Source organism: Parasteatoda tepidariorum, chromosome 6, assembly GCF_982258835.1.
Source record: "Parasteatoda tepidariorum strain Cologne lab strain chromosome 6, Ptep-v5.0, whole genome shotgun sequence".
Taxonomy (NCBI): domain Eukaryota; kingdom Metazoa; phylum Arthropoda; class Arachnida; order Araneae; family Theridiidae; genus Parasteatoda; species Parasteatoda tepidariorum.
In genome coordinates this window covers 33023374-33157779 of record NC_141760.1, presented here as the reverse complement: position 1 = coordinate 33157779, position 134406 = coordinate 33023374, and the positions used below count along the sequence as shown (strand labels likewise).

General features: G+C 29.2%; 3 protein-coding genes across 6 annotated transcripts; 1 reads left to right on the top strand and 2 right to left on the bottom strand.

Annotated features, from left to right (window-relative positions):
- Positions 1-626: 626 nt before the first annotated feature.
- On the bottom strand, positions 627-13809 carry LOC107446119 (uncharacterized). Its single transcript, XM_043042069.3, has 2 exons — positions 12524-13809; positions 627-1423 (listed from the first exon to the last, which is right to left on the bottom strand). Exons 1-2 carry the CDS (start codon positions 13602-13604, stop codon positions 936-938), a joined length of 1569 nt encoding a protein of 522 aa, XP_042898003.2. The 5' UTR covers positions 13605-13809; the 3' UTR covers positions 627-935.
- A 19302-nt stretch (positions 13810-33111) lies between these two features.
- Positions 33112-81828, top strand: LOC107445927 (rab GTPase-binding effector protein 1). 4 transcript variants are annotated; one of them, XM_043042067.3, is made up of 19 exons: positions 33112-33293; positions 54827-55027; positions 55691-55808; positions 56951-57086; positions 57820-58032; positions 61141-61276; positions 61974-62219; positions 63441-63574; positions 66162-66387; positions 67383-67507; positions 68023-68244; positions 70078-70176; positions 71265-71303; positions 71421-71522; positions 73396-73585; positions 74727-74881; positions 77266-77382; positions 79947-80057; positions 80897-81802. In XM_043042067.3, the coding sequence occupies exons 2-19, from the start codon at positions 55021-55023 to the stop codon at positions 81062-81064; spliced, it is 2544 nt and encodes an 847-aa protein (XP_042898001.1). In that variant the 5' UTR covers positions 33112-33293; positions 54827-55020; the 3' UTR covers positions 81065-81802. The 4 variants fall into 4 exon arrangements, with proteins under 4 accessions (XP_042898001.1, XP_042897998.1, XP_042897999.1 ...); XM_043042064.3 differs by lacking the exon at positions 33112-33293 and adding an exon at positions 50789-50995 and having other exon boundaries at positions 80897-81828; XM_043042066.3 differs by lacking the exon at positions 33112-33293 and adding an exon at positions 50795-50995 and having other exon boundaries at positions 66162-66249; positions 80897-81828.
- Positions 81829-90576: 8748 nt separating this feature from the next.
- LOC139425164 (uncharacterized) lies at positions 90577-98027 on the bottom strand. The gene is made up of 2 exons (XM_071178845.2): positions 96698-98027; positions 90577-93874 (listed from the first exon to the last, which is right to left on the bottom strand). Exons 1-2 carry the CDS (start codon positions 97967-97969, stop codon positions 90629-90631), a joined length of 4518 nt encoding a protein of 1505 aa, XP_071034946.2. The 5' UTR covers positions 97970-98027; the 3' UTR covers positions 90577-90628.
- Positions 98028-134406: the final 36379 nt, after the last annotated feature.

The following is a 134406-nucleotide window of genomic DNA, read 5'->3' as shown; positions in this document are numbered from 1 at the left end:
CACACAGTGATTTAGAACAACGGTTACAAACTTGGAGAGAAATAAGGATTCACAATCGTTTAACAACCTATGCCTACAAGTGTCATTGTAAGCCACTGAGTTGCTCTTTCCTTTATTGAACTGGCTGTTCATTTAAATTATCTTAATCTTCCATTAATTTTACATTTTCTAGTAATTATCATCAAAAATGCCATGTTTACGTAATTTAATGATTTGACCAACTAACTTGTCAAGCTGGCGAAGTTCGTCTCAAATCATTAAATTATGATAAAATAGTTATCTCTCATCGTGTCTCAATTTTTGACAATTAATAGAAAACATACAATTAAGATAATTTAAATAGACAAGAAATTGTATAGATAGAATAAGATTAAATAGATAGAAAATAGCAAACCACTTATCCTGTTTCAATTTTTGACAATAATTAATAGAAAACATAAAATTAAGATAATTTAAATAGATAAGAGTACCATTTCAAATGCGCACAAACGCCCCTTCACAATGAATAGACGTTGCTACCGGCGTATGATGACATTCATGGACATGCGTTGGTGTGCTATTCTCAATTCTTATAGAGCTATCTCCTCTTCAAGTCTATAACAGTTATACAATAAATAATCACTGTATAAGAAGGAAATGTTTTTTTATTGGAATTGCTTAAGAAATATAAAGAATTAAAGGGAAAAAACATCCCAGTTGGTTTTGCAACGAAACGCGTCAAATGAATAAATAGTTTAAAAGTGAAGTATGTTTAGTGTATGAAGATTGCTAATTAAAACAAAAAAGAAGGTGAAATAAAAATTTCCAACATTACACGTATTTGTTCCTACTATAAAAAAATGACTCATCAAACAGGATAAAACGCTATGATTCATGAAATTAGATACTTATGTATATATATATTTATGTATATACATATAAATCATTCGATGTACTTAATCTTCAGGTTCGGTTTTCAGTTTCTTTCGCTTGGATGGTACAGAATCAAATCTGTCTAACATGCCTTCCAACCATTTCATAAAACGGCTATCTTCACCAGTTCCCGCTTTAGGTGTCATGTAGTACTGCTGTACAATCCATTTCAGTTGTGCCTTCAGGCATTGCACATCATCTGTGAATTGTTTGGCTACTTTGGCGGGGCTCATCTTCTTTTTAACATGATTGAAAAATGCTTCGAGTTCGACAATAGTTAATTCACCCTGTTTCTTTTCCCTAGTATTGATGATCTCCTTAATTCTCTTGGGTAGAACAACTGGAGCATAGACTGGCTTCTTTCGTCTCGGTGCTCGGATAGTTTCGCCTGAATCTGAAATATCAGATGCTTCTTTTTGGTAGAAGTCATTGAAATTCCGCTCTGAGTTCATTTCAGGCTGACTGGAGGTGGGTAAGTTGAAACTTAGTGCATTGGAGTCATCCTGACAACCTATGGGATAAAAAAAGGGTATAATTATGTCTGAAGCAATGGCTGTTTAGAATAATGCAGCTTCGTTATATATTTTATCCTTAATTACACTGAGTCAAAAAATAAAGAGAAGATATTAACTAAGATAACTTTTGTTCTAATGATCGAATTTTCACATACTAAATACCAAGGCATCTGAAGGACCACTCTTTCAGGGGCACCAAATTAGGTGGGCCAACGTTGCTCCCACAGTAAGGACAGGTAGTACAGAGATAGAAAGAACACCATTGCCTTGCCCGGGATTCGAACCAAGAACCTTTCTGATGCAAGGCCAGTTCCGTGACCCCTACACAGGATGGTTGGTTATAGGGTTGATATCGTGTATGCAAATTACTCAATGCTTACTGTTAATTGAGTTATTAAATGAAACCCAGTACTTTCTTTCTCTGAATAAACATATCTTTTTCTCGACAGTATTGGATTCTGATCATCACAATTAAAAACTTGTTTACCTAAAGATAATTCCATGTTAAAAATAATTTTAAATAATTATTAATTTTTGTTATTTCATATAAAAACGGTAGAAGAAATTTTGAGTTGCAAAATATACAAATTTTCACATAACGTAATTTGAATTTTTAAAAAAAAAATTTAAATTTACTTCAAATCGTTTGAATAGTTTCTGAGTTATCAAGCCTCGTAAGTCCTGATTTATGTTTTAATTTCTTAAAGTTTTAGCGAAAGTCAGGTTGTCAATTTAGTTAGAAGAAAGTACTAAAGACAACCAATAGCTTTAGTAAAAGTCTCTGAGTCTTATATAATATTATTTTATAATTGTGTTGCAAAAATAATTTAATTCATTACAATAGACCCAAAGATATTGCGGAATACCAAAAAGTGCAGGGGTTTAAACTTTCAACTCTTTTCCAGACTGAACTATCGGAATCACAATTTCAAGTTACAGCTACTCTATCCCTTCATATTAGGGTCAAGGAGTAAAATCCAATAAAAAAAAAGTATCTATTTAATCAGGCAAAGTATGCTTTTGTGCCTTTTCCAGAATATCGCATAATTAAAATTTTATAAATTAAAATTTTGTCTGCACTCTTTAATTAGTATGTTTAAGGTAAAAGACCCTAGAATCTGTTTCGGTTTGCATCGTAATACGTCGAAGTCCTATAAGTGTGATAAAAAGTTAAGGTTGATTTTACTTTTTGCGTATTTTACCATATCTCAAGAACTTTTTAAGTGAATTGAAAAATTTTTGCACACAATGATAAAACTCGTTTATCCAAAGATAATTCCATGCAAAATTTAACTTTTACTAAGTTCTTGAGAAATTGAATTTTGATAAAGCCATATTTTTAAAATTTGATTTCCAGGAAACTATTTGACCAATTTTACTCAAATTTTATATTTTACCACCTAAAATTAAATTTTTGAAAAGGATGCAAAAAAGTGTATACCTTACATTTCAAAAAATTTTCAACTGTTATTAAATAAAATAATAAAAAATAATCAATAGTTAGTAAAAGTTATATTTTGCATAGAATTATCTTTGGATAAACGAATTGTATAATTGTGTGCAAAAATATTTCAATTCGCTTAAAAAGTTCTTGAGATATGGTGAAATACGCAAAAAGTAAAATTAACATTATAGGGTTCAATCTCTTTCAAACAAACTGCAATTTCGAAAAAAGCACGAGTGAAATAAGCAAATAAAAATGGCTGAGCATATCAAACACCAACTCCTTAGTTGCATTGCAGCCAGCAGTAAGTAGATCGGCTCTTATGGTATTTTTTACTACAAGTTAAAAAATTAATAATTATCGAAAGTTAAATTTTTTTTTAATCCGTTGTATTCTCTATTCTGTACCTTTTCTCCCTCCTTGTAATTTTAAGTTAAGTTTTACAGTTTTTGCACAATAAAATAAAATAGACCATGAAGAGAAAAAAAATTTGCAAAAAATGCAACTTAAAATTGCTATAGCTTTTAAACAAGTTGGTTTATAATAAAATATGGTTCGTTTAGCACGTCGAATTTCAACTCTGTAGTAGTATTTCTGCGGTCTGCAAAGTGGCCCCTCGCATGGTATTTTTTTTACTCTTAAGTTTAAACAGTTAAAGCTTTTCAAACTAACTATCAAAAGTTGCATTTTTCTGTTCCAAAAGCATTTCCGGTTCAATTTTCATCAAACCATCGACGATTTAAATTTCTAAATGTAATAGTCTCTGCAAAGAATATATAATTCTTTGATCTCTGTGCAAAAAAAAAAAAAAAAAAAAAAAAAAAAAAAAAAAACTATAACGTAAAGTAATACTCGAAAACACGGGGAGCAGCGGAACTTACGAAGTCAGACATCAGGACCAAAGTGGAGAGTGCACAACTTCTTTTGTGGACAGATCTTTCTTTTACTAAAATAAGTGGTCAGAGTTTCTTTTTTTCTTCCTTTTTTTAAAATTTTTTTCTTAGTTTTTTATTGTTAATTTTGAAGACATTAATTTTGAAGAAGCAATTCATTTGTGTCGTCTACAGCCATTCCTCGCATACATATACAACATTTTCCAGTGGCAAACAAATGCAACATACATGCATGGTACATACGCAACATTTTTTAGTGGCAAAGAAGCTGTCTATATTAAAAATGTGGTAAAGACATCAGTGCTTAAAAAAGTGGATAATTTCCATTCCATTGGCGATCGAAATGAGCTACAGGTGGTGCAGAACGGAACTCTCTACCTATGGCAACACATAGCGTGCTTTCAGCATTAGCGTGTGGATAGTCATAGGAGAAATATGTACATTAGTTTCTGTCTTGATTTTCAGAGACAAAAAAACTTTTAAGTTAGGAAACTATATGGAACTAAAAACTGCATTTAACATAGTTCTAAAAGAAAGCGTTGTAGAAATTTTAGAAAATATTTTGGTAATTAAATACATAAAATGTTACGAAAGGGGGAAATATCGTAATACATTCCTATACAACTGAGAAGCAGAAGGAAAGGGGGGCTGGGTCAAAAAATGGGACAGGTCTTCTCTCCATATGGCGTATTCGAGTGTTTGCGAATTATTAGTTACCATCTTCAGTTCAAAAAATTGCAATAAAATGATTTCAGAAAGATTCATGTCATATATGATGGACTCGAACTTCTTAATTTGCGAAATAAATCCTAAGAAGGTAATTATTATATTTACCTTACTTTATCTTTCTTTTAAAAAGTCCTGATCGCGAAATGGAAACATTAAGCACATAAAAGTTAGGCACCGATCAAGTCACATTCAGGCCCAAGGCCCACCAAATTTTCCGGGCCCCTTCCAAAATATTTTGAAATTAAATTTCTGAAGAATAGTCCTAACAATAAAAAATAATCGATTGAACTGCATGATTCAAGAGAAACATTCTAAGAAATTTTGAAAGCAGACAATTGAAGATAATTTTTCTTAGATAAAGTTTACGCATCTATATATTAAAGCAAAATATAAAACAACAAAACAATGCTGTGTCAAAATAAAAATAGTTTGGTGACCACAAATAATTGAAATCAGTGATCATTGCTAAAAGTCACTGATTAGCTGAATTACTTTTTTATTTAGTACTTAAACCAACACAAAGCCAGCCGACTTTTCATTAGATTTAACGATAAGTTCAGCATGTACGCTAAGATATTAAGGTTATTAACTATAATTTTTATTAAAAAATACACGCAAAAAATATCCAAAAGTGCCAAAATTATAGCTACTCATAGAAAATTAAGAACACATTTAAATAAATTTTTTTTTTATATAAAACACTTTTAAAAAAATAAAAATTCATATTCAATGCATTCACTTAAGCCGTTGACGTAAAAATTGCTCAAATTCAAATTCAGCTGTACTTTCGAATTTGATTCTTGCAATGTTTACACGAGTTTGGTTTATCACAATATGAAGAAAATTTGAAATAAAAAAATGCATTTTTTTGAGAAAAACTGTTTCTTTCAGTATTTAAAAAAATAGTAATATTGTAGACTTTTTACTAATTTTTGAGGGTCCCCAGAAATTGTGGGCCCTAAGCCAGTGCCTATTGGGCCTAGGCGACAATCAGGCCATGATGATGCAAAGATGTTTGGTACAGAAATCATTGACGTAATTATGAGTGCTTTTTCTCATTAATAAATTTTTATTAAATAGATAAAACTAACTGAACTGGGATGATTCAGTGGTAAAAATACTGAGCTGTCATTCTGAAGAACTGAAACTCACTCAATCGCCGATAGCTCTGTTTTAGATCAATAGGTACCAGTTTTCCCAAGAAGTAAAAGCGGTCAGTGCGCAATGCAGACCACGTTGCCAGAATCATGCCGTTAGTCACGAGTTTTTTACCTTTTTTCTCTTAGAGTATAAGATTTTTCCAAAATATGTGAAGTGTTACTAAACTAACAATTGAAGTTATAGGATATAATTTAAAATTCGTTAGTTCGATTACAGAGACACGTGTTAGAGATAAGAGCTTCCACTTTAATGATAGATTATGTCAAAAAGTGATGCGTTTTTTCCCAAAGCGTGGCAAAATGGCAACACTCTCGCCTAAATTGTTTATCTAGTAGCTTTAGATAGTTGATCGTTTTCATTTATTTTTAATTGAATTAATGAAGTTCACTGTAATCGATTGGTTATTTGTTTGATTTCAGTTCCATAAAACGTTAATTCTTTTCGAATGTCGTGTAAGTATATTTTGTAAAGTAAATTCCGATTTTCTGGTTCTTATATTTATTTCAACGTTGGACAAAATACATGTTCATAAGAGTGACAATCTCCATTTATCCTTCCAAAATTAGTCGAAAAATAGATACAGAAAAACGCTATTAATGCAGCTTTTTTTTTCTTTCCCCCCGCTTAAAGTTGAACTTATTTTATGTATATATATATAAGAAAATGAAGCAAATAAAAATATCGCACTTGTATAAAAAAAACTATGAAACATTGTGTTACGAATATTAGAACTAAAAGCTTAAATAGAAAATTTATTTTGACTGGAAAATTTTTGTTTAAATTTTAGAAATTTTCGCAACTTGAATTAACAAAAAAAAAAGGAAAAAAAAAATGAACTTTAAAACTATATTTACAGGACAAAGGAAAAAGTATTTCATTCGTTTATTCAATAAATGTAATCATTGTTCATGATGTATTCGTACAAAAGTAAACAAAAATATGAAACGCAAATTAATATCTAAGCGAGAACAATATATATATATATATATATATATATATATATATATATATATATATATATATATATATATATATATATATATATATATATATATATATATATATATATATATATATATATATATATATATATATATATATATATATATATATATATATATATATATATATATATATATTTATATTTTTTCTTAAATAAACATCTATCTCCTAAAACTATTTATGATCAATTTTTAAAATTATCCAGTATAATATTACCTTGCGCACATCCATTTCGGGCCCATCCTTGGTAACTAACAAATCAAAACTCAGAATAACAAATCACTTCAGCAGTGCAGTAAGAACGACACTTTAAAACCCTCTTGTTACACTCAATTTGCGCTTTTGTTTTCATATATTTTGTAATCTGGCAATCTTTCTGCGAAAACATTTTTAAATCATTCTTGAAAAATATCCGTCCATGTAAGTTGTTATGATTTTGCTACTCGCTTTATAGTCCCCCCCCCCCCTTTTTTAATGTTTTTTCTTTTTATTTTATTTTATTATCTGTTTTTACATGTTATTTTTACTTTTTGTGATCTATTTTATTTGTAGTTATTTTATTAAAAAAATTTTTGAGTGCTCCTCACACTATTGTATTAATATACTTTGCTTTGGCTTTATTGATACAATATCAGAAAGCACTCTGATTTGCGGATATAATCGTGTGGGCTGAAGAAAAGATTATACCTTTTTTTTTCGGCTTTTTTTCCGGTTTTTTAATTGACATTTCATTATTTTTTTTTTAATAAAATTTTGTTTGTTATTTTTTTTACACATTATTTCCCACCCCTTTTTTTTCATATGTCTATAATTTTTCTTCCTATAATCCTTCTCCTATATATATATATATATATATATATATATATATATATAGGAACCTGGCGAATAACAATTAATTAGAAAACAAGTGTTCAAGACACCAGAATCTGTTCGGTTGTAGGAGAAAACAATATAGATTTTCAGGAAAACACCAAGTTTCAATAAACATGATATAATGATCTATAGCGGCAGTTCCCAAATGGTGTTCCGCGGAAACTTAAAGTTCCATGGGTGGATCACAGGGATTCCAAGAGTTTAAAGCTGCCATTATTATTTATTTCCAAGCAATAAACCATTATTCATTTGACATTCTGGTTATTGTTATGTAATTATTTCAGTAAAAAAAAAAAAAAAAAAAAAAAAAAAAAAAAAAAAAAAACAATAAAAAAAAAAAAGAATTAGCAAAAAAAATTCTTCCATTAACAATATATTGAGAAAAAAAAATATGAAAAGGATATGCATTTATAAAATATTATTATTTCTCAACGAACTTTTCAATTCAATGTAAAGTTAAATCCTAGAAAAAAGAATTATGTTTCTCTGATAGTTTATAACAGTTTTTCTTCCTTTCGAAATCTATAATTCAACACACTTTATTCATTTTCAGCTTATGCGTACACCAAAAACAAATTTAAAACAAGTCTAAATTCCTCTCTGGACCTGCGAATTAAATTGTTTGACATGAAACCTCTAATTTCAAGTCTTATTGATAAAATAATGACTGAATAAATATCATTCTTCACCTTAAATCCAATTAAAATAATTTATATATTTTTTGTTAGTTTAGATACGTTAGTTTTGTTAGTTTAGATGCCCACGAAGCGGGCATCTCACTCCTTTATCTGATATTCTCATGTGTGGCTGGGACTATTGGCATAGGCATAAAAGATCAGAGTGTTGGCTGTGTAGCCTCCGTAAATTGCAGTCAGATCTGAGTTTAATTAAAATGAAAAGTATTAACTGGAATAAGAGGGTGTAGATGTAGAATAAATTGAGCATTATCTGTTATTTGATATAAAAATAGAAGATGAAAGTCATGTTTATCTATTATGGGCCACAATTAGGTATATATCTAGGGGTGGTGTACCCCCGAGGCAAGAACAGTGGCGGATCCAGGGGGGGGGGGGAGTATAGAAATAAGGCCCCCCAAATTTAAAAAAAAAATTTAATAGTTTACAAAACAAATAAAATATTTCAAAAATTATTTTATAAAAAACGCGTTACATTTATTATTTAAAGATTTTGAATACTTGAATTATTTATGTATTGCTCTATTGTTCATTATGAAAAAAATAAATGCGAAGACTAGCATTAAAAACCACAGTTTTTTTTCTTCAAAGAAAAAGTTTTTTTATAAAAAAATAATTTTTTTTTTGGGGGGGGGGGGGATCTGAGTCTATGACTTGCCCCCCCCCAGGAAAAATTTCTGGATCCGCCCCTGGGCAAGAATCACCTTTGTGCTGGTCTATGGAATCGAACCACCGAACCACCTTCTTTATATGTGACTTGTCTTGTCAGATTTCATCAGCGTTTTTGTTCCTCCTTCCATAAATATTAATATGTGACTTTAAATGTGTTTACTTTTTACCTTCATTTTGTTTCAAAAAGGATTCTTAAAATATATATATTTAAGAACGATTTTTATATAACTTTCTGCATATCTTTTAATTAAAAATTACTTTAATGTTAGCAGAGCATAAATTCTATACCCATTGGCGTAGTGTGAAATAAACGTTTGACGGGGCACGCTTTTTTCCCCTTCTTTTGTTTATTCTTTTTTATTTATTTTTTGAAATATCTATATTAAAATTAATACTCTAAAGGAAATAACAGAGAAAGTTTTATAAATGGCTTTAATTTTAATCGTAATTTTCCGTATTTTATTGAGGAGTTAATATCTATTATATTGGCGATAATTAAAAACTTTCATGAAACATGACGCATTCTATAATGTATTCAGGCCATACAGTGAAACCATGGCCAGTCTAAATTTTTCACGCTTCATTTTCTTGTAATTGCCAGAAAAAAAGCTATGGCAAAATTTCTCATTTAAAACCACTTCCATTCAACGTGAAGATTGATATACTAGCCTATTTCAAGGGATGGTATAATGAAAATTCGATTTTTCTCCGTTTCCAAGTGTATTTTTAAGTAATATCATATGTAAAAAAAAAATTTATTGCTTTTTTGAATTTTTCAGGGGGCTGTTCAGACATTTTGTGAAAGGTCCGTTTTTGTAAAATTGTGAAAAAATTACTCGTAATTTTTGAATATAAAATAAACGTTAAGTCACATTCTTTCAACCAGGGTCCTGCTTTTATGAATTTGTGCAAATTTGGTCCGGTTATTGCAAAAAATTTTTCAAGGAGGTTTTAAATTGTAAAGAGATACGAGATTGTGCTCAGCACTGTAAAATTATAATTAAAAAAAATTTAATTTTCAAAAATATGCAGCAATTGCTGCTTCTAAATTAGAGATGCAACATGCAAATATTTGGTATTTAGCCTATACTGCTGAACGCAGAATATTCATTTCGAACGAATAATGGAAGAAGCGTCTGCCGAAGACAAAACTTAATTCGTTTACATCCATCTTTATTGTTTTCCCCCCTGAGAAGGGTTTATTCGATTTATAAAACAATAATGAAGATAAACAAATTTGTGAAGGGTCCGTTTAAAAGAAAAATCATTTTGTTTTCAAGTTAAAATATTTTGTGAAGGGTCCGTTTTTATGAAAAGATATTTTGTGAAGGGTCCGTTAATGGACCCAAATTTCTTCTAAACAGACCTCTGTTTTTATTCCTAGATTTTTTTTATATTTACTTTTGAAGAAAATATTAAGAAATTGTTTTTCTAAGAATTATGTTTCATTTAAAATTTCAAACATATAGTTGACTTGTGATTAAAAATTAGTACAAAATCAAATACGATCCAAATTATCACGAAATATATTTTCAATGAAAGAGTAGGACAAAAATAAAATTAGTCCAGGCTTGTAATTAGCGATATAATCGCTTTACTCACAGTGTCCAAAACGTAAAAAATGTTTTTACAGGATTTAGTTCGTTTTTAATTATTACCAGAAAGATAATGAGAAAATCAGATCCATCATAATAAACTGTATTTATAATTTAACAGTGAATTCCTAGGTAAGTAATTCCCTTATAGTGTAATAGAATAACATTTTTACTAGGTGTTTATGCAATAATGTGCCAGTTTTTAAAAAAATATTTTTTAGTGTAATCCGTTTTTTTTACTCCCGTGCTAAGTTTTCAAAAGTTTTTTTGATAATCAAATAAAATAGTTCCGAGCACATCCTATTGAAACATAACGAAAATTCGTACGCTAGATTTCAAATTCACCAATAATGAAAAAAGATATTTTATATGAAATGGTTAAAATTTATAAGAATATTAAACATCAGTATTCTCTCAAATTATACATAAAAATTTATGCTCGGTTCGAATCAGAACACAAATTTAGAGTTCCAAACAAGCTGGAAGTTGTTTAATGCCTATAAGACAAAAAAAGTTAAAACGATACTAAAAACTTTGACAGTTACAAAAAGTAAATAGTTTGTTTAAAATTAATTACACTATATAGAAAATAGTTTTAATTTAGAAAAATATATCGAGCATAAATAAAATAAATAACTACTAACCACTATTATAAATTATTGCTGAAATCATTGAGTTTAAACGAAATAACTAAAAAAAATCATGAAGTGATTTTTAAGATACCATTTACATATAGGTGTTAAATATGGAAATATTTCGTTTAACTATCGAATGTTATTTATTTTTTATTAAATAAAAAATAAGTTTTTGGTGTTTCAAAAAAAGTAATACATAAAAAAAAAATTCTGAAAAATTATTGAGGGGTCACGTGTTTCCCCCCCAACGCTACGCCTATGTCTACACCTATTAAAAGCCAGGTCACCTCATTAGGAGGTGAACACTTTATCCACTGCGTCTCTTTGATGATACATTGAAATAATTTATCATACAGTATCAGTTCTTTAAGGACCTATTGCCTTTAAAAGCTACTAATAATTTGAATGTGATTTAAATAAGAGAGGGACATTAGTAGTTGGATGGTTAGCATTTTATTCAAATGTACATAATTTTAATCAACAATATGTAGTGGTAGTTAATAGTTTATTTAGAAATATATTCTTGATGCAGTACTTAAGCTACCACTTTTTAAATTAATAAAAGACGGTTATAATTGATCAGCTGAAATTTTTTTTTAGTTCATTTTTAGAATTACTAATCCAAAAAAAAAATAGATGCCGCTTTAGCTTACTGATTTATAAAATAAAAAAAAAAAATGTAATCTTAGCTTAGCTATTGTATTCTTTGAAGCTGCTTAAAATGAATGTTTCATGAATGAAATGATTAAGCTGAGTAATTAAGAATGTTTTTCTTTAATTTAAATAGCAAAAAATATCTTGACATTGGAAACACATTTTAAACCACTTGTAGAATCGGACATAAGTAATAGAGTAAAAAGATATAGCTATAAGTATAATTCAAACAAGTAAAATTATTTATAATTTATTCTTTTCCATTTATTGTTAAAAAAGATCCCACTGATAAATTTTACATAAATGCAAATATCAGAAAAGAGTATCATGAAATTATTCTTACCACCACTTTTAAATTTTTCGAAAATGTGCAATCTAGTACATACCTGCCAACACTTAATCACTTTCATTATGATTTTTCCCAGTGGTATTATATGGAATTAAAATTTAAATTTTTAGCAAAAAAATACGTTGTATTTGAAAAGGCTTAAGCTGACAACCATGATATTAATGCATGCTAATATATATTCTTAATTTTTTTAAGAATAGTGGTGATCAAAATCATTTAAAAATTAGGTTTATAAAAGTAAAAATAGTACATTTTTACTACCACTTTAAATATAAAAATAAAATTTTACGCCAAATGCGTAAAAGTTGGCAGGTATGCTAGTATAGTCTTTAATGTGATAGTAAAGAAATAAATCTTATTTTAAAAAATGTAAGCAAATATAACTAATATTTACCATCTTCTCTATCGTATGGCAATGATGAATCTTCTGAAAATCTGCGATCTGTTGATGAAGATCTTCTGGGGGATTCGTAAACAATAACTGGACTGTCTCTGCCAGTGGTACTACTAGCAGCTGGACTGCCATCAAACCTGGCTTCTGGATTTTCGTCAATACCAGAAAATCGCATCTTTTTAGAATAGCTTTCAGTGTCATAGTCATTTTCGCTCCTTACCGAAGCTCGTTTTAGAACAACTCGTGGATTTAGCCTGGAACATGCATTATAGTCTTCTGGTTCTTGCTTAATTTTAACTTTTCCAAAAGATGCTGACTTCTGAGCTGAACCATTATTTTGTTTCGGCAAATTACCAATAATCGACTCAATTCGAATACGCTTCGCAGTAGAAGTAGAAGCAGATGGTGATCTCTCACGTATTTCGAAGCGTTGAGCATTTCTACGAGCATATGATTCGGGTGAAGTTCTGGCGGAACCTCTGTCATCACGAGTTTGAGTAATTACTAATTTTGGACAGTCCCCACGAGAATGCTCAATGTCATGACAAAGGCAACAAAAAAATGACACTCTTTTTTCTCGTTTCTTAGCCCTAAAAGTTAGGGATAACTTCATATTATCAGGTAATCCACTGTTTCTGAAGACACCGAGATCTTCTATTTCTGGTATGTCAAGTTCAAGCAACCAATTACCACTGCGTATTGTAGGAAATTCTTTAGAAACTGGAATAGAACAAATATCGAGAACGGGTTTCAAATCAAAACTTTCCAATTGATTTTGAAGCATTTCTTTAAAATCAGTTTCCGAATCTGGCATCACATCGTGCACCGTTAATTTAGTCGTGAGAGAATGTATAGAAGCTCTTTCATCCGACAAAGGCAGATATTTTAGCTTCAAAAAGTCCTCAACCACAGATTCTTCACTGAAATAAACTCGAAATCCGCCATATTTTCTATCACGCATAACTCCGGTAATAAACACATTACTACCGTCAACATTTTCCAATATTTCTTTACATCCTCGTATCACCAATTCAACATCCGTATCCTGAAAACGAATAAAAATTCCAACGTCTTCGCCCATCTTGAAAATAAAAATTCAAAATTGAAAAAATTCTAACTTTTTTCCGAATAAAATCAATGTCACCGAGTCGCTTCTACATTATTTTCCTGCTACGCCCAGAAAAACTTTTAGATAGTACTAGTTGATCGTAACAACGTTATCATCTACAACGCCTTTCACTGCAGCGCTTAAAACGTTATCAGGACGAAGTACGGGAACAAACTGTGGATGAATCGTTCCTATTTTATTTATTTTTGCAAAAACTTCCTATTAGGCTGGCGCTCTTTCTTCTATCTCTTAAAAACAGGCATTGGCTTATTGCCAACAAATCTTATAAATTTCCATCTCTGATTTCAAACAAGTCAACGATTGTGTGAGAATTCTCTAAAATGAGAGTTTGATAGGTGATTTATTACTCATCGATAGAAGTTTTAAAAAATAATTCTCTACGATAAAATGAAGAAACAATTGCTGAGAAATAATTAAAAGCAAGACCATGTCGTCCTACACTATTGATCTCTATATAGTTTTAGATATAAATTATTTTCATAAAAAAAGTTTTATAGAATATTTTAAAATTTTATTTAAAAAAATTCGAACAGCGTTCAGTTTTGTGGTAGACAAAATTTATCAAAACAAGAAGCTTGAATAGTTTTTTTTAATGACATAAAATTTATCATATTCATTACAATTTGCGTATCTGCCAATGTTTACATCCTTTAAAGATGAGTTTACCGGTCGGTAGTAGTGAAATAACAATCGAATTAACACTCGCATACCTGCCAAACTTTACAATCTTCATGTTTTTCCTTAGAGGTAGTGAATGTCAAATGAATGAACATTGTAAATCGGCATTTTATTTACATTTAACAAACAATTTAAGACCCCATATGATAATCAACAGGTTTTCCTTATCTAACGCACGAATTATTTAAATGTAGCAGTAACCAAAATATCAGTAACCATAGCAGTAACCATGCTATAACCTTTCAAAAAGCAAGCAAAAATAGCCAATTATTTGCAAAATTTACTTATTTACCTTTTTTTAAAAATTATTTTGGTGTGTCTGGAGCAGTTGGCATCTCTGGTTACGAATAAATAATTAAAAAGATAAAATGGCATACCTGCCTACTTTCACTCTTTCCGAGAATGGATTTTCAGAGTGGTTGTAATTCAACATGTTAGCATTTATTTAGAAAATTAGGAAGCTCCTCCCCCTGCCTGCTCCGCTCGCCATCTCCCGTAATTGCTTCTTTTTAATCATGTTTATTTCTACTACAACATAAATATTTTCCACAAAGATTTGAACATTTTGGTTTCAAAAAGTACAATAATTGTAACTTTATGTAAGAATATTTTGTTACTGTGTTAATCGTAACGAAATAGACCTAGATTTGAAAGATAATCATTTGTATTTGAGAAAAAAATTAACCAAAGGAAAACAGATTGTGAGAAGAGGAAATAAATTCAAGGTAATTTTATTCGTTGAAGAGGCTAATAATATTACAAATAAGACACGGTTTTTATCGCTGTTTATTAATTTTTTGGTCCAGTTTTGTTTTTAAATTTCACTATGAGGACTAAGATTTATAACTGGCAATATTTAATCTTTCTCTTTCTCGCTTTTGCTACTTTTGATCGACATCCACTTGAGTGCGAGCTCATAAAATACTGAAATAAGGATGTTGTAATAGTTTTTCTTCTCAATATTCAATGTAATATTTAATTATTTCGATGTAATAATGATTTCTTCGTAACATATATTTTCAGCGACAGAAAAGCACTTAAATTTGTAATAAATTTCTAACAAATATGAATATCGAGGAAAAAAGAACTTGTTAAATTTATGTTACAAAATGGTCCTTTTTGGTTATGATTAAGTTGGGTTATGATTAAACACACCATTACTCTATTATATTCATTTCTATAAAATAATTTTTAATTAAATTTAAAAAATAACTGAACATAAACTTTGTTACCACTTTAACTATAATAATAAAATCATGCGAAAAATTGTAAAATCTCTCAGTTGTGGACTTGTAAATATTGTAAATAATTTTTTTATTTTTTAATTTCTCTTGTAAAATTTACTTATTTATATAGCTTTGCTTTATTTCAATTACTACTTACTCATATCCTACCCTAAAAATTAATTTCAATCAAGATGAAGAGGCAGATAGACCTCCGGGCTAGGTACCTCGAAAAAAATTTTTGTATGCAGTCAGACAGCTTTGGACACGGGGATCGCAGGAGTCCAATTTTTGAGTGAGACAAATTTAAAATACACGGTCACAATAACTCGATAAATTTCACACATTAAAAATTCTGCTAAATATATATTTGCAAAAAGATAATTTTTATCTTTTTCACGTTTTTAACTTTGATGATTTTAAATCGATGATGAATCATAAAAACTTTCTTTATTTGTATAAAATATATTGATATATTTAGAGAATTCTAATTATTAAGGGGGCATATATCCACTGTCCCCCTCGGCCAAAGACACCTAAGGCTTTGGGACAAACATGACTACCTTGAAGATGCATAAGTGCGGGTTATTATTAGTATATACTTTTCAATTGACTTCATACTTGCACATTAAACTTTAAAATAAATATAAAAAAAATTTCAATCGAAAAATTTTTCTTGAAGTAAAATTTTCCTAAAATTTTCTTAAAATACAAAGCGTCATATCCCTCTATTTTTGCAATAAATAAATTTAAAAGTTAACTTGATTCGATTCAGAACTAATTATTTTTAAATCAGCTTCGAATTTTTCAAAAAAAATAATTAAATAATTTATTCGTAAAATCATTCTATCATAAAGAATAATAAAAAAATGATGAGAACAGGATAGAAGATAGTATTTTTTATTTCGTTTTAATTTCGCAAAAGAAAAAAAAAGGAAAATGCAATTTTAAATGAAAACGATACTAGTAAACTAATAAATAAATGAAGAAAAAAAGCTTAAAAGATATTCTTTATCATTTTTTTTATTACAAAATTTTTATTTACTTTTTAGCATAAAATTATCTCATAGTTTATCGCGTCTCTCTCTTTTAAAGCCGCAAAATACTTTACTACTCAAAGCTTGTCAATAAAGCTACTTTATCTCATTCGATAATGTAAAAAGAAGGGAAAGTAGGAAGACGATAAGAAGTTATCACATGTTGAAGTCGAAACTCTAATAACCTTCAGATAAACAGAATTTCGTAGCTATGGTTCTGAAAAATGATAAATTTGGCGACGACGTTGCAGGAAATAACGAAGTTGTTTCTAAAAGTTTTTTTTTCCAACTTGTATTTCGACTTTCACAACAATTATGATTGTCTTATACGACAGTTCATTTTGTATTGTTCAAACAAATCGTTAAAATTAAAGCTTCTATAATTTAATCGATAATTGTAACAATAAGAGTTGCAGGAAGTATAAATACTACTTAAAAGTTTGGTTTTTGATTCATGTACCGTGCACAAAATCTAAAAGATATCCTGAATAACTTTCGTTCTAATGATCGGATTTTCACGCACTAAGTGTCTCTCTTTATGAAAAGGGGTTGTCGCAATTTTGAAATTGTAGTCCAAATAGTTCAGTCAGGAGAGCGGTTATAAATTTGATCCCCTTAATGTTAATTTTGCGTTTGTTTTTCGGTCATATCTTTAAAACTAATTGCTCAATTTAAAAAAAAGAAAATCTCTCCCAGTCAAGAAACTTGTTTACCCCCAAAAATTTTTTGCAAAAACTAATTTTTAATATTTATTTATTATTATTCAATTTAATACTAGACGAAAAAAATTTTGAATTATTAGCCATACATTTTTATACGATTATAATCTGCGTATTTTTCTGAGTGAAATCTTAAGTTTCCCTTGTTTTTATTAGGTAGAAGCTGATAAAAATTAGAATTAATTATTCGTAAAAAATAATTCGGTGACAATGAAAAAATATTTAAATGGAATAATTAATGACGAAATTTGGTATATACTTTCAAGGAACTTCACTTACGCAAGCCTATCGTAAATTTCATTCGTGATTTTTAGTTGCGTTGATTCGATATAAGTTCTTTTTTTAATTACGCTATTTTTATGTCGTCTGCTAACTTATACTTAATTTAGTAAATAGATTTGAATAAAATATTACATTTAATGAATATTAAGTCTTATAAAAACATGTTTTTGATTAAATGTGGTTACGCATCTGCTTTTTAAAAATTTTTTTAATTGATTCATTCCCTCGTTGATTCAATTTCAGTAATGTGCATAAGTATACATTTTTTTGAAATAATATTTTTTTATCAATTATTCAACATATAGGTATTTATTGTTATTTATATGATATATCATTGTATTTTCATGTTTGAAGTGGAATTAATTGCATGTAATAGTTTTATTTTTCTCACTGTGAAAAAGAGAATTCAAAATATAGTTATTGAAGTTACGTTTTATTTTTTTTAAGCATCATAGCATAATGAAGTACTGAGATAAGGGGGTGTTTATTCTCTGGATCACCAAATGATGAAAAACCAGTTAAGGAACAAGTGCTCCTTTACTGTTTTTTTCCCCTAAGTTAATAAAAATAAAAGATAAACTTTAATTTTCTTGTACCTTTAGTGATGTTGCGCATCACAAGTATGTTAAAAATACGAAAAACAACTTCTAACCAGTGAGGGAACAGGCATGTTCCTTTACTGGGCATAGATTTCCCACTGAATGAACAGTATGTGTTAATATGTTGACACTTTAATTTTCAATTCATGATTACAAAAAAAAGTTAACATTTTCCAAGTATTTATATGTTATAATTTCAAGAATAGGCTTGTTTTTAAATATTTTTATGGCTTATAAATTCATAAAGAGCATTAAAAAATAACCAAAATTAAGTGTTCCTTTACTGGGTGTTCATTCACTGGTAAGAGCTGTTCCTTTACTTGGTCTTCTTACTACTTGTTATTTGAATCTCCGAAACTTTAAAACAATATTATGTAAGTTCTCTACAATTTTTTTACATAATTTGCAATTAGTAACAAACATGTCGACACTGTCATTTAACTAAAATTACGAATTTTGAAATTAATATGATTTTTTAAAAGGCAAGCGAAGCTTAAGTGTTCCTTCACTGGTTAGCTTACCCAATTTTAAAAACTTAACAATAAAAATATAAACGAAGATACTAGTTATGTAAAAAGTATCTTTATATCGTCTTGAACCAAACTCTTGTGACTTCAACAACGATTATCTGAAATTTTATTGATATTTTAAATGTCACTGCAAAGAGTATAAAGATGCCGAACGTAAAGAGCAATAGAATACGTAGACGAAATTTTTAAGTGTCTTAAAATATCTCAGTATCTTATATATCGTTCTAATATCTTACGATTCACAGAACTATTCAACCAATTATTTCATTATATTTTTACTTTTTTATATTACTAAGAAAATTTTTTTTCCTATTGTATTCTAATCTATTTTGTTTAATTTTTATTAGTTCTTAAGAGTGTTTTTTTTATATACTAATATTCTTTCTAAATAATTGTTATCGTTTTTTACGAGACTCAAAACTATAGCTAAATAGATAATAAGAATTTAAGAGCAATTTGTTATATTAAAATTACTCATAGCAAAATATCTGACTGATCGGATTAAATAAGTGCATCCTTTTTATCTAAGAATGAGCAAACAAATTATTTATTTATTTACTTTATTATTTCTTATTTGTTTTATTTGTGAAAAGTGAATAAATATTAATGCAGCTCAAAAAATCACAACTGTTTGCTTTGTTTTTTAAATGAACAAATTTGAAACGCAATTTTTTTTTGACGTTTATTTACTTTTGTTAAAATTATTTTTCAACTTTCGCGCAATTCACAAGATAGTATCATAGTTTAATTTGTTATCACGAAAAATGCCTTATTTTGTTAAAACAACGAACACTAAAAATGAAAAAGTGCAAAAAGATTCGATTCCAAAGTCGTGCTATTTTTAGAATAATTATCTGATTTGAAATATGTGATAAAAAAGTCCGCAAATTTTGATCCTATTTTGATAAAAAAAAAAAAAAAAAAAAAAAAAAAAAAAGAAGCAGCGAAAGGGTTAATGTACTTTTAACAGAAGTTATGAATACGAATTTTTCCTATATTTCGTCATAAGAGGATCAGAATAATATTGTTCCAAGGAACCTTCTCAATAAATTCGTTATTTCCAGAGAATTGAAATCTGTTTGAATAAAATATGTTATTGCTTGAAAACTAAAACATGGAACAATTTAAATATTATTTATTTAAGCTTATTCCATTAATTAGCTGATAGCGCTGTTAAGGATAAGAATATGCACTGGAAGCCTCATTTACTATTAAACTATGGATGTATTAAATCATATCGCTTGAATAATTTATTTTACGCATATTAGTTAACAATTTTAGACAAATATGGGTGTCAGAATAAATTTTATCAAAGTATGTCTATAGAACACCCTAAAATATGTCTGAAATAAATTTTGAATCGCTTTCTAAACAATCTTTCGAATTGCTTGAATGACATTTTCACGCAATTTCGAGTAGTACGGAAACGTTGACTTGTTTGAAATAATTGCTCTTGTAACTATTTAACTTTTATTCTCGGTGCTAGGCATATATGGCAACGTTACTTTTAAAAAGTAACGAGTAAAAGTACAAGTATTTTTAAGAAAAGTAACGAGTAAAAAGTAAAAATTTCTTATTTTAAAAAGTAACGAGTAAAAAGTACAAGTAAAAGTACAAGTACTAAACAAAAAAAGTAATGATTTAAAAGTACATTTCTAGGAAATCGAAATATCAAAGTAACCTAAAATTTTATTGAATAATATTCTTATGTTCTTTAATGTTTTTGCAAAATTGTTATTTATTTAATTATTTTTAATTTCGAAAGTTATGGACATTAATTTATCTTTAAATTCGGAAGAATATTATAATATAATTTTATAATATAATCGTATAATATAATTTCAAAATCAAATATAATTTTAATATAAAACTTTTTATGGATTTGTACGAAAAAGAAATTTTCAAGGTCAAGGTATTTAAGCACGAAGTTAGCTGTGAATGCATATATATTGCACATTAATTTTATAAATTAAAAAAACATAAGCATTTCTTTTTAATTTAAATTTTTTTTTTGGAAAGCTTACCGAGTTTTAGAAAAAAAGTAACGATTTAATTCGACATTTCCGTTACAAATACTTGTACTTTTTCCCTAAAAAAGTAACGAAAGTACAAGTAAAAGTACTAAATTTAAAAAGTAACGAAGTACAAGTAAAAGTACGTACTTTTTACTTGTACCGGTGGAACAAGTAACGAAAGTAAAAGTACTGCCATATATGGTACTAGGTGCTAGGGGACATTCCATTTTCTCATTCGACTTTTTAAATTTCAATTGTAAATGTTTTTTTTTTGTTGTTTTTTTTGACATCTTTAAAAATTCTTTTAAGGCTAGCAGTAAAAAAATTGTACTGCATTGATTTTTTTTTAGGAAGTTGCTACCAATTATAATATTTTTCAATTTAAGGACCTATGCCATAATCTTTAAGACTTGTTTTAATTTAATATAATGTGTTGCTAAATGAATGATCCCAAGAAACTAAGGCAAAAAGATAAGACTTCATTTATTTCAAGACTTCATTATGTTTTTAGTATATTCAAAAATTGACATCCCAAGTCATTCACTCCTGTCGATTCTTGAGAATGGGTGCTTATTTTTGAGAGCTCGAAACATGTCAACATTTATTTTCCTTTTCACATTTTATGAAAGCCAGGGAAATTTTTATAATCAATTATACTGTGTTACATTTGGATTTTAATTATTTTTATTAGAATTTTATGCTCTTAGAAGTAGACATCTGCACTTCAAATATTTTAACAGGGTTCAGTAGTTCTTAGAAAAGTTACAGAACCGTAGCATCAATATTTTAATCATGAAGTGTCTTCCTTAACTTTAAAATTAAAATTTTGAAGCCAAGTAATTGGAGTTAATCAAATTTAACATTGTGGTAAATGTTAACGTTAAAAAAAAAAAAATTATCTATTTAGTTTTGCTTCCACAATTTCAGTACCTGAAAGACGTTACAAATTCTGCACAAAAGGAGAGTATCTTATCAGATATATGTATAGTGTTGGCGAGAATCGTAAAAAAAGTTTGTAAATTAAGAAATAAGTGAAAATCCGATCATAGGAATGAAAGTTATTCAGGATGATATTTTTTTTTAATTTCCGTACTGTACGTTTCTCAATCAGCGGTAATGCTGAAAGCCAGACTATAATAAATAATATTAAAATTACTTTTTTTAAAAAAAAGTATGTATGCTATATAAAAAATATTAAAAAACAGCATGCAATTTTGTGTTTCATTAATAGATTTGATTGAAGGTCTTATTATAAAAAATATAAAAAAATTAAACTTTAGGGAAAATTTAGAACTGGTGTTAAATTTATTGAATAATATGATTAATCATAAAGTTAGTTTCTATTAATTTCTAGAGTTTAAAGTTCTTTTTAAAAAATTCATGTCCAACAGTTCTTTTTAAATTCTTTTTTTACTATGTTTGTGTATATGTTCCTCAAAATATTTCGAGGTAGTTGCAATTGTGTTCATGCTTTTTTCAGTAGCTGATATTTGCTTAAAGCGAGCAACCTTTGCCACCACTTTTTTTTTCTGAAGTAGTAAAAGCATTGAAGTTACCCTGATGACGGATAAATATTTTTTAGTGATAGTCTTTGAATTTATGATTCTTGGTTTAAGAAATTTATTTTATAGGGTTTTTAACCACCACTATTTCTAAATAATTCAAAGGCTTATGTGAAATGCCTCTTTGTTAGAGTTGCATACTCCACTTTTTCTCACAATTCTCACAGAAACAGATGTTAATCGACAAATTTTCTCTATCACCAATATACAAAGTATCCCGGTCAGTATTGAAAGGTTCCGAGGCGGGCAAAATCCAATCCAGTGTTACAACTGCCAAGAATTTGGACATAGTCAAAGATCATGTAATTCACCATCAAGATGTGCTAAGTGCGCCGCCAAACACCGATCATACGAGTGCCAAAAAGATGAAAATACACCACCTAAGTGCAGTAACTGCGGAGACTCTCATACAGCCAACTACACGGGGTGCAGAGCCCGTCCCCGCAGGAGGGGAACACGTGCCATACCACCAACAACAGGACTTGCTCAAAGATTGGTTACAATAATTAAAGAATTGCAAGAACTTTTAAAAAATCAAGAAGTGCTTCAACTGCTTCAGAGGATTAAGGGGGAAGCCACTCTTGCACAGTAACATCTTTTTTGACTTGATTTGAACTTCTATTTGAACTCTTATTATTATTCAGAACTCTAATTTTCCATACAGATTATTAAAATAAATGCTGCATACTGCCCTTTCAAATTAAAGTTGATCATACTAGATGGCGCCACTAGGGCTTGACAAAATTTATGTAAAACCTTCACGCCTATGAATCACGACTTTTGTATATATATAATCATCATTTATTCATGCTCATATTCAATTTTCTGTACATATTTATGGCAATTAATGTAAATATCTCTGTTCAAGTTGTAATGTTTTCTAATCAAGGTTATATTTTCTGTACATTTTTTCATGGCAATTACTGTAAATATCTCTGTTCAAGTTTGTATTTTCTCTAATCATGGTAATATTATTGTAAAGCTACCACAACGACTGCTTATATTCAAAATGTTTTTAACTCATTTTTGTAGTTTCATGATGAATGGGATAGGGGCCGCTGGGCGGCCCAGGTGCCCAGCTGTTTTTAAATAAAGTAAGTAAGTAAAGAGTTGAGTTGTACCGGTTTGAGCCTTCTTCATAAAAGCAACTCCATTGCCTGCTCACCTCATTGCTCAACCAAACTGTTATAAAATTCCAGATGAATGGGATAGGGGCCGCTTCGCGGCCCAGGTGCCCAATAAAATCAAAACACTAGGACTAGGTTTGAGCCTTCTGAAAAGTTGGGAAAATTAACCGAAAAACTGCAAATTTAAGCTTATTGTTCTCTACCGCCCCTTTAAAATATATTTACGAATCTGGAGTCGTTGGCGTCTATGAATGTACGTTTATCAAGAGATAACCAAAGCTGCCAAATTTCTTATGCTTTTTTTTAAAAATTTATTCTAGTGGTAGATATGTTTATGTTTTAATCTATTTTTTTTTTATTCATTTAAACTTATTTTCCACTGCACTACATATTAATGATTTAAAAGTTCTTATGCAACGCCATTTTGTTACACTATTGTGGTGAAGCTTTTAAAATGTTGGCAAAATTTCATTTAGAAAAATTCATAGATATTCCTAGAAGTTTTTGAGATAAATTTTGTTTTATTTTTAGGTGCTTACTTTTTTTAAAATTTTTCGCTGTTATCACTTTGATTATTGTGAAAAGTTAAATCTTTCTGATTCGCTGGGGAAGGTCAGGGGATCAGAAAAAACCAGTATTTTTTCTGAGTATTGTCTTTCCTTTTTTTTTTGCTATGAAACTTCCTAGGTCGTTTTTAGGACTAAAATTCGGGGGACAAAATGTTCCATTATAAAGGCATAAATGTGGGATCGAAAGTGATTTTTTTTAATAGAGGTTACGCATTGGATATAAAATGAAGTAGGATTGGTCAATCTGAAAAAGGAAAGCGCATTCGTTTTTCGAATGTTATGCATTCGATTCGAATATTTATGTTATAAATGTCTCGCTTTCACTTGCATCAAATAACCGAATTCGATGCTCATTACTGGAGTGGATGAAACATATGACGTATGAATATGAGCAGCTATTAATAAAAATGCAGAAAGGAAATAAAGATGACGTAACAGGAAGATTTGGAGTAGATTTAATGTTTTATTATGAAACTGTTAAGATGATACATTATTCAAATAAAAAAGCTATATCTTTGATTTATTTAACACATATGTATGACTGTTTAATTCTAATTAGATCTAAGATGCTTATGAGTCATGACCACTTGAAAAAAAAATGAAATTGATCACTCGTTAAAAGTTAAAAGAGATAAAATAAATTGTATTGAAGACAAGTGTTTATTTATTTCGTTGTTGAAAAGAAATGAATGATTTTTAATCTTAAGAAGCTTGTTAGAACAAGTTAATTGCGTATACCTAAAAATAAATACTGATTTCAAAATATGAGTGAAACGTTTCAAATTAATAACTCTTTAATGAAATTAATTACTCTTAAGCGCAGTGTGAGTAATAATATTAAGCTTTAATAGCTTAAGTTCTAACAAATGAATTTTAAAGGGTAACCTCAGATATAATTAACTAGTTCTAACTATTAATTGAGTTACGAAATGAGACACAAAAACGTGCTTTCACTAGAAAAACTTACCTCTTTTCAGAGATAAGAGTTTTTGACTGTAAAAATAAGAAATGTAATCACAATCTGAAATAAAAGGCAAACGATGAAAAGTTTCGGCTCCTCGATGTGATTTCCCTTTCTGTATATTTTGCAGTATCACAAGATTTTTGTTAAGAAAACCAAAACATTTTTTGCACAAAATTATAAAATTCCTTTGTTTAAAGATAATTCCGGGAAGAAATAATTTTGAATAATTATTTTATTTAGTAAATACTTGAAACAAATTTAAATTCTAAACTATACAAATTTTTACATTATTTTAAAGTATGTAATCTTTGACAAAATTTGAAATTTGAACGAAACTGGGAAAAAGAAAATTAAAAATTAAGCATTTTGAAATTTTTAATCACTCAAAATTAATTAAATTGGCTTAAAAATTATTCATCTGATTTGGATTTCCTTCAAATTTTCTTCTTCTTCTTTTGATTTTTAAGCTGGGCCGCGCAGCGCCCCTATCCCATTCATCATGTTTATTTTGATAATTGTGGTAGGATTTTAAGGTCAGCAGTCTATGTGGTGGCTGTTAGATACTTCAAATTTTGAGTTTTGTCCCTTAAATTACATACTTATAAAGTAATAAAAAAATTTATATATATTAAAATTCAAAATTTTTCAACCGTCACTAAATAAAATAATAAACAATTTTGAAAAATCTTTTTCAAATGGAATTATCATAGGATAAACGAATTTTATAATTCGGTAAATAAATCTTTTGTTTACTCTAAATTATTCTCGAGACTCCAAAAAGTGAAATTAATATAGAGAAGTTCTAACTTTCCACCTCTTTCTGAATTATAGCGTAAATATATTTTTCAGATTACTGCTTCCATGCTTGAAGAACCGTTAGAAATTTTTCGTAAAAAATTATTAAGTATCAATTTATTTAATTGTTATTTTACTATTTTAAAACAAAACAGACAAATAACCATAAATAAGATGGTATTCAAACTGTTAACTGCGAGAAAAACAGTTTATTAACTACTTTCACATAATAAGGTTAAACAACCAGAATTTTATTTCACCAACTAAGCCCACCTAATGACCCCACTTAGTTTCTAACAGTTGGGTACATATTATAGCGAAGAGGGCTACTCTGTCAGTCTCACGACCGATAGAACGGGGGTTCGGATCGCAGCGTTGACACCACGATATTTCTTCCGTTCTCTTCAGCATGTTAAGAGTTTCCAGTGTTCTGCACTCTTCAATTTGAATTCTGCACTGCCCATTACCTAACGAAAAGTCTAGCTCTAATGTCCAGTTAAATTTCGTTTTCACAGTTTTGAAACCATGCTAGTTGTAAATGGTTAAAAAAACGTATAGTTTTGTATTCATGGTTTTATTACCATACTAGTTGTTAACGGTTTTAAAACCATAAAGGCAAAAAATGTTCTTTACCTTAAACTTTACGGTTAATTGAATGAATAGACTGCTGCCGGTTATTTCAGCATAATTTTAGAATGTAAATTCTAACAATTGTGTGTGGTAAAGTATCCGAATTTTTTGAAAATAAAGTAAATATACTAACATTTCTTCCAGAGGAAACACGTTTTGCTTCTGAACAACTATATAGTTAGCATAAACTAGCTCAGCGGTTCCCAAATGGGGTTCCGTGAGAGGGTCACAGGGGGCTCTGAGAGTTACCAAATTTTTTTAACCGCTTATCATTTTCAAAACCTGTAATTACATTTATACCTAATTAATAATCCATTACTTATTTAACACTTCTCTTATTTTTATAAAAATACCTAATAGAAATGTTTGTGAAGAAAGAAATTTCAAAACAATGTTTTTCAAACAATTATATAATGAATAAATTATGAAAAGGTATGCCAACTTCCTGCGTTTTGCCAGAATTTTTTTTTTTAGTTGTGGGAAATTTTTTGTTTTAATGTATGATTCTCTGCTAAGTAAATTCTTTTTAAAAGTCATTTTCCCATCACTTTATGTGCATGATTCAAAAGTAATATAAAACGTCACTTAGTAAATAAATTCTTTGGGATGTTTTTTTTTAAATATTTTTTTAATTATGGCAAAATTTACCGAATTCTGAAAGCATTAGCTTTTGACTGTCTACCACTCTTTTAAATATTTTGCAAGAAGTCTAGTATTTGGCAACTCAGAGGATATAAGCATTTATGAAAGATTCCATTGGTATTTCGCTCAAAATTCAAAAATGAAGAATTATGTTCTTCTGAAAATCATTCTCAACGTTAATTTACTTCCTTTTTCGTTTTTAATTTGATGGAAACCATATTTTAACTCCTACATTTTCAGTTTTTGCCTGCATTTAAAATCATATTAAGAACAAGACCAGATGCGCAGCCTCAGATCTAAGGATACAACTGTCTGACATAAAACCTTATTTTAAGATTTATAAAATTATATGAATAAATTTCATTCCTCTTGCATTCACAGACTATTTTTAAAATAATTAATAAAACTTAAACAAAATTTCATTGTATATTTTCAAAATAATTACGTCTTTAGCTTATTTAAGTGTTCACAATTGCTAATGAACTTTATTCCTTAAGTCTCGGGGTTCCGCCAAAAGAAGGTCGATCCTTTAGGACTGCACAGACGAAAAAAATTGGGAACCACTGAACTAGATAACATACTTGAGATCTTTCAAACTATTTGCATTCGTAAATTCAGTTCACAACTCAATGAATTCAGTACGTAAAATTCTGATCAATTTAATAAATGTTATTCCGAGTAAATCTCTTTGGTAAAGAAAAACCAGAAAATTAACAATGCAGTTAACTTAATTATGACATATGGCATAATGATAATTTAATTTGGAATTTACCAAGGTACAAGCTGCGCTCAAAAGCGTGAGAGGTGAAAATAAAACTACTTAATTTTATTCTCGAGGTAAGAAACAAATTTTAACAATCGTAATCGAAATTAAATTAAATTTTTACTATAAATTAATTTTCCAAAAATACCCCATTCGGCTGATTAGATACTGTTGTAAGTTAGAATCATTTTAGATGAACAAATATTTTCAATTATGAGCATTAAAACATCGATATTCCCGTAATTTTCTAATATGCTTTGTAACAAAATTTTATATAAATAATTTTGATAAAAAATAAAAAAAATTATTTGAAAGCCGCATTAGGCTTTCAAATCAATAGGGTCAATAGGGTAAATCAATAGGGCTTTTACAACTTCCAAAAAATTTTGAAGTAATAGCAAAATTGAGATAAACATTGATGTTTTAAGTAATTCGTATTTACAAGAAAACTTTCTATTAAAAAATGAATGAAAGGTGAATTGATTGTGTTTCCAAAATGTTATATGAAAGATAAATTTAATCATTTTTCAGTTGCCATGAGAAAATTGCAGCTATCACTTTTTGATTTTCTCCTAATCTAATTAGATACTGATTGTGAATCACTTGTAACATAATGTTTCAAGTTATTCTTTTTTTAATTTTATGCACAACCTATCGGACCGGAGCTTTAAAAATCTTTATACTTTTGTTTTATTTGTTATTATCTTTTAAATCTCCATTTCTTAGTCTTACAAAGGGGGAAAAAGTGTTTAAGACGTAAAAATGCTATAAGCAAATAACAACTTTGAACGCTAAAAAATTGAAAGTCGCTTGACACCTGATTTTTTTCTTTCGATGGAGGTCATCATCATCAGATTCCAGACGTTTATGATTTTTAGAAAACCAAACTCCTCACCAAAAATTTATTTTATCATCATACAATAATCTCCATTTTTTTCCATGTCCCTACATTTACTGATTGAATAACTAACTGTATTCAATATGTTTTTGAAACCAATAACTTTTCGAAATCTAGTTTTTCAAATAACTAAATTTTTTTTAAAAATCGTCAAGGAAATTGACACGGTCTTTGAGTTTCCAAAAGTGTAAAAACAATTTAATGACAAAATTATGTACTTTTTTGTAAATAAGTTTTGAACATATTGATTGATGAAATCTAGCTCCTAAGCAGTGAATAGTTAGTGAGTTTGAAGAGCTGTCTAATCATACAATTACATACTCCGGAATTTCCGTAGTTTAAGAAATGTTTTTCCTTGTTGCAGCAAAGATATTATACTAATAGTTCTTTAAATAACTTTAAAGAATTTCGTTGTTGTTGTTGACGTATGACTGTGTAGGCAGAGGGGGTGCGATTGTTTTTGTTTTCCAGTGGCGCCATCTATGGCTAAGAATTTGACTTCTGCCACACCATACGTTACTCGAGTTTGTAGGGCGAACCCATTCATACATCCATTCCATCATCCACAGATCGTAATTTTGACCTGAATCAGAGAACGATCGATCTCCAATCCAGTACCCCCAGAGGTATTGATTTGTTATGGGAACATGGAGGACTTTTGCGACTTGACAGATTTAACGTGCATCAGTCACTTTACAGCGGCGGGGTTCGAACCCACGAACTCTCGGGCATGGGCCCAGCACCCTACCGATCAGGAATCTATAAGGATCCAGAATTTTGTTAATCACAGTTTATAAATTATTAATACTGATTTTACCTCCTAGCACTTGAGCTTTGAATATTGGCAAAAAATGCGATGTATGTAGCACACTGGTAAAAAACTATTTAGCTAAGAAAAGAGCCAACTGATAAATGCGATGTAATTTTTTAAAAAGAAATTTAATTAATTAAACGTAATTGTCTTTTTTAGTTATTTTTAATTTTTATATAAAAAATAAGGAATTCGAGTTTCTAGCCTTTTTGGTTTATTTCTTCACTTATCATCACAAAACCCACTCGCTGGATTTAAATAGTGAGGTATTTATGTACCTTTCCGAGACTTTCCGAAAAGATACTTGAATCGAGTTTAATACGTGCGTGTATTTCGCATATATTTAAAACTAGCCGCCTAAGGCGGCCAGCTGTCCGCCAAGCTGAAGGTTTTCACAAAAAAAAGTTTTTCAAAACATAGCAGGAAATCTGAAGATTAGTGGACATTTAAAGTGTTCCTGTCCAGCAATTTTGTCTTCATATCCAGTACTGCTGCAGATGTGTTATAGCTCTTGAGGATGTTTGAAATTATATAGCTACAACGCTTAAGAAAAAAAAAACTAAAATGCTAAATACATGAAAAGAACACGAAAACGAATAAATTTTTTATGGTATCAATTTCTATTTCTATATAATTTTTTATGGTATCAAATTCTATTTCTATATCTGTTACGTCAAGCACTCAGGTATTATAATTTGATCTAGTTGTGCTTGTATAATTTTGATCTAGTTGCGCTTTCTACGTCATTTTGTTAGCATCGTTTGGTTTGTTATTTAACATCGTTTGGTTTGTTATTTCTAAGTTAACTTTCAAAAAATTGGCTGGTATCAGCATTTTTATTCTTTAAGTTGTTTATTTTTTCTTTTGGAATTCGTTCCTTTTTAGCGAAATGTTTTTCAGCCTAATCGAATTCTTTGCCGACTGTTCTCTGTATATATAAAGAAAATAAAGTGAAAAGTGTGAAAAGAATTTTTAGTTGTACAAAGTACTACAATATCGCTATAAAAATTATCGTCTTCGTTTAAGAAAAAAAATAGAGCGTGGAAAGAAGAAGAAAAACTTATTATAACAATTATGAACAGCGACAAATATATCAAAGCGAAGCGTTCTATTTACGTATCGAATATGTTGCCACATTTTTAATACAAAAGTTAAACTTTTCTCCACTTTAATAAATGTAAACTAATGCGAACTTTACAATTAAATTATTAATTCCTTCGTATATTATTGGTTTAAGTTGTCGAAAATTAATATTTCAATTGTGAGGTTCGCATTAGCATACATTTATAAGAGTGGGGAAAAGTATATGCATTTTTTAATAGTTTTTTGAATATGGCTCTTTGAAGACGAAAAAGCAGACGAAAAGCATAGACTTACAAAATGACTGATAACTAAATAACTAATCAAAATTTTTGAAAAAGAAAAAAAATACTTCTTCATTATGTCAAAACACAATTATGGGCCGAGTTTCGTGCCCGGGAGAGGCTTCTGGGGCGATATATTGTGATTACACACACACACACACACACACACACACACACACACACACACACACACACACACACACAGCCGCGTTTATTATTATGTATAGATGTATAGATAGATTAAAACGAGGATAAATCCAGTTATATTTTCACGTAGAGAATCGCGTTGTAAAGGCATGCAAAAAGAAAGAAAATGAAAAAAATTATATTTTTTTTTAAGTGATAAAATTGTATCGAAATAATATTCATTACGCTGGATCTCAAAAGAACATAAGATTAAAGAGTACACGAAAGCATGTTTTTAAACAATTATGAAAGTAGTGGAAAAATTCTATTTATCGTGGAAATTTCTGCTTCAGTTTATTATCACTTAATAAAATATTTCGCAGTAAAACTTTTTTTACGAAACCTTTACCCCTTTATCAAAATGGGAACTAAAGTGCATAATGGATTAGTTGCGTTAAAAAAAAATTCTGTATTCTTTAAATTAGTAGATAATAATGTTTTTTAGAACTACATTTCAATGCCAATATAACCTTTTTTGCAAGGTACCCAATTCATTGTTCTGTGTCATTTATTTACATAGCGTGTAGGTTTAGAGAATTTTCTTACTCATTTCCGCATTAAAATTGAGTTGAAAGTAATCGAACTTAAGTAATCGACAGTTACGTTCCTATTCTTATTAGCAATGTAATTATCAACTGCATTGAAAAAAAAAACAAGGTTCAATGCTGAATTTTTGTTTATTTGTTTTGTTAACGGCCGTGGTTGTGCCAGATATTTTGTCTGACAAAATTTATTGGAAATAAAAAAAGTTGAGAACAATAGCTTTATTTGTAGCTGTTGTAAGTATAGGAAAACTTTGTAATCATATTTTTTGTCATGTATTAGATAATTTAATGTTTACAATTCTCAAAATACTGGCATTTATGCACAATATATACATTTTTAAAAATTTGAATTTCTTGTTTTTATTTAAATATAGCATATTCAAGGGATAAATAAATAAAAATCAAATTGAATTGAGGGTTAGTAAAAATTAAATGAATCACATCTTAAACAGTTTCTCCTATAAAATCAAACGATTCATTGAAATTTCGGAATATTTTTTTTAAAAATTTATTTAACATTTGAAAATTTTCTTATAGCAAAGTATGAATCAAAATTTTTTTAGTAGATGCATGACTTAATATATAGCGATTTTTAAAGCTTTTCTCGTAATGTATAAAATAATGTATCGTAATGCATATTTTTTAAAAGAAGATTCCAGGTATTCGAAAGCACACCTTTTCTACTTTGCTACAATTTTCATTTCTTTCAAGCTTTCTTTTAAAAAATTTTTTAAAATTAAATTTACTTCGCGCTTATTTTGAATTAAATGCCTGATCAGTGAATTTTTGTTTTAAATTACCGATTAGAAATTAATCTACAGGGTCGAGGAGCTGTAAGTCAATGGAAGGTTCGGTTTTTGAGATAAGAGAGGCATAGCTTTGAAGAAGGTTCGAAAAGAATAAAAAATTTCAGAACATTTCTTATGAAGAACAAAATTTTATTCCAGAAGTCAGCAGTAGTCATATTAAAACAAAGTAAACGATATATTCTGTGCGATTACAAGATTATTGATACATCAATCTTAAGTCTCAAGGTGGTCTCTCTAAATATTGTGCTGCATTCCAATATATTTCTTTAACTTTTTAATTTCGAATTATAACGGTTTTTGCTACCATAACACATTATGAATTTAAATATTTATAAAAATAGATCTGAATTTACCGAGACGGAAATAAGTTTTAATTTAAAGGAACAGAAAGTTTTATAACTTTTGGTAGACTACAAAATTTATCGTTTTTCTCGGTAGAAACAATTTACTAGATGACATCTGATAAATGATATTTGCACTCTAAAATGCTTTATAAAAAATGTTATTAACAAAAGTGACTCAAACACAAGATTTTTCTTCTTTTTTTGTTAAAAGAGATAGATTTTTTTTTCTGTGTGTCTTTTTGTGAGAAGACAGAACATCAGGAACAAGTGGAGTTGTAAAAATTCACCATGCGTGATGAAATTACAGGTCTGTTCGGTCATTGGACGCTGACGTCACAGGTGAATTTCCACCAGTCCCCTATGAATCAGATCAAGTTTTTCTCTCACTCTTTATAGATGTATTCTATAAACAATTCTTCAAATATCATTCACTGTAGTAATTAAACAAAACCATTCAAAAGACTTACTTCTTAATAATTGCAATAAATATTTCACCACAACAATAAATAAAGTTTTCTTTGCTTATTTTTAAAATGAATTACCTGTAGGGTAAGTATTTTATTTATATTTTTTTCCCTTTTTAATATAATGCTTTAAATGTACCATCAATAGTCATGACAATTGTAATATAACTGAATAATTACAGACACATTAAAGCTTTTTTTTAATGGAATATTAAAGCTTCCATTTGTATACTTTCCAATGTTGAAAATAGGAAAATGTTAATTAAATTGATTAACTAAGTAGAAATTATTTTAATTTTGCTAAAAGTTAAAATCGTGTCTGTTAGAGATGACAATTTGTATCACTTTGTGGGCAAATTTTCATTAGTAGTAATAAAATTTTTGTTATAATGCATGGTTATTGAATTGGCTATTTTGAATTTGCCTATCACGATTTATAAATAATTCCGAGGACAAAAAAACCACCACTTTGTTCTAGTTATTTCGTGGTGTAACTTTTAGTTTGTTTACAACTGTTGACATCCAACTCGCTACAGAGAGAACGGATAAGCCGCTCGGCCAGGGTAGTTCCAAATTTCTGAATAATTATCAAGATTAATTTATACCATTTGTAGCTCTATGGAAAGATAGTTAAAAGCATTTTAAATGAAACAATGAAATCTGGGTACGAAGTTTAAAAAAATTGGCATCCAAACTATTTTGTTTTTGATTTATTAAGGCGGGTTTAATAATTCTTACCTTTATTTTATTTACCTTTACTTAGTTTAAAATAAAAATTCGTCATGAAAACTAATCTGAATTTGTAGTGCTAAAATTAAAGTAAAGGAAAAAACAATTATGATACATTAACCTTTTTCAATTCACTGACACCTATACGAGGAAATCAAAGTCACCTCTCTAAAATTTAAAAATTTTATTTCGTATTAATCAGAAACCACATTATTCAATGAGTTTTAAAAATTATATAAAATTTATTGTACTATTTAGTTTAAATGATTTAATGCTTACCTTAGTTTAAACAGCATATTAACCCAAGATAACTAGTCATTCGTCTAATAATCTACCGATATTTACGGATTTTGGGAATTCGAGATGTTATCGTAATATTTTACTATTTTTAAAGATTGCCGATGATAATTTTTATTCCTTTTTTATATTTTGATGTAGATTTATGAATATATCCTAAAAGTTCCGTTAGTTAGTTTGTCAGAAGTAAAAGGAAGTATCTAAAAATAAGCATGTTTCAATTAATAGTCTATCAGTATAATGAATAGTTAAAAAGTAAAACTGATTAAGTTTGATTTTTTTTGGGCAAAAGTACTGGAAGTGTATAATATTAAACGTGCTTATATTGATGTTACTTACCTTGATTAATTAATACCCATAAAAATGTCACTTCCTCCTCAGCCCACTTAGCTCTTTAAATGCTAACATAGTGATTCTCAACCACTGTGCCGCGGCACTTTTGTGTGCCGCCAAATTCTTAAAATGTGCCGTCAAATATTAGAAATGATACAATAAAAATTATGATGCTTTTTTTTATTATAAGTAAAGTTTAAATAAAGAAAAGTGTATATATCTATACTGATACTTATATATAGTATATACTTTCAAACGGAAGTAAAAGCTCATCATTAAAGTAAGCTATGAAATTAATAAACAACTTAACAAAGGATAACTAAAAAAACAAATATATAAAAAACAAATTAACAATGATAAAATAAGCTAATAATTAATAATTAGCAAAAAAACTATTTAACAAGAAATCACAAAAAAATAAAAGTTAATGTAAAAAAAACAACAGTTAATAACTATAGAAAACAAGCTAACAATTAATAACTACCAAAAAAAATAACTGTTACTAACTAATCAAAAATTAGTCGATAGAAATAATTAATCCCTTAATAAACGTGCTTTTGTAGTACATATTATTTTATTTCACATTCAAAATTATTATCACAAACTATTTGACGCAGTGGTATAATAGGTAAGTAAACAACTTCTAATCTAATTTTTTTCATTGTGTGCCGTCAAATTTCGAAATCGTTAAAAGTGTGCCGCTACAAAAAAAAAAAAAAAAAAGTTGAGAATCGCTGTGCTAACGAATAACTCTTTCTGACACTGAAAAATATCTTTAGTTTTAAACACTTACTTTAGACAATGTTCTACATTTTAAAAATGCATGCACATCAAGTCTATATTGGGTCTTGGGAGGAATTCTGTTCATTTCGAATTATAATTTTATAGATCACGTCTGATTTTTAAATATTTAAAACCATCGTTGAACCCAATTTTGATTTTATGACTACCAATGTTCTCCGTAGCCTTGTAATTTTGAACCGAATTCAGAAAACGAGAACTTCCTGGATCAAGATTTTAGGAAAAATTTCCCTTAGTGGAGGACTTTTCGATGGAACTAACCCGCAGTTGCGTTACATGAAGAGGAAAACCATGAAAACTTCCCTCTTTCGGTTAGCTTGACCGCAAGCTTGAGGGGACTCAAACCAATGATCCGTCAACTACTGAGGATATTTTACGTCAGCACTGTGGTTGGTGTGAGCTGGGAGTGGAACTCGTATCGACGAGCCATAGCTGGGATTCGAACCCGGTTCCCCTCATTGGGAGGCGAGTGCTCTGTACTCTGAGCCACCACGCTCGGTTTTAAAATATTGTGTGAATTGTTTTTTTCATACTCTCTTTAATATATTATAGCATTTCGTTCGAAATCGAGCGATTTTTGACGACTAAAATGGTAGCTTCTCCTTCTTTTATAGCGCTACAGCTCTTTGTGGGCATTGTCTTACTGAACGAAGTTGTTTTAAACTTTACTGTTCTTACACATGAATTTCCAATCGGCAATTTTCATTAAGGATGGACATTTTATTTCATCATCTAAGCATCTCTTTTTAGGTTTTCATTTCATTGGTTTCCAATTTAAGTTTTTTTTCAGTTTCATATTTCCATTCATTCTGTCAAACCATATGTCAGCCATATGTCAAACATCTAGATTTTATGAATTGAATAATGAATTTTTGTTTGATTAGATATTCAAGTTCATTATTATTGTTTCCAATTCTCCACTGTGAATTGTTTATTTGTATCAGTTCAAAATTCTTGCTTAAAGTTTTTCTTCCAAATATTAATAAGTTATTTTCGTCTTTATTCGTCAACTCCTTCAACTTAATTTGCGGTTTCACTACCATAAGTTACTATAGACCTTATAACTGTTTTATAAAAGTTATATTATTTTCTTTAATAAGGAGTTGAATCAACATAACATAATTCTTTTTCTTTTCTTTTTGTATCTTCCTTCCGGAATATTATTACCATTATTCATTATTAAGCCAAGGAAAGTGAAATTCGAAATTGGAATGAAATGGTGGCTATGCTAACGAAATTTCTGTTCCTTAAAGCTTTACAACCTCATCAATTTGTTTTTTTTCACAAAGGTATTTTCTTTATCTCTTAATGCGCCTCGTCACCCGCATTTTTTGCACACGAAATCTATGTACAACTATTGAATAACTGCTAACTGTTATGAAATTTTTTGTTCACATCCTTTTTTTTAAATACGTTTTGCGAAGAATTAAAATGTAAAAATCAAAGCGAAATCATTTTCTTAATTGAACCTGTAATGCGATTGAATAACACTGCGCTGCATGAAATTACGCCATGACACCAGTTAGTTTAAGTCTTAGATCGCTAGGAGCTCCCCATTCTATTTTTTCTCTGCTTTTTTTTCCCCTTTCCCCAAGTAGAATTAACATGGCTGAAGCGAGATTCAACCATATATGAGCTAATGATTATGTAATTGAAAGGGGAAATATCGCATTGCAAAGTTTTGGATATTTTTAAGATACATTTATATTTGTCCAAAATTTTCTCAAAATTAAAGTATTAAAAAGCCTCTTTGCTTTAAGGTCAATTAATAATTCAATGATTTAAACTCGCAAATGATCATGATCCCAATCAACATGAGAAGAAAGTTTGGCGATAATCCATTCCCCTGGAATATTCATACTTTTAATATCTTCGAATTCGGAAAACAGAGCCAGAATCATTTCTCACAAGTCTTAAAATGAATAACACATCGCAAAACTCGCATCTTTAAAGGCTAAAAAAAGATAAATAATTAAAAAAAAAAAAAACGCTGAAGTTAAAAATTAAATAAGGTAAAATCTGTTACAAAAAAATTAACTTGCTATATTGTAATCAAAATGGCATTCCAAATGAAAATTTTATTTACTGCTTAGCGACCAATAAATTTGCGATTTAGTAGCATTGTTATTCATTTATCGATCCCGTATCGATTGGATATGGCCCTAATTATACTATACTTTGACCCACTTTAGCGACCTCTGATCTAAAAGGACCTCCTAACCGATTATGACTGCCATTTGCTTTCAACACCAGGATTTGCTGGGAATCCCCTTATATTTACGACTTTTCGATTGAAGGAAATGATTGATTATTCGATTTGATGGAAGAAAGAAGAATTATTTTTACCGTTAAGCTTTTAATGGGGGACTAGAAAATGAAAAATTCTGAAGCAGGAACAGCTGCTCATACTTTATGAACAGTTAGTTTTTCATACTAGAGCTCAGTAGGAAAATTAGTAGGAAAATTATTATTTTAACCGATGAATTTCTTTTGGAGGACTAGAGAGGTGGATATTAGGGATATTTGCACCTCAAATTGCGAAATAATATCATTGAAAAATATGAATTTTTTGTCGTAAGTCTTTCTGTGGTCTCCCTAAATATTGCGCTGTACTCCAGTATATTTCTTTAACTTCTTAATTTTTTATTTTATAACCGTCGTTGAACTGCCGACCCAATTTTTTGGGTTTACGACTACTAATGTTCAACTCCGTAGCCTTCTAATTTTGAACCCAATCCAGAAGACAAGGGAACTCCTGGATCAAGTATTGGGAGAAATTTGCCTTCGTGGAGGACTTTTTGATGGAACTAACCCGCATTTGCGTTACATGGAGAGGAAGCCACTAGAACCTCCCACGTTAGCCTGATGGCAAGGGGACTCTAACCCATGATCCTTCTACCATTGAGGATATTTCACGCCAGCACTGTGGTCGGTGCAAGTCGGATGCGAAATTCGTATCGACCAGCCATCGCCGGGATCGAACCCCGGTTCAACGCTCTACTCCCTGAGCCATCGCGGCTCACTTTTTAATTTTGAATTATAACGTTTTTTGTAACACGATTTTTTAAAAAATTTATTTTTAGATAGTTAAGCTTCTCGCTTCCTTTTTTATCGCCAAGGAATAAAAATATTTGGTGATAATTTCAGCTGAAAGCGTTTGCAAGGAATAGTTTAGGGAGCCTCGCATCGCCAAATCGTATCACTCAAACTTTTTTGCGAGGCTTTCTGGAACTCTGCCTCCGTTTTTAGTCAAAATTCTAACTAAGTATTTTTATTATTTGAGGGTGTTAGAGAGTGAGAAAATGGCTAGAAGCTCAAATATTTGTGAAATATGTTAGAAAAATCGATCGTTTTTTATTTAACCTCTAACTACTACGTCATTGCCATAGTTTTAGAAAAAAAATTTCCTTTTGGTAACATTAATAACGTATTAGAATTTTTAGAAAATTAGAATTAAAAGATCTTGTTTAGTACTATATATAAGTAATGTGTAAACAATTATATTAAAAGTCAGAGAGATAATTGGTCATTTTTTTTCCTTAGTTTTATCCAAATTCGTTGAAAAGGTTTTTTTGGGCGAGTTCACTACCGTTGGACTATCAAAAATATATCATAAAAACACTCAAATATTGAGAGTGATGTTTTTATGACTTTTTTTTCATTCATTTTTTTTTCAAAACTTTTTTTTTACAGTTTTATCCTTTGCTTACGGCTGGTACAACGTATGAGCCAGAATAATAAGTTCTATCACGCTAGTACCATAAGCAAAAAGTTAGGAGAAGGGCAATTCTCGCCAAACTTTTACTTATGGCTACAATTTCTCAAGCATTAGAGCTTTTGTCTGTATCCTTATAGAAGAGATTTAACCGTTAAAATAATTAAACTCCCCGTTCTCGAAAAAATACCATATATCTCTCAAGAAAATTGGGAAGATTCATAGCAAGAGAGCATCCTTCCTAATGTCACCCGTTCTTTATCCTACTAACTTGTGTCGAAATAGTTTTGTTATTAGGGGTTGTTTGAGGGAGAAAAAGGGAGAATGATAGCTGGAATGAGTAGAAAATAAGTAAAAGAGTTGCGAAAAAAATTAGAGAAAACAATCATTTTTATGGATTATCTTTACAAATTAAGGAGGAACCCAAATGTAAATCGTTGTTACCTTGGCCAAAGAATACCTGGAGAATACCTTGACCAAAGAATACTATTCTTGTTTGCCATGGTTGTTACAAATGTTCGTGCTTTAGAACTTTTTACCTATCTAGACCCTTATAAGAGGTTTAATGGTAAAAATTATTTAATTTAATTATCTTTTTTTGATTTTATTTCAAACCAAATTGAAGGCAATAAAATTATCGAAAAAGCAATAAAAGTTTTTTTTTTTTGAGAGTAGTGTAATTACAACTATCAGTTCTCTTACATATCATATATGAATTATTTATATGTTGTACTGGTCGAAATAATTTTAAATCTAATTTATTGAAGTAGTCTGCGCATAACTGATAGCTTGTACGGTTGTTGAGAAAGATTTGGTCTGGTAAAGTTTTGGTAAAATAATTAAGTTAGGAATAATTTTCTAAAAATTAAACTATATTTCAAAATTTAGATTTTAGTATTTCCACAACTTAAAAGCGTAATTATCTAACTAATATTTGAATTATTGATTTATCGTGAAACTTTAAAAACCTATATTCAATCTTTAAATAAAAAAAAACCAAGAGTCATATGGGAAAACATAATATTTGCCAACTTAAAGAATTATTTTTCTCTTGGTATATACAAGTGGGAAATAAAAATGATTTTTTGTACACTTTGGTTTACCACTAATTATTTTTTTCAAGCTCTTATTAAATCCATTATATTTTACAATGCATGTCTGGTTAATTAGCTCTGCTCAATATTTTCCGTACCTATTCATTCTCCGAATTTCTAAATCGGGCATATATATATTTTTTCAAAACTCCAGGTGATTATCAAAAATATTTTAACATTGCTTTTTAGACTTTAAATGTTCGAATAGTTTTGTTATCATTCTTGGTCAAAATTGAAAACTTCAGCTGGTAAGATTAGTTTCTCCAAAATATCTAGTATATTCTCCTTTTCACAATAACCCTGTAGCTTAGTTTTATCTTTATTAGTACAATCAAATTCTTCATGTTAGCAGTGCCGTGACGTTATTTATCTGCTGAGTAAACATTATCTTGAACCAAATATTTGATAATGGATAAGTAAAATAAAAGATAAGATGGGCTGATTTAACTATCTTCGTAGGGATAACTAAGAGCTAACTACTTATAGAAAATGAGTCAATTCATGGCGCCTAAAGCCTCTATGGCAAAATAATTTATAAGCGATTGAAATAAATATATTAAGTAAGATGTCTTCCTATAACGGGAATTTTTCTAATACAAATCTCTCTCAGTAGTTCTGTTATATACTACTTTTCATTTCATAAACCTCTTGATAACAAGGGTTCGGAATAGTATCCAAAAATTTATCTTAAAAATTTACTGAGACGCAACTTCTAGAAAATCCAGAATTTGAAAATAAAGATCAATAAAATTTTCGGGACCAGTAGATCACTGTTCTATTCAACGCCTTGTAATGTGGAGGAAGCAGGCTCGGGTCCCGCCTTAACCTTGGATGCATCTATGTAATATCCATCTCCCCTGTTGTTGGTGTATTTTTATTAGCCGGAAAATCACATTATAGGATCCAGTTTTCCCACATTAGTTTTCTTATTTAATGTCATCAGCACAAAATTAATTTAAGTCACAAAAGTATTGTTTTCCTATATATATATATTCTTGTTCCCCTAATTTAAAGGTGCCTTGTGACCTGTGCTGTTATTGATACGCAGTGCCGGATTACCCATTAGGCCAGACTAGGGGCCCCCAATGATTAGGGGCCCCCTTAAAATGGGTTTTTTGAAAATAATTTTAAAAAATTAAGAAAAACAATGATGTTTTTTGAAAAAAATCAATTTCAAATAGATATTAAAATTTTTTCAAAATGTTATGATTATTTTTTAGTTTTAATTTAACAAAATAAAGTAAAATTTAATTTATTATTGTTTATTTTAATTTTAAATATACTTTCTTAAATAAAAAGATAGATAAATACTTTTATAGTTGAATAAATTAAAAATATACGAGAAAAACAACTTAATCGAAGGGCCCCCCCAAATTTGAATGGCCTAGGGCCCCGCGTACGCTTAATCCGGCCCTGGTGATATGTTAGAATATTGTAATTCTACTATAAATTTTAAGAAAAAATTATTTAAATTGGTGTCTGACCTTATTAACCGTTTTACAATTATTATTTTTTTGGTGCAAATGACATTAATATACTATTATGAATTACGGTTAAATACATTCGTTTAATGATTTAGAACTTAACTTTCAGCTTAATGCTTGTTGTTGTTCATTTACGTCCCACTAGAGCTGCGCAATGGGCTATTGGCGACGGTCTGGGAACCATCCCTGAGGATGATCCGACATGCCATCACAATTTTGATCTTCTGCAGAGGGGATGGCAGCCCCGCTTTGGTAGCCCGACGACCTGCACGTGAAGTCGAGCACTTTACGGTAGAAGCCTTTAACGAGGACCAATACCGCACACACTCGGTCCCTACGCAGACTGAACCAAGTGGTCACCCATCCGCACACAGACCGTAGCCAGTGATGCCTGACTTCGGTGATCTGCTGGGAACCGTGTCTTAACGATCAGTCCACTGCGGGACTTCAGCGTCATGCAAAAAGTGATGAATGCAAATATTGCATTTAAAATACATCCGCCCGTTTGGTAAGTAAAAATATTAAAATACAGTTTTGAATTCGCCAAATTTACTGTAACAATATACTTTTAATTTTAAATATTATTTCAAAAAATGATTACTTAGAAAAAATATTTATATTCCTAGTACTTATTTATAAGTATCATAAGGGAAATATATTAAGGGAAATATTATTAATATTATTTATATTTTATTCATAAGGGAAGTGGCGGCACAAATGTTCTTTTTAGTACATATATTTTTAGAGCAATAATTTCAACTGTTTTATGCCAAGAAACAGCAATTATTGCGTAGCAATCATCGGGGTTGGTGAGCGTCAGCGAACAGCGTGCTTAGCCCCCGAGTAATAATCATAAAAAGGAAAATTCCATTAAAACAAAATTATAATGCAGAAATATTGTTGTTTTCTTTTTGATGTACTGAGCTTTTTGAAATAGATCAACATTAAAAATAAAATAAACTGGATTAAACACCAGGTAAACTAAATTAAATTTGTATGTAAATAATGTTTGAAACATTCTAAAATTTGAAATATTAGAAACTCACAAGATATTGCCTTAAATAACTTTGCATTTCAAACTTTTAAAAACTGGAACAGAATTATAGGAAAGCTTACGAAATTGTTCAGATTCCGTGGACTCGTAAATTTTGCTAAAATCGCGTCTCACTCTTAGAAATGTAAACAAATATGAATTTAAAAAAAGTTATAATGCGTTAGCACTGAGCCTGCCAGTCGTAAACTCAGGGTTTATATAAAATGAGATGGCTCTTTTTGGTGCAATTTAATTTTGTCAACTAATAATTAATAAACAGAAATGTAAAGTTTAAAATTAAAATAATTCATTTTTTCCTGCAAGGCCACAATAAATCTGCCGTGTCATATTATAGTTCTGTTCACAGAGAAGTATTATAGCATTTCCAGGGCGTCCAATAGTCTCTCAAAACTATTATAGTTATCTATAAGCTTTCGTCATAAAATCTATATCATTTAAAAAAAATAATTTAAATGATACATTCCAGATTACCACAATAATTTGATAACTCAAACTCAGAGTTATGTTATACATAGGGGGAATGCAGGGCAGTATTCTCTGTCCAATACTAAATACATTTTACATCTATAACTTTCCTATCGATTGAAAGGACTATAGCAGCCTTACTGCTTATTTTGCAGATGATACATGGGTTATAGTCAAATCTAGATCTGTTGCAAATGTCAATAATAAACTACGGACAAAAATACATGATTTTGAAACCTGGTGCTCTAACTGGAAGGTTGAAATTAATGCCCAAAAATAAACCTACTCATAATTAAAAAACCTAGATGACTTACTATTGACATAGATATTTTATATTAAGGACCCTCACTGAATCTTTAATGACACTTGACGCACAATTATATGAGAAATCACAAAAATTATAAGTCGCAAACTACTACAACAATATTTTTAAAACAGAAATGTTAATTGAAGATTCCAAAATCAGATCCTAGACCACTTTTTCACTAGCGATGCTATTTTATCAGATAAATTCAATTAATTCTTAACTATTTTTAATCTTTTATTGATACCTATTATTTAATTTTTAAACTAAAATTATAACACTACAAGCGATTGGCACTGCAGTCTTTTCTCTAACTGTTCATAACTATGATTTCTTATTGGTGCTGTGATTCAGTCAATGGCGTTGCAATTGCAGCAAATAGTTCAAAATTATTTTTACTTTTTCTATATCATGATAATTTTTCCTTTTATTATCTTTTCTGTTTTTAAAACTCATGATGAAAATTACCTCACGACTTCAAAAATTAAGATGAAAAGGTAAATGGCTCCTTCGGGTCCCGCAGTGGACTGATCGTTAAGACACGGTTCCTAGCAGATCACCGAAGTCAAGCATCACTGGCTACGGTCAGTGTGCGGGTGGGTAACCACTTGGATCATTCTGTGTAGGGACCGAGGGTGTGCGGTATTGGTCCTCGTTAAACTGTGCTACCGTAAAGTGCTCGACTTCGCGCGCAGGTCGTCGGGCTACCGAAGCAGGAGTGCCATCCCCTCTGCAGAGGATCAAAATTGTGATGGCATGTTTTCGGATCATTCTCCGGGATGTTTCCCAGACCGTCGCCAATAGCCCATTGTGCAGCTCTAGTGCGACGTAAATTAACAACAACAACAACGGCTCCTTCGGGGTGTAAAAGAGTTAAGCAATATAATATGACTATGGGGGAAATTTATACAGGCAATTTTTACAGGAAATTTATGCATTTAAAAGGTTGCTGAACCAGGTGAATTTTTACCTGGTACCTGATAGTAAGTGAACTACCACTAAAACAATTTTGAGGGACCACAGGACGCTCTGCGTTTATGGTTCTGTCATTGACCTGGGTTCATCGCTATCTTGTGCTCATCGAAATCATCGCTATCCGTTCTTCAACTTGTCATCATCATCAATGGTTCGACAGCCCAGGGTAGACCTTGGCCTTCTCAAGAAGTTTTTTCCAGGCTAACCTCTTTTTTCGCTAGTGTTTTCCAATTTTTAGTATTTAAGACCAGAAGGTCTTTCTCTAAGCCAACTATCCATCTCAAATTCCGCCTATCTCTTTTTAGTGTGCCAACTGGTCTGGCATTGAAAACTCTTCTTGTGGTATGGTACCGTGATCTGCGCATTTTATTCTTTGTCGCTTAATAAAGTTAATAATGTCAAGTTCATTATATGAGTGATAAGGCTCTAGATTTAATCTTCTAAGCCACACACCGTTTTTTTTTAATCCCTCCAAAAATACTTCTCAAGACCTTTCGTTCAAAGGTGCCCAATATAGCCTCATCCGTACAAGATATGGTCCAGGTTTTACAAGCATATGTTAAAATTGATCTTATAAGAGATTTATATTATAAGACCTTTGTTTTTCTAAGAATTACGTTAGATTTTAAGTATTTTCGAATTCCATTAAAACAGTTATTGGCTATAGTAATTCTTCTTTGTATTTCCATTTTGGTATTGTTCCTGTTCTTCAACTTGTACGAGGCTTAAAAGCTGCACTTTGTGATGAGTATATAAACCTGAATTATGTGTAACAAAAGAAATTAATTAATTGCCTATTGATTAGAATTATTTTCCACGTTTACAGCACAATAACTTGATTTATATATTAGTATAGTGTCCCACAGTAGTTCTTAATGAATCACCGAAGTAAAGCCACAGTAGCAGTGGTCTGTAAGCAATTGTTTGAACACTTTGATGTGTAACTGTTTATGTTGCTTTTCTATGTTTTATCATTCCTTCTTTTATTTTCTTATTATTATTCTCACTAACACTCAACTACTGATTACTCACTAACAGCCAACTACTAATTACTCACTAGTATCAGTGTAACTAATTCTTTGAGGTAGAAAATAATCTCTCAGTGCTGGTACTCAGGTGGCCTCATGGGCATTTACTCATTGAACTATACCTAGTTTCCGCTCTTTTACCACTTGGATCAGCTAGCGAAGAGACTGAAAGTGAGCAATATCAGTCTCCGTTACCTGCTTCACCGCTAAGTGCTTGACTTTGCTCGCAGGAAGTTGGGCTACCAAGGTGGGTGAAACATCTTCTCTGTAGAAAATCAGAATTGTGAGTGCGTCTTCAGATCATCCTCAGTTATCTTTCCCTGACTGTCGCCAATAGCTCATTGCGCCAGGGCTATAGAGAATAGAAGGGCTAGTTCACTCCGCTCTTAGAGCTGAAGCTACGATTTCCCTCCTCATGACGTCACTGTGTCCACAGATCTCGGAAGATCGCACGCAAAGATATTATGATAACTTTGAATCTTTCTCCTTGTAAAAGTAAGTTAGACTTTTTCTGGTTATTAACTTTCAAACTTTGCGTAATTAACACATTATTTTCATTCATAAACATAGTTCAAAAAAACTTTCTTGGCCATTATATTAAAAAAATACCATTTCAAACTTATGAAAATATTTTACTAGTTGGCGAAAATGACACTATAAATACTTTATTTTAAAAAGTTCAGTTTCAACTTTAATTATTAAGAAAAATGAGAGCATATATCGACACTTTTTTATCTACATATTCTTTTATAACAATAAGTTGAGATAAATTTAGAATCCTCGATTTTAAAATACGCCGTTAATAGCAATTTGTTCTTACTTAATCATTAGGAAACATCAACCTTTACCGCTAATTACTGAAACAAAATAATAATTTAGATTCATAATGACATTAGAAATTTTACAATTGTTTATAGATATTTAAATTTAAGATGATATAATTTATAGATATTTAAATTCAAGAGAATATAATTTTTAAAAGAATCATAAATATATAGAATAACTACATTAAAAAAATAAGTTATGAAATTAGGAGAATTTCAACTGTACGCTATATATTTTATTTATACTTTTTACTTACGTTTTAACTTTCTTTGACTTCATCCATTTTTTAATTTTTTTCACATGCCTTTCTTTTCGAAGTAACGAGGCGGTTTCTATTTAGATAACGAATTTTTATTAAAGTTCTTAACGATAGAAAAAACGTATTGCTGTTTTATATTAACTGAGTCATTTCGGAATCCATTCTTTACATAGTTGTTCATTTACTTTAGGGAACACGCGGAAAATTATATTTCTTCCTTTTGTTTTTCTATCAGAATTTTTGCAAGTTGTAATCGAGCAAACTAGCATTTCGTTAATAGTTTTAAAATTTTGCAAATTCACGGCAAAAACTGAGGAAAATCATTGTAGAAAACAATAAATGTCTTAGAATATGTCACAAAAGGAAATGCTCCAGTATTAGTTTGAGCTAGTAAGGCCGAACGCTCTGTTCTTGAAGTAAAAGTGCGAGTTTTGCGCCGAAGTGACGTCACTAGAGAAAATTGGAGGATTGGCGCGGCGAGAGTTTCTTCAAAGGAGTGAACCAGCCCTTCTATTCTCTTTAGCCCTGTCATTGCGCAGATCTAGTATGACGTAAATAAAGTATTTCTACTATTAGCATAATACAAAAAATGTTCTAAAACATTTTCTGATTGTTGTTGGTGCATTCATTGGGAAGAAAGTCACATGCTAAGGTTGTAAACAAAAAGATCCAGTTACATGTCGTTGTTATCAGCATAAAATTAACTAAAGTTAAAAAGATATTTTTTACTTGTAAAATATTCATCAGTATTTCCCAGTAATATTGATTTATTATACTTCCTGAGTAATATTTTATGCTATTATTACTTTTTTGATTTTGATCATTTTTCCTAATTAAAAACTTAAAGATAAAAGCATAAAAGCAGTGTTTCTTTCATATTTAGTAATCTTATGACAGTATCTTAATACGCAACCTCTTATTCAAAAAAACACATGTTTTAAATTTAATTTATTAATCATTTTACAATTGTTAATTGTAAATAATATTGCGGTATGAATAATATTTACTTTTATAATAAGTTATGTAAAATTTAGTTAAGTCAAGAATTATTGAATTTATAAGTACAAAACTATAAAACATTGTTGCATATTTACTTTATATTATCAGGAATTATTTAGGAACTTAACCCCTTATTTTGGTTTTAAAATCTTTAAAAGTTGTAACACAGATATGAGTTACACAATGAAAACTACAAACTCAACTTCAGCGCTCAAGATATTCCTCCTATTTATGACTTCCGTGGTCGAGCAGTAGCAAGTTGGTCTCATTCTATTCACTTCCACTGGAAGGCAACATTCCCTTGACACTTAAAATAAGTAACTTCATTCAGGGCAGCTTCGTCGTTGCGCTTTGCTTTCATCGAATTGTAAAAAAAATACATCTGGATACATTTTAAATTGAATCTAAAAATAATTATAGCTATTTTACTTAAAAAGTAACTATTTCAGAAATGCCAGTTTGCTCCGCTTTGGGAAAATAGTTTTTCTAGTGGTAGAAATATTTGTGTTAATTCTTGTGTTAGTGAATTTATTAAAAGTTTTGTTGTCCACTATGACATTTAAATAATTCAGTTGTTCATATAACATGCCACTTTACATGATTTATTTCTTAGTGAGCTGTTTAAAGTATGGGCGAAATTAAGTGCAATTAATAAGTTTTAGTTCTTAATTCGCTACTACTCTAAAAAATTCTTTTCACCGAAAGCGGAGCAGTTGGCATCCTTGGTAATTATGGAGAAAATATTTTTAAATGTATGACAAATGGGGCTTGCAAGTTTTTGAATAGGGCATGAAAAAACTAAGAATTTAAAATAAAACTCGAGGAAAATTAAGTTCGAAATAAAACTTGTATCTAAAAACCACTTTTTTTGGGTTTGTCATTTATTTCGAAACATTATGCACGCTATTTATAACTATGACAGAATAGTCCATTTACTTACGTTTTTAGTCCCGATGCAGAAATTGTGAAAAGGATTGGGGTTTAAGACGGAAGCTTGTTCTATATTGACCATCAGATGTTCGACTTCGCAGCAGCACATTAATCTTGCTGTCTGGCAGCATTTTCTCTGAATTAAGGACATAGTGAATTTTTCGTATAAATCGCAGCGTTGAAAATCAGTTGCTCAGCTGCACGATCCAATTAATTGTTTCACAAGGGAATTTCTCAAATTTTCCCTAGTGATTGCAGCATATATGTTATAATAAATGCACCTTAAGTTTAATGCTTCCAAAAAACTATTTTACTCAACACGATAAAGCTGTAACGTAAAAATATAGATAAGATCTACTAGCAGATCATGTATTAGACTTTTTATAAAATAAAATCATGTTTTGTGAAAAATGTACTCTAAATTTTGCGAAAATAGATTTTTCGGGGAAAAAAACCTAGTGGTTGTCAGTACGTTTTGTAAAAGTTTTTTTGTCATTTAGTGTAAAACCATTTCATTTTCTCAATCTAAAATTATCGTAGAATCAGGGTCTTTCAGTCGGGACCAATTTTAGAAAAAAAATGGAGGAAATGAAATGAATATTTGATCGATAAGCGACAGATGAGCTATACGCATTGAATCTGACGAACAAGAATCGGTTGTTGTTGAGAGGACAATGAAGCAATGGAAACACAATAAAGTTTTTGCCGGAGACTTTAAAACCAACGCCCGGCATTGTACGTAGATCTTAAGACATTAGATCGAGTCATAAATATCTTCGTAAGTGGGGTCAATGATGGGTCAATCTGGTGGAAGTCATTATGAGGAATTCCTCATACACTCTCCTCTGAGAAAATGAAGTAAATGTTTGATCAAGGGACCATGAAGGTGTTTGGAGAGGTTCAGGGAATGATGCTAGTTGGCAGACAAAGGGATCAAACCAAGGACCTCAATGGTAGTAGTAAGATTCTGAAACCACTATAAAAAAGGATGTATACTGCACCATAGAAAAGGATGCATACTGCACTTTATAAAGATGCCGTTTCATATTCCTCCTCCATTGAGTGAGATATCTGTCTCGTTGTCAGTCTTGAGTGTTTCACGAGACTCAGAAGCTGCGTGCCTGTGATAGAAGTTGCTATTTCAGTGCAGTTCAGGCCTTGACGTTGCTTGTGAATCGTTTTCTTTAGCGAATCAAGGTGAACTGTGAAACAAGGTGGAATAGTGCAATGCTGCTATCTGTCTAGGAATGGTATAGTTGCGTGTTCGAGTTTCCATAAACACCAATCTGGAGAAATGGTAGAGAGTAATGATTGTCAATCGCCTGGGTTCTAACCAGGTTCCTCTGAGGTGGTTGTAGGATTCTCTCTCCACCATGAAAAAGGGTGTACACTCCCACCAGGATGAGTATTTTTTATTCCAGGGTTTATAAAGTGGCATTTCCCAGGCGTAGAGTGCGCTTGATTCAAGTCTATTGGGTGAAAATGGTTGTTTAATTAGTTTCTAAAATTTTGACAACGAAGGTAATTTAAAATCTAGTTTAGTTCAGTGCATTTCACGCCCAGAACACCCAGTCTTGCTGTATCGAGTTGCCATTTAGAAGGTAGAGTGTGCCGATCAAATAAGGAAATGTTAAAAGAAAATAGACTTGAAAGTTTGATTTGTTTCAAGCTTGGGTTTGTTTATATCACGCTCGAGTTACACTTGATTTATAACCGTCGATGAACAGACGACCCGATTTTGGGTTTGCTGGTACCAATGTTCATCTCCGTGGCCTTGCTATTTTGATATCAATCCAGAAGACAAGGGAACTCTTGGATCAAGTATTGGGAGAAATTCGCCTTCGTGGAAGACTTTTTGATGAAACTAACCGCATTTGCGTAACATAGATAGATAACTACGAAACCCTACCATAATTAGCCTAACCGCAAGGGAACTTTAACACCTGATCCATCTAATCTACGATCATCTTCCTTACAATTATCAAAAAACTCACCATTTATGATCTGTAGCAGTAGGAAAAATAAAACTTGGGAGAGAGAACTCCCCTTCTTCTTTTTATAAACCAACCAGTGGAAATGAGATAATACTCAGCTTTCGATTATTAATTGTAGTTTTCAATCGTAATGCTCAGATAAGTCTCCTAAAAAAAATTAAAATCACTATTGTGCTATGCGTAATGAATTTTTTTTTAAGCGCCATCTATAACTGTTACAATCGTGAATAAACTGTTGAGTCACTATATAGTTAATTTTGAAAATTAGTTCTGGCAACGGTTTTTCCGTCTGCTAGTTTTGCACTTCGAAAAATTCCTGGCAACACTTTCGTTCTGCCGAAAAATGGACTTGTATCTGTTTGTTGCATAGTTCGGCGCATGTAATGAAAAATTCTGTCATGAGTAAAATATTTATTTTTATTTCGTCAAAGCTACTTCCTAATCCTTGACAAACAATGATGGATGCATCTGAAGTTTCCACCGCGTATGACGATGTAGATCGTGAGTAACCAGAGTTTAATTACTTTTTATTATACTTTATTATTTGTTCACCTTACGAAATTTGTCATGATTAAGATTTTCTTGTTTGCTCTGACTCTGTTTTTATAAATTTAAAAACTACTCATAAGTAATGCAACACGAGTTTTCAGAGACTTATAATGATCTTCCTTTTTGAAATGATGATGTAAATAAAGAATCAATAACTGAATATATTAAACATATTTATTATTGACATCAAGATAAAGATCTTAATTCAACTCTATGATGGCTATTTCTTATGTGATTTTCCTTTATTCGTGTCAATTGTAGCTTACACTTTCACTTATTATGTAAAAAATGTTTTGAAATTCGGGTGATTGAATGTTGTGATCTTAGCTCTCTTTAATAACTTTATTTTGCCTTATTTACTTGTCTTTTATGACTTTGTTAAAGTTCGTATGCAATTATAATTTTTTGGTTTTATTTTTTGGTTTGGGATCATAAATTCAGTGTTAATTTTAATTTAATAAGTTATTGAGAATCTATCTTCTATCTTTTTTTATAAAATCCTAAAATTGTGAAAATATCATTTTGTGTAGGCATATAGTATTTAAATCACCAACAATTTTTTATTCTATTTCATATATCATATTAAGTTCTAATAAGTTTTTAAAAGAAGGGGGTAAAAATTGTAAATAAACTGCAATTTATGAATTTAGCCACATTTATTTATGGGCCATGCAAATATGAACTTATGAAAAACCTTTAAAACTTAAAAAGTAAATCTTTGCAAATGTGCTTGATGACTTTAAGATTTGGAATTGCTTGTAACAAAATTGTTATATTAGCTATCACTAAATGTTAGTAATAACTATTATTCAAACAGAGAAGTAATAAATTAATTTTTAGCTAACTACACAAACAATTTATTTTGTCTAGTTAGCTAAAAAGTCACACAACACAAACTGTAAGTTTATTAACAACACCACACAAACTTTGGAAGAATTATTTATTATGAAATGTTCTAGACTGGTCCTTTGAAGTAGTACTTTAAATCCTAGTGGGTTGATTCACATTGGTCTTATTTTAAGTGTAAATAGGTAAGGTCCAGAGGAAAATAATACAGCTACACTGTTTGGCAATTGATTGTAAGTGCAAGTCATTGTTAAAGTTCATTTATTTTTTCAATTACATGGTAGTAATTTTTGCAGCAAGAAATTAATCATTATTAAAGATCAAGTCTTTCCATAACAATAAGTTCGTTAAGTCCTAGCTTAATTAAAATTTATATCTTATTGCTTATATAATTTGTTTGTATCAAGAATTACTTACTGATAGACTTTTTCCATACCAATATTTTAATGCTAAAGCTTGAAAAGCAACAAACTTGAGTAAGGAAACATTGTATGACAAAATGATATGCGGCTGTTCATTAAGGAGTTCATTGTTCAAAAATGGTAGTGTTGTGTCTGTGGTCAGTTTCATGGGTTTTCATTGTGTAAATGATGATTGGGAAGGAAGAAAGTATGCACATGTGTTTATTGGTCTTAACTTGACCATTCTATTATATTGTATCGATTGTAACGTTTTGACTGATTGTTTTCTAAAAGTTTAATTTTTAATGCCTTTAAGCTTTGAATAGTTGCATAAAATATCGGGATACAAAGAATATTTAAAAGCAGTGGCTTAAGCAAATAAAGCAAATTGATGCTGATAAAATACATGGAAATCTGCAGCATTGTCTTCCTACCCAGATTTATCTACAGCCAAAATAGCAGGGGTCTGTCCAGGTTTTTCTGAAAGGTACCTATTTTGTGAAAATTTAGACATAATTTGTGAAAAATTAAAAATTATATTACAAAATCAATACAAAAACATGGTAAAAATATAGATTTATCGTTTCTTAAGGGATACAAAAATAAAATTTTAAGAAAAAGTATTTTGTGAAACTACCGTTTTTCCTAAAGTTGAATTTGTGAAACTACCGTTTCACCTAAAATTGAATTTGTGAAGGTACCGCTAAACGGTAGTAAATTCGGCCTGGACAGACCCCTGAATAGTCAGACAAAAACTGTTAATGTAAAAATTCAGCTTTGTGTAATGTGTACAGAATTTGCTAATATATTTAAAAATTCTCCATAAAATAATTACTTAAACATAATTTGAAGGAACATTGGGACTTTACATAGTAAGTCAAATAAATCCAAATATAGTGCTAAAAATTACTTTTATTTTTGTTGTTTGTGGTATTCTTTCATCTCAGTTTTATAATTTTAATTGGATGCAAGTTTAGAGATATACTAAAAAAGAGTCGCAACAATTTTAATCTGAGACGAAAAAAAATTTGTGGATGTTGTGCGACTCCTGCTAGTCTGTTGTCTATTTCTGTTGTCGGGTGTATGAGTGTTAGAAAAATTGTGGCAATCTCATGTAGAAATAATTACATTTTTGGTTTCTTATTTTTTACAAGAACTTAATTTGTTGGTAGTCATAAATTTTTTTAAAAAACTTTTTTTCATTCATCACATTTTGGCTTTTCCTGCTAATTGACTTCTAATCACTGTAAATTTAGTTTTACCCTAGTGACAAACAAAATCCTTGAATGAATTTATTCTGGTGTCCTTTATATATGGAAATGGGGAGCTATATAAGTGAGGCCTCAAAATTAATGGTGCTCTCTCGTACCAGTAAACAATGTAAAAGGATAATATGCATTTTTGTTATTTATTTTGCTATAAAGTAGCATAATTGTGAATATAATATTGTAGACATGTATTGCAATTTTTCATTTAAATTCTCGTTAGCTTTTAACTTTTTTTAAAAATTTAAATCTTATAGTTATTTTTTAACAGACCATTAAAGATGTGCTCAAACTAGTAATATCTTTTAGTCACAGGTCTATGGAGTAGTTTCTTAGTTTTCTCTTTTTCTTAGGTTCTATCCTTACGGATTATGCTGAATCTAATAGGGTCAGGTGGGCTGTAGTGGTACTAAATCAAGCTTCTTTTAAAGAAGGCTCTAAGACCAAGCTTATAAGTTTATTTTACCGAAAATTTTGATGCATTTTGTCTATACATTAGGTTTACATAGATTACATATGAAGCATAACTTATCCATTTTGTTTGATTGTTTTTTTACTATAATGTATTTAGAAGAACAAGTTTTGATCAATCCACTTTATCTCAGAGTGGAGTAAAGTGGTTATAGTTCTGAAATAAGTATATATTTCCTTAAAAAAATGTATGAAAATATTGTTTTAGAAAAAAATATGCTCTTAAATAATTGTTTCTTGATTATATTTCATTGCTAAAAATTTTTTTTCTTCACATCATTAAATTAAGGAGTTAATATTGAAAATTAGGTTTCACTTTGGATACAGTATATATAGCTGAACTCTATACAATTTATCAAAAAGCAAGAAAAGAGTAATAATTTTTGATTTATTTGAAATATAAATGAGAGTGTGAAAATTAATATCTATAGTGATAATTTAAAGAGTTTTTACTATTTATAGCAGACATGTATTTTTATACAATTTAGTTATTTTAAGGGCATACAAAACTCATCCTTGAGATAGGAATCAATATAGAGTTTTATAAAAATTAAAATTTTTAAATAAATCCATGATTTTTGAACAAATTTTGCCAAAATGTAGTGGTGACAAAATTGTCCAAACTAGTTATTAAAGTTGCAAACAATTGCTTACTGAAAGCTTTTTAATTGAGATTTTGTCTTCCCAGAGAGTTTTTAATTTTATCTGAGTCTGTAAATAAGTTCAATATTTTGAAAAAGTTATCTGTTTTATTTTCAATATTAATGTATTTTTTCTTCTTCCAAATTGTCTGTTTTTAGATATCCTTCAAGTTAGTGAATTTTCTAATTCATCAAGTTCAGACGTGAAACAGTTGCAGGAAGAGCTGAAGCGCCTGCAAACTGAACTAGATGAATGTCGTTCATTAGTGACAGTTGCTGAATGTGAGAAAGAAAATGTTGTGGAAAGTGAACAGAGGAAGCGAAAAGAGGAAGTTGCATCTTTACAACGAATAATGGAAGGTAACATTAGCTTTTAGTATTTGTTTTTGGGTTTACATTTCCAGTCTAGTACTATTTGTATGTTTTAATATGGTGTACCATTATATTCACAACCCTTTTTATCAGTTAGTACCAAAGCGCATCGGAGCAAAGGGAGGTTGGTTAAAACTCAGTTTATTTGTCTAGTAGTTTTCCAAAATAAGCTTTTCATCTACATTCTTTGATAAACTATTACTTCAAAATTTTAATTTTTCTTCTCTGATTAGTTGGGGTTTGATTATTGTTTCTTTTTCTTTTCTAAATATTAATTTATGATATTGAGTGTAAGTATATTTTTGATCTCACTTTTCTACGACTATTCTAAATATATCAATATTAAAATTGGTGAATATATAATGCAGAATATACACCTTCTCTAAAGTACCTAACAGTGAAAAACATCTAAAAATTGCGAAATAATTTTTTTGACTGTACTACAGACAGTATAAATATTGTGTAACTATACAACTTCAAATACAACTTCTTTAATTCAAATCAATTATGACCATTTTTCTTTCATACCAGTGCACAAACGAAAAAAATACTATTTCAATTTGCTTTTATAATACTTTTACTGTAATAAATTATTACTATGTTAACTGTGTTGTTGCTTTTCTGATTATAACAAAACATGTTTCATTGTAGAGAATGTTGCTGATGCAATAAGAAACACTACTAGTCGTTATGACAAAGAAATAAATCAGATTCAGAAGGAGAAAGATAGAATAGAAACAGAATTGCAAGAACTAAAGAGTAAAGAAAAGTAATAAAAATATATTCTTATTTTAAAATTTATTTAATGTCTTTTATCTCTATTATTATTATATTCTAGAACTTAACATGATGTACTGAGACAAAAGCAGTTTTCCCAATTTACTTTTTTATTGTGCACTTGTAGCAATTTTGTGCACTAGATTATTTATTCCAGTATAAAGATAACTTTTCTTCATGCATTATTTTATCTCTAGTATGTTTCCATCTGTTATTAGGCATTAAATTCCTTTACAAACCAATCAATATTTAACAAAAAACTTGTTCAGTGGTACTGTCATTTATTTATATTTTCATCAATGTTATCTTAATGGTTCTAATTAATAATTTATGTTGTTCCTGTTAGACAAAATCTTTTTAAATTAAACTTTTTAAAACATTATGGTTATAAACTTTTTTGAAAATCAATTCATATCTACCTGAAACTTTGAATAAAATTAATGGTGAAATTTTTGATTATAAATCATTATTTGTATTTATTTAATAATTTACAGTTTGATTAATAAATAGAAAAAAATATTAAGGAACATGTAGGTACAAAGAATAATAATAGAGTATAGAAAAAATAATGTAATAATAGATTGAGGAAATTTAAAATTTTTTATTTGTAATTGCTATTATTGCTTTCCTACTAAAATTTAAATTTTAATTAGATGTTATGCATAAAATTTTAAATTATGATTAAAATCATGCTAACTAAAATCAGAAAAAAGATTTATAATTTGTAGAGTTTTCTCAGGGAATTTGGTTTTGTCTGAAGAAGGGCCACCCTATGTAATTTTTTGCCTTAAATAGCATCTGGAACTTGAAAAAGTCAACAATTAGTTTTCTCAAGGAATTTGATTATGCCATGAGAATGGCCACCCTGTATAATTTTTTGCCTGAAGTAGCATCTGGATCTTGAAGAAGTTAACAATTAAATATTGAAATTTAGTTTTTATAAAAAATATTTTTTCTAAATAATTATTTTTTAAAATTTTTTTATTTATTTTTATTTTTTTATCTGAAAATAAAATTTTCTCTAAAACCTATGTAAGATTATTGATGTATAGTTTACTTAAACAATTTCTTTTGTTATTTTACTTGCTTTTCTTTTTTCTCCCATCCATATCCTGAAATTAATCTCTATTTTAGAATTGATATATCCAGAGAAGGAGTATTAGCTGCTGTAACAAAATCTCTAAAACGTGTTGGTAATTTAGGTAGTCCTCTGCCTTTCACTTCATCAACTGGAGAGAGTATTGAAAATTTAGAAGAAAGCATGAGGAAGGTAAATTATTATCTTTATTTTAACCACTTTACATTTCGTTTCATTTGATTAGACATTTAATTAAAAATTCATTCATTTTTTAAAAGTTGTATTGATTAATTGTTAAGATGACCACTGTTTAGATTGTATTGATTTGGGATCTAAAATGCTTATATTGTTAGAAACAAATATTATGTTGTGGGGTTGTCAATATATATGCTACTTATTTGAAATTAGCACAGTAAATTACATAGATACACATTTTTTTTAAAAGTAATTGTTAGAAAAGATATTTCCATTTCACTAATTTTATGTACTTAATTAATAGCTTATATTTTTTTGAATCCAAAAATTAATTTTGCTACTTATAAAATTTGTCTGAATAAGAATCGAGCACCCCTAATGAATTACAAAAGAATTCCGATTTGTTTTTAAGTCAGTCATTGAGTAGTTCATACTAGTGCTTAACTTACAGTATAGGCTGATGATAAGTTGTAAAGGTTTTATTTCATATTATTATTTAAGTATTTGTAGCAGTATTCAATATTTGATTATCAAGGCTAATTTAGACAATGATAAATTTGAAAAAAAGGTGGTCAATTCCACACTTTCCATTGTGCTTATTATATTTAATTTAATCGCATTTATCTACGATTTATGCTGGCAACACAAATGAACAACTGCAAGAAAATTTATGTGTTCTTATACTCTTTATTTAATACTAAGTATGGTCTTTTTCTCTCCCTTTTATCAGGCACAAGAAGATGCTGAAATGTTACGTTCTCTTGTCGTTCCATTGGAAGAAGAAATAAAGGCATTGAAAGACAAATTACGGTCTACTGATGAGCAGCTAAGAGTGTATGAAACTGCATTTGCAGACTTGGTGAAGGGTTTAGGCTCAGATTCATTGTCAGAAATGATAAAGGGAAAAGGTCCTGCTGAAGTTGTCGAACATTTAGATGAAAAAGTACTTGAAATAATTATATAACAGCTGTGAATTTTATCAATTTTTAAAAAAAATAAATTTAATCATGCAGAAATGAGTGACACAAATGCTATCACTAGACGTGTTACAATGTACTGACGAAAAATAAATAAATAAAATAAAGACAGATAATACATCACTTCAGTGTAATTCCAGCCAAGTCAATGCAAATCTGATACTTGACTGAATACTTGATACTTGAAGTCCCATAGGGTTTTGATAAACCACCTTCAAACAATTTAATTCTATTTGCAGAGGATAGAACATGCAGGTAAAATAAGTGTCCCTTGTCTTCTTACGTCTTGATAAATGTTAGCTATAGTCATTCCTGACGTGTCTGCTCACTTTGCTGCTGTATGGTATGCTTTTATTTTCCTTCATTGACTACAGATTTGACTACACAGCTGAACTTAACCAACTTAGAGTTGTTGGTATGCCTGTAGGATTCTTCGTTTCTGTTGATTGACGCTAGGCAATGAAGAATTTCACTATGTTATATCCCCGTGCATACGATCTAATGCTGACCATCAGTGTCTCTTTTCACCATTGGTGTCTACCTTCTCAGTAACAGCAACAAAATGAATGTACTATCTTCCACAATGTGTTTGTGGTCATTGCCACCTATGCATTCTATATAGCTTATATTTTCTTAAATCAGCTTGATTAGTTTTCTCTATCACATTGTGTGCAATTTCATTGCGAGAGTTATTGTGCCAATCATTTCTGTATGACCCTAGTGTACATCTATGAGATGAAAGATATATGATGTTTATTTAATTTTTTTAACGGTTAATTGTTTGTAACAAAGCTGTAAAAATGGTTATATTTTTTAGTCATTTTGATGCTAACCAAATACCTAACTGATAGTTTAGCTACATTAAATAATATTTAGTTATTTTATAAATTTTGTGTTAACATACATGTGCTAACTTGCACCCATGTAGGAAAATGGAAGTAATAATGCATTAACACTTTAGTTATGATTAGAAACTTATCCTTTGCAACATTTGTTTTAGTAGTAATAGAGGAAGAAAGAGGGGGCTGTTTCACACATAATAGGAAACACTTTTTGTGCTCATTACTTACAGAGAAGTGAGCATTTTCTGAGGGCAACAAATTTAAATTTTCAAGTTAGCGATATTGCATTGCATTTGAACTACAGTGAAAGTTGTTTAAATTAAATAATAATTTTAAAGTAATATAAATTCAGGTCTGAGTTTTGTATGGAGACATTGACTGAATAATGTTAAATTTTAATATATAGTACTGGTATTAAGAAAAACCCCCCCAACAAAACTGGATTTTTCATAGTGATATTAAATGGCATGGTGAACCTCGATTATATTAAATAATTTAATTTCAGTTGTTGAATATTTATTTTGTTTACTTTTATTTTAATAAGCTTATCACTCTAGTCATGTCTTACAGAGTGGGATTTAGATATGTATTTCGGTTATCAGTATTCAAATCCTAAAATGAAACCTATTTTACACATTGTGAAAAAAAATAGATTACAGTGAAACCTCCATTAAGCGGACATTCATGGGACCAAAAAATTTGTCCGTTTACGGGAAGGGTACCCTAATAACGAAATTTAACACCGTAAATTGTTTTTAGAGTGTTCTCTAAGATGAAGAAATAATTAAATAATATCTACAAGGATACTGTAAATATCTACAAGAATATTTATTTAAACAATAAGAATGATAAAAAAGAATATATTAAGAAGTTTGATATAAATACATAATTCTGGATGTAGCTACAGATAAATAAATATAATTTTCCTATTAGCATAGATACTCAAGTTAGACATATGATACCAAATAGGAGCGTACTGTCCTCCATTAAGCGGACATTCATGGGACCAAAAACTTTGTCCGTTTACGGGAAGGGTACCCTAATAACGAAATTTAACACCGTAAATTGTTTTTAGAGTGTTCTCTAAGATGAAGAAATAATTAAATAATATCTACAAGGATACTGTAAATATCTACAAGAATATTTATTTAAACAATAAGAATGATAAAAAAGAATATATTAAGAAGTTTGATATAAATACATAATTCTGGATGTAGCTACAGATAAATAAATATAATTTTCCTATTAGCATAGATACTCAAGTTAGACATATGATACCAAATAGGAGCGTACTGTCCTCAGTCCGTTTCAATTATTAGGTTCACATCCCCTTACACCTACTTATCATTTGATAGGGAACATGGTTAATACCTTCTTGGAAAATAAACCTCCCATGATTCGCAGAAAAAAAGTAATGCATACCTGTAAGTCGTGAGGACCTATGGAGATGATTATTAACAATTGATCAGCTATCAAGTGTCTGAATAAATGTTTCATTTATATAAACACCTCAAAGATTATACTTCTGTTCTCTTTTTTTAACCCCAGTTGTGTTAAATACAGTCTTCAAATTGATAAGAATTGAAGAAGATTGCTTCAGATTGAAATTTTCAATGGGGAAGAAGCATTGAGAGAAGTCATTTCAACTTGAGAGGTCTCATAACCTGTGTGGTCCAGATGAAAAGATCAAAAGATGCCGATGTCAGAATTATTTCAGGAGTGCAGTACCATTTTCTCTCCTTTCTTTACAAAGATAAGGCAAGGTGACAGGAGAAAGATTAATTTTTCGGTGGTGAAATAGCTTAACAATATTTTTAGTTATGGATAAGGCAAAAAGTTTTATTTACATGCTTTAAAAATGGTGAAAAGTTGCATTTTTTTAGCTTGCAATTTATTTAGAAAAAGTAGTGTCCGGTTTGTAGAGATAAAGAACAAGGTTTCAGGATCAAAATGACTGTCCGCGTCCGGTTACGGGAGTGTCCGCTTTGGGGAGAATGTACGTAATGGTTTATTCATAAAAGATTCCCGGGGAATTAAAAATATGTCCGTATTGAGAGGTGTCCGTTTTGCAGGAGTGTTCATAACAGGAGGTTTCACTGTATTTGAATTATAAACCTATATATTATTTGAAATAAGTTTAGTAACAGTTATTTCAGACAATGAAAGCTCAATTATGCATTCTGATTTAGTTAAAAAAAATGTTTCTCACTTTCTTCTTTATTTTTTGTAAAGCTTACCACTCTGTGTCAAGGTTTACAAGCTGAAAAGGCATCTCGGAGTGATTTAGAGATGTATGTTGCTGTTCTCAATACTCAAAAAGCAGTTATGCAAGAAGACATGGACAAAATCAAACTAGAGCTTCAAGAGGGTAAGGAAAGAAAAATTACTAATATGTGTTGTATTGTATGCTCTTGCTAGTATTGATATTTTCTGACACTGATGCTTAACAAAATCTCTGTATTTTTAATGCAATTAGAATACAATATAATCACCTCTCTATTTTTGTGCAATTCATTAGTTGCGCGGACTGTTTTATTTAAAAATTCTTTAGCATTGACTAACTTATTGTTGCAAGTGTTCTGAAATTAAGAGAATAAAGCTAAATAATGTCAAAAAAGCACAAATATTACTTCATTAATACTATATAAAAGTAATTGAGCAATTTATTTGACTAAATATAAAAATGTCTTTTTCATATGAATGAATTTCCTTGAATGATTGAGATTTATGAATCTGAATTTAAGAAGAATTCAAGCTACTTTTGACCAGAGGTTTCTGAAACTTTAGAGTATTATTACAATTTTATTTATCTTACATTTTATTTTGGTGCTTAGTTGTATCTGAATTCTGACATACTGTTAAATTTTTATTGTATCATAAATCCTTTATAGTGAAGTGCAACACCAATAAACAATTAAAAACACCTTTTGTCAAATCTGAGAAATATGTATGTGAAAATTTTTATCTTACTGTTCATTACTGCAGTACCATTTCATTTGTTTCCCTTGGAAATTCTGTGACTATGCTTAGAAAGTGCATGCTTTAACTTAAAAATATTTTTATAGTGTGCCAGTTATTGGAGAAAGAAAAGAAAGAGCATGTTCAGCTAAAGAGAACATGGCAAATGGCCAATGACCAGTTTTTAGAGACACAGAGGCTACAAATAATGGATATGCAGCGTATGCAGAGTGTTTTAACAGCAGAGCAAACAAGACAGATTGCTGAAGCTAAAAAGAAGGATGAGCAGAGGTTAGAGCTTGAAAGGCAACTGAAAAGAAGTGAAAAGAAAGAAAATGAAAAAGCGTCTGATGGTATGATAATTTAAATGTTTAAATTCGTTGTTTACTGAGTTGGAATGTTTTTGAAATTGGACAGTTTTAGCGATTTTAACCATACCCCAAGTCAAAAACTTGCATGAGAAACTTTCAAAAACCTGAAAGATTACAGGTGTTGGCATAAAGATTATTATTCATGTTTAAAAAGCACATTCAAGTTAGTGTTTAAAGTTCAATTTTACATACAAATTTCCTTATACAGCTACACATATTGAAAAAAAATGTCTGGAAAAAAGCATAATAAATTACATAAATACATGTTACTATTTGCTTGCAAAATATCTGTTAGAAGCTACTTGTAAAATTGTTTTAAAGAATATGTGACAATAATAAAAAAAAAAAGTAATAATATTAATAATAATATCTATGTCATCAATTCTTTATATTAAAATACAAGGTGAGGTATTTAATTTTTAACAAAATCCTTAAATATTAAACGAAATTCCACAAAATCCTTTCTTATTTTATAGTATTAAAACTTACACCCGCCATAAATATTTATTTTTTCTTTAGACACTTCTGTTTATAAAATGATCTTATGTTATAATTAGAATTTTATGCAATTGTAAGATTTTATAATGTGTGGAGAAAAAAGAACTTGCAAATTATTGGCAGAAAATGAAATATTTTATGAAAAATAAGAGATTATTTACACTATATAGAGATTTTACTAGTCCGTTTAAAAATTCTTTGAAAAATATGAGAGCTCTCAAAGAAAATAATCGGAATTTTTTTTTTCTTCTGATAAAACCTATAAATTCTATTTTAATTTACTTATTGTTAATTTTATATTTATATAATTTCATATATTTCTAAGTATTTATGTATGTAATGTTTTAAATATACTATAAATAACATCATATATTATGTGTTTGTAATTATTATCTTAGGTTTTTGGGTTATTTTAACAATTTGAATAAGTTTTTAACTCATGTTACCTCAAAACTCCAATCTTGTATTCTTACTTGTGTACAATAAAATTTTCATATATATTAAACAAGTTTCTATTATATTTCTTTACAAATTAAGGTTAACATTTTGATTCAGTCTTTTTAATCATGTGGAATAGTTTTTACTTACAAATAGTTATCAGTGAGCTTTACTAATAGTTTGCAGTTTTTATGAAAAATTTTATAACTTTTAAGGATTATTGTAATTTTATATTCTTATAATGTGTTCTTTTGTATTGTTTTTTAGATAAAGGCAGAACGTCACCATTTTCTCGACCTTCATCTGCTAAGGCAGCAAAAAAATCCCCTTCTATTAGTCATAAAAGTTTCTTGATGAGCAATAAATCTAATGAATTGGAAATACCTGTGGCTTCATCAGCTGTTAGTAACTATAACTTTTTATTGCTGTTGTTGTAATTGTTATTAATTGTGTTGTTTTATTGCTAAAACACTTATAGTTGTTGAATTTGTTATTAATTGTAAATTTTTGTAACATGAAAAAATATTAGTTAAACTTCAGACTTTTAAAGAGTGTCATTTTAGTGTGATATAATAATGGCATTATTTGATAATTATATTTGAATGTTTAGATTCCTTTATTTTGCTGTTATCTCTTATTAGTTTGGTTCTCTATGAAATGTTGATTCAACAAATACCAATAGTTAATGTCAAAAATTATTTTACTATTAATTAATCAAACACAAGTTCTTTAAATTGACATCTTTTATAAATGATATTATCTGTCTTATTTTTTTTATGATCTATGTTACATTAAAAAAAATAGTAATTCATTATTAAAACAACGTTATATTTTAACTAAATTTATTAGCTTTTATTTTAATACATTAACCTTCATTTCTTATTTTTGAAGATATAAATTTAGGCATTAAAGTTGCATAGTGAAAATGTAAACAAATAAAAGTTTTAAAAATTGTAAAACCTCTGGTTCCTAGGTTTACTAATTTCAAAGATTCTACACAAGGTGGCCCACCCAACTAGAAAACCTGGAATTATCAGGGAATTTTTTTTTATACTGAAAAAGTCAGGGAAAAAACCTGGAAAAATCAAGGAAATTTAAAGAAAAGGGGGAATTTTTTTCTTAATTTAAATTATTTTACCATCCGTTATATCCACTTTATTTAGACAAAAATATATCGTCAAACAGTTGAAATATCATCAACTTAGCAATACTTTGCTTGCATTAAAATTCTCTCCATTATTACCCTGCTAAACTAGAATGCCATATGAAACCCTCTCATGTTGCTAAATGAATGGAGAAATCTTTGACCTCTTTGAAGACTAGTCAGTTTAGGAAAGGCAAAAATTGTGGTGGAGGTGGAAGAAGGGGTTAGGATATTTGCTTCTGTTCGTAAAAAAGTTTTTATTTTTTAAATTTTTTTAATTTCCTTGGGTTGAATTCATTTACAGTTCAAGTTTGTTCCGATGCCTTAGGGGTATTTTTTTCTTTTAACAAAATTATTCAGAATGTTTTAGTACTGAAAACTTTTGTACTCCCAATAATTTTTTTTTCTCAGCAAAGTCAACCAATCACTCATTTTCTTGAATCGCTAACAGCAAAATCGTTACAATTGTTGCATTGATGCTAATTTTCTGGATTTCATTTTAACTTTTTATCACATATTTTATTTTTTAAAGGGTTCTTTTATGAACCAATTAGATGTTAACATTAAATTTTACTGTTTTGTTGGTAAACACCAACATTAGATTTTTGATTCGAAAGTTCGTCAATGTTGCTTACATTCCACAGATAATATTTTCAAAACTGCTACTCCTTTTATCCTAAAAAGCTGGCAAAAACCAAGGAATGTATGGAAACCATGTTAAATGATGTATAAACTTAGAATATAAAAATAATTTATTTGTATTTGTTTATTAGAAAAAAGGAAAACAAGACTTTGTTTTTTTGTTCTGCACAGTATAGGTTTCAAGTTGGGCAACCTGATGATCAAAATTTTAAACTTAACATTTAGTGAACAATCATTATCATTTGCAAGGTAAAAAAAATTGAAGATTTAGAAATAATGACTTTTAACCTATAAATATCAGTTTTAAACAAGCTATAGGCTGTTAAATTAAGGGTCACATCATTTGAAATTTTTAACCTTAGTTAGTGAATCTCTAACAGAGTAAAGTTTCTTTTTCAAAAAAATCACACAAATAATAAAAAATGGAAAAATAATAATAATTAAAATTAACTGTAACAAAATAGGTTACCTTGCACAAATTTGTAGAAGCATTTCACATTTTGATTTACTAAAATGCATAAAATTCATAAACTTTTTTGATATTTTATGTGGGACATCAAAATGCATAATTGTGATGTGCCACTAGGATTTTACATAATTAAGTTATTTTTTTTGTTTAAAGCAAGATTTTGATTTTAATAATATGAAATATTTTTATTGTAAATTAATAATTAATTATTTTTACGTCAGATACCACTGTTTTTTTTTCATTACATTTGTTTTTATTTATTTCCAACTCTTATTTCGCTTTTTCTTTATAAAATGAAGGGAAATATGAATAGAAACCATCTTCCTTTTGAGTAATGAAAATATATTAAATAGTACTTATCCAAGGTTTTTTTGGGTAACTCTGTATTTGCTATTTGGAAGATTTTGTGCAAAAACTACTTAGCACTTTAAAAAATTTTTTATTCATTAAAATCAATATATTCTACAAGCTAAATATAGTATTTTCTCCACTTCTATTCAAGATAATAAATTAAAAAAATAAATTTGAATATAATACTGTATAATATTAACACTTTTCTTGTACCCACCTAAACTTTATGAGAAAACAAAACACGCCGACCTGGAAATTGTAAGATTTTTACTGGAAAACCAGGGAAATTTGAAACCCAATTTGAGTGGCCATCCTGCTACAGTATTTTATATTTATTATGTGTATTTTTTATGCTCATGAATTTTCATTGTTCTATTTTTAGAGAGCTAGGAGTATTCCTGAATACCTGAATTTGGCAGAAAAAGAAGTGTTCTCTGAGAAGCGTTCTATGTCAAGTTCAGCTATAAATGGTCTAACAAAAACTTCATCTCAAAATAACTCCTCTTTAGCTCCCTTAAATTCCTTACCTATTACAGAAGCTCAAACAACTCCAACTACACCTAAAAAACTTCCTAGTCTAACCCAAGATCAACTAAAAGCTTTATCCGGTAGTTATTAATTAAGAATGCATTTTGATTTTTTTTAAAACTACACTGCAATCCTTTTATTTAACATAATTTTTTTTTAACCATTAACATTTAACTAATCTTTCTGTTATGCAGCTTGGCTTTTTTTTAAAAAATATTTTGTAATCTGTTCATTGTATGTATATATTGCTGATACCTGACTTTTCCATTTTTATAAGTTGCTTCTTTGTTATTTTTAAGTTCATAAAAAAAAATTCTTTGTCAGATATTATTGCCTATTATTTCATCGTACAAATATATATATCTTGCAATTCTCAATCATTGGAATTCAATGTGTAAAACCACTATCACTTTTCAATCTGCAATGTATTATAAAGCTTTTTAAGATTGACAAGGATTTTGTAATTTTTTTTCATTAAAAAGCTTTTATCATTTAAAAACTAAATATAATATTTTACAAAACTACACATTATATCATAATTTTTTTTTAATAATTCGTAACGAAGTAGATTAAAAAAGTTATAATAATATTGAACTGAATTTTTTCATTTTTTTTAAGCTGACATGTTTTAATGTTATTTATATGTCTTAAGATATACGTCTTTTCTAATTCTAATTTAAATGAGCTCTCCATTTATTATTTTTATTTATTGCGATAAATGCAACCTTTTTTTTAAGTGACAATATATTATAAATACTGAATTAAATTTCTTAAAACATAGTTTTTTAAAATTCTTAGTTAACAAAAGTTTATCAACTGATAAGTCTTTTACCTTTGTTTGTTTTTTGTTATTTTAAAATTATTAAAAACTCACTAATTAATGTGAAAATTTCCTCACTGCAATATATATATTTTTTAAGCATATGTAGCTAAATATTTTCCTTTTTTGAACAAAGACATGTTTCTCTAAATGTTTGAATTGGTTTTTAGCCAAACGCTTCATTCATGTATTACTTTAAAAAAAAAAAAAAATCAGTTTTGTTTATTTCTCAATCAATATACTTTTGTTTTTCAGATCTTACACCTGAGCTTGAAGTGAGGAAAACTTTACTAGATAGTGCTAGGGCAGAGTTAGAAAGCTTTTCACTTGTGGGAAAGCGACTTGTAACTGAATCTGAATGGCAGCTACTGGAAGAAGAGGTAAATTTTTCCTTATACAAGCTTATAGCTTTTGATACTATACCAGATTAGTTACATAACTTCAAAACAGGAAATTCCGGGGTTGGATTGGTTCGACCCAATCGGTATAAAAAAAAATTCATTTGAAAAAATGCATATATATCTTAAAAATTAAGTATTTTTCAAAAAAAATTTTTTTTTACTAATAAAAATAATTTTATTCATATAACTTATAAAATTTTTTTTTCTTACAAATATACTATAGATAAAGAATTAATTTTTACATTTATGAAAACCAGATAGCATGTGATTACAAAAAGTTGTTTTCATAAGTTTATAGATTATCACTTTTTATTGTAGATATTCTTAAAATGTAAGTTAAATGCAAAAATTTGAAAGTTTAGAGAAAACGAAGTGGAATTCGTAAATGTATTTTTGAAAACACACTTATCATACATCATCTAAACTAAATTCTGTGTTTAAAACTTTTTTTACTTATTTTTTCACTCTATTTATGAATCTTTTTCATATTTCAGTTGAAGAGAGCTCGTGAAAAGTCAGGGCAACCCTGCGAAATGTGTTCTAATTATGAATTGCAGCTACAGCAAGTGCAGAGACAGGAAGCCGAGCAGCGTAATAAAGCCACTTCAATTGAAATGACTCTAGAAGATTACAAAAAAGATCTGCTTAGAGAAAAAGAGTATAGGCAAGAAATGGAAGAAAAGTTTAATGAAGTCTCTAAAGAATGTGAAAAAAAGGTTTTTAGTTGCTTGTTTTTAATGAAGTTAAATTAAAGATTAAATTCTTGCATTTACCACAATTACAAAATTTAAAAGTGTTGATTTTTTTGAAGTGGATAAACTCTATAAAGTGTTTTTGCACCTTTTTTCTCCTGTGACCTCTAATAAGTAAACAAAAGAGAAGTGAATATTTTGCAACCCCTCTGCCCAAACTTGTTTGCAAGAAAAATTGGAGAGAGATTTTTTATTTCTTTGTTACTTGGAACCACTTATGGATTCACTTGTAAAATCAAATTCAACCATGTCACTACATTATACGAACCACAAGGCAAGATTCAATCAGTAATACAAGAATAGCTTTTACTGTAATTTCTTCAAAATATATATTTTGTTTTAAGACTGAGAAAATTATTTTTTTTAAATTTTATTTATATGTTAACAAATGTAAAAAAAAATAAAATTTGGTATTAGTATAGGTTACAGTCACTAAATTGGAATAAGGTACTCACTTATTATTTGAAACAAACTATCTTTGTTGTCTGTAGTATTGTCATTGATGACTGTTTGTGAGTTTACACACTTTCTTTAAAGTGCTTGACAGTTACCATAAAAGCCACTTTTGTTACAACCTATTTATTGGTTAGAGGGTCATGGAGGCTAAATCTTAATTCCGTGACCAGTAGCATGATATTGGCAATGTGATAGCATTGTGAACTAGTCGTATTATGGTACATGCTGGTACCATGATACGACTCCCCAGCAATCTAAAGCTGGGTAAACTTCAAGCTGCTATCAGGATTGAAAGAACCTCAGTCTTATGCAATGAGACATTAGTTTTAACAGTTCATCCATTTACCTGTGGGAAGAAAAAGTAGGGTGATAAATTATGGAAATGATTATCAGTCCAAATTGGGTAAGCACTTAACGTGCGATAAATGTTGATTTATAGAGTTTTCACTGTGTATATTTTATTAACATTGTTTAAAGTGCTTATAGATATATGGCTTAAAAAACACAATTCAATTCTTATAAGTCAGTGTGTATTTGAATCATAAATTTTTGTGCATTAGCCACATCATTTGTTAATAATTGCTTATTCTTTCTTATTTTAATATCTCATGAAAACTGAAGTAGTTTAATCCTTCATTAAACTGTAGTAGTTTAATGAAGTAGTAAATCCATTTAGAAGTGTTAAGACTAATTAGTTTTTAGATTAAAACCATTCAAGAACTTGCACATAAAACATTTTAGGTTGTTTTGAGAAGAAAAAAATTAATATTGGTATATAAAAATATTTCTTTCTTTTTTAAGTTAAAGTAATGATTTTGTTTTTCAAAATATCAAAGAATCAAGAGATGTAATTGAAGTTTATTTTTAAAGAACAAGTATGTGCTTACCACCTTAATTCCATTCCTGAGTTAAGGCTTGTCAACATTTCACTGACTAAATATAAATATGCAAACTTAAAAAAAATAATAACAGGTATCACAGTTCCTCTGCTATTGAATTTTTGTTTTGAGCATAAATTGTTTAACAGAATATGTTTATTTGGTCTTATGCTAAACATAGTTTTAAAACGATTTTATATTTAAAAAAAAAAATGTGGATTTTAAATGTTGGATGTAGCAATTACTTAAAATATAAAAAACTTTCTTTCTTATCCCTTACTTTTGTAAAATAATCTATAGTAATTTTAAATTATTTACGTTACTACTTTTCATGTATAATCTGTTTGCAGTACCTTTAAGCTTAAGTAAATTATTTTCTTGTCCTATTTAACTGATTATTTAATTATTTGTTTGATATTTTTTATTATTATTATTTTTAATAAATTTTTATTGTTTATTTCAGGTTAGTGAGCTTTTTAAAATGCGGGACCAGTTCACAAAAAATTATAGTGACATCAAGATCCTGTATGACCAGTGCCATAAAGATCTAAATGAATTTCAAGTATGTTAACAATGTATTTTTTGTTTTTTTCTGTTACTTTTTATTGTAAAAAAACTGCAGTAAATTAGTTATAAATTCAGTGAATCTGGGCTATTTTAATTTTATGTATAAATTAGTCACCTTCAGCAACAAGTTGGTTTGCCCTTATCAACTTATTGTTTTTTAAGTCCATACTATCTTGTTGAATGGTAGTTTGGTAGTATTGATAATTTTTTTTAATGATAGTATTGATAGTTTTTTTTTAACCAGTATTGCAGAGTTGTGCTATAACTTTTGATTGTTTGTTTCAGTACAACAATATTGTTTGGCTGATGTAATAACTGAAAAGAAGTTAAAAAAATTAACTTTTATTTAGTTTCAAATTTTGTTTCCATTGGCTTTTACATGAGTGTCGAATTGCAAACTTTGGATTCGCTTAAGTCATATGATTTTTAATTTTTTATAAGCTTTATGTTTTTCAAAATGTTTATTATCTTATTTCATTAAAAATTTTATAAAAAAATTTATTAGTTCTTAGGATTGATAAGACGGAAGTTATTGTGGTGTGTAGATAGTGTGATAGATTAGTTTACATTTAAACACTCTTTCTATTTACTTATAACACAATTTTTAAAAAAAATTTCTTTAGCTAAATATAAGGATAGCAACCATAAATTACAACAATAACAAAAAATGATTGTAATACTGCATTTATAAAAGTACTGTAAATAAATACATGTATATATTGAATATAAATGATGAAAAGAAAGTTGGTTTATCTGATATTTGTATTTTTGCTAATAGTTATTTTGTTTCAGCTAAAATATTTAAATTTAAGTGGAACTTATAACAGATTTGTTTGATCCAATTTTTTAATTATTGCTATATGTAGGAATATACATCAACTTTTTTTATTAGCATAAGTGTTCTATATTTTAAAGTTTGTTTGATGGACTTGTGAATCATTTTCTTGTGGTCCAAGTGGTATTTTAATAATATTCGTCCAGCACTTGGAAGTTTAAGTATCAATAACTTAAGTAGACTAAGTTGATATATAAAAAGCAGATTAGTTGTGAATTATTATTTGTTAATATTTGTTTTCAATTTAGACGGTGATAGTTTCTGAGAGAGATGCAGTTAAACGAGAAGTAAGTAGTAATTTATGTTTCGCTTTGTAATGAATTTTTTTTGTTGAAACATTATGAAGAATTATTATTTAACTGTATATTATGTTTGAAAATACTTAAAGTGTTTTTCATGTTTAGCTTGAGAAAGTGAAAAATGAAAATGATGTCCTACTTGGAAAACATATAGCTAAAGCCCAACAAATGAGTAATGAAACTATAAATTTACCTAACACTATAGAGGTGAGTTTTTATTAATTATTAAAATAAATATGAAAGGTTTTGTGGGAAATAATATCATAAGTTCAATTATTTATAAATAAATATGATAAATAATAAAAATGATAAGCTTAATTATTTATAATATTTTTTTTATGGATACATATTTAGAAACATAATTTGTTGACAAAGTTTTTATTTTGGCTTTGACAATTTCTTGGACTGTTCTTTTTGTGATTTTCCTCATGATGAAATAAATTCCCAACATTTTAAAGTGTACTCTACATGATTTGGTTTTTATTGATTACTGAATAGTTCATATACTGATGACATAAGTGCTAATTTATGAATGCATTTCATATTTGGACAATTTTACATGGAAATTTCTTCTCAAGACACAACTTTTTCATTGTATAACAAGAGAAAGGTGAGTTTTGCAGCATTCAAAACAGCACTCTTTCTAACATTGCAAATGCTTAGTCAGTTAGTGTGACTCCAAGAGATTTTATTGATTTTTATGAGTCCATACTTTCATTTGCTAACTTTCTAAATAAACAGTATTAGGGGTGCAAATCGTGTAAGAGATGGCAACGGTTTCATATTTTAAGCGTGCTAAAGATTATTATTGCTCTTCTTGTTTTGTTGATTACAAATAGCATTTAATAGATTGTGAAAAACAATGTGAAAATATTTCTGTATTATATAAATATTCTTTAAAGACAAAATTTTAAGTAAATTATTCCTAATTACTCCATTATTATTATTATTATTATTGCCTTTTTTTGGCTTGAAAATACATTTATCAACTCTTTCATTTCCTTATATAAATTTGTATTTAATTTGTATTTGTAAGATTTAAACTCTTTTTGTACAGCTTTAAAAAAATTGACTATTTTAAATCTATAAAAAAAAATTTTAATTCCAGGAAATTTTTTTTTCTATTTTGAATTAAATTTTGAAGATGTTTGTGAAGAATATATTTATAACTTATTTGAGGAATTTTATCTCCAAAGAAACTTGTTTTGGCTTATCTTATTATCTTAAAAGGGGAAGAAGCACACTACAAGTAGTAAAACTACTGTAGTTGCTATTTTTCCCATAGTTTATATTGTAGTGTGCTACTTTTTTTAAGTAAAGTAGTGTAGTGAGTTGTGTGATCCAAAAAAAAAGAAAAGTTTGCAGTGATTCCTGGGAACTACTTTTACAAACGCTACAAATTTTTTGAATTTGATAGGTGCAAATCATCACGGGTCCGTCAATGGATGCAATGAAAATGCGAGCTGAGCGTTAACAGTAACTACGTATTTAAAATCACGTATAATTAATATTTAAACTTGCTATTGAGGGAAATAAATAAATCACTTTGGTTACACTTTAACATGCAAATGTACACTCGGGAAACACTGATGTTATTTCAAAGGAAGGGAACAAATTTTTAATGCACTTAAATTTTTTAGAGGAAATAAAAGAATATTAAATAATTAAAAAATTTCAAGTACTATTTCATAATTTTGTATTTCTTAAATTCGTTGTTGAGAAAGGTATAAATATTTTAATATTAAATGAGTAAATAAATAATTTAATATTAAATGAGTAAATTTGAAGAAAAAAAATAATGTTTTGGAATAACAAACTGACTCATGTTAACATGAATAAATATTTTTTAATTATTCTTTTACACTTAATTTAAGTTCGCCTCCTTAAAGTAGTGAAGTAGTTACTACAATGCTAAAGTAGGTTGCCACTACATTTAAAAAAAATAGTTTTAGTTGTAGTAGTTATATTTGTAACAATGTAGTTGTTTTTATAGATGATTAAATTGGGAGTTCATTGTATTTAGGACTGGTATATAATGTTGTGTATTGTTAGTTGTTTGACAATGTAATGTTTTATGCAGGACTTACAGTTTTATGTCTTGCAAAAAAGAGAAGAGCTTATTGAAATAAAAACAGCTAAAGAAAATATGGAAGAAGCCTTGAAGGGAGACATTCAGATGCTGAAAAACCAACTTATGTCTGAACAAACAGCAAAAGAAAGCCTAGAAGATACATATACTCAAGAACTAGATAGCCTCAGGGAACAATTAGGTACTTTACTCTTCTTTTTTTTAAAACTAATTTATCTTATTACTTAATTTTAAAATTTAAATTTTAAATCAAAATACATTCATAAATAAAAGAAAAGTTTTTTAAATAAACTATTTTAATTTTTATAACTCAAAATTAGAAAATGTTTAAGTAGACATGATGTGTATAAGAAAATGATTTATCAGTTATAATAGAAAATTGAAAGGTATTAAAGTGATGTAGAAGCTAGCCACCCTTTTTCATATTAATACTCAGAGATGATTGTGCTCCGGAAAAATTCCGGATTTTTCGGTAAACGCGATCCGGAAGTTTCCGGAAATCCGAGGTCCAGAAATTTCAAGAAATAATTGATCACATTTATGTATTAAAAAAATTTTATGTTTCATTTAGAAATATTAGAACTTGAATTTATATTTGGCATCTCTTTCATTTGTGAAAATTTTTTCTAGTAGAATAATAAATGTGATTAGAGATAAAAGTAAACTTATGCATAATTATTCATATAAATTATGCTGCATATAATTTATTTAGAATTTCATGTTTTGAAAATATCAATGATTTAAATTTATACAGACATTAATTTTTTCCAATAATGATTTTATTGGAGACATTTTTAGGATTTTTGAGTTGGGCTCACAATCACCCCTGAATACTGATCCTTAGTACTTTTTACAAATACGTATTTTAGAATTTTCCAGAATTTATACTTAATAACTGCACAATACACGGAAATATGTTATTTCCTGTTTGAAAATTTTAAGCTTTTTCCTTGAAAACATTCTCCTGAACAATTGGAGTTTAAAGCTTACCATTATATTGATTCAAACCCTTTAATTTTCTGGTGAAACAAATTCTGTCAAGAAAATTAATCAGTTTAATGAAAAGTGCACAGAAGAAAAATCTTTTCGAGTATGCCATATATTTTAAACACTGAATTCATTTTAAAAATTGTAAAATAACATATTTATAAATTCACAATTATATGCATTTCTACTTAGTTAGTGCATATGTTATATTTGTTTAATAGCTAAGTATCACATTAAAATACTCATTTTTTCACTGCATTTTATGGATTCTCTTTTGATATATTTTTCATGTAAATGTATTTTTATCACTTTTGTAATGTAATTTTGCCTGATAGGTATTTTAGAAAGTGTTAAACAAGAATTACAAGTTCAGCAAAATAAAAATATTGAACTAGATAAACAACTATCTTCAGTATTAGAAAGTTGCCAGCAGAAAGAAGAAATAATATCACAATTTCAAGCTCAATTAGATGAATTAAACACTGCTAAGGTTTGTATATATATTATTCTTGTGTATTTAGACTATAATTTATTAATGGTTTTAATTTTAGTGACTCATGCCGTATAGTGAAAGTAGGATACATAGAAATGTTGTGACATTTAGTTTTAGTATGGTTGTTCGTTTAAGGTATGGAGTGTAATATGAGATCAAACTTAATTTAGTTTATTAAAAAATTATTTCTATCTATTAAAACTTCAGTGCATTTTATTTTAAATATGAAAGTTTTATAATTTCAATTATTAATTAAGAGTTGAGCTGTATGCCCATTCTTGGTACTAAATAAAAAATTATAAATGTAAATAATTGTTTTTTAATTCTTTACATCAATGAAACCTTTTTAAAGCTGATTACTAAACAGTGACACCACAACAGAAAGTGCAACTAATAATTGTTAAAAAATTTTTTAACCATCACTTGATTCTTTGGTTGGATCATCTTGGTTGGACGAAATTTACTTTTTGATTACGACATTAAAAAAATCATATTGAGTTGCATAGCTGATGTTTTTCTCTGTTTAATTATTATTTATTAATAATAAAAAAAATTAGTTATGACTAAGACTGCTTTTAATAATATATAAAAGTCTATATTTATTAATCTGAAATTATAATTTTAAATAAGAACTTAGTTTTTCTTCCTGTATAGTTAAATTAAAATGAGAATTTGTGAAAATAAATCCTCTTTTTAATTTATTATGTGAATAAAAATATGCTGTTCAATACCATTGTCTGCATTTTGTCAGCGTTGTTAGTATTATGAGAAAAATATAACTGAATAAATATTTAAATTCAGAATGAAGTTTTTCATTGCTTCAGGTGCAATAAAAATTTATGGTTTTGATTTTTCAAAACTAGTTTAGAAAATTAGTTTTGAATAATTATTCCATATATAAAAGCCAGTAAAACGTAAACTAGCTAGTGTCATGAGTTTTATTATTACATACCTATTTAAAGGAGCTTTTCTGAAGTGATGTTTTTGAAATAACCATAATTCAGTATAAAAACATCAGTGCTAAATTTCAAGGAAAATTTAATAAAACATTTAGTGAAGTTTTTATGTACAAACTTATAAAATTCAAACAAATTTTTAATATTGATATTTCTAATTATAATAATTATGAGGGAAATATTAATCTATGGAAATCTTAATTTTTTAAAACAAAATGTCCTGCAACCATTTCTCTAAAAATCAAGCTCATCATAAATAAGAAATAATCATTTAAGTTCTGATTAAAAAACAATTTAGAAGTAAATATTTTTGGTATTTTGAGTTCCATTTAAACGTTCTGTTCAGGAGTTTTTATTTTTTTCATGAAATAAATGTACTATGAGAATTTTGATTTATCTATATTAAATCTTTATTAGAACAAACATACAAATAAAAGTTTTTGTGAATTATGGACATTTTTAGGGGTTCATCTTAATTTTTCTTATTGTAAATGTACTAACCCAATGAGTTAAAATATAAACATTTAACTTAGATGAATACTTGTAAAAAGTAGCAATTATAAATATATTTATTTCACAGTTTCTACTTTAGCTAAGTGTTAGTTTTTTATGCTTCCCGTATTTTAATTTACCAAAAACTGTACCTCTTTCTTTTGAGCTGATCTATATTGCTAGGAGCTAGAGCACTCTGGAGCTGTGTTCTTTTTAAAGCTGAGTTCAGAACTCTAAATTTTTCTATGCTCTAGGGCTGAATCCCACCGACATTTATCAAACCTGCCGCGTTGAGACGGCATTAACCGTTAGCTAAGTTGCTGTAGGAAGACTATTCTCAGCATTAAAATGCATTAATAATGGTTTAAAATCAAATAAGAAGGTGGATTAATTAGATTCAATTCTTTCCTTAGGGATGAACAAATGAATGAACTATGAATTAAATTTTTTTTTCTGTGTGAACTGATGATTATGTCATTATTTTTTAGTGCTTTATATACTAAAAATGTCATATTAAAATCTGAAACTCAAAAGTTCGCTTAAATACATATTAAAATGGGCAGAGCCTTTGTGGAGTACACTATAATCTGGGAGCAAAGCTTATCTTATTTTCTGGAAGCAGAGCTGAAACTGAAGCAATGAAAATTTTTCATCTCTGGGTTACTGCTAAATTTACTTATTTTTTCATGTTGTACGTCATACGGAATATTTAATTTTCTATTCAAAAATTGAGGAGAATTTTTTAAAATCAAATATGAACTTTTATTTTATAGTGTGATTTATAAATTGTCTACTTGACATGTGTGTAATCAACACAGCGAGGTTTTACTTTTGTAACTTACTGAATGAGTCCCTCCCTTGCTTGTGTGGCTTTTTATTTTTTCTAGTATTTAAGTAAAATGACTTTTAGGCAAGTAACTGTTTATTTCTCAGTCAAAAACAGAGGAAGAAATGCGTGAATTGAAGTCCAAAGTTCAGAGTCTTCAATCAGATTTAGACACCAGTGAAGGAGTTCAGAAAGACTTTGTAAAGCTTTCACAAACGCTGCAGGCAAGTAACATTTACACATAATGGATGGGTGTCATTCAATCAAATATGTGCATGCATGTGCATGTCTTTCACTTTCTTCCCTTCTCTTCATTGTCTATTAATTTTCCCTGATCACATGCAAGATGGATCACTGCTAATAACCAGCATACTGTTTTTCTTTGTTTCTGTACTCTTATTAACTATTATTTTAAATATAATATTTTAAGCAATTCTGAGTTATTTGCTATTTCTTTTATGGTTTCTGATTGTGGTTGGAATGTAAGAAGGTTAGATGAACTCTGAAAATTCAATATATTATACTACTTTAGCATGCAATACAACTCTTTCAATTTTGTGTTTCATTGGATTGTTAGATAGTAATTGATGTGTATATGTTACTCTTAATGTATAAAACAATTCATATACATAATAATGTGTGTTTGTAATCTATGTACTTGTATATGAACCATTCTTTACAGTGACATGAATAATGTGTAGCCATGTGAATTCATAATAAATTAAGTTGTTGATTAAGGTAATGAAATTTTTTTCAGCTTTAAATTTTCTGGTTCTGTGCAATCTTCTTTTGCATAATAGGTGAAGCAAAGTGCTAATTTGATAAATCCACCCTATCATTGCAATTATCTGTTTATTGTATAAAATTATTACTCAGATATTATTCATACTAACTTATAACTTACTTTACATATTGGAAGACTGAAAAATTTATTAAATTCACTAACTTTATAAATTATTAATTATGAATTACAGCTATTTAAAATTGCAAGTTTTTTAAAATTTTAAACAAATTATCACATGTATTGTTTTAGTTTCTATAAGCAGTTTCATTTTAAAATTGTGTACTGTGACTATTTTGTATTATTTTTGAAAAAAAAAAAATTCCAACTTTTTAGTAATGCTAATTTTTATTTTATAAGGCATGTTTGTAATTTGTGTAAATACGTAAAGGAATAGTTTTTGCTTTTCTTTCTTCATTAGATTTTATTATTATTTTACTTTTAATATTGCTAATCTAGGTATGGCTAATTCTCAGGGGAAATTTTTATTACCTATAGTTAAGTTTTTGCCTCGGCACTTACCAGGCTTATCAGCGGCCACCTTAAGTCCCTTTCTTTCGAGGGTAGTGTTAAAATCTTCCCAAACTGCCCCAGGTGCCATAACATGCAGGTTTCTCCCCAACATATCCTGGACTGTCTTGGTCTGGACAAAAGGGACATTCTAAATAACCCACTTTTGGTGGCCGACTTCCTCCGGGTCATGAATTTCATGGACATTGCTTAGCCCTGCTAATTTTGGGGATAGGGAAGAAGAAGAAGTTTTTGCCTACATATTTTGTCTCTAATATGTTGGAAGAAATAGTACAGGAATAATTTTTCATTAATATATTTTAGAAGTTAGTCATTTAAGGTTTTTTTAGCTTGGTAGTTTCAAAGTTAGTAGATTGCCTGACCAAATTATTTTTTATTTAATAAAAATTTAATTTATTATTTTTTGCTTGTGGATTTTATTTGCTATAATAATTTTTATCTATAAATTTGGAAAGTTATGTATTTTTTTATGTTGTAGATCATGCAGAGGTTTTTCTCTTCTAATGTTTACTAATTACATTTAATATGTTTCAAATTGTTTTTGTGAAAAAGTTTAACTCTTTTAAGAGGGCTAACATTTTAGATGGTTATTTATAAAATTATGATTGTATTCCTCCTCCCAAGCTTTCTTAGTACTAGTAAGATATTTTACCATTCTATTTTTTTTTATTCATACTTTTATAAAAGAAAATCTTTCAAACATTATATATTTATTTACATATTCTGGTTAAATATGGATAATTTAATCCCAATATTGTTCCACCTTTTCCTGATTTCTTCTTTTTTGTTAAAATTAGTTTACAAAATAATTTTTTCTTTACTTTGAGTACGTGTAGATCACTCCAGATCGCTCACCAGGGGTGGACATTATTGCTTAGTTAGTTTCTCTGCAATTAAATTTTACATTGAATTTAATCTAATTAATATTTCTATTTATAACTTTAGTCCACCCCACTTCTTACTAGTTCTTCACTAATGACTATTGGCAATGAACTTCTATTTATTCTTGATGATTAAAAGACACTACACTGCCTTTATTAAAATGCAGGTGGTGTTTTTAGTCTCCCTTTCTCCAGATCACACTCCCCAACCACCCAACCATGTATAAACTTTCTGATATTTGAAACTGCTGGTCATGTTACATTAGATTTGCTTGTGACACAATCAGAGAAAGTGCAGTTGGATAAGACATTCAATCTTTAGTATGGGGAATGAAACCTTGATTGAGCCACGGTACATGTAGGCTAAACCCACCACACCAATTAGATGGCTGTATAAATTAGTAAAAACATAAAAAATTTAAATGCTTTTATTTATTTACACAAATATATTTTTCTTTTGTTTCTTGTACTACAACATAATATCGGACTGGAAAAAATATTTTTCTTTTTCAACAAATGTTACTATTGTTTAAAAAAAATTATTGAAATGAAATTTTTGTAATATTTGTTTCTCATTCTTTTTTAACTTCTACAGATGGAGTTAGAAAAAATAAGACAGTCTGATAGTGAAGTTAGGTGGCAACATGATGAAGATGTATCCGAGTGTAATACTTGCAAGAAAATTTTTCAAGGTCGCAAAGAAAAAGTAAGTTAAGTCAGTTTCGGAGTTAGTACTTTTTATAATTTGTAAATTTCTTTTTCTCTCTCCAAAATGTAAATACTACAAAACTCATTTAAGAAGTTTTTCATGAGGAAGAAAGTGAAAACTTCTCATACAGTATAACTTCTTAAGGGGTAATCTAACATTATTTTTTACAAAATCATAAATGTATATTATAAGTTTGATATACAGAAGTTTTTGTTTACATTGTAATATTATTTGTTTAATCATTGTATCTGTTCACATATTGAGTTATCCATTTTATAAATTAATTAACATTACTAAGAGAATTAAACATTAATCAAGATACTTAATTTATTAATTTCTTTATTTAACTTACTAAAATCTTGCTTACAAAGCTTACTCCAATGATAATAAAATTTCTGTTAATTGCTAGGTGGCAAATTTAATTTATTTATGGATATAGTTTTTTTAAAAAATTTTTTGGAAGCAAACAATACATTGTTGGTTGACTCGTGGTTATAACTTCTAAAATTAACTATCAAGATTAACATAAATTGTTTTAATTTTGAGCATAGAATTAAGGTTAAATTTTAGGAATTTTGTTCTTCTTGTTGGGTGCTTTAATAGTATTAAAATAGCATTTTCAATTTTTGCTTCTTTTGAAAACCATCACAAAAAACAAAATTTAATATTTTTGAACTCTTTTTTTTTTAATTTTATTTGCATGTCTTGATTTTAATTAAGATTTGAGCTTAGATAATTGTCTGATTATTTTTAATGTATTTTTCATTGTCTATTTATTTGGTGCTTATTTAGAAAACATTTTAACATTTAATGATATAAGAATTCTTTTTCTCTAGATTCATTGCAACCATTGTGGTAAAATATTCTGTGTTGAATGTCTAAGCAAAACTGTGAATAGTGGACCTAAAGGACGGCAGTTTAAAGTGTGTAATGTGTGCCATACTTTATTAGATCACCAGACTGCTCCTTATTTTAGTAGTGAACTCCCACTGACTCCAAGTTAAGTGCTATGAAATTTTCATTTTTTAGACCAATATGGATTGCTTTTTTTCCAATTTTGTGTGAAATTTGAAGGAAATAACAGATCTGCAAATGCTATGCATTTGTATATTCGCACTGCAAGTACAAGTACCTTCGTTGCATAGGAATGCCAACTACCACATGTATTCTTTATTTTTCGCAAATTTTAGTTCTGAATACAGGGAGCTTCTAAAAATTACCAAAGATCGCAAAATCCCAGTATTTTTTAGGAAAGCATCTTAATTTCTTGATATTTTTATTTACGTATTTTTTATTTTTAAAATACCCCTTCTTTTTTCAGTTTTGAAGAAACATTTATTTGCTCTGTTTTAAATGCAAAATAATCTTTTCCAATATTTTCCTAAGTAAGGATATAATTAAATGTAGTAAGGATTATTTTAATATTTAAATGAAAAAAAAGCAATTTACTGAATATCAATTAAAACATTTCATTTGAGTATGTTAAGTTATGCTATAAATTTATGCCATGTCTTCAGAAAACTAACTGCATTATTGGAAAGTATGGCTCCTATACAACAGAAAAGTAACTTCATTACTATTAAAAAATAACTCTATTACTTTGGAAAAGTAAGTCTATTGTTATGAAAAGTAACATCATTTCGCTGAAATATCATTGCAACTAGTTGGCATCCCTTAATACACGTGAAAGAAAAGTGCTATGTTATGATTTGATTATAACCTATTCTGAGCACTAGCCTGGACTAGAGCTTTAGTTGAAAAAAATAAAGTAAAGCCTGCTGTATAATATCACGAATTCTGACTGTGATGATAAAAGTATTTATCTTCTTCCTTGTCTGTGAATGTTGTTGAAATGTCTTACTAGTCCAAAAGAAAGAACACTGTATATATAATTGCTTTGTTCTGAAAATTGCTACTGATAGTTATTTAGTTTTGATAGAATATCTTTTAAAATTGCTATTTAAATTATTTAGATTTCTCTCTCTATCTCTCTGGTATTTTCTTTATAAATAAAAAAATTATAAGATTGCTTATTTGAATTTGAATCTAACATTTCATTTTATATCACTCTGAATAATTAAGTAAATCTTGTGAAAGTATTCTTCCTTACTGGATGAACAAACATGATGCTGTTCTGACTATTAATTTGGAAAATTTCAAAATTACAGTAGAATCTTGACATTTGGTGATCTAATCTTAGAACTTATTAAATTGAAAGAGTTGCAAGTTACTTCAGTTGTGGAATATAATTATTACTCTGAGAAAGTTTTTATTAAATTAAAAGTAAAATTGATAGCTGAAACTTGAATGTACCAATATAAATTTTTTTTAATGTTTCTTATATAAGTTGTGTGTAGGTATTCAAATCAAAACAAGAATTTATATATTGTTTAATTTTAGATATCTGATATATATTAATTGAAATATTACATTAAAATAAATATTAGGTAGATATGGAGTTTGGAAATAACTAAATTCATATAGTATTTTTTTTTATTGAATACTTAAATCTTTACAGGATACTCCTATTATGTATAATTTCATATTATCGTGCTTAATGTAAGCTTTAAGTTAAAAGTTTATTTGATACAGTTATGTCTCTGAGCAAAATTGGGTTCTAATTTCTCTGTTGCACACTATTTTCTTTATATAAAAGCAATACTTCATACAAAACAGGCTTTACTATGAAGTATAAAGCCTGCTTTTATTGCTGGAGTAAACTTTCTAAACATTTAATTAAAACAAATTGCAAATAAGCTGAGAGAATTAATGTTAAAAACTTTTAATATCTAAATTTGCACCTAAATATTTGTGTTAAGGTTATCTAATATTAAAATTTGAATTGCATAAATGAGTCAAAATTATAATTAAGATAGTTTTTTTCTTCTTAAAAATTAAGCTATCTCTAAAACAATTGAGCTCTAATTTTTCTACTTTAAATTTTAGATTTGTTTAGCATGATATACATAGGTTAAAAGTAAAAGCCATAAAGTAGTGAAACTATTTTTAGTAAAATTTTCAAGTGTTTTATATCAGGTCACGAAGGTCATGAACACATATGATAGGGATTTATGAATATATTTAAGTTTTAAAACTTAACTTTTGTCTTTGGAGAGATTACACTCATTACAAAAAGACTTAAAATGATGTCAAAAAAATAGCAAAATTCTGAAATATTTTAAAATCTTATATGGCTTTGAAACATCATTAAAAGTAAAGCAAACTTTTAAAATATTAAAAAAAGCATATCCAGTCCTGAAATATGTGTATTACTGAAATAATTTTAAAATAGCACTAGTGAGTTTCTGAACGCTAACATATTGGTGCTATTTTAAATTCATTCCAGAAATGCAAATAACTTAAAACTGTAATCACTTTTTAATGAAAGCAGTTATTTATTTATTTTATTTTTTAAATCACATACTTATTACATAATTATATAAGATTCTTAATGTTTTTATCTTTTAAAAACTCAGTACCAGAAACTTCGGTATTTATCTGCGACTCCATGGAAATATTATAAGATTAATCTGAAGAGCCTGTGATTAGAAATTTGTATTCACAAATTTTTGTCTACAAAGCAAAAATCAATCAACAGGACTCACTGTGGTGCCACATTAATTCTGCTAATGGAATTAGAAATAAAAGGTTCTGCGGAACGTTTGGCAATTTTTAACAAAATTTGTACTAATCATTTCAATAAATTAGAATGAACGAGGAAGTTAAAATATTGAAATGAAATTTTGTGCATTTTATTATGCTTTGTAAATATAATTAACTCTTTTTAATTGTCAGTAACTTATATGGTCAATTATTGTACTAATGAATTATGTCAATTATTGTCCTTATGAATTAGTTAATTTATCTTTTTTAAAACTTTTCAAATATTTTTGGATACTAACAGAAACATAAAGAAGTCAAGCACAAATGTTTGGAATCTACTGTATTTTTTATAATTATTATTTTAAAAAGTAATATCAATAAGGGTATATCGTATTTTCAACTTTTTAATATCTATTTTTTAAAAATTTTTTATTTCTTCATCAATTATGACAACAAAAAAAAGAGATGTACAGGATTTATTTGTACCTTTATGATTGATTTTGTTGCACAAATAATTGTAGTAAAAAGGATTATTTTTAAAAGTTTGTAAAATAATTTTTTATATTTTGATGAACATAATAATTTTCTGGGGATTTAATTATTATATTTTTACTCTGTTATTACAGAAAATAATCATTTGATTCTCTAGTAATTTTATAAATTATTGCTATTTATCCAAGTTATTATTTACTCTTATAATTTTTAAACTATTTTTCCTTTAAAGCAAAGCTTACTTATTTACAAATTTCGGTAAATTTTTTTATATATTATTAGCACATAATTAATTTATGTATTTAAGTACATGTATTATGTATTAAGTTATGTATTTATGTATTTTATTTATAGGAAAATAACTAAATATTTGTTTAAAATTTGTAATATTTTATTTAAAAAAAATTAATGTTTCAATTGTTTTGATAAGATATAGGTTTTTGGTTATGTGTTAAAAATTCTTCAAAATTTCAATTAAGAAGGTGTTTAGATGTTCTTCAGTTATATTGTTTAGAACTTTAAGACCAAGGCAATGATTCAAATAAGTAATGATGAGAGTTAACACACACGCCAAGAAGGTACTTTTATCATCCTTTTACAGGACATTCAAGAGTACTTCTCAAGAAACGATATTATTATTATATTATACTTACTATTATATTATATTAACTATTTCTAATTTTAATTTGACTGATACTAAATACTCAATACTTATGCATAAAACCTTTCAATTCAAGATTACTAACACTTTAATGACTTTCTCATTGAATATTGGAATAATGGATTACATTAAATAACAAACTTATGGGAAAAATTATCAGCATTACGATTTAGACTATTTCATTTTGTAAGAAAATGGTTGCAAAAATATCTCCTTACAAAAGAAAGAATGCCTGAAAAATCATGTTAAGTATGGATAAATAAGTTCAAAAGTATTTTTTTCAATCCATCTATTTTCTGTTAAAATTTACAACACTAATTGAGAAATTCATCAAATCCCTAGAACACTTTTTCTAAAATTTTTTCACCAAGTAAATATAAGTATTGAGTGCTGTTATTTGTTTAGGATATTGTCAACTAATCATCAAATTGAAAATTTACCTCTTGCTTTTCTTTTTAAGCATTTGGAAATCTGAAAAGTTTATTGGTGTTACATTTGCTCAGTTAACTACATGGATGTTCAAAATTGACCCGTTTTATTTGAAATAAAATTCTTGATACTTTTGTGGAAAACTTTGGCAAATAGTTTTTGTTAATTCTTGTCACTTAACAGGATTATAAATTTTTTCTCAAAATATTACCTTGCAATAAATTTTAAACTTAGTTGTGGTCAGAGCTTAAAGTTTATATCTGTGTTATGATTCCATCTTTTTAGAACTGTCCTCTAAATAATTGATGACAATAATTAATTTAATTTTAATTAATTAATGGCTGCCATTTGGTGCGTTACAATGAATGTATCAATCTTAATATTATGATCTGTATGATTTGTGTATTTCTTTTATTAGAATCCTGTCATTTGAATTCTTAAAGTGAATTTAGTAATTCTATATTTAAAATTTTCGACATTTAAAATGAAAAGAGTCTCCTGACATTCAATTTTGGATATTTAAAAAATAATATCTCTAATTTATTGCTATTAAATTTTGTTTTATACTGCAAAAAAAAAAAAAAAAAAAAAAAATTTATATATTAATCTTTTATGTGTGAAAACAATATAAATAATAAAAAAATGTAAAATCAAAACAATACAACATTAAAAAGAATTGTAGTAATGCCAACTTTTCTGGTAGCATCTGGTTTTTAATTTTTGGCATTTTTTTTTCTTGTTTAGTCTAATAAAAATGCATTTGATATAGTTTGAAATGTATTTAGAGTTATGTATTAATGTAAATGAATGTTAATTTAATTTGTGTTGTTTTGTGATGAATTATTCCAGAAAGATTTTGTTTAATATATGCTCAAGTTTCTGTGTTCACTTGTAGAATTACTTTATAAGAAAGTTTTTTTTTTTGTCAAATATTAGTTGATATTTTCAGACTTTAATTGTATTATAGTATCATCTCAACTTTTACTTTTATTTTTTTAAAAATCTTTAATGGAAAACTGTTCATTATTATTTATGAATATTTGTGGAAATTTAATTAGCTGTGTTTCAAACAAGTATTGATAAAAAATATTATTTGTTCCGTAAAATTTATCAATATTGTTGTTTGCTTGCATGAACACAATTATCAATGTGATTTGATTTTCCTGAACGTTTCGGCAGAAGACTTTTCAGAATTAAGAGTGTATTGTAGATTGTTTTGCTAATATTAAACAGTGAGTAGTTCTATACCAAACTTTACTTTTGTGCATATAACAAAGGAAGCCTTTGCATTGTAATAAACAAATTTTTAAAAACTTTCTTATTTTTTTTTCCAAAATTAAAAAAATAAAAAATAAATACCAATTTGACATTCTAGAGAAGAAAAAAAATTATGAAATGTGTTTATCGCATTTTGCTCTAGTTGGTAAAATTTTCATTATGATTGAAGTAGTTATTTAATAATTTTTATCAATTAATGTATAATAAATGATATTTGAAAAATAAGCCTTTTTTGTAACAATTGCTATGTCTATATGCTGCTGAGAAATTAATTTTAATAATTTGGCTTAAAAGGTTACACTTTAGAAATTCGTTAAATCTTTTTCCCCCTGCTTAGTTATTAATATTAGACTTTCTAATTAATAACAATTAAGGTGTTCAAACTTCGGTATCTTGTAATTGGGGAATTTAACATACTGATTCATTGATATAAATATTTCAGAAACCATTTAATGAAATCAGATTTTTTTTTCTTTCTGCAATTTTACATACTTTAACACAGGAATTTCTTGAAATTAGTTGTAGTATTAGTTGTCAGATTAAAATAAATTTAGTTTCCTTATAAATAAGACGTGGAACAAATTATGTTTGAATTAAAATGCATAATTCAATATTTTTACAAACTTTAATCCATTTTTCTCAAGTTCTTGTAATAAGTGTAATTAATAATTTGGTTTTAATGTTAAGATAATAAAAGTTATTTATTCCTTTTCATTTTAAATAGTAGTATTAAATCATAAAATTACTTGCATATTCATCTGCTTGATAGAATAATTAATAAACTGAAATCCGATGATGAATTTTTTATTTCTTTTTTAAAAAAAAATATAGTTTCCTATAATTTTTTTTTTACTATTCCAGACAAGGCTATGAATTAAATGCAGTAATTTATATAGGAATCATATTGTTAAAAAAAGTTATTTTATTATTTCTGGTGACTTTTTTTAATGGGAAGTCCCAGTGAAATGTATAAATAGTTCGAATTCAAAATTTACATTAATTATTTTTAAAAAATTATTTTAAATGTTTAAAATCTGTATAATTTTAGAAATTCAATACGTACTGAAAACTTTAATTATATTTACTTAATGTATTGAATATATGTAAATTTTTTTTAAAAATTTACCTAATTTTGCTCATAAGTTTTCCTTCCTTTTAATTATCATGGACAACTAAATTTATTAGCAATTATCCTTTATCCTTTAGCTAGATTATTTTTTTTTTGTTAATGTTATTTCCTTTTTAATTTTAAGCCAGTAAAGGAATCCGTTTCTAATTTTAAGTTATAGGTATTATTTCTTTTCAAGTGCTCAGAAATCTAAATTATGTGTGTGCTTTGCTGTTGAATGTTGCAGCTAGGCACGGCAAATACTTTGTAAACTTTGCAGTTTCAAAATTTTTAGGTGTGAATGTATCATCACATAGACAAGTATTTAAGCGTTATTTAAGCATTGAGCATTGTAATTGGCGTTTGTATATCCTTTCTTTTAAAAATTGTTATTAATCTGAGTTATTTTTTGGGTTAGTAACTTATTTAGCTGAAGCTTAATAATCTGATGAAAATGTCCAACATTCCAGAGTTGTCAGTAATAACAACTTAAAAATAAATTTTTCATAACTAAGTTTAAAAGTTCAAATTAAATATATTGTTGTGTCTATATTCATGTTTATTACTACCTAAATTGAAACTATATTATTAATAAAATTGAAGCTATATTATTGACTGAATTGAAACTATATTATTAACTAAATTGAAACTTAATTATGTTTCATGCTTTTTGTTTGCATTTATCAAAATATTTATTGTCATGTTTATATTGAAATTGAGCTTTTTGAACAAATGTAAATTTGATTATGAAGCTGTTAGGAAGGGGGGGGGGAATTTGATGTCTTATATTTTCTGTATCATTTTCCTGTATGAATTGTATGTATCATATGTAAAATAAAAACTTTTCCTATTGTTAGTCATTTTATTTCTTTAAATCTTGATAATATTTCTGTAGTTTTCAATAAAAATAATGACTGAGTCAAAGAAATGTTACTTTGAATGAGTCAAAGAAATTGTTACTTTTCTTCTAAATGTTTTTGAAGATTTTTTTGAAAAATTCTCATAATTTTTTTTAAAAATAGTATAGTTTTTTGAAGGATTCAATATATTAATATGAGCTAAACTCTTTAACCTGGAAACTCATATTTTATTCAAGATATTCATTGTTTAGTAGTGTATAATAATATTATTCCTGAAAAGTCATAGATGTACTACTTTTTTTTATTTATGGCCTTTTTTTCTAGATAAAGTCAAATCACCCGAACTTATTCCTATTAATGAGCCCCGTGGCAGAATGACGGTGACATTGTCGCAGAACGCTGCAGAAAGATTTTTTATTAGAAAGGAAAAAGTTTTACTTTCCTTTTCTACAGAAATTTACAGGTAATATTTAACTCTGTATTTTCGGCAGATATTGATTTTCACGTGTTTTTTTAAAAAATATCCTGATATATTTCAAACAATATGGAAAATTCTAATCGTGCATTTTAGTATTTACTTTTTAAAGCAATAATACTATCGAATTTTTAGCTGTTCTTGCTATTGATTTCTCCAGAGTTTTTAGATCCAATATTTTTATACGATATTATTTATTACAACAACCTAATCTCGCAACGAAACACGCACTTGAAGAATCTGATTCCCGTGATTTCGTCTACGATCTTTTTTTCGGCAATTACTACTACGGATTTCAAGATTTATTATTATTTTTTTTATTGTGATGATTATTTACGAAATGCGAAGAAGGAAATAATTTGTGCTTTCCCCCCAAACAAAATGCAAGGATATCACCCATAATATTAGAATAAGAAATTATTATGTGTACAATTAAAAAAAAATATTTTATATATATATTTTTTCTGTAAACACAGTGCTTTTGTTATTTTAAATTAGTTACGTATATGTTATTAAAAGTATCTTGCAGAATGATATTAGTGCTAGAGAGTTTTATCACACATAGCTGGAAAAAATTCTGCCACAGGGCTAAGATTGGATAAATATTAACTTTTAGTTTGTTTGGATTTTACCAAAGACTATGTCCTCCCGGACCTACTATAGTTTTTAGAGATTTTTGGTTTCATGGTGCTTTCCTTAGCTTAGCATAGGCCCACATTAGGGGGGGGGGGCATGACCTGGTATTGTTCAAACTTCAGCAGTCGTTTTCGAATCAAAACAGAACAGTGTTACTTAGGACTAAATCCTTATTGTTATGGTATGAATCTGTATTAAACTTATATTAAGCTGGACAAAAAATAATTTTTATAATTGTAATGACTAATAAATAAGGTTATTTTCTCTTTTTTTAAACAGTCATTGAACAGCCGACCCAATTTTATGCGTTTACGACTACTAATGTTCAACTCCGTAGCCTTTTAATTTTGAACCCCATCCAGAAGACAAGGGAACTCCTGGATCGAGTATTGGGAGAAATTTGCCTTCGTGGATGACTTTTTGATGGAGCTAACCCGCATTTGCGTTACATGGAGAGGAAGACCACGAGAACCTCCCACAGTTAGCCTGACGGCAAGGGGACTCTAACCCATGATCCGTCTACCACTGAGGATATTCGTCTCGACTGGGATATTCGTCACGTCAGCAATTCGTCTCGACTGGGATTCGAACCCGGTTCGCCGCATTGAAAGGCGAACGCTCTATTCCCTGAACCATTGCGGCTCACAACTAAATAAGACTAGTTTAAAAACTTAAGAACGAACATTATAGAGTTGACATAGCAACAAAAACATATAGGCAAAACAAGCTTATCTGCACAGACTCCGTAAATTAAGGATCAACAACACGCAAACATGGTAGGTCCTTCTTGACTAGTAAAATGTTAGTCACAGTTCGTTCGCTGGAAAACAGAACTAATTTCGGCACTATCAGGGTCTTTATCATCGTCTTTATATGAAAAGATTTTGTTATTTAGGAAAAGCATATCAATAAAAAATAATTTTATTTACACATTAATTATTTACAGGAAGCATGAATAGTTTAACATAACTACCTTCAATGCTTTAATTGTTTGGAACATTTTACACCATAGTCCTTATCTAAGTTTCACCTTTCCTCAGAAGTTTTTTTATTACTCTTAAAGTTTTGCATGGCCGCCAATTCAGCAGCTTTTTCTAACTCCGCATATTTAGAATGCTTATCGTCATTTCCGGAAGTTTTTGTGTAAAAATCAGGCGGTTGTTCTGATGAATGTTCTTCACTGGATTCTGTAACCATATGTTGAGCTTGGTTTCTGAACTTCGATGGATATGAAAAGTTATTCTTCACGATCGGCTTATTTATTGGTCTTATTTCAGGTGTTTTACCGTCGTCATTGTAATGGTAATGGTGGTGCATTTCTTTTGGTTGAATGCTTCGTGGTGGTTCGTGAACGTAATAGGGTTTTCTTTGAGCAAGATCGGAAGATGGTTTAGATCGCTGACCAAAATTTGATCGCAAATTGGATTTGGTTTGTTCAATCTCATTAGGCGGTCTTACTCCTGGCTTTGTAGTTACAAAAATATGAGCTAATTTTGGCAAAGGACCCTGTTCAGAAACTGTTTCGATTTTAGGATGAGATTTATTTATAATTTGAATTTGGTCTTTGTTTTCTTGGGAATTGTCGTCACACTCTTCACTTTCCTGCTTATCGCTTAAAGTTGATAATGCATCTTTTGGCAAAGCTTGTAGCCTAAAAGGTTCTCCAACAGTTTTCGGACTATCTAATAGTTTTTCATTTGTATTAATCATTAAAGTTTTATCATTTCCCAAATGTGATGGAAGTGGTATGGTTGTAGCAATTGTCTTTGGTGTTGGTGACGCCGAGTGGTATTCTATTGGAGTTGTCCTGGTTTCTGGTAATTTGTCATGTTTTACGTGGTTTTCCTTATGCACAACTAGATCTTTTTTCAATGGAAACGGATTGTGATTTTCCACGGGTGGATCCTTCTTAAATGGGAAGGGGTTGTGATTGGCTGTAAATATAAATGCCGGAAGATTCTTCGTTACAATTGGTAAATGTGAAGGATTATTTTCGACATTGGTGGATTTGGGGTTTGATTGGGGCAAGGATTGACCTTGCAAATTTTCAGTTTGGCTATGAAAATCATTTGTATGAGAAAGGCTTTGTAAGGGACGCAATTTATCCGGATGTTCATTTACAATTGAGGAAGGAGAAGTTCTTGCTTTAGGTAATGGGTTTCGATTAAGCATCCTTTTCGAATTTGTGTAAAACACACGATTTGGTGACACTCTATTATTAAGATCAATCTCCTGCTTTTCATTGTTAACTGAAATATGTGATGGCTTTGTTGCACGGTAGTTGATTTTGCGAATTAGAACTTTATTTGGCTTTTCTCGTCTTTTGGATGTTTCCGTAAGAATGTCAACGTGTTTTGCTTTCTGCAAGTATTCTTCGCTTTGATTAGGTTTATAAATAATTTTCGGAGGACTATCTACATAGGTAATAAAACTTTGAGGCCTTTCCTGAAAGGGCATTGTTGTAGAGGTAATTTTAATTTTATGTTTGTTTTTAATACTTTTCTGCATGAAATCTCTCGGTGGGTTATGGGTACTATGTTTTGCTGCTTGAATGTTTGACAAAATATCTGGTGCTGAATTCGACAGTTGTTTGCTTGAATCTTTATCGTTGTAGAACGTTTTGTGATCCGTTTCGTCACCTAGTTGGGAATCTTGAGCCACTTTGGTCTTAGGTGAAGCAATATCGCCCCGAAGGGTTTTAGTTGAATTTAAAAGTTGACTTTGCAAAATTTTGGCATCCAGCTCTTTAGGAGGTAACAGTTTGTGTACCTGCACATTTTTGTATATACTATCCTTACCATCCAAAATCTTGCGTGCATCAACTCCGATAGTGTGTAAGCCAGACATAATGTCTCTTATTCGAGATGTTATATTGATGGTTGGTGCATTTTCTTTATTTTCAACTGTTTTATCAACTGGTTTGAAAGAATTTGTTCGAGGTTCTAATTTAAGTTTATCTGGATTCTTATTATCAATCGGTGAAGCATTTGTTGAAAACAATTCCGTTTGATTATTTGGATGATCCATGCCCGCTAATGGATACACATAAATTGGACTCTCAGAGCTACTCATTTTTTTCGAAACCTCAGGTTGGTTGTGATTTGGTTTGCCCTTTTTAGATGACTTTTTAGGGAAGAGAACTCCATGTTCAGCATATTTTTGAATTATGTCTGAATTTATGTGTCTCAATAAAGGATTTTCTTTTATGCTTATATCCCTCTTTGGCCACAATTGTTTCCTTTCGTTACGCTGAGAAATCACTGGATGATTGGAATTTTTCAACGATTTTATTCCTTGATGTTGGTGTAGTCTAGAAGCTTTTGGTAAGTCAGGTGTTTCAATGGTTTCTGGAGCATTACGTTGTTGCTGTTGTTTTACTCCAAATCTTTTGTCATTTGTGGAGTATGAATTTCTGAAAAATTTATTACGTGTGTTTGGTTTTGAAGAGGGTATAATTGTTGGCTTATATTGTTCAACATATGGATCAATATTCATTTTAGGAGTCGAATCATGTAACCTGTGATTCGCTAAATTTGGATCAGCAGTTTTAGGTCTTCGACTATCTAATGATTTTATCTTGTCTGGAGAAGGAGAAAATGATTTTAATTTATTTTGCTTCGACGGATCTTCACTATGTATGACCAAATACTCATTTTCCGTAAAATAATTAAATCCTTTCGGCCGATTTCTGTTATCCTCTAATAATTCCGTATTTTTGTGCTGTGTGTTTATGTCTCCAACATAGCTTTGATGGTTTGAGTCCAATGGAGCATCATCAGAAAGAGTTTCGGGCAAATTAAAATATTGTATGTTATAATCAATATTTTTAAATTGATTCTCTGTTAGTGATTGTTGCTGCAAAGGCATTGTTTGTTGTGGTACAGACAGTGTATGTTGCTGTATAGAGTGTGTTTGTTGCGGTTGTGATTGTAAGTGTATATGATCGCTGTCTCTTGTTCGGAAATTCTTTCTTGGTTGAGTATGCTCTGAAATTCCTTTTCTATGGAAGTAATGGTTCTGAGGATCTGATCTAGTTGGTAAAGCCTTACTTTCCCATCCATAGTTTGAAAGATATTGATTATGATATGTTGGACTCTGATTAGGGATAGAGTGTTGATTGAAGAGTTGGTCATTCACTCCAAAGTTTGAGCGACCGTTTTCGCATTGAACTCTGCTATGCCAGTCACATACCATAAGATACTGGCTAAAAAGTGTACCATTTGGACAAAGGAACGAGTGCTTTGATCCTGAGCCATGACACATGTGAAACACCTAAAATAAAACAAATAATATTTATACTTATGTATTCAAGATCATTACTTATATTCTCTAAAGCCTAATATATATCATTTTTATAATTGGCTGTGATATTGCACCTAATGGTAAAAGTGAATTTTTTTTTCCAATAACTTTTTGGATTTGGATATATTATAGTATACTATCGAGGAAATGTTTGTTATGATTTAACTGTTTTATCTTATGTATCAGGTCGCGTAATGCAATAATTTCTATACATAGTCTTGATTTAAATATTTGAAAGCCGCAAATATTATTATCGGGTATTATTATTGTCAAATATTATTATTATAGTAATCCAATTGTTTCCCTCTTTTTTTTAAAAAAAATACATCCGTGAAACAAAGATATTCGTGTCCAGTAAAATATATTAATCTGTTGTTATATTTTGATCTGAAACTGTACATTTACAATATTTTTCTAAACTAAAACGATAGAACATAAGTTATCAATTGAGCTTAAGAGCTTATTTCCTACAACTCTTTTCAAAAAGGTACTTTATATTACAAAGTGTACGCCAGCGGAAAGTAGGTACAAAACACTTTTTACTGTACTATAGAAAAATGTGCATTTGTGTTTTCTGTGCAAGGAAATGGGTTTGTGGTTATTTGATGCATATTACAATTTCTTACTGGCATGCACTTTTCTCATTACTGCAATGTATAAAATCGAGCAACAATGTGTTAAATCAACGTGACAGACAAATCGAATTAATATCTCGTCAGGTTTGCTTCTCAGATTTACGTACCGTTAATGCCTATCTAATCCTATAATAAGGCGTTTCAAACGTGGATTGTTCTTCATTTTCCAAGATTACAGTGTCAATAGCATCTTAATTTCTACTTAAAAAGGAACCAACAGAGCGTAAAGCATAACTTTTGCTTTCTCCATCCTGCGGCAAAGTGCTAAGTGAAAGTTGACGAGCTCTCGAGTAGATTAACCTATTTGCGGGCACAATAAAATCTTCTCTGAGTTAATTATATCAAGCATAGCTTTTTGATGTTCCTTTTTCTTTCCTATTGATTTTTATCAAAATCAATTCATGTATTATTTAATTCCTTCTGTCTTTTTTAAGTTTGTAAAAAATAAAATAATTTCTTTCAAATAATAAATATATTTTGAACTACCTTTAATAAATAATATACAATAAATGTATCACGTAATAATATTAACTATCTACATATTTATTAGATAATTAAAATAGAATTCATTTTTGCCATCGGTATGAAGTATTAATACAGTATAGATTGAGATGGCAGGGCCATCTAGGGAGAAGCCCTGAAAATACCGCCATGAAAATTATCACCTTTAAGAACTCCGGGGGGTCACGTCCCAGTAGCAGACCCCCTACTAGATGGCTCAACGACATTGAAAATGACCTGAAAACCCTAAAGATTAGAAGTTACCGTGGATAGGAGGCGCTAGCATTTGTCAGCTGTTGAGGCAGCCAAGGCCTGCAAGGGGCTGTTACGCTGACAACGAAGAAGAAGATGGCGTATTAATGAATGCAATCATTAAACAGTTACAAAATAATTTTCCTAATTAATTAGTTAAAGGATGATTACTGAATTCCAAAAGACTGGGGAGTTTGCTGAATAGAAGGGGGCGAATGCGGTTTCCAAATTGTGCTATGGTTACACTTGCTAGGATTTATTTTGAAAATTTGTCTGACGAAAAGGGAATGAATATTAAACGTATGCTATGTTAAAAAATTTTTTTGTCTCTGCTATCTAATGGTGATTTACGTCCTTTGTGCGCCTCTCGTTTTGTGTCCAAAATTTTGAATTAATTTTTTGTTGTATATTTTTTTTTCATAGTCTATACAGTCGAACTTCATAGACATTCATCATCAAGAGCACACTCTATATTGACTTAAACAGACTAATTAGCTTTAATTACACCATGTATTTTTGTTTGCATCATTCATTGATCTGTTTTTGTATCTTTACCAGAATAAATCGGTCTTTATTTTTATGTAACCTCAATAAATAACTTGGGCCTTCATTCGGCCTATATTCTTGAATCAGTGCTCAATAATTGTTTAAAGGGCCGTTATTTTGCCGATATCGGCCCTATATAGAATTTCCTGATTCCCCCGATATTTTACAGCCACTTTACAACCAATATCGGTTCAATATAGAATTGTCATATTCACCCGATATTTTTTGATCACCCGATATTTATGCATAATTTACCTTTTATTCATCGTTTTTAGTAATAGGTGAATATACTTATTATCTAATTTAACAGTTACTTTTCATTTGCCTTTTTTTGATTAACCAATAATGAGCTTATGACTTCACGAGGCTAGTGTAGACACAAGTTGCATGGCTACTGTGGATATGTCAATGTTAACATGGTTTTTAATGAGTTTTATAGACGTTATAAATTTACATTTTAGCTAGCAGGAATTTCATTTTTTAATACCATTTTAGAGTTTAGAGGTCTGGTAGGGCACAATTCTCATACATGTATATTTTGTTTTAGAAAATAACGTATAGTGGTTGTCACAATTACATTAAATGATTCAAGTTTGTTTTATTTACGTTGCCATTCATAAATTTTTCTGAGTACTATAGAACAGTGATACTTACTGTGTTTGCATAAATCCGATGCCGAAGTTGTAGACAGAAAAGACAATTAAGATAAAAAAGTTTTACAATCTTAACATTTAAAATTCGGTGTCTGAGTTCAATAGAACTTATTTCCATGAAAGCAATTCTTAACGACCGAGAAAATTAAGGGTGATGACTTAGTTAGAGAACAACTTAATATAGTTACTCAAATAAGGAAGCTTACTTGACATCCTGTTTCTGGATCAGCGTAATAACCAGGATTGCCCTTTTCCCTGCACGAGAAATGAGTTCTTGGAATGGTGTTGTACTTCGGAAAATCTCCTTCAGTTATATATGAGTTTTCATGCTGTTGCCAGTTATCTTCAAAGTGATACGCATCAGCTGAATGAAGAGGTTCATCTCGGTAGCGTCTAGCTTCTATTGTTGGATAATTCAAAAATATTTCATCTAAATTTGAGAACTGGTTTCTCTTGCTAAATGTTCCCTTGGGTTGAACTTGATGAGTAGCCGTGTTTCTTGCAGATTTCTGCAAGCCGTGCGTCTGTGGTGAACGGCGAAAGTCAGTTTCAGTGGGTGAGTACTGAATATCCTCGGTTTTAGGCGAAAGGGTCTTTTTTGTCTTTGTACCATGTTCTTTGAGTCTTAATGAGTTCTCGGACAGTTTGTTTAAATTAGAATTTATTTTGAAAGGCTTGCTGTCTTTAATGGGTAAATCCTTTGAAAGAATAGATGAATTATTCGATGCTTGAACAGGCAATGCAGAAATCTCTATTTCAGTTTCGGTTTTTTGATTTTGATTCTGATTTTGTGAAGGAGGATTGTTGATGAACTTGTTGAGTGTGAGCAACTCATCAGCATGTTTCGTATCTTCCGACAAATCTCTTGTATTGTTAAAAAAAGTATTTGGTTTAATGTGTGTGATGGTAAGAGATTTTGGTTTTGGTTGTGTAATATTAATTTCAGGGTAAGGAAAATTATAATTTTTAGTTTGAACTGGAGGCCTGTTGTAAAAATGAGTACTTCTGGCTATTGTCTCTTTTGTTGTATTGTCATACAATTGTGAAGGCTGAATGGAATCTACCAGAACTTTTGATTCCGATGCTGTCTTGTGATTGAAATGATTTTTTTGAGAAGGATAGTGACGATGCGGCATCCGTATTGTATAAGGCTTCTGTGAGGGTTCGTTGTGTTTAGATTCTAATTTTGGGTGATGAAACGCACTGGCAGGCTGAACAACTGATCCAACAGTTTTTGTTTCAGAGGGTGTTCGATGATTAAAAAATGTCGTTTGTGAAGGAGCATTGTTGTTTTTATTGTAATTATAGGAATTGCGGTGCAAATTATTTTGTCTTCCACCAGTATTTAATCTCATATGAGGAAAAGAGCTTTCCTGCTGATGAATATAATTTCTTTGTGGTGTTCTGTAAGAATGAACGGTTGGAAAACGTTGAGTTTCTCTAGCAGGTTTATCATAATTTTCAAAGGGTGATTTCATTCGATAATTATTATTATTGTGAAATTCATTAATTAGTTTTTGCCTATCGTTTGATTCAACAGGTTTTCTATAATATGTTCGAATTTCGTGATTGGGTGAAGTTCTTGAATTTCTTGACTGAGAAGATGGAGTTCGGCTTAGGGCTGCTGTATTTCTTGCGTTTGGAAAATAGTTTGTTCTTCCATTTAAAATTCCTTTACTTGGTAATACGGAATGATCTCTGAAGTTTGTATTTATATTATTATTGCCTCCTCCCATTTGGTAGTGGTACTTAAAAAATTGATTTTCTTTCTCCCCATTGGAACGTTTTGTTCGGAAAACTACTGGTTGCTGTTCAGGAAAATGTTCAAATGTTGGCCATCGGTAGTCTTCTTCGGGGAAGAAGCTATAGTTTAAAATAGTTTTCGAAGCTTCTGGTAGTTCAGGGTCCAAATTGTCTCCGCGACTGTGAAACTGATGATTGAAATTCATTCTGTGTCCAGGTATTCTAGTGTCAATTGTTTTCTCTACTTGGGCCTGACGATCGTCGTCATTCCAACTTAATTTCATCAAAGATGTATAACCGTCTCCGTCAGGAATGTTTTTGTTTTCGGGATCAAAGTTTTCTAAACTTACATCACCTACCCTTTTAAACATTTGCATAAAATATTTTCCATTTTTTGAGGAATCGCTATTCGATTTCGCTTTTGGACCAAACATTGGACGAGTCTTACTAAACAATGAAGGAGAGTCCAAGTCCAGAGGTTTGCTGTTGCCACCGGAGAATGTTAGAAAGCTGTTAGATACGTACGATTTAGGACTTGATTGTTTGTTGAAAGTACTTTGCTCATTGGTATGCTTCTTTTCATAAGTATCGAAGAATTGCTCATCATCATACTGATGATTCGATAATGGCTTCATTTGTTCCCATAAGGGTTGAGTAACTTGCTTTACTTGCTTTTTCTTATAGCTAACAGGAGGTATGTCAGTTGATGGCGAACGATAATTAGAATTATTTGAATCAGTAAGAATTGGTTTGTTTTTGGTTAGAATATCTTCGATTGGAGGATATTCTCTATGTCTTTTTGAAAACTGGTAAATCGTAGCGATTTTTGGTTTCTCGTTTTCATCGATTTCTTCGGTGCTCTGCTGCTTTTTGGGTTTTGTTTTATCAGAGAGTTTAGATGATTCTTTTTTCTCTGATGGCTGATAAGCTTTTTTTACGGATTCAGTTCTTCCTTTGGTAAATTTCACGACATCCTTCTCTGGATTTTTTTCTTCGCCCTTGTAATTATAACTTACCATATAAAAACCATCCTTATCAGTATGGTTATTGTTTTGGAAATTAGAAAGCCAGCTTTCTCCTGAGTTATCGAAGGCACCTCCCTTTACTTGATGACTGATCTTATCAACATTATTATACAGTTTAGCAACTTGGGACATATAATCATTTTTATTAACTGGATTATTGAGTTTAGAATGTGAAGAAGTCAGACTGCTGTAGTTATCTTTATCAGTTTCAATCTCAACTGTTTTTTGTGGTTCTAAATTGTATTGAGTTCTAGGTTTTTGTGTACTTCTGTAGACGACTCCCTTAATGCGTGGCTTTTCTAAAAACTTTTTTGAATTTTTCTCCTTTTTAAAATCTTTTTGACTATTAACATATTCGAACATGCCATCCTCTTGAGATCCTAACTCGCTATTTAAGTTATGCTTCTTGCTTTGACTATTATTATTACTATCACGGACAATGTCAAAATTATTTTCTAGTTTCTTGTCATAGTTGTTTTCAAATTCCTGGTTGCGTGGCAATGTCTTCTGCTCGGAAGTTTTGACATTTTTAACTCCAGAACCTGCATAAGATCTTCCAACGTTATTTAAATTTCTGGCACTTCCATTAGCAGAATGAATTGGAATTCTTTTAAAATCAGAATTGCTTGAAATCTTATTGCCTTTTTCTCCTTTCTTTATAGTTTTGCCATTCTGAGGTTTAAGATTTGGAATCGGAGTTGTTTTTCGGTTAATTTCGTATGTCTCTATTGCTTTATTTTTACCATTGGCAGACGAATCTGTTGTAGAGGAAACAGTTAATGTTGGTTTCGTTGTAGTATCAGATTTGGTTTTTGAAGTTGCGTTCCATACATTATCTGTTTGATTACTTAGTTGGCGATTTCGATACTTTAGAACTTTTCTACGTTTCAATTTTTTCTTCTTCAATTCTGGTTTTGCTTTCCGCTCTGAGTCTATTTCCAGAGTTTTCGTTGCTTCTGTTGTTGGTATAGTTATGCTAATTTCTCCTGAAAACACTTCTTCAGATAGATTTTCACTCGCCAACCATTCCGAATCGTACTTTCTGATATCAAGATTTTTCCCTTTGGCTTTCCATTCTGATCTGAGTTTCGTTTTATGATTTTGTTTCGATTTTTTACGTTGTGGATTTTTATTAGATGCTTTTGTAATTCTCACCGAATCATGATAATAATCTTCAAGATTTACGTCATCTGAGAGGTCACTGGAATCTGCGTAAAAATAAATAAATACAATTAGTTCGGTATGGTCATTATAATAAACACAAAATTTCGCAGATTATTCCGGGGAACAAATCTTTTGTTGTATCTATGCAAGTAATTGATCTTACCTCATTCAGATGTGAATATTTTAAATTTGAAATTAGTTTTGTACCGAAAGCTACAGATTTTTTCCAAATGGTATTTTTTTAGTTTATTTATTTATTTAATTTCTTTTGCTTGAATGTACAAATTTATATAGAACGTATAGGTTTATATGCATAATTATACACTTGTCTATTCTTATAGATTTAATATGCATACTTATACACTTGTCTACTCATAGATTTATATGCATACTTATACACTTGTCTACTCATGTATTTTATTTTATATCCGTTGTTGAACAGCCGACCTAATTTTGGATTTACGACTACTAATGTTCAACTCCGTAGCCTTGTAATTTTGAACCAATCCAGAAGACAAGGAAACTCCTGGATCAGTACCCCCAAAGGTATTGATTTGTTATGGGAACATGGAGCATTTTAGAACTCGACAGATTTAACGTGCATCAGTCACCATTTATTATAGATTTATATGCATACTTATACACTTGTCTATTCATATAGATTTATATTCATACTTATACATTTGTCTACTCTTATAGACTTATATGCATACTTATACACTTGTCTACTCTTATAGGTTTATATGCATACTTATACACTTGTCTACTCTTATAGGTTTATATGCATACTTATACACTTGTCTACTCTTATAGATTTATATGCATACTTATACACTTGAAAATAACATTTAAGATAAAAAGCACATGACCTTAATTTATTGAATCTTAAACTGAAATGAATTATCACCTTCCAGCCACGCGATTCGTACCAGAGAAGTAGAGACACTTAGTATTTCCTCCCGAGAGTTCTAAAAAATTCTGAATTCTAGTTCGAATTATATTATTAACCAGTTGCACTCCGAGTACTTTGAAGTGCTGTTTATATTAACTAATATAAGCACTAAATCATTTAAAATACATAATATAGTATTTTTGTATAATTTTTTAAAATTCTTGAAATGATATGTTTACTAATTATTAAGGAAAAAAATATTTTAATTTTAGAATGGTGCCGTTGATGGCGCCCCAGAGGCAAAGGATTAGATTGCTTAAAACTATAGCTAGTAGTGAGAAACCGATTGCAGATTTAAAATTAGCGATGCAAAAATATCTAAGAACTGTTAAAAAAACCCTAATGTAGCAGAAAACAAATTTGTTCTCCAGTGTAATTAAACATTATGCTAGATGATCGCAAACGTTTGTGCCCAATCTGAATTGCATAAAAAAAGTGCATATGTAAGTGTTGAAAAATTTGATCAAACTATACTTGCAGAGAAGTATTTCAAGCAACTCGATTATTAATTCTAAGCAAAACGTTCACATTTGATTAGACATCCTATTTTACCACGCTTCACTTGAAGGACACGGCAAAAACTTAGGCATTAAATGAAGAAAATTTTCGTATTTTCCCGACCCATCTAGGGTTTCATATATTTTATTCACGATTAAATAATTTGAATCGTGCAAAAAAGATAGAATAAAACTATACTACCTGAAAAAAATACGGCATCGTCTAAAATACGCATTGTTTAGGAGATGTATCTTTAAATATCAGTGTTCTAAAAATTCTCACGATATATCGTGAGTACCATGCCTTATGATAAATAGGAAATTAACAATAATCATGTGGCTAGGTGGCGCAGTTGGTTTGTCGTCGGCCTTGTGAGCCCAAGTCTGCGGGTTTGATCCCCGGCCCAGACACCGGCTTTTCGGGATGCAGAAAATCCTCAGCGGCCATGTCGTATGATTATGCGGCATGTAAAAGATCCCTGGAGTGCCTTATTGGCTCTTGGAATTTCCGGCAAAATTAAATTCCTAGTGCATTTTAGCATCCAAATAGAGTCTCGGTGCTGCCATCTAGTGTGGCAGAAAGTAGACGTCTGAGTTAACATGGCCAACGTTATCTCACCCATTGTGGTGGTCCTGAAAGAGTGGATACCACTTCTGGAAAACGCACTAGGTCTGCTCATCGGGAAGACTGATTGTGCAGCTCATAGGAAATAAAAAAAACAAAAAAAAACAATAATCATCGATAATAAATATTGAATAATCGTAAGATTCATATTTGTAATATGAATAGTGGATAACTATTCGTAGGATAAATACGAGAAGTTTCCTAAAACGATAAAATCATGATCAATATCGACAACTAAGCATATTGTATACAGTGATGTCGAGAGAATTATCAATCGCATGCCATCAATGATTATTAATGTAAATTATAGTAATACCAGGAGTTTTTTCGATCAAGACATATATCGTATACGATATTATTGTGAGTGTTGAAGTGATAATATTAACAAATGCACAAATTATATAAGGTACGGTACAGTACTTTTATTTACGCGCACTAGAGCTGCACAATGGGCTATTGGAGGCGGTCTGAGAAACATCCCTGCGGATAATCCGGAGACAACATCCCGGAGACAACATTCCGTCCCATCCCGACTTTGTGACCCCGTTAGATTTAACTTGCACCAGTCGCAATTTTGTAAGCGGGGAGCCATCTGTCGGCCGGATCGAATTTACGACCTCTCGAACATGGTCTCAAATCACTACTAGCCAAGCTATCCCGGCCTTAAAAGTTATATAAGTAAGCTAAATGTGGAAATTAGCTAAATATATTATAAAATTTCGACATTTTCTGAATATTATTGATTAGGGGTTCGCTGAGCAGTCACTGCGCAAAGAAATTAATTCGATAGTTGAAAGTTTAAAAACCACCTGGTGATGAGTATTAGAAATGTAAAAGAAGTAAAGATGAAAGACGGCATTAAACTAATAAGTGTCGTCACAAATTGGTGCGCGTGTATATGACTTTAATAATGACACGCTTGCGTGATCCTATTAAAAGAAGATTACCATATTGTTCGAAACAGAACGGAAGTTACATTGAGTTACTTAAATCAAAAGATTACAACGATTAAAAAGTATTATCTAATATGAGACGTTACTAATAAAAGAATAGATAAAAAGTATCTAGAGCAAATATTTCGCCACATTAATAATGACCTAATTACATTGAAATCAATCATGTAAAACTAACTACCTCAAGAATTAAATAATTTTTTCATATTTAATTTTTTTCTTGAACGACATATTTACTACGTTCAAGTTCATTTAATTTTTTATTTTAATTATTTTGTTGTCAAACTTGAAGTAAACAAAGCTATTAAATAGTTAGGTTTTTTATTCATCAAATATTTCCTTTAATTTTTTTAGCCAATTTTGTGAGAAATAATAAGTAGGTTTCTAGAAAGTAATTAGATTTGATTGGATTCTTTTCATTAAGAAAAAAAAACAATGCAAATACAGCTTATCCAATAATTTCCTTTAATATGTGGTTCAATTATTTATAAATTTTTGAACAACATTTTGAATTTAAGGTTAATTTTTCTGTTGATAATTGTGAATGAATAACTGTTACGCTGTGAACTGTTTGATCAGGCTAAACAGTGGAATACTTTATTTTAAATTATTAATTAATCGTAATGAAATAAATATACGAAGCAGATATACAAATAAAAAATACCTATAATAAAAATAAAAAGAGTTTGTGGTTGTATGATAGTTGTTGTGAAATAACGGTAGCGACTAGTTTCTAACTAACCGTAAGAAAAAGGTAGAGGTTGATGTAAGAAATTTTTAATTTAAATTTTCTTCTTAGGATTAACATTAAACTGTTATGTTAATTTTTACTTGTTTAAAGCTGCCAATACAAAGATAGTTAACATTTAGCCGATACTTGGAATTTAGACGTAGACATTTCTCAAAAAAGAAAGTAGTGAAACAAAAATATGGAAACATTTTATACTAACTCTATGTAAGCAATATTTCTTTTTGAAGCAATTATTTTGAAAGATTTTGCATAACGAAATTGTTGGTACAATTTGAAATATTATGCTTTAAGATTTTAAAATAGTGTCCTTTTTACCCATGCGAAATGTGAATCAACCAAAATCAGGAGAAGTCGTTTCTCCCTTTTCAATACCACCGTAATAAAAAAAGGTATCTTATATAAATATTGCATTTCTGTAGAATGACTTCAGAATGGAATACCTGCAAGTAACGATTCTGATTGGTTGTTGAAACGCGGCATTTTTTTACGTTAGCAACTGTTTGTTCCATTCTATTTCGAGAAAGCCAAGCCCGTCAAGTATCAATTCTCTTAAGTAACACATTCTATACTCTTTCTCAAAGATTCTTTCACAAGGATTTTAATTCTTTCACTACATATTTCTAAAAAAAAGTTTTTAATATCCTCTCCTAATTTTAGTCGGTCTAAATTTTGCGTCGGTTTTCCTCTTGATACAACGCAGATGTGGGTTAGTTTAATTGAAAAGTCCGCCATAACAGCGAATTTCTCTCAATACTTGATACAGGAGTTATTTTGTCTTCTATATTAGATTCAAAATTACAAGGTTATGGAGTTTAACATTGGTAGTAGTAAACTAAAAAAAATTGAGTCTGCTGATCAACGACTGTTATAAAATAAAATAAAATAAAATAAAATATATAGTAATTGTATAATATCGCTTTATTATGCTACTTTGCTTACTATTTAATAGTTATTAAACGGTATATTTATTTTCAAATAAATTGCAATTACTTTTATAAATACTATTTAAAACTTTGTTCACTCAGCGTTGGAAATTGAAATAATGAATAAAAACAATTGTATAAAATTCTAAAACCATATTATAAGTTATTTTTTCGTATTATTGGTAAATAATCCCTTTACAAAAAATAGTTAACGGATTTTTGTAGTAACCAAAATTTAAATTAAATTAATGAATTAATTAATAAAATGTATTAATTTATTAAATTTATTAATTAATTAAATTTAAAAAACTAGTATATTGTCGAAGTTGTAATCAAGCAATGTGACTAGAATTAATTTTTCCAGCGGAATCAGAAACTATAATTTTAAAGAATTAAATCTGTGTTAACGCAGAGAGCCGTCGTAAAAATTATAAGTGAATAAAATAAAAATATAATAATTAAAATAGTAGTAAAAGATACAGAATCAATAAAAAATGTTAATGAATAAAAATAATAGTAAAATAATTTAAATATTTGAAAAATAAATAAAGTTTTTTTTTTCTGCAAATGAGTTTTACTTTGTGGAAACGCTAAATTGTTTTTACATTACGATGGAAACTCATGTCCTTGTTTTATTAATAATTGATTTTTAGACAAATAAATAATAAAAAAAACTGAGTAAACTCTTAAAACTGAGTAACTGCAAATAAGTGCGAATTTGAAACATTATTGTTTGAAAGTGAACCGTGTTTGGAAGATTTTACCTTTAACCTTTTGCTTACGGCTGGTACAACATGTGTACCACATATGGTATAACTGGTACACCGTAAGCAAAAGACGTAGAAAAAGACACCGGTGTTTCATGCACACATAGCTGCCAATTTGTACGACCGTTGAGAACGCGTTTCAACGCGTTTTGACATACTAAATCTTGAAATTTAAAATTTCGAAATTTTTTTTTAAAACTACCATGACGAATTAATAATTTAAAAATAATATGTAGATAAGATCTATTTAATAGCTAATTGTGTTTATAGATACCTTAATAGTTTTGTTTTTAGAAAATTCGTCAAAACTTAAGTGTTGTTTTACTACCACTTTGTAAAATCTTTTTCAACGACCGTACGAGTAGGCAGGTATGTAACCATAAATTATTAAAATGATAAATATAATATTTTATACTTATTTTGATCTAAATTAATACAAAATAATGAAAAAAGTTAAAGGGTTAATAAATAATTTCATTCTTTTAAAATGAGAAAAATAATACTTTTCTCTAAATTTCTAATATGTAAAATTTTTCTACCCTAAATAAAGTTGTTCATCCGCACGGAAATTAATTTATTCAGCAATATATTGAGTACACTAATCAACATAACCAAATATTTCGCAGAAACAAACTTTCCGCTTGATTGAACCGCCGCCTTTTATTTTCAAAGAGGATACGAAATCACTAAATTGCATTTGCTTTTTCGTCAAAATTTTTTTCCCACGGTCTTTCGATGAGTAACCATTGATGGATGGATGTTTAAAGCTTAAAGAAGTCAAATACCAATTAAAAGTCAATTAAAAAAGTTAATTAAATGTTTTTACCATAAAATCAAATTCTAAAAATACTAGAATGCGGAAAGTGAGATACAAATCGGGAATCTTGAAAGTTGTTTAAATACTTAATGTAGGTTGATGAGTTCCTTTTATAGAATAGTTTCATTTCATGTTATTTATATTGACTTACTTTCTGTATTAAAAAATAATCTAATTTTTTTTAAAGAAAATAGATGCATTAAAAAGAAGGTTGTTTTATTTATCCCGGTTTAATTTTTTTAAAATTCGGAATTTCTTCGTTGAGGAAATTCATGTAAAACAAATTTTTATTTAAAGCGAAAATAATTATCACATTTTATTTATATTCGTCAGTATCTGTAAAGATTTGTAAGTGTTTTTTTCGGAAGAAATGTAATTAAAGAGCTGCAAAAATGCTCGTACAATTTAAATTAATGTTTTAGCACCTAATTCATTCGTTGCATTAGTGTAATAATTTGTAGTGATGCTAAAATTATCTTTTTTAAAAAAAAATTTTAGGCAGTTAACGTTTAGGCTAAATTCATAATTTCTATTGTGACTACCTTTTAGTTTGGAGAAATATTGTGAATACATAATTTAATATCGAGTTTTATTTGTGTTTATAAATTAATATATTTTGGTAAACAGGGATGTCAAAAAGATAAAAGAAAAAAAGAAAAAATTGAATTATCAGTTTTCTTTTTGAAAAATGTAATGAAATACGATTGTTTGAATGCATTAATATTACAGAAATGCTTCACTTTGTAGGGAATAGTAGTAATAAAGTTTATGCTTTAATATTTGATTCTTGGTTTGGTTTCAGATCCATAAAAAGATTTTTACTCTTATTTAAAATTTGATATTCGGAAAGGGGTCGGATGTTTGATTGGAGATAAATTCCTTTTTGAGATTACATTATGACAAATTCTGCTTAAGTGACCAAGTAAAAATTTAAACTGATATAGCTATCCTCCAAAGAGCTTCGATTAGAATTTAAATGCTCTAGCTACCCGAACAGGAGTCGAAAAAGAACCCGCGCATTTCTAATAAATATTAATTCTTTGTCAAATTGGCTGAAAACTTAATATGTTGCAGTTCAAAACATTTTAATCTAAAGTTCTCGTTGACACAAAGTCCAAAAATTGATAGTTTTCGACACACGAAACCTCAAACATTATTATATAATTCTCAATTCTCTATTGCGGCCACAACGTTAGCATTTCTAATGTGAACCACATGGAGATTGTTGAAACATCTTTCTCCACATTGATCGTTGCCTATATCTCTTATGTTTGAGGTTCCGTTTCTCTGGAACTATCCATTTTTGAACTTTGTGAACTTTTGATCGGAATGATTAAAACTACAACATAATAAATTTTCAGCCAATTTGGCAGAGAATTAATTCCCATAAGATTTGTGCTGGGTCCCTTAGATAGTCAGATTTTATCTTTACAGACACTAAAGGGAGTCAATGAAAACTTTTGATCAGAATGATTAAAACTACAACATAATAAATTTTTAGCCAATTTAAAGGAGAATTAATTCCCATAAGATTTGTGCTGAGTCCCTTAGATAGTCAGATTCTATCTTTACAGACACTAAAGTGAGTGAATGAAAACTTTTGATCAGAATGATTAAAACTACAACATAATAAATTTTCAGCCAATTTGGCAGAGAATTAATTTTCACAAGAACTGTACTGGGTCCATTAGATAGTCAGATTCTATCTTTACAGACACTAAAGTGAATGAATGAAAACTTTTGATCAGAATGTTTAAAATCTGCAACATAATAAATTTATAGCCAATTTGACAGTAATTTCCATAAGATCTGTGCGGAGATAGTAAAGTACGAGTAGATAGTATTGCAAAGTAACAATACTTTTAAAAAATTTTTTACCTAGGTATTCAATGATGTCTGTTGGTTTTCTCGGCATCATATCGGGTTCATCCTCCATACTTCTATGATAACTGTCATGGTCTTCATATTCCGAAAATCTCCTTTGAATTCCTACTGATTCGTTTTTGTTTTGAAGTGAGGACACTTTCTTTGAATGTTGAAGGAAATCTAACGTTCTTTGATTATTTGGCACATTTTTGGATAGAACTGGCTTTATTTCCCTGTGGTCGATGGCACTTGATACACTGGCACTTATCTTTTGAGGATTGTACTCTGGACGATTAATTTCTTCAAGAAACAACTGACACTAAAAAAGGTGTTTAAAGGTTATTTTCGCTTCACAATTTATATCTAGGATTGATTGATACATTTTCGAGAAAAAAATGCAATGTAAACACAAGCTTAACTTAAATCAAATAAATATTTTTTTATGTGAAATATCTTAAAGATTCCCTTTTCCTGTAAAGAAAAGAGATTATATTTCCTCCATATTACCATACAGGAAATTATATGAATGCAGTTTTTTTTATTTAATAACTATTTAATATTTCAATGTATTTTGTTTTCTTTTGCTCATTTAAATGCATTCTATTGAATTTTATGATTTTAAACATTTTTCTAACTTAAACTTTGAAAAGTTTAAAAAAATTTAGAATAGTTTGCAACTTAAAATTTATAGCTTGGTAACTAAGGTCAATAAAACACATTTTGAACAAAAGTGAAAAAAATTTTGAGAGATAAATAAGTTTCCGTATTAGTTTTGTATGAATGAAGAGGAAGATGAAAAATAGTGTCATTTTCAGGTCAGAAGGGGTCCCTTAATTCTTTAATTTCCGACTTTATAATTTTTAATAATTAAAAGTGTCCTTTCAGGTCATCTAACTTTTCCATTTCAGTTTTATTAACTAAACTAAACCGTTATAAAACTAAAATTTTAAGCATTAAATGTGCCCTTAATGTTTCTATAATAGGATGAGGTCCAAAGATAGGTATTTACAATGTTTATATATAATGATATATACGATTTCCTTGTTTGTTTTTAAGAAAAAGAAATTAAGAATTGAATATTTGTGATAAAATACTGAAAATAGCAATAATTTAAAACACGCACATTTTTTAAGCTTTTATTTCACGAAAAAGTAAAATTTTTTATTCAAATTTTATATTTTGTTATTTTTAATTACTTGGTTTAAAATGGTGTAAAAATTTGCATACCTTAGAACTTAAAAAATTTTTGGAGATTGTTCAAAAATAATAAATAGTTATTAAAAATTATTTTTTACATGAAATTTTTGAATAAATTAAGTTTATAATTGTGAGCAGAAAAGTTTTCAGTTAATTTAAAAACTTTCCCGAAATATGGCTAAATACGTAAAAAGTGAAATTTAACATGAAGGGACCCAAAAGTTTCTACCCCTCATCTGACTTGATCCTCAATTTTGATAATAAAGTCCTAAAAATTTACTATTAGGACATTAGCAAGATTTTTTAAAACTCTCTCGAACTCACTTCTCTGCTCCGTAGGCAGTAGTAAAAAGTATATAAAAAGTATATATAAGTACTTTATAAATATGTACATTCAGACAAAAAATAAACTAAACTAAAAATATATGTAGCTTTCTGAATAAAATTAATTTCAGATTTGAATTTCAAACCCCCGAATTAGGAATGATCAAATGCAAATGTAACAAATATTTTTTCCCCAGTATTATCAGGACCTTAAAATATAAATTATTATGTTCACAGTGGTTGTAAATCTCATTTAAACAAATTTATGTTGTGTATATCACTTTCAAAATCAAATATATCAACTTGATTCTCACATTATCAAAGTTCAAATATGTACTTTTAGATTCTAAAATTTTTTTAAATGCAAACAACGGCAGTTTAAAAAATATACTTACATTTGAATTGCAAACTATGGCGCTTAGAAAACCTGAAAGATATAAAAGTCAGTGTTATATCAATAATAATAACTTAATTAATAGAAAAAAATGACGAAATTTTTTATGCATTATATTTTCATGCATTAACGTACCTATTAAAAGTGGTAAGTTTTTCCTTAAAGACGCCATTCCTCTTGTTCTGTATCTGAAAGAAAAACTATTTTTGACAATTTTCACGGTAAGAAAAACAATTCCACAATCTTCTATCTATTTTCTGTTCATAATTAATTAATTAATAAATACTGAAAAAATAATACTTAATGTAGATAATACTAATGTATGTAATGTAATGTAAAAAATAATACTAATGCATTTCATTCAAATGATGAATACCAACTTGGTTATTTAAAGAAACCTATGTAAGGATGCTAATTACTCTGCCTTTTTACAGGAGACTTAATTAAATAGAGAACTAAAAATCGCATAATTTTGTTTCATTTAGTCAATACATTAACAGGTTCAGATAGAAATAGTTCGAAATAAGTGGCGCGTTATATGAAATGAATATTTTAATTATTTAAATGGTGGTCAGCATAACTTTTTATCAAATTTACTAATACAAGAATCAACAAAAATTTTTCTATTGCAAGAAAATTTTTTTCCACAAAGCGGGGCAAGTTGGCACTTCTGTACAATGTATAAATGCGATTTCATGGCGGATATCATAGAGAAATTATATTTTTTTTATGAATAAAAATAATTTTATGCATTCATAATTAACCCTTGGGGACGGGTGATTCAGAAAAGCATTCGTACAAAATCAGGATCAGGACGTAATTAAATAAAAAACGGTAACTTAAATGTAGTCGTTTCTAATTTGACAGACTTACTTTGCTTTTACTTTAATTATTGTTAGTTTAATCATATATATAATCAATGTTAATTCGAAGTATAACTAAATAGTTTTATTTTGAACAAAGTAGTGATGAATTAAATAAATCAAACAATTATAACTCCGCCCACAAATAAACTGCTAAAGAATTACTTTGATTACCAGTTTTATCTTTTTATCCTGGTTGATACGGTTTTATGCTGGCACGTATTTGTGACAGTCGGCGAGAAAGGGTTAAAGCAAATATATATTTAAAGCTACATTAATGTATATTACACAGATTTAAGGTTCTTGTTTCAAACCAAAATATTGATGATTAATGGAATTTTTTAGTACGATTGTAGAATGTGAACTTTTGATTTCGATTAATGTAGGAATGTCACGTGCGTCTAAGGCGGTAAAAAGCGGTGACGAATAAAAAGCAAAAATCTTTCTAAGTTGATTGAAATCAACAACTTTTCTCTCATTTTACTATTGAATCTATATGCATGAGATATTTTTATTTTAAATATATGGAATTTACAATGTTAATAGCAGGTGGTAGTTATGACTGAATAATTAAACTGGTTAAATAAATAAAAAAAAGTAATTATCTACCATTTCTTACATGTTTAGGTGATATCACTGTTAATGCTCCTCAGTTTACACGTAATGTTTATTTATCAAAAAACTTTAAAAATTAAAATACTGATTCGATTTAATAAAAAAATTCAATTTTTTAGCTGAAAAAATATTTAAAAAAATGCAGTCACTCTCTTTGAAATAGTTTTTATTGTTGGAGTATAGTTCAATTATTAATAATATATTATAATTATTTACATAATAAAGAAAGTGAAAGATTTCTGCAGTTTTTAAAGTTGTTGTGGAATAATTAAGATGAGTAATGAAGGTTTCGTTTTGCAATCTGTGAAAAACTTCTCAGCACGTTTATCAGGTTTTTATTTGTGTAAGTTTATTTGTGGTCAGGTTTTTTTTGTGTAAGTTTATTTGCGTATTGCAGGCTATTTATTTGTGTAAATTGTTTATGTAAATCAAGTCATCGTAAATCAAGTTTATCAAATCAAAATTCAAAATATCAAAGTCGAACTCAAATATTCCACAAGCTCCGCATATCATTGAATGAGCAAAGTAATGAATGAGCAAGGAATAAAAAAAAATATTAAAATAGAGAACGAATGTATACTGATGAATGAGCGAATAATTATGTTATAGAACCCATAATTTGCTCATTTATTGAATTATAAATTTTTTTAATAACTCTCATTCGTTATTTTGCTATAAACTATTACATATATTTTATTAACTTCGATATTTTGCATCCCATTTCCTATTATCGTTAATTCATAAATTTGCTGTACGCAAAATGGTATCAACTGTTTAAAGAATCATTTTTAAATTTTTTTAATTTAGCATGATTTTTTTTCTTAACATAACCTTTTTCTTTCTTTTGTAATATTACGCCCGTTTATGATTACAAAATTTTTTCATTAATAGTATTTATGCTAATTAATATATTATTATTTTTACTTATTAATATACGTTTTTATACTAATATTTAAGAAACAAATATAGACGCTACATCAAATAAATAAATATAAACCAAAAAGTTATCAATCGAAAATACGTAGGGTGTGTGCGAAATATTAACAGATATTTACTTATAAGGTGTTATATGCATTTTATATTTAGGAAAAAGAATTGCTGTCAATGTACTGAATTTACTTTTCTCCCGACAAAAATGAAGTAGTTTTACTGCCTTTTTTTCTCTTCTTTTTCCGATTAAGCAAAAGTCTAGTCTGAACTAAAATTACATTGCTTAATGAGTATAATAGATTATTACAGAAACAGATTTCTAATATTCTGAATTGTGAAAAGATGATAAAATACATTACTTATTCATAATTTTATATCATATCACGATTCACTATTTTTATCTGTCATTTTTCCCACGTAAATATTAAAATTAATACCTGAAAACCCATTCTACCGTATCGCATGATATTTAAATATGGTGAAATAATATTTGCAATGAAATAGTTTTTTTCTTCCAACGTGGAATGTTGAAGAAGTCATATGACCGGAAACGATAAATAATTTATTATTTGTGAGATTAAGAGTAGCCGGAAGAGAAATTTCGAGTAAATTTTTTTGCAATTTTTGCCGTCAAAAATAATTAAAAAATGAGTTTGTTTTTCAATTTATTTTCCTTACTACTTCAACAATAAAATGACAAACAATAAAGGAACAATAAAATGACAAAAATAAATTACAAACAATAAACGATTCAAACAAAAATTTTCTTTTTTGAGTTTTGAATACACTAACAGATCTGCCATTTACTCTAGCTTTTAACATATTTTTCTTAGATATTTATCTTAGTAGAAAAATCTTTGCTTTAACATTTAGTTTAAAATGATATTTTACAACCACGATACTTAAAAAATTAACATATTTATAAATGACCCAATAAGCTTTTATTGTTTAAAGGGCATTACCTTTTAGCTATACTCTAACTGGTGACGATACTTTGTAATGATTGTGATATAACACTTGATTTTACAATTGTAATTAGTTTTTGCGTAGTATTATTTTGACTATGCGAATACTTAATTTTTGTAACGAATATTGTTAGTACATTCTTAAATTTATTTCAATTATTTATGTGCAGTGATCATCAATATCATTATAAATTGAGTTTTAAACAAAGATAAAATTATTAACGTATTAATTAGATTTCCATTTTGAAAGTAAAAATATCCCGTAAAAATTGAGAGATTCAGTAGCTATGTAATGTCTGTTGAAATATTCGAAGTTAGTATATTAAGTGAAATGATATACTTTAGCTCTTCATTGTTTAAAGAATGGTGATTATTGCTTAACGTTTTAAAGCAATTAATTGTATATTTCCATCGATTTGTAACATTTGTTGATGCAGCGTTGCCAGACTTGCTACACTGCACTGGAAATGGTAAACACAATAAATGCGTTAACTTTTGCAATTAGCTAGACTGATTGAAAACTAAATAATCAAGTAAAATGCACACTTGTCGCCATAGCTCAATGATTCCTTACCGCGGTAAAGAATCTCCCTAGGGCAGTGATGGCGAACCAATGGCACGCGTGAAATTTATGGCACCCGACACAATATTTCAGGCACACCACCGATCACATTTGTTATTACACAAACGGTATTACACTATGAAGCATATGTAACAATTAAATTAAAATTCACAAAAAATACACAAAATAATAAACAATTATTAATAAAAAAATTAACAATTAATGCTAAAAAAATCAATTAATAACCATAAAAAACAAGCTAACAATAAATAACTAGCAAAAAAATTAACAGTCCTGCTTAAACTAACGTCTTATAACCTAATATAAGTTATTTGTCATCTAATCTGCAACAACAGAAGTCACACTGATGTTACTTTAAGTTGAATTACGCGCATAACTGAGACATTGCAAAAGTTTTTTTTCCAATGTAAATAAAGAGTTTTGAATTGATAGTATTTAGTATTATTTTCCCAATAATCACGAAGTCAAAATTATTTGACGGCACGTCTATGACCTCATCAAACAATTCTTTAGAAAAAATGGCACGTTGGTGTATAAAGGTTCGCCACCCCTGACCTAGGGGAAATAGCATAGTTTCAAGAGGGGAATGAAGTTATTTTAATTGCACTTACAGGGGTTGGATAAAAATAGGGAAACACTACTCTAACTTATTGCAAACAGCCCTCCTTTGAGCAGCAAACGTTTTTGAAGATTTTTCATGGCTATAGTTTATAAATTGTAGGCTCAATTTTAGAGATCACCCTTGAAGCTTTCGGAAATTACGTCATTTTTCAAATTCAGACGGACTAAAATGAGAAGGGGAAGTTAATAATTTATTTCTAGTTTTAATACCAGTAATTAATAAATCATTCTATAGGATTGTAATATTTACATTAGAATGCTTTTTAAATTATAGAGGTGATGTAATGAAAATAAACATGAAGCTTTTAAGTTCCTGCACTCATTTCGGGCGATGCAAATTTTGCATGTGTAAAATGGTTACCATTTCTAATTTCATATTGATTCCTTTTCCCCTTTAGTAGAAATTTTATTGAAGTTCATTTAGAAAAACTTCATTTTTCTTACAGAACGATCAAGGGGATTATGTTAGCTTGTATTCGCATTTTTTAATCAATTTTCCCTATTACATTCCTATTATTTCCCTATTACATCCACATCTTAATTCATTTGTAAGAATTTTTATAAACGTTTAGATGGAAATACATTAAATAAACTTCACACATTACATTGGATATACTTTCATTTATTTTGATATCATCCAGAGAAAGAAAGAAACGCTTCTTATTTTTTCGATAATAAAAAGACCCACCTTCAGAAATAAGGTGATTATGGGTGTAAAAAAGTCATGTGAATACTTCTGAATATACTGAACTGAACCTGTTTTATGAGGTGGGCGCCTGCGCCGCGCAGTGGCTTTTATCCCATCCATCGTGTATTATTTATCGTTGTATAAGTTCTTTGAGATCAACAGACCATGTGGTAGCTGTTAGTGGACTTTTGAATGTATGAAAACTGGTGCGGTAGTCGAGAAAAATTACAGTAGTAATTCCTAGTAATAGTACCCCTAGTAGTAGTAGTAACCCCTAGTAGTAGAACAGTAGTAATCTCCTTATTTTAATTAGTAAATATTGGTCTTTAACCCCTTGGGGACGGGTGATTCAGAAAAGCATTCGTACAAAATCAGAATCAGGATGTAGTTAAATAAAAAACGGTAACTTAAACGTAGTCGTTTCTAATTTGACAGACTTACTTTTCTTTTACTTTAATTATTGTTAGTTTAATCATATATATAATCTATGCTAATTCAAAGTATAACTAAATAGTTTTATTTTGAACAAAGTAATGGTGAATTAAATAAATCAAACGATTATAACTCCGCCCGCAAGTAAACTGCTAAAGAATTACTTTGATTACCAGTTTTATCTTTTTACCCTGGTTGATACGGTTTTATGCTGGCACGTATTTGTGATACAGTCGGCGCGAAAGATGTGTTTTTATCTAAAAAATGTGTTTTTATCTAGCATGGCAAATTAAAATTTAAATGACACAAAATGTTTTAACTCATTCCTACCTACCAAAAATAATCATAAATGAAACATATGTGTTAAAGCTCACCAACATATATCTTAACATTAAAGGGAAATTAAAAATGTAACATTTCTCAAAAATGTCTTTTCCACAAAGATAATTTTTAAATCAATAAATATTTCACTACCAATAGGGAAAAAAAAATGGTGCATTTGAAGTGTAAAAACTGGCAGATATGAAAACTTACTCTATGCATCTTAACTCTCTGAAAGGTTGAGTTTATCGACATTAACCACAGAGTAAGAAAAATTAATGTATGAGTAATGAAAAAATTCATTTAAATAAATTGTTCTACTCGAGTCAAACTAAAATAATTTTGACAATTCTGGTGTTTTATTTTTAAAAAGAATTTTACGCCCCTCAAACAGTTATTACTTTTCGCAAAATGCCTTATTTATTTCGCAAAAAATAAATAAAATACAACAAAATAAAAAGATACTAAAATGAAGAGGCAATAACCATCTTTAAAAAAATGTCCTGACTGTTTTCACTAAAAAAATAGCTTGATTAGAACATTTTTTATCTTCTAAATGATTCTCAGTTTATAAAGGAAAGTGATTTAAGTGCTGGTAGCTATGCAATTATAAGCACTTATTTTGTCTTTTTAGAGATCAAAAATAGTAATAGAATTAAAGCTTAGTGAAAGCAGGGATAACTCAGTGATCTTCGTTCTGCTCGAGTTGTTGTTGCCATTCTCCCGAATGAAATTCATACACCGTATCCTCATTATCGACTGTTTCAGATACGTTATTAATGCTGATGTTTTTACCTAGAGGGCATTTCCGAGCTTTTATTCTGAATTGTTTAGGGGAAATATTTTTGGGAGTTTCTCTTTTCTTCTGTTAAAAATATCTATAAAATTAAAAGAAAAAAGTAATTAATATTTTTGAACTTTAAAGGAAGCCAGAAAAAAACAATGAAGAGATATTATCTAGTCGTCAGTTCTGACTATTATATCCGCATCTATTATATCTATATCATGTCATATTAAATCATGATATTATATATCTTCTCCTTATTTTCTTTTTTTTTGACTTTTTTAATTTCAAAATTTTAATTATTTTTGCATGTTAATTTTTCTTTTTCTCTTTTAAAAATGTTCTTTTTTTTTATTTCTTTCCCTGTTTTTCTTTGTGTTTTTTTTTATTATATGGGTTTTATAAACTTGCAGTGTATGAGCTGTTTATAAAGCTTAATTAACATTAATTAATATAATTATATCATTACATTAACATTAACTAATAAAATTAACTAACCATTAACTAATATAATTAACTAACATTAATTAATATAATTAACATTAATAATCATAATTAGATCCCTTAAATTTCTCTCAGCAAATTTTTCTTTTCTTTATTGTTTTTATATATATATATTAGGGCGTATCGAAAAAATCGAAATTTCTTAGATCTTTTTGCGGTAGTGCGGAAAAGATGTGAACACCCATCATTAAAAATTGTGCGGAATATCAAAACTCTGGGTCAATATCTTCTGTCGCCTCAGTGGGCCGAAAGTTCCGAAAATTGGACTAAAAATCATTAAAATAAAAAAAAAATAAACAGACCCATATTTCGTTTATCGATTTGGGGTAGTGTTTACTAGTTGCTATTCTGTAACAAATACAACCATAAAAAATTTTAGAATTTTATTTTTATATCTTCTGCCGCCTCATCGCCACAATATTTTGGAAAATGAAGGCAAAAAATTTCAGTTAATAAACTTCACACTTACCTCATTTTAATGGGAAGAGAGACTTTATTTTACCTCTTAAACATACAAATGACAAAAGCATTACTGTTTGTAATCATTTTTTGTCTCAAATTTTGACATATGTTTTCTGGATTCTAGTGTCGCTCTAATAAATCTATCTATGCTCAGCGGCCCAACTGTTTTTCCCGAAACTGCAATAACTAGTTTCACAATCCGCTCCACTACTTGTGTGTGTGAAGGAACTTTAATAAAGTTCCATCAGTCCATTGGCATACCGTCCCTTATCATCTTCAGAAGTTCTTGAGAACTGATCTCTTTGAGAACGGGTGAACACATAACAAGCTTGCCAGTTAATGAGATCTACATAGTCTGTTGCTCCAAAGTTAAGAGCAGGAATAACGAATCTGCGAACACAATTTCCTTCTGGGCTAACTTCCCTTGCCTTACTAATCCACCGAGCTGCAAGGGTCCTAATATGGCACCCCTCATCCATTAACATGGCCAAAAGCATGTTTTCTGGAGCTGCAAAGTAAGCGTTGCGAGAAATAATTGGTTTGATTACGTCACGATACTTTTTAGGCAAGTAGCGAGAGGAATTGATGAAATGCCACAGGTGTCTAGTACTGTTTTTTATGGAATGATGAATCTTTATTCGGAATCATGAAGGTGCGCAGACTCTTAGAATGAATACAACTAAAGTTAGCAACACGTTTGATGGGTCTAATGTAGATATATATCAATAGATATGTAGATATACCTCATGTCATACCTGATGTAGATATGTAGATGTACCTCAGTATTCGATTAGCAGTTGTTAGCCAGTGAACCAAATTCAATGTTCCTGGTTCCCGGTTAGCTAGATCTGAACATTAAAAGCCAAAACTAATGGCGGTGCAAATGCTTAATGAGTATTTCTGATCTGAACTGAGAGTGGTGGGATCAATATCTGGCATCTCGCATTCAATGCTATTAAAAGCAACAATTGAAAGCTTTTCGCATCCTTTGAGGTTCCGTCCAATGTCTCCGGTGTAAGATGTGGGGCCAGATGACTTGCCGTCAATGGACTTAAATAGGTGTCGTAATGGCAACTCATTGAAATGAAGTAAGCAGATAATCCATTCTACTGCTCTCTGAAGTTTCAATTCAAGCCTGCGAATTACACCATTAAACACTTCTGTGTTCACTACGGTGCCGTCACACCCGAGAACGAAAAGGTTACTAAAATCATCCAATAAATCACCTGTATTCGTAAATGCTATTAGGTATATGAGGACTAGATCCACATACAGGCGTAACATGTTCCATGTACGTAGAATCAGGCTCCGATAGAATACAGTAATGAGCTTTTGCAATTGTTCTTTGGAACTGCTTGCCCTCGTGTGTTTCTGATGTTAAAGTTTTGTCATGTCGTCTATCAAAATAAAGGCCATATATAGTGGACCGATTTTCATTTGATTTTGAGACAATTTCTTTGTAAATTCTCGATTTTTTCCTCTATATTTTTTTGTCTCTAATGAGGCTGGTATCTGATTGCGATATTAATCTTGCGATATCTTTCATAACACTCCATGCTATAGCAGCCGTGGTTCTGTTGGATACACCATATCTTTGACTGACAAGAACTGTCAAAATAGGGTTCAAAATAAGGTTGTTCTACTTTTTTTGGCAGAGCGCCAAATCCAGTCTGTCTCGATTGTGCATTGTGCAAGCAATAAACAGTTATACAGAAAAGTACCAAAATGCGTCGAAATTTCCAAAATTAGATGCCGATGAGGCGGCGGAAGATATTAATCTGTAATTCTAAAATTTTTTATAGTTGTTGTTTTTAAAATATTGTAACTTTTAAGAGCTACCTCAAACCGATCAACGAAATCTGTGGTTATGTATTTTAATCATTTTTAGTCGAATTTTTGGAACTTTAGGCCCATTGAGGCAACAGAAGATATCAACCCAGAGTTTTAAGATTCCGCTAATTTTTTAATAATAGGAATTCACATCTTTTCCGCACTACCGCAGAAAGATTTAAGAATTTTCGATTTTTTCGATACGCCCTAATATATATATATATATATATATATATATATATATATATATATATATATATATATATATATATATATATATATATATATATATATATATATATACACTGGTTATCATAAATTAAGGAAAATTCACAAAAATCGCGATAACTCAAGAAATTACACATGGAATTTTATGAAACTTACCCACAATATACAACACATAGTAAGGTATTAAACAACATAAAAAGAAATTATCAGACATTAATAGTAGTATAGAAATTAGCACATGTATAAAATAAACAAATTGGAAGTATCGGTTTGCAATAGAAAAAGTACCTTTAATATGGAATATGATTGCCTCTAGAAGCAATACAGCACAAACAGCGATGTGTGATGCTTTCAATTATGCGGTCTATCAGTTCAATAGGAAGTGAGAGCCATTGCTCTTGTAAAGCAGTTGCAAGCGTGGCAAGGGTCTGAGGGGGCGGATTGATGGCAGATACACGCCTCCCTAGAGCATCCCAAACGTGCTCGATAGGATTCAAGTCCGGGGATCGAGCTGGCCACTCCATGCGAGTAATTGTTTCCTGTTGAAGATAATCATCAACAATGCGAGCTCTGTGTGGTCTTGCATTATCGTCCTGTAACAGGAAGCAATCACCAATTGCCCCGGCATATGGGCGCACATAAGCATCAAGGATGTTGTCTCGATAAACCTGAGCATTCACGGTTCCCCTTGGAAAGACATGGAGGTATGTGCGCCCTCCTAAGGATATGCCTCCCCAAACACAGACACTGCCTCTTCCGTATGCATCTCTTTCACGGATGTTTGATGGATGATAACGGGTCCCAGGTTCTCTCCATATCAAATAACGTCTACTGTCTTTTCTAGACTAAACCTGGACTCATCCGTAAAGAGAACAGGCCTCCACTGATCTGACGTCCAGTGGACATGTTGTCGGGCCCACTGCAAACGGTCTCTCCTATGGCGTGATGTGAGCGGCACGCAAATGGCTGGTCGTCTCGCATACAGACCACCTTCGTGGAGCCTTCTGCGCACAGTTGACGTTGACACCAACCTTCCGGTGGCTGCAGCAAGAGAAGATCTAAGATGTGTCGGAGTAGCGGTTCTATTCCTGCGTGCACTTAATGTCAAATATCGGTCATCGGCACTGGTCGTAACAGTTGGCCGTCCTTGACTGAACCTCCTAGATGCCGAATCTGTGGTTTGAAATTGCCTCCAAAGTCTATGAACCACAGATGGACTCACATTTAGCCATCTGGCCACTTCTGATTGACTCTGCCCTGCCTCTAGTCTCCCGATGGCTCTCCATCGTAGTTCTTCAGGCAAATGATGCCTAGAGGTCATTATTACGAATTGGCTATCTCAGATTTTCAATGTCGCAATCACAGTAAAATTTGTGTGCTTTCTCTCAAACTTGGACTTTTATGCTCCAGGCAGATGACGTAAGCCGAGTGCAGCGCCACTAATTTGCATATTGCAATTTTACTCAGCTACTCTTAGTGGACAACATATGCAAATTTTGCACGGTTTGGCTTACTTTTGAAAGAGTTATCGCTATTTTTGTGATTTTTCCTTAATTTATGATAACCAGTGTATATATATATATATATATATATATATATATATATATATATATATATATATATATATATATATATATATATATATATATATATATATATATATATATATATATATATATATATATATATATATATATATATATATTATATATTATATATATATATGACGCCCGGTGGCTGAGCGGTAGCGCTTCGCGCTGTCGTGCCACAGGTCCTTGGTTCGATCCTTGGGCCGGGCAAGGCCGACTCAGCCTTTCATCCCTTCAGTGGGTCGATAAAATGAGTACCAAGCATGCTTGGGAACTAACACTGGGGGTTCCGCGTTCGGCTGACCACCTCACCGGAACATATGCTCCTGCACCCCAGAGCCCAAGGTCAAGAAAACTGAGATGGGCACAGTCGGCCTTGGCCCTCTTAATGGGCTGTCGCGCCACTGAGTTAGTTAGTTAGTTATTATATATGTATATATATATATATATATATGCATGCAAAATTATTCAATATTATGCAGTATTATGCAAAATTCAAGAAATATCCTACCAGGCATGTGAGTCTACGAAACACATGCTCGAGTGAAACTTCCAAACATCTTTTCAATGAAAAAATTATGTTTATTACATTATATTTTTCACATCTCTTTCATGATAGCAGTATTAAAAACAAAAAAAAAGGATTAAACATTGATGCAGTTGCTCATCGCTTCTTTTACAAGAATAATCATCGATGGAATAAATGCAGAGCATTATTAACAACGAATTATTATCAGGAGCATTATCAGCAAGCTCATACTTTTCAACATACACGTTTGTGCAAAACATCCAATGTTCAATTGAGAGTCGTGGTGGCTCAGGGGATAGAGCGTTCACCTCCCAATGAGGTGAATCGGGTTCAAATCCGGTAGATACGAATTCCGCACCCAGATCGCACCGACCACAGTAGATGGATCACGAGTTAGAGTTCCCTGGCCGTTAGGCCTAAACGTGGGAGGTTTTCGTGGTTTTTCTCTCCATGTAACGCAAATGCGGGTAAGCTCTATCAAAAAGTCCTCCACGGAGGCAAATTTCTCCCATTATTTGATCTAGGAGTGTCCTTATCTTCTAAGTTAGGTTCAAATTACAAGGCTACGGAGATGAACATTGATAGTCTTAAACTCAAAATTAGGTCTGCTGCTCAACGACGTTTCTAGAATAAAATGTTCAATTGAGACTAAAAAAATTAAAGTTTGAAGGGTGAACAACAGCGATTTGGGCAAACTTTTTTCTATAAATAAAGATGAAAAATAAAAAGAAGAATTCTGCTAGTTTCGTTATTTAAATTCTTGTTTATGTAACGAAATTCAGTAACATTTATGCATACCCTCCAGCAACTACGGAATTTCTGTAGTTTCAGAAAACATTTTTCTTAGTGGTAGCAAAGGTAATGTAATAATATTTCAATAAAACAGAAACAAAAGTAGAATGTCCATCGCTATATATTTTACACTCATGGACAAAAAAATTAGCGCATCAAGCTATTGCGCACAAAGCTTTCTCTAATTAAATATTTACATGCATGGTGGGGCATGCAGAGGTAATAAATGCATGTTTACATTCCTCGGGCATGTAGAGCAATATAATTATCGAACCCTGGTATTAGGAAAGAGAAAGATTGGTCACGTGTTAGTTATAGCTCTCTTGCTTTCGTCCATATCACATAATTGGTTGATTTCTAGATAAGAAAATATTACTCGCGCATGAAAATATTAAATTATATTTAAGTTAATTCTTGTTTGTGTTTGATTTAACGTACAATGTGAAGCAAAATTGTCTTTCCAACTTTAACTGATTACGGCGGAAGGATGAATAAGATTGGTTATATAAGTTTAGTTGCTTGTTCATGTCTCAGCAGCAAAATTAAGTTTTTTGCACAATTTATGTTATTCGTATATTAAATATGAAAGTGACTTTTCAATCCAAGCCCTACAAATTTTCAATCGCATCTGAGGAGCTGCTGAGGAGCAACTGAGATTTTTAAATGCATCATACTGAGTCGGAAAAAAAAGAAAAGAAAAAAGTTCAGGCTCCGAAATGTATGAAAAAGCTTCAATTGTTGCATGAAAAATTAAATTAGAAAACCAATTTCGCAATATTTTACAAAAACTAAACTTTTCTTATTGAATTGGAAGAAATGATTAAGTCAAACTACACAATATTTGAAAACACATGCTAGCAACTGAAATTATCTATCTTATAAATATTATGTGTTTAATGTGGAAAAGTTGAGTCACCCTGTAAAATATTTAAAACATGTGCATGCATTGAACTTATCTATCTCTTTAATATTAAATATTTAAGTTGAAAGGAAAATTTGGGTCGAACTGTGCAATATTTAAAATATATCCATGCAACTGAACTTATCTATCGTATTAATATTAAATATGTAATTCAGAAATAAAAGCTGAAGGAAACTGTGAAATATTTAAAAAATATGCATGAAAATGAACTTATCTATCTTATTAATATTAAATTTTTAAGTTGAAAGTAAAAGCTGAGTGAAACTGTAAAATATTTAAGACATATGCATGAAAATGAACTTCTTCTAAATATTAGGTGTTTAAGTTGGAAAAAAAAAGTTGAATCAAATTATACAATATTTTTCCATTGATATATTTGCTCTATCTGTGAATTTTAACAAAATATTTTTAATATACTCTTTTTTCAAAATTAATAATAAAATCATATCCCGTAGAAAATAAAATGTCATACCCTATAGAAAATAAAGCAAAACATAACAAAATTATTTTTTACGTATTATTTTTTCCTACAATTTACTTTTAAATTATAATGAAGAATGTAGGTAAACTCTAAATGAAAGGTTTTGTTTCTCATAACAGAAACTTCATTTTATTTACAATAATATAAAATATATTTAAAATTCGGTAGCATAAGAGATATAAAAGAATTTTTAAATTTATTTAAATTATTTCACATTACAAAATATTATAATTTCCAAAAAGATAGAAGAAAATATTTATTTTATGTGAGATACATTTTTTTGAAATGTATTATATACTTACACACATAGGTCAATATTTATTCCAACATGATTTATGTTCGGCACATCCACAAAATGTTTCGTTTGTTCACCAACACGCTCAGCAAAATAACTGTAAACACGACAATGAAGCGAAAAAGAATAGACGACTCGTCAACTTCTCTGATTGAGTATCTAGAACAACACCCTCTGATCGGACTTGGCCAAAGGATTATAGAAAAAAAGAAGCCAAGCCCTTCAAGGAAAGAAAGAATTCTCATGGAATACTTCTTAAAATCCTAATTTCGATAAATGCAGGGAAAGTTAAAGAAAACAAAAGAAGAAAATGGAATGGGTGAACGGTAGACGCAATTAAATATTCCCCATTTTTATTTATTTTCGCCGAAACGACGGGCGAAATTTAAATCGAACTTTATTTGGTTCCTGGCGCCATTTTGATTTTGCATAGTTCAATGCCTGAGAAGACAATTCTTTTACAGCTTAATTTGAATTAATACCTGATTTCACACCGCAATGAAGGATTATGTTTTTTGAAAATATTCTCATCGTAAAAAAAAAAAGGAAAATGAGAACAAATAATTGTGAAATGGATATTAAATGTCCGAATTTTTTTTGAAACGTTTGGTAGATTTTGATTGTTAATGAATGTATATTTCATTAACTTTAAGATAAGAAATTATGCGTTCATAGATTAAAGAATTTTATTTTTATCAATTTAGAATAATAGAGTTTACATAATGACGATTTATAGCGAGTAACCTCTTTCGGAATAATAAAAAGAAATAGTTATTTAACTTGATGAGAAATTATAAATTTCTGTACTTTCTATTAATTCTAGCCGATTCATTTAATTTCAACTAAACACCGAAAAAATGAAATTTATTGTGTACTTTTGGCTACAGCATTTATCTATAGTACATATGTCTTTGAATAAAGGTTATATTACTGCTAAGTTCTTTAATTTTTTGAAATATTTTCAAAAGCTAAATATTTGAAAAAAATAAACTAAACATGTAAAAGTATATATATTGAATGTATAAAACATTCCTAGAATGCACAAAATGTGCATAAAAAAATTATACATCATGTATGTACAATAGACAAATATTTAAAACAAATGTTACAAATTTATTAAATAATTAGTATATGATACAAATTCATTGAGTATTCAATAACATAATGGTAAAATTTTTATAGAATATCCAAATACATATCAGAGATGCCAACTGCTCCGGACGCGCCAAAATAATTAAGATAACAGTAAACAACTACAAAGTAAAATTTTCAAATATATGACTATTTTTGCTTGCATTTTAAAGGGTATAGCATGACATAAGTAAGTACTATAAAGTGGTGAATTATATAAGCCTACGAATTATTTAGAAATAGTGGTGGAGAAAAATCTACTAAATTGAATTTATTAAACCAAGAATCACAATTGATAAACTACCACTTTAAAATATATATTTGCTGTCCGGAGCAAGTTGGCATCTCTGACATATAAGTGTTATATAAAATATTCAAATATAAAAATTATACATATAGAACAATCAAAGATACAAATGTTACGAGTATAGGAAATATTCAAATGTTATGATTGTATAGAATATTCAACTATAAAAAATAAAAGTACATATATTGAAATGTACAAAAGCTACAAATAGAAGTAATATGAAATATGCAAGAGTTTAATTATTCAATCATAACTCATAATTAAGACTTACATTTCATATTATTCCTATATATATATATATATATATATATATATATATATATATGTACTATATATATATATATGTACTTCTGTACGAGTCATAAATGTATTCGTACAGAATCAGGATTGAAAAAAAAAAAAAAGCAATTGCTTAAGTTTGGGCAAGGCTTATTTTAACAGTCTTGTTTTTGCTTTCATTTTAATTTTAACATGCCTTATTAATGTTAGTTCAAAGTGTAGCTATAATTTTTATTTTGAATTAAGTAGTGATATTCCTCCCCCAAATAAACTGCTATAGAAACATTTTGCCTGCCAGTTTTTTTAATTTTTTTTTACCCTAATTGTTGCCACCCTGAGAATGCATAGATACCAACTTGTTCCGGACAGCGAATAAATATTTTCGAGTGGTAGTTTATTAATTGTGATTCTTGGTTTAATAAATTCAATTTATTTGGTTTTTATCCACCATTATTTCTGAATAATTCGAAGGCTTATATAATTCGCCACTTTGGTATAATTAAGTCATTATAAACCTTTCAAAAATTAAACAAAATTAGTCAAATACTTGCAAATTTCAGTTTGTAGTTATTTATCGTTTTTCAAATTATTTTGACTTGCCCGGGGCAGTTGGCATCTCTGTATATGACTCGCCCGTCTCGAAGAGGTTAATGTAACAAATATTATAAATAAGTTTGTTTTGCGTATCTGTAAGATATCAGTAGAACGTGATGGCATACAATGGTACTAAAATACTGTGACTAACTTTATTAATGTTGAAATTATAGCAAAAAAACCATATTAGGTCAACGGAAAAGTATTATTATTTTTTTACTATTTTCACTACATGACGCTCAACAGGGAATTCAAAAGTTTAACATTAGTGCCTAGCGCATCTTTTTTCCCTTTTTTTAAATGTGGTATAACAAGTTCCTTATTATTATAATTTCCTTTGTTGAAGCAAAACAGTTCGATCTTCCATAATGCATTAATAAATCTTTACATTTGAATCTGAAGTCAAAACATATTGCTTTAAAAAGAAAAAATAATAAAGTGATCGGTAAAAAAATAACATAAACTAAGATTCTTTCCCCGTATTGTTATAGACCTACATAGACCACTTTTTCTCATTTGTCTCATCACTATTAACCCCTTGGGGACGGGTGATTCAGAAAATCATTCGTACAAAATCAGAATCAAGTTGTAATTAAATAAAAAACGGTAACTTAAATGTAGTCGTTGCTAATTTGACAGACTTACTTTGCTTTTACTTTAATTATTTTTAGTTTAATAATATATATAATCAATGTTAATTCAAAGTATGACTAAATAGTTTTATTTTGAACAAAGTAATGGTGAATTAAATAAATCAAACAATTATAACTCTGCCCGCAAATAAACTGCCAAAGAAATACTTTAATTACCAGTTTTATCTTTTTGCCCTGATTGATACGATTTTATACTGTCACATATTTGTGACAGTCGGCGAGAAAGGGTTAAATAAATTAATGCCAAAATTGGAGCAAAAGAAATTTTTTTTCCTTCCAAATATTATACTCGGGCAAGGCTAACCTTTAAACATTAGTAAGGCTTCGGCAGACTAAGATTATTTTACCGAATAACACTTTTTTATCACTGAATCTGGTGACTTTTTAAAATTAAAAATAATTCATGACCAATATATTTATTATAAAGCACTAAATAATAGTAAAATATTCACTACTTTACATTAGTTCCGATTCCCTAAAAACTGCAATTTTTATATATTTTTTTTGAAGATGACGAGCTGAACCATCAATATATACTACGCATACAACGTTAAATATTGAAATTATTATTTGTTAATCGTCTGCTACGAGATCTTTGTGAAACGAAAAAGTTCAAATATTTGAATTCGTATAATTAATTAACCGGAGAACAAATTTTTAGTCGCATTTATTCACATCCACACCAAATTCAAATAATCTGAATTTTAGATCAATTCAATTTTCAAATTAATTCAAAGAATTTCAAATCTGAATTCAAATCTTGAAATTAAATTTGTTTGGAAAACAACAGAATTTTTTTCAAAATGATGTTGCTGGTATAGTTTATTTTATGTATGAATGTATAAGTTTATAAAGAACCTATAGGTTAAGATAAATAAATATGTACGCTTGTCGGCTCCTTTAAAAATAACACGCAAAAAAAAAAAAAAAACATCTTAGCGTGTCGCTTCCTAAACTGCAATGGGTAATGGGTTATCTCCTTCTTCCTACCTCGCCCTACGTAGCAGAGAAGTGAGGACACTTAGTAATCATTCGAGTGAATCTTAAAAATTCCTGGTTAGGAATGTATTATTGATTGTATAAAAACTGAAGCTTGTGGAGGGAAACAGATCGCGGATTTAAACTCAGCGACGCGAAAATATATAAGGTCTGTTTAAAAAGTCTCAGGCAACAGAAAAAAAAGTAAAACAAAAATTATCCCCAGTGTTATTTATGAGTGACGAATAAAACTGAGAATGAAATGTTCCGTAGTTTTCAAAGAAAAATTATTTTTTCTTCATTTTCAATAGATTATGTGAAGTAATATAATAAAAGAAGCAGAAATGATGATTATAGAATAACAACAGAAGTATCTAAACTGGTTTCTCTTTTTCTTTTCCTCTATGCTCATTCTTAAAAGTTTTTTTTTCTTCATAATTTAAAGGGATTTCATGCCCTTGAAATTGATGAAAGAGACAAAATTCTTTTAACTTATTATATAAAGTTAATTTAAATTTCAACGCCATTTTTTTGTTGTTAATATGTCTACGTGCATTAGGCGTTTTAATAAACTAAAGAGCTTAAAGAGTTTTATTTCTTTTTATTTATAAAATATATTTTATAAATGCTACAGACTTCAAAAGAAATTAATATACATTTTTTTTTCATATTTTCTAAAACTTGCATATGGTTTTTCCAAATTTAAGCGTACTTCATCAGAGTGTAAGTTATTAACAAATAGAAGCTCGAATTAAAAGTTGTAAAAAAGTTTACCATGTACTTTTTTAATTGATAGTAAGGGTAAGCATACTAACCACGGTATTAGAAAGGGTTAAAAGGCCCACCACGAAATAATTTGAATAAAGTTGCATGTTATATGGACATATGAAATATTGAACGCGACGGAGGTTCCCTGTTTCTTCGGTGTTGCAGGCTAGAACATACTGCTATTATTCCCAGAGGAACAGAATAAAAACAAAGTTTTTCCTATATGTCCTAAGGTGTTCTGCTTGTAAAGCTTCTCCTGAACATATTCTAAGAACTGTTTCACTAACAGTCGCATAAAACAATTTTTTAGCTAATGAATCGAGAATTCATATTTTTTTTTTTTCTTTATTGTAGAGCAATTTTACTAGTGTCGATCTACTAAACTGCGACGGAAGTTACTGATGACTCCACCCACTTTAAATGTAGCATCTAATTTCGGACAAAATTTTCGACCTAAATGTAGCATCTAATTTGGGACAAAAGTTTCGACCTAAATGTAGCACCTAATTTGGGACAAAAGTTTCGACCTAAATGTAGCATCTAATTTGGGACAAAAGTTTCGACCTAAATGTAGCATCTAATTTGGGACAAAAGTTTCGACCTAAATGTAGCATCTAATTTGGGACAAAAGTTTCGACCTAAATGTAGCATCTAATTTGGGACAAATTTTTCGACCTAAATGTAACAGCTAATTTGGGACAAAAGTTTCGACCTAAATGTAGCAGCTAATTTGGGACAAATTTTTCGACCTAAATGTAGCAACTAATTTGGGACAAAATTTTCGACCTAATTTGGGACGGACGGAGTAAAATGTAATTATTTAATGTTTGTAATTTTTGAAGGTCTCAATGTGTTGCGGATAACATCCCGTACTAGCAAAAATATATGTTCTGTCAAACAGGTGCTTTTTTTTCCTTCTTTTTTTTTAAGTTGGGTTATAACCGTATTTCATCTATATTACTTAGATTTTCGGGAAGATTTTATTTTTATATTTGTTTTGTCAAAAACTTACATTCCTGCTTTATTCCTGTCTTAACGAATTTGATTTATTATAATTTTATATACCATTACATTTAAATAGTTTCAACATACATAAAGAAAACCAACTAGTTATGTTATTGTGCTTTAAGTGATGGTGAAATGTGAATTAAGTATTTTTATACAATATCACTTCAATAATTATTTAACTACCACTGAGAAAGAACAGTTTTCAAAAGCTTAAAAGTTGGCAGGTATGCAACTAAATTTTCAGTCCTAATAGCTTATAAATGTGGCAAAAGAAATATATTAACTAGTTCTGAAAAATAAATAATCAAATAAGTCGGTTTTCGATGTTTTCATTTCTTGAGAACTATTCAATAGAATTTGTTCCTGCAGAATTAAAACTTTTGTAACTTAATCTGATGTTATTACTATATTATATCTTACTACTTACAGTTATTTTCATCATCATTAAATTAAGTAATGAAATAAAACAAAAAAATTTTTTTTGACGAAAGAAGTAACTATTGTTATTATTTTGCTCAGAAAATATACTAAAACTTCTACAATCGCAACAAAAGATTTTTTTTTTCACACTGTTCATTCCAAATATTTAATAATAAACAAAATTTGTAAAAATGAGCCAGAAAACCGGTTGTAAAGTTTCTAAATTTACTTCTTTACCTTGCTAACTTAATATTCTGAGAATTGAAACCTCTGGCAGAGATTCTCTAACAAACATAATTTTTCTTCTTCAAATAATTGAAATGAAAAGGCGGTGAGTTTTCGAATGTTTTATTTTATATTATAACCGGCATTGAACAACCGACTCAATTCGGAGTTCACGTGTATCCATACAGCCTTGTAATTTTCAACCCATCCAGAAGACAAGGGAATTCCTGGTTAAATCATTGAAATAAACTAGCATTCGCGGAGGACGATTAGTTGTATTTGCATTACACGGTGGGGAAAACCACAAAAATCTCTCCTGGTTAGCCCGATGATAAAGGGATTCTACCCCATGATCTTTCTACCAGAAAAGATATATATTTTACGTCAACATTTTTGCGATCCGGGAGCAATATTCGTATCGATCGGCCAACGCTGGGATTCGAACTTGGGCCATCTCATTAGGAGGCAAGCGCTCACGTCTCTGAATGCTCTTTTAGAAATTTTGCTACCAGTTTTTTAGTTTTCCTGGGATGTAAGTCAGCTTAATGCAAATAGCATGGAATAGATCAAACTTTAGAACACTATCCAATTAAAGACATTCTAGTTTTAGCAATAGCTTAAATTTAAAAGTTTTCTATACAAGAAAATCAGATTCTGACAAGTATGTGAGTAAGATAATAATTTTTCTGGTGGCCGGGAATTGTGCAATTTTGCAGCTTTATCATTTTCGGACTGAACTGCCCATTAGTTCATGATCTTGAGTGAATGCCATTACCTTTTGGTTATAATTTTTTTTTCATAGTTTGATGCATTTTCGTAAAATATTTTCCTTGATTCGTTTTACTATTTCTTGAGCAATGCTCTGAAATGTATTGATCATTAACTTCTGGATATAACATCTGGAAATTCAGCAGAAAGACTAACTTACTTTAAAAGAATAACTTCGTGTCGCATCCGTACGGCACCAGCTTGATTTTCATACTCATTAATCTCAAATTATGATGCCACAGTTTGAATTTTAAAAGCAATATGCGTGTGAAAGACTGGTCTTTTATTCAATAACACAATTTTCTTTTCCATAAATCGCGACGGATAAATTTTATTCTGTGTAGAGAATTTCTCTTCGCCTGATAAAAACCCCATTATTTGGCGGAGAGGAAATGATGTTTTAAAAATTAGCCAATTGAGATTCAATCAACTGTGAAGAATGGTTCTACTTAATATTCTACTGAAATATTGTATAAATTAAAAAATTTTCGTAAATATAAACAATTTCAAATAGTAATTATTCTTAAAATGTTGTCGGTAATAATAAGAAATGTAATTTGTTAAGAAGTTTTTCTTTATTTTATTTATTTATTATATATTTTTTTTTATCTCCGTCTGGGAAAATAACGAATTCCTCTATCTATTTTAAGAAGAATTAATTGTTTTTCTGCTATACTAATCTATTTTTCATAAATAGTACTTTTTATGTTGTTTTAATTAACTTATTAGAATGTCATTTTTTAATTATTAGTTCCCTCAAAACATAAAAATAGGCAACGCAATTATATCTGTATATGATTTATATTTCTCTTATGCAGCACTATAAATTCGGGTATTTCTATTTATTGTTATTATTCGTTTTGTTAGGTTGTCTTAAGTAATACTTTAAGTAGCGTTGAATTGTTAGCCATGCGTTAAGTATAAATAAAAACTTAGTTACGAAAAAATTATTTAGATTTAGATTTTATCTTTTCTAAAATGGTAAGCATAAATGATGCTAGGGTGCCGCAATACAGTCATGTCATTTATTATATATATATATATATATATATATATATATATATATATATATATATATATATATATGTAGTACAAAAATACTTTTGTATTAATAAAAGCATTAAAACTTCATTCGTTTTCGTAAAATATATTTGGTAAAGGATAAGGGTTGAAATTCTATTTTGGGACTTCAAGGCTAAAAACATGCCAATGAATAATAATTAGATTTATATTTCAAAAGAGAAGTTATTTTAAGATCTTTCACTTCCATATAAGGAAAGATTAAACGATTTGCTATGAGTAATAAATAATTTTGATGAGGCGTAAGAATACAGAAAAAGGCAATAATAACTGGCCTCTTCACAAGTTTTAATCATCCTATATAACGCAGGAGCAATGTTTTTGGCGTGGCTTTTTGTTGTTTATCATGCTTTAATAAAATCCGTCAGCTTAGACGGGATATGGGTCTCCCCCCATCTCCAGCTTGGAGGGGGCTAAGATGTATGCTTTCACCATCGCTACTAAATAAAAAAGATAATGCACAACATGGACTCATTAATCATGCTGCTTTGACTACTAATTAGCTAAAAAATAACGGTGTGGATCCGCCGTTATTACATACATATATATATATATATATATATATATATATATATATATATATATATATATATATATATATATATATATATATATATATATATATATATATATATATATATATATATAGCATAACAGAAAAATACAAAAAGGACAAAAAGAAAAAAAATTACGAAAAACAATAAATTTTATTTATTGCGCATAAGCTGCAAGTAAATAGAACTCATAAAATAAGTTCAAAATGTAGAGAAAACATGGAAAAATTACAGAACAATGAAAAAAGGGAAAAAGAAAAATAGTAATAAAAATAATAAAAAAAATCCGGAAAAAAAAATAAAAATCTTTAAAATAAAAGATATAATCAGTTCCTCAGCTCTCACGATTATATCCGGAAAAAGGAGTGCTGTCTAATATTGTATCAATGTAGCCAAAGCAAAATATATCAATACAATAGTGTGAGGAGCACTCAGAAAAATTTAACGAAAAATTTACAACAAATAAAATAGAACACATTGAGCAAAAATATCACGTAAAAACAGAAAATAAAATATAAAGAAAAAAAGAATTTGTCATCTGGCAATCTTGTTGCGAAAATATTTTAAATCATTCTTGAAAAATTTCCCGTTCATGTAAGTTCATTTTAATTCGCTATTTACTTTATAGATTTCGTTTTATGTCGTTTTTCGTCTTCGTATGTTCGTTTTTCGTCTTCTTTATATTTTATTTTCAGTTTTTATGCGATATTTTTACTTA

Excerpts from the sequence above, each read along its gene's own strand:
- LOC107446119 (XM_043042069.3), bottom strand. The coding sequence starts at position 13,604 with ATGGGCGAAGACGTTGGAATTTTTATTCGTTTTCAGGATACGGATGTT. Across the intron at positions 1,424-12,523 it reads GCCATACGATAGAGAAGATG|GTTGTCAGGATGACTCCAAT; the intron begins GTAAATATTAGT and ends TTTATCCCATAG.
- LOC139425164 (XM_071178845.2), bottom strand. The coding sequence starts at position 97,969 with ATGAAATCACCCTTTGAAAATTATGATAAACCTGCTAGAGAAACTCAA. Across the intron at positions 93,875-96,697 it reads ATCCAGAAACAGGATGTCAA|GTGTTTCACATGTGTCATGG; the intron begins GTAAGCTTCCTT and ends GTTTTATTTTAG.
- LOC107445927 (XM_043042064.3), top strand. The coding sequence starts at position 50,950 with ATGATGGATGCATCTGAAGTTTCCACCGCGTATGACGATGTAGATC. Across the intron at positions 63,575-66,161 it reads TACCTGTGGCTTCATCAGCT|AGAGCTAGGAGTATTCCTGA; the intron begins GTTAGTAACTAT and ends TTCTATTTTTAG. Across the intron at positions 68,245-70,077 it reads CTAAAGAATGTGAAAAAAAG|GTTAGTGAGCTTTTTAAAAT; the intron begins GTTTTTAGTTGC and ends TGTTTATTTCAG.